Below are 144179 nucleotides of genomic sequence, written 5' to 3' on the forward strand. Positions count from 1 at the left end.
AAAGTCAAATGACAAATGGTAGATGGGGACAAAATATTGGCTATGTTTATCTGTCTCAAAAATTTCCCTAAAAAGGATGTGCACCATCTCCACTATCATTCCATGTTGCATTTATCATAGATAAACACAGGACTTGTAGCTCTAACATACAAAAATTTCTTAAATAGATTTTTCAAAATCTATTTAAGAAATGAGCAAAGGACACAACCAGTTCACAGAAAAAAGGCCCTCAAATATATAACAAGTTTTATAACTTCTTTCATAATAAGATAAATACAAATGGAAACTTCAATGAGATACCATTTCTCGCCTATTAGAATTAAAAAATTCAAAAGCTCGATAACACATTTTGTATACAGGGCTATGAAAAACAGGTTCCCAAATATTGTGGATGAGAACGCAAAATGCTACAGTCTCTATGCAGGGAAGTTGGCTTTATCTAACAAAATTACACATGTGTTTATCCTTGGCACAGCAGCAATTCCCACTTGTGGGAATTAACCTGAAGATACACTTGCTCGAATGTGAGGGAAAAAACTAACAACATATGCACAAGGTTATTCACTGAAACATTATTTGTAACAGCAAAGTATTGGCAACAACCCAAATGTTCAATCACAGGAAACTGGTAGAATAAATTACGATGAATTCACACATGGAATACTAGTCACAATAAAAATAAAAAAGATTAAGAAAGACCTCAATTGATATGAAGTGATTTCCAGGATACACAATAATTTGGAAAAAAATCACCTAAGTATATGTAGTATACTACCTTTTGTGTAAGAAAGGGAAATGAGATGATATTTATGCATTAGATAGGTAGAAAGATATATAAGTAACAGATAGGCACATGCGCGCATGTGTGTGTGTGTGTGTGTGTGTGTGTGTGTGTGTATTATAAAATAGCAATACAGGAAGGATAAACCAAAAATGAATATGTTTTTACCATAGAAAGAAAGTGGGTGGGAACAGGGTGGAAGTGATAGCATTGGCAGTGAGACTCCTTGGTATGTACTTTTTATATCGTTTTTACTTTTGAATGCTGTAAATGCTTTGCACATTCAGAAACAAAATTAAATTAAAAATAATGCGAAAAGATAATCCTGTAATTGGATATAAATGCAAACGAATGAGCCCATTTGTATAGAAAATTAATAACAATCACACAAAAAAATAAGTTTATTTAAGTATAATTTGAACGTCGTACCCTGACTGTATATCATTAATGTATTTTTCTAAGTATGAGAAAAACTGCAAAGAAATCTTGAATTTTATTGCGAGGTTCCCCCCCACCACCCCTGAGACAGAGTCTTGCTCTGTCATCCAGGCTGTAGTATTGTGGTGCGATCTCGGCTCACTGCAACCTCCGCCTCCTGAGTTCGAGCAATTCTCCTGCCTCGGCCTCCAGAGTAGCTGGGATTACAGACGCCCGCCACCACGTCCAGCTAATTTTTGTAGTAGAAACAGGGTTTCTATTTTTTAGTAGAAACAGGGTTTCACCATGTTAGCCAGGCTGGTCTTGAACTCCTGACCTCATGATCTGCCCACCTTGGCCTCCCAGAGTGCTGGGATTACAGGCATGAGCCATCGCTTTCGGCTAAGTTTTGTTGTTGATAAGGCTATTGATGTAATCATACTGGACCTATTTTGTATGTACTGTAGAAAAGACAAATTAGGAAATATATTTACGTTGTTGGGAACCAATGTTTTCACTGCAAGACATAGGAGTTACTAATGTGAAATGGAAGAAGGTATTGGATTTGAATTGTAGCTATCAGTGTGAACTTCAGACGTATATGTATTTCTAAATATGTTCCCCACTAAAAAAGAAAAAATATCAGAGTTCTTTCAGAAATGGCTGGTTCCAGGAAGGGATCAAGAAAGTACAAGGTAAAGCTTGGACATCTTTTGCCAGAAGCATGGGGACATAAAAAGACTCAAGAGCTGTCTGAATGGAATCCCACTTGCCATGTTTGGGATAATTTGAACATCAAAAAGAATAATATAGGTAATGGATTACAACCTAGTAAATAAAAGAACCCACAAGTCCAAAAATGATACTCACTAAAAAGGCAGATGGATATGAAAAGTACTTCTTCACAAAAGAATGCCAATTAATGAATATATAAATAATAGAATTAGAAATCCCCCTTTTCCAAACACTCACCATAATCATTTATTCAGGCAAAAATTCTCAATGGACGGTAAAACCATTGAGTGAGAAATTGTTGGGGCATAAGATATTCACATGGTCCCCTCAAAGTATTATCCCACAGATGACATTAATTTCAAAGTGTAAAAGATTCCTTTACAATGTTGAGATCTTGGAAACACCACCATAAATGAGTGATCAGTGTTAGCATTATCAATAATGGGACAAACTGACATCCTATACCTCTGAATGAGAAGCAGTGGGAAGTATACTTATGTAGTATTGCCAAAAATGGTGAACATGAATGTAATCGTGATAAAACAGTCCAGTTGAAATTTGGGGCACTAAATAAGACAACTGGCCTTAATTGGTTAAAAAGAAAAGTCAATGTCAAGAAAGGCAAACAAATACCTAGAGGGATATCTTTTCAGAGACGAAGGAAACGTGAACATTACTGCAAGGAGTGACTCTTGATTAGATCCTGGAAAAATAAAACAGGAATAAGAGACATTAGAATAACTGAAGACATTTGAATATAGATTTTAATTTGATGGCATTAGGGCATCAATGTGAACTGCCTTGTGTGTAATAATCTCATGGTATTGTGGTTAGAGAGATATTGTGGTTAGGAAGAAAAACGTATTTGTTTTTAGGTGACACATACTAAAGTACCCAGTGCAGAAGTATTATGATGTCTGCAACTTATATTCAAATGGTTCTGTAGGAAAAAGCAAAACAAAACGTAGAAAGTAAAAGGGAAATGACAAACAGGCAAAATGCTAACAACGGGTGAATCTAGGTGGAGAATATATAGATATTAACTGTACTATGCTTTAGACATTTTTTTTTGTTGGTTTGACTTCTTAAAAATAAAAAGTTGAGGAAAAACAAACCATACTGCAAAAAATTTTTTTTCTTGAGGTGGTTTCTACTCTATTGAGCATCTTAAGACAATTGTACATCATTCACATTCAAGTAGTTTATAGCAATTTTCCTTCGCAGATTGCAATCAGATTGATCAAATAACAGGAGTAGAAATGTTTATAACCACAGCAATAGCCTCTTCAAGTTTAAACATGTGATTCTAACCAAGGAGGGAAAGCGGTGTGGTAGAATTTCCCTAAAATCACAGAGGCTTTGTGTCATGCTTCCTAAATAAAAGGATTAATATTGTCAAGAAGACTGTGGAAAAGATAATTTTTAAAAAGAGATGACTCTTACTTTGGAAAAATATTTTGAGCGGATCAAGCTCTTTTCAGTGTGCCTTAAAACAAAATACCTGTATTTCGACTCTTTTCTTGTAAGGCAGCCATTGATTTAAGTATCCTTGTCTCACTGACTCACATTATTTCTTATCCATCAGGTGAATTAAAGATGACCAGGTTAGTAGTTTGCACTTCAGAAAATCATGAGCTGCTCCATGGCAATTTATGGTCTCTGGATAGCTTGTGTTGCTAGCCTTTCTCTCTTTCTTTCTTTCTTTCTTTCTTTCTTTCTTTCTTTCTTTCTTTCTTTCTTTCTTTCTTTCTTTCTTTCTTTCTTTCTTTTCTTTCTTTCTTTCTTTCTTTTTTTGATGGAGTCTTGCTCCGTCGCCCAGGCTGGAGTACAGTGGTGTGACCTCGGCTCACTGAAACCTCTGCTTCCGGGTTCAAGTGATTCTCCTGCCTCAGCCTCCAAGTAGCTGGGACTGCAGGCATGCGCCACCAAGCCCAGCTAATTTTTGTATTTTTAATAGAGACGGGGCTTCACCATGTTGGCCAGGCTGGTCTCAAACTCCTGACTTCAAGTGATCTGCCTGCCTGAGCCTCCCAAAGTGTTGAGATTACAGGTGTGAGCCACCACGCCCAGCCACCTAGCCTTATTTCTTTAGAGGTTTTCCTTAAATGTGCTCATTACTTCTCCAAATGGCAAACATGTGACTTGGAGTATCAAAACCTATCTAAGTCTATGCAATTTGTGACCAGAGACAAATTTATGTGTGGGGAAAAGAAATGAGTCATCCTTTTGTAATTAGTGACCACCAGCCTGGCCACGAAAACTACCAGGACACAGACCTACACTTCAAAACTTTTTCCTATGTTGATCTTCTGAGAATCAATTTTTATTACCTCCCTTATGAGAAATTAGACAAAATGCAAAGCATCATTATCTTAGAGCAATTATTTTTACTCTGTTAAAGCTAAGAGCTTCCATTGTCGTGAATAACATACAGTCCCAAAGCATGGTGGGTGATGAGAAGAAAGTCTTCAATTCTCCCATTTAATTTTGTCCAGTATTTTGCCTACCTCCAAATTAGAATGTCTGTCCAGGCTAGCAGAGCTGTATGGTCACCAAGGGGACTCAGATTTTTGGGAGTCTGACATTTATTTATTTATTTGTTTGTTTTCATAACCAACTTCAAGAAAAATAATTCAAAAGTTATAAAAAGAAAGTCAGGTACAAATATAAATGTTTATTTAGAATGCGAAAGAAATCACATCTAAGTATAACTTTTAAAAGCTAACAAATACCACAAATAGAAGAATCCTGAAAAATTATATATATTTATATATAATGTTTATATTATAATGTGTATATATAGTACACATGTATATCTACATACATATATATGTATATTTGTATATATACACATATATAATATGTAATACACATTATATATGTATGTGTGTGTGTGTGTGTGTGTATATATATATATATAAAATTACTTAACTCCCTAATACATCTTTTCATTTTTTGGCTGTAATCTATCAATCAACTTTTCATGAGACATCAATTTTTATAATATTTGTAATAAAGACAGTAGTGAGGTAATTTAGTCTTTCCTCAAGCATGTCTGATTGAACTTTATAGAATGCAATTACTTAGAAACTTTCTGCCTTTATAACTTGTTTTGGGTAATGTCCTGAAATTTTAAGCATTGTTGCCAAATTTGGAAAAATCTCTAATGTTTCTTTCATATACAAATTATGAGATTTTAGGCCATTATTGAGTACATGTTTTGGTGGGAGAGAACTTTTGTTTTGATTGAGAATCAGTAAAAGCCTAACTCTCACAATTTTAGATATCTGATTATTGGAAGATGAAATTATGTTTCCAGGTATTTCAAGCCTCATTCCTCATTTATCTTTCACTGCTTACATGTTCTGAAAGTAGGAATTGTAGGCACCTTTGTGTAATATGCAAGATGAACAGTCATAGGAGATGGTAGAAGTTTTTCTGGAAGCAAACTATGCAGTGGCAACCAATCTAACTATACATGGAGTTGGCTGTGAACCATGTAAGTATATTATGCTGGACCCAGCACTTCTCCATGGCTGCTCTGGGACCTTCTGCCAGAGGAGGAGTATGATGCAGGAGAAGTCGTGGTAGAAGATGACAATAGCATTACCCAATTGCAATAAGAATATCTTACTTTAGCAAATTTTACAAAAGCGTATGAACATGTGAACACTTTACTAGGAATTAATCTTCTTCATTAGTTTCAGAGTAAACCCATTTCTGGCCATGATTACAATAGGAGAGCTGTCCTTGTCCAAGTCTTTAGTATTTGCGGAGGAGCCAAAAAATACAGGGACCATGCTTTGTGGCCCTCTCCATTCATCCATGCCATGAACATCTGTGTAGGAGTAAGAGGAAGCAATATATTTTACTCTTCTGTTGGTGCATCTTCATTTGAGTTTGCCCACATGGATACGTAGGAATGAATGAAATTAGCAAGCTTTTTTGGGGTGCAGTGGTAGTCGGTATATAGCCTAATGGAATATTGTGAAATTTTTAATTATATGATCACTGGGATGCCTCATAACTGTACAGAAAAATATTTCAAATAACATTTTCAAATGTAATAAGTTTAATATTCCAGCAAATACTGAATATTAGGTGAAAGGGATGAATTATGACCTGAAAGGAAAATGGGAAGTATATATAAATATCCACAAAGGCAAAAAGATATTAGCGTAACATTACAAAATCCAACCAGAATATTTGAAAAAAAAAAAAATAAGGGTAAATACCACTCTGCATTTTCCCTTCTCCTAGGGAAGAAGTTATTTATGTAGAGTAGAAGATATGATAGGATATTTCCTTTTTGAAGGTGGTGGCAGGTGGCTGCCTGTTGGAGTGTGAAAAACAAGTAGAATCATTTGGATGCAATTCTGAAAATATTAATCAAATGACAAAATACAAGCAGGGAATAATTTTCCCTACCTCTTGGGATTTTTTTGTGGAGAAACTTAGGAAGCTATTGGAATAATGGAAGGTGATAAACTATGTCTCTAAGAAATAATAACTACCAACATAAAATGAGATGAATTATTTGATAATATAGACTGTGAAAAGATGCCTTTCAAAACATATTCAATACAGATTTCTTCTTTAGCAGTTAGTTACTGTGATTTAAAATTTTTACACATCTTCAGAAGCTCACTGTATGCAATATTGCAATATATATTTGTATTATTGCCCAAAGAAACTGACAAGGACTAATTTTTTAGTTGACATTAGTTGAGTCTAGTAACCTTTTTGATTTTCTGTGCAGAGGGGCGTGTCTGTGTGTCTGTGTAACTGTGTGTCTGAGCTTTCATACCAATAGATTGAGAATCTAAAAGCTTATGTTTCATTTCTACCTGTCACCAACTAGTTCTTTAATTTTAGAAAAATTCCTTAAATTAAGCCTTAGTTTTATCATTTGTATAGTGAAGACTGGGACATACAATATCTAAGATTTCTTTACATTCGAACATTCTATGATTCTATGTATGTTTGTTGAATACTAGCATTCCTTTATTCAGGAAATGGATTAAACAAAACCTAGGCTATTGAAAATGAAAATATGATTAAGATTACTGATTCCATAACTAAAGTAACTAGGTAATGAGTATTAATGGCCCTAAGATTACTTGAGGCTTCCACCTAATGCTGTCATCTCTCCATCAGCCGTAATTTTTTGCCTTTTTTCTCTCCTCAGTCTCAGCAGATGATCTTATCTCCTGCTACATCTAGAAAATGGAAGCCATCAGACTCCATCTTCTCACCACTGAGGCTACAAAAGATATCTACACCTGCAACCCTTTCCCTTTTTTTCTTCTTCCCTTTTGTTATGATGTATAAAGTGTCCCTTATCCAATAAAGAGCTAATCATTCTGCTTGGGGTTGTAGCCCCTTCCCTCTTACTTCAAGGACTTCAATGCTCCCTTCTCCTGGAAATAGCCTCCTCCCTCAGCTTCCCTGAAGCCACACCCTGCTGAATTTTTACCTACTAAATTATCCCTGCTCTCTCTTCTTACTTCGTTTCCAGGATTCCCTCTCTGTCTCAGATCTATCAGTGTTGGAGGCCATCTGTGCTTGGTCCAAGGTTCTCTTCTGCCTTTTCTCAGTCCTCACTTCTAGGTGCTCTCATACATTCTCACAGCTTTATATCCTTTCTATTTGCTGACAAATGTCAAATATATATGTTCAGCGTGACTGCATATGCAAATAACTGCATATATGCAAATGACTACATGACTATTACTTGTATGTTTCTCAAATATTCAAATTTAGGCTATATAAAGCCAAATTCTCAATCCTGTCTGTAACTACTTTCAACTTGGAAATAAAACATTCAATTCTCTCTCTGTCTATGGCCTCCATGCTCATGATAGCTCAGGTGAGCAACTATGGTCTTGATTCCTCTTGTTCCTACCATCAACATTCAAGCCTAGAGTACTGTTGTTTCTCCCTCCAAATTATGTCATGAACCTGCCTGTTTCTCTTCATTTCAAATGTAAGCTTCTTAGTCCACACCACTATGTTTTCTCACATGGGCTTTTGTAATAGTTTCATGGCCTCCTCCCTGCTTCCACTTTTGTTTATTTATATCTCCTGCCCTCCCAGCATTGAGAGTATACAATAAAGATGCTATTATTAGAAAAGTGATATAAAGACAATAATTATTCAGGGAATACAGAAAAGTAAGAATAACAATGTCAAAATTCTCCTGAAACCCTACCACTTGGAAATATGAGCTAAATATTGTTGTAAAAAACTATTTATGCATTTCTTAGATAGGTGGATAGATGGCAGACATTGTTTTATAAGAAAAGATACTATTTAATATTATTACATTTTACTAATAGCCACTCCTTTGAAATGTGTGTGTATGTGTGTGTGTATACATGCATATATAGTTATATACAATTTTGTCAAAATAAGGAAAATTTTATAAAGAATAAACAGCATTAAAGGGCTTGCTATAAAAAGCAACCATCGGTTACCACATCCCATCCCTTCCTGAGTATGTCATCTTAAACCCTTGATAACTTTTATTTTACATTTTTAAAATTCTAAGTTGATTAGTCATGAGGGTTTGGATTATCTACTTTAAACATTATCTACCAACTTCCTGCCATGGTAAATGAGGTTTTAGCTCACTTATACTTCACTTGACTCCCCTCTCTTCCTCTTCCCACAGCAAGTTTTACTACTTTTAATTCCTCTTGTGGTTACTTTCATACCTGCAAGACTATACGTTTTCTCCTGATTTCTTGTTCTGTTAGTTAGACACAACCTATCGTGACCCCATACCTTGTAAGGTGAAGAAGGCCCTTAATCCCTCCCCCCTTTCTCTTCCTTACCTTTGCAAGATTTGTTTTCACTTTTGTATTGGTAAGCCTCAAAAAAATTACCTTTTATCATATAACCACAGTTAGATTGTCTGTGTTTTCACTTTGTTTAGACGTTAGAAGTTGAAAAATCAGCAGGCATTGCTTACATTATCACAACTATGTGAATGTGGTTCATTGCTGAGCCAAGCAGTGATTACATAACATATAGTTTTTGCGTACAGTGCTCCTTTCCCTCAAATTTCTACTTGCCTTTTTTTTTTCTTTAGCCAATCTTTAGGTTTATGATAGCTGTTTTAAGGATACTATCAAGTTTATGAAATACCACTCTGCCCCAGCATACACCTTTTTTTAAATGTACACTTATTTTCGGACCCTACTTTAGGACTGATTTTGCTGCACAGCAGTCAGCTTGGATCTTCCCTTTCTTCTTGTCCCAGGTTAGACTTGCTGTTTCCTACATCCCATGCCTTTCCCATTTTAAATTACTTTTTTCAATGTTTCTTTCTGACCCATAAGTAACCTCATAATAAAGGATGCAGGGGAGATACATTTTATGAGTCTTTAGAGATTGGAAAATACTTTTATTCTATCATCATACTTGATGAATGATTTGGCTGGGTAAAGATGTTTAAGTTCAAAGTCAGTTTCACCAGACTTTTGAAGTTGATGCTCCTTGCATGACTTCAGTGTTGCTGTCTTTTCTCTCTGAAGCTTTCAGAATATTCTCTTTAACCTTGATATTTGCAAATCTCTCAATATTATGTTTAGGATTTTTTAAAAAATTTCACTTACTGTGCTGGACAGTTCCTGGAGCCTCAAGAAAGCTAATGTGTGCTATCATCTTTGCACAGCCATGTGCCACGTAACAATCAGTCAACAGTGGACTGCATATATGACAGTGGTGCTTTAAGATTATAATGAAGCTGAAAATTCCTATGGCCTAGTGAGTTCATGGCCATCATAATGTGGTGCAACGCATTACTCACATGTTTGTGATGATGCAGTTATAAACAGATCCCAACACCGAAAGATTTTCATCAATAGAGAAGATGCTCATGATGCATTATCTACTTACAAGCAAATCTATGCTGAAAAAGGAAACAAACCAAACAAACAACTATAGACATATTTCTGAAAAGAGTGACACCTGCTCAAGAAGAACCTCAGGTAAGTTTTCAGGAGATGTTCAAGAAGAAGACACTGTTATCACAGGAAACAACACCTCCATGTGTTTTTGTTTTGATTTGAGACAAGGTCTTGCTCTGTCACCCAGGTGTGCAGAGGCAGGATGAGGTCTCGCCACAGCCTTGACTTTCCAGGCTCAAGCGATCCTCCCACTTTAGCCCCCTAAGTAGCTGGGACTACAGGTGGACGCCACTATGCCCAGCTAACTCTTTTGTGGGTTTTTTTTTTTTTTTAATTTTTAGCAGAGACGAGGTCTCACTATGTTGCCCGGGCTGGTCTCCAGCCCCTGATACCAAGTGATCCTTCCCCCTCAGCTTCCCAAAGTGCTGAGATTACAGGTATGAGCCACTGCACCTGATATAGCTCCATGCATTTTGTTGCCCCTGAAGATCTTCCAGTGGGACAAAATGTGAAGATAGAAGACGGTGAAACTGATGATCCTGACCCTGTGTAGGCCTAGGCTAATGGGTATGTGTATGCCTTCGCTTTTAACAAAAACACTTAAAAAATTTAAAAAGCTTATAGCATGAAGATATAAAGAAAGAAATGTTTTTGTGCTACTGTACTATATTATACTAACTATACTATTTGTTCTATTTTGTACTAATATTTTTGTACAATGCATTTGTGTTTTAAGCTAGATGTTATTTCAAAAGACTCAACAGGCTGGGCTCGGTGGCTCACGCCTGTAATCCCAACACTTTGGGAGGCCAAGGCGGGTGGATCACAAGGTCAGGAGATAGAGACCATCCTGGCTAACACGGTGAAACCCCGTCTCTACTAAAAAAAAAAAATTAGCCGGGCCTGGTGGCGGGAGCCTGTAGTCCCAGCTACTCAGGGGACTGAGGCAGGAGAATGGCGTGAACCTGGGAGGCGGAGCTTGCAGTGAGCCGAGATGGCGCCACTGCACTCCAGCCTGGGCGACAGAGCAAGACTCCGACTCAAAAAAAAAAAAAAAAAAAGAGTCAACAACTTAAAAGTTTACAAAGTAAAAAATATTATTAGTTTATAAAGTAAAAAAGTTACAGTAAACTAAGATTAATTTATTACTGAAGAAAAAAGTTTTAAATAAATTTACTGGAGCCTAATTCTACGGTGTTTATGAAGTCTATGGTAGTGTGCAGTAATATCCTAGGCCTTCACATTGACTCACCACTCACTCATTGGCTCACCTGGAGCAACCCTCAGTCCTGCAAGCTCCATTCATACTAAGTGTCCTATACAAGAGTACCATTAAAAAACAAACAAACAGACAAACAAAAAAAAACCTTTTATACTGCATTTTTACTATCCCCTTTCTAAGTTTCGATAGGTTTAGATATGCAAATATTTACCATTATGTTACAATTGCCTACAGTATTTGGTTCATTAGCATGCTGTACAGGTTTGTAGCTTAGGAGCTAGGCTATATGATATGGCCTAGGTGTGTATTAGGTTATACCATCAGGTTTGTGTAAGTACACTATTCCCACAGTAAAGAGATCAATCTAAGGATGCATTTCTCAGAATGTATCCCTGTCATTAAGCAATGCATGACTATATTCTCTCACATTTAAGAATATCTATTTGTGGTATTTATACTTGAGTGGAATCTTAGTGGAATACAATATTTTTGGATCACATTTCTTTTCCTTTAGAACTTGGTAGACATTGCTTTATCATCCTGTAACCCAGAATGTTACTCCAGAGAAGATTGAGTCCAGTCTGCTTTGCTCCCAAATATAAGAGGCTTATTATTTGTCTCTGGATGGCTAAATAATTTTTTCTTATTCTTAAATTCAGTAACAACAGAATATGACTTAGGAAAAATAGGGTTGAATATGTTTGTCTTGGAATATGATATGCACTTTTGAGTTGCAGAGTGTCTTATTCTTGCATTACAGGATTATTTTTCTATTTTCTATTGGAATACTTTTTCTGAGTCATTTACTGGTTTTTCAATTCAGAGATACCTATTATCTTTATATAATGGCATATTTGTCACTTCTCTCTAGCTATTATCTTCTCTCTATTTCTACTAATCTGTTCATCTTTTTCCGTTGATTTTACTGTGCTTATCTCAAGCCTTTTCTTTGTAGAGCAATTTATTTTTCAGCCATGTCCATTAAATTTCTTTCTGCATGTAATTTGTTTATAAGTTCTGTAATGGTGTTATTTTAGTTTCAATTTGTTTCCTTATATTGTCAATTTCCATTTTTACATCATTCTGTATTGTTATCATCTTACATTTGAGCTTGTATTTTATTCATTTCATGTACTTAATAAGATTTTCTATAGCATGAATATTTCTCTGTGTTCTTTGTTGCTATAGAGTTCCTTTCATTCTTATTTTTTGTTCTGCTTACCTAGTTCTCATGTCATCCTTTTTTCATCTTGTTCATATTTTCAGTGAGCTCTGCATCTGAACTCTGTTTTTTGTTCTGGTATAGATTGAGTGAATTCCCCTTAGGTCCCTTCCCATATTAACTGAATGTGAGGGTATTTCTCTACAAGATGTAGCTTGAGAGCTTGTAATTGATTTATACTCACTTCTAAGTAGCCTGAGGGTTTAGGTGTGTATGTCTTGGAAGATAGGCAGGAGTAGGGAGAGAGCTAAGCTAGGGCTAGGTACAACCAAGTATTTCAAATATTCTATATTCTTCTAGCTTTTTCTATTTGACCTGTTTTTTCTTCTTTTTCTTTTTTATTTTTGACCTTTTTTCTTATTGAAGTGTTTAACGTATCCTACTATAGTTCTGGATTTGTCAGTTTTTGTAATCCTATCAGTTTTCTCTGCCTAGTGCGATGTTATGTTTAAGTGCATACAAGTTAAAGATTATTTTATTGGCTTGGGGATTGTTCTGTATTATTTTATAATGCACCTGAGATGGTTTGCTGTGTCCTCATCCAAATCTCACCTTGGATTGTAGTTCCCATAATCCCCACCTGTTGTGGGAGGGACCTGGTGGGAGGTAATTGAATCATGGGGCGGTTTCCCCCATGCTGCTGTTCTCATGATAGTGAGTTCTCAAGAGATCTGATGGTTTTATAAGGGGTTTTCCCTCTTTGCTGGGCGCTTCCTTCTGCTGCCGCCATGTGAAGAAGGATGTTTTTGCTTCCCCTCCCACCATAATTGTAAGTTTCCTGAGGCTTCCCCAGCTATGCAAAACTATGAGTCAATTAAACTTCTTTTCTTTATAAATTACCCAATCTTGGGTATGTCTTTATTAGTAGCATGAGAATGGACTAACACGTCATCTTACTATAAATAATAAAATAGGTTTAATAAAAGAGGTTTAATAAAAACCTCTTAGTTTTTCAAAACTTTATGTTCAAAATTTTCTTTTGGTTTGGTGTTAGGTGTGCCTTTTATTAACCAGGATACAGCAGGATTTATGTTATTATTATCCCATCTCTGCCTTTTAATAGGTGAATTTTATCCACATTGACTCTGATACATTACACTTTTGGGCTTATTTGTACCATTTCCTTTTGTGCTATCTACTTACCTTTCACTTTCTTTGCTTTTTTGCTGTGTTCTGTTGGATTGACAAAGGATTCTGCATTTTTCTTTTTCTTCCTTTTTTTCAACTCCTCTACTTTCTCCTTCTTTTCCTCCAAATCATTCTATTCTTCCTCCTTCTTTTGATTCCTCTGGAGGTTTGAAAAATATCAAGATTATTTCTATTTCTATATTGGTAACCCTAAGATTATGCCTTATTTTTCTATTTCATGTATAGCAAATACATACAGATGAGCACACTTATATGCAGAAATGTTGATTTTAATATATTTTCACAAAGTAAATACATCTGTGTGACTATAACTCAGATTAAGACATAGAACATTGCCAATACCCTGAATCGCCCTCAGTATCTCCCTTCTCTTCTTAAGGTTAACCATATCTGTCTTCTTTACCATAGATTAGCTTTGTCTGTTTTGAACTTTTCATAAATGGGATATGACATGAACTCTGCATCTGGCTGCTATTGCTCATTCTTATGTTATTAGACTCATCTATGTTATTGATTATATTGATGATTAATTTACTTTTATTATTATGAAGTATCCCATTGAACGAATGCACCACAATTTATTTATCCATTCTACTCTTGCTGGACATTTGGATTGTTTCTAGTGTTTGGGGATTACAAATAATGCTGTTTTAAACATTCTCTAATTTCATTTCATTCTTTGTACCTGCCTTTCATTGACATTTCATTTACAACTCTGTTGGGTATATACCTAGGAGTGAAATACTGGCATTACTGGGTTGTAGGCTATGCTTATGTTTAGTTTTAGTAGTTACTGCCAAATAGTTTTCTGAAGAGGTTGTACCAATTTATATTCCCATGTGTAGTGCATAAAAGCTCCAGTTGCTGCATATCCTCAATATATGGTAATACCTGTTTCTCTAGATTTTACCTATTCTGATGAGTGTGTAGCTGCATGCACACAATTTTTAATTCATTCATTACTAATGATTTTGAGCACTTTATATGGCTATCACCCATTTATGTATTGTATTTCATGTATTACCTGTTCAATATCCAAGTTTATTCCAATTTTTTAATGGATTGTCTGTCTTTTATATGGCTTCACAGAAACATTTAATATGTTTTGGATAATAATCTTTTGTCAGGTAAAAATATTGAAAGTATCTTTTCCAGTTGGTGGTCTTCTCTTCCACTATTTGTGTTAGTCTATTCTCATGCTGCTGTGAAGAAATACATGAGACTGGGCAATTTACAAAGAAAAGAGGTTTAATTGATTCACAGTTCTGCATGGCTGGGGAGGACTCAGGAAACTTACAATCATGGCAGAAGGCATCTCTTCACAGGGTGACAGGAGAGAGAATGAGTGCAAGCAGGGGAAATGCCAGACACTTATAAAACCATCAGATCTCACGAGAACTCTCACTATCACAAGAACAGCATGGAGGAAACCACCCCCATGATCCAATGACTCCCTACCGGGTCCCTCCCATGATACATGGAGATTATGGGATCTCCAATTAAAGATGAGATTTGGGTGGGGACACAGCCAAACCATATGACTATTTTACTGGGGTTTTTGATGAACAGAGGTTCTTAATTTTAATTATGTCCCTTTAATCACTATTTTTCTTTAAAAAAATTTGCCCATCTTAAGGTCATAAAGATATTCTCTCTTATCTTCTTGATGTTTAATTGTTACTTTTCAGGTAGGCATATACCTCCAACCCTGAATTGATTTTTGTGTGTCATGTGAGGTAGGATGTCAAAATGTGTTTTTTCCTCATATAGATAACCAGTTGACCCAAAATCATTATTAAAAATACCATTCTTTTTTCATTTGCATTATGCTTTATCATGAAACAAATTGTCACAAATGTTTCTATTCTTTTCCATATTTCTATTTGTCTATTTTTATGCTAATGCAAAACTGTCTTAAATATCATCACTTTGCAATACATCTTGATAACCCTTAGAGGGATTTTGTCCTTCTTCAAAATTGTCTTCTCTGGTCTTGGTCCTTTACATTTCCATATATAGATATATTCAATTGTTAATTTCCAATAAAAATATTTTTAAGCTTTTAACATACAAAGCTGTGAATTATATATTAATTATAACTATAATTTTAAAAATATCTGAAATTATCTAGTATTTTTATCCTACTCAGAAACCCAAGAACCTAAACAGGAATATATTATAGATTGAGAATCTATTTTCCAGCACCTTGTTTGTGTTGCTAAGTTATTTGGATATAATATTCTAAATTTCCAGTTTCCCATCATTATATTGAATTTATTTCTCTATTGTTTCATGGCATCTATGGTTGCTAATGAGAAGCCCACTTGATTTATTGTTTAATTACCATTTCTTGTTGTAACCTGTTTTTCTCCTTGTAGCTGGTAAAAACATGTCCAAATTCTTGATGTATTCCAGTTTTACTTTGGTAAGTCTGGGTATGAATATATTTTTGTAGATCCTTCTTGGTTTTTATAGTTCATTTTCAATTTGAGGACATATTTTTCTTCAATTTTGGAAAACTCACAGCTCTTTTCTCTCCAAATATTACTTTCTTGTGACTTTTTCCTTCCTTAAAGAAAAATAGGCAGTCCTATTTGTCTTCAGACTATCCTATATAGTTTTAGGTGACCATACAACTATTGCCTAATAAATTATATTTATATAATTATGTTTATATAACCAGAGCCCCACCTAGCCTCTGTTTTCAAACCTGGCTCCAGTCTGCTAACTTCCATGGAGCACCTTCACTTCTCCTTCCCTGATTCTCAGGGGAGATGCATTTGGGAGTTAAAAGAAGTGCCACTAATAATTATATCAGGACAACAGATGTAAATTGGAACTCTCCCAAGCATACTACCCTGTGTGATCTCTCTGCTTAGCATTCTTCCATATTTTATTCTCTATGCTGTCTTCTGGGTAAATCCCTCAGTAATATTTTTCAGTTTATTGTTTTTCTTTTGTTGCCTCTGTTCCAAAGTTTACCCTATCTTTGAATTTTTTATTGCAATGAATAGATTTTTAACTCCCAAGATGTCTAATCATTCTGCTTTTTAATTTATTTGGCTTGTTTCATATCTGTCTGCTTTTCACATTTTATGTTTTTTTAAAAAAAGTGCATAGTTTTTTCCATTTTTCCCCTTAAGCATTCAAAGCATATTTATTCTTAAGTTTTGGCTAGATCAGTTTAATAAAATTTCACCTGGAATGAAATTATGTTCCAATTGTTGATTTTTGGCAGGATTACTTTCACAGCATTAGAATTCTCCCGCTTTGAAATTCTGTTTTGCAGCATCATGTTGAATGAAATTGCTCCCCTTCTTTCTCTTTCTTCAAATTTCTCTATCTAGCAGTTTTGCATTTCCTTCTCCCAAATTCCTGAACCCTACCTCCAAACCTAGTGCTGTATGACATTGCAGAACACCTGCCCTTGGTCTCAGCAGGCATATGATATCAGGCCCCAGGCCAGGTGCATTTAGCACCCTTCCTCAAGTGCAATGTGTGTTAGTTCTCTTGTTTCTGAAGTTCTCTGCAAAGCCATGGCCCCAGGGAATGGTTGGCTGCAGATTTTTAACCTCCTTTTACCAGAAGGAGCCTCATCTAGCCTCTGTTTTCAAATCTGGCTCCAGTATGCTAATTTCCATGGAACACCTTCAATTCTCCTTCCCTGGTTCTCAGCTGTCACTGCCTACTTCAGGACAAGAGCCCAGCATGGCTGTGGCCTCAGCTATGCTCAGTTCTGCATTTCTTTTCTATTTCTGGTGCACAGGAATGCTTAATAGGCTTTGAACTCAGACATGTGTTTCGGGTGTTTTCTTTTATATTTTTATATGCTTTTTGCTGTGTTGTGTTAATACATTAAAGCATGAACTAACTGCTCTAATTTGACCAGAGTGCATAAAATGAACAAGTAAATTGTATTTATCATAAACTAAAACAGGTGATTGTAAAATATCCCAATTTACTAAATTTGGAAGCCTTTTAGAGACAGATTTTCCTTGTACATGTCTCTAAATTACTTTCATAAATGTGCAATAGTGGTAGTACCAATGGAAAGAACAGAACCTTTTGTCCATAGGATCATTTAAAATTTGTTTGTGTGCTACTCGGGAGGCTGAGGCAGGAGAATTGCTTGAACCCGGGAGGCGGAGGTTGCAGTGAGCTGAGAACACGCCACTGCACTCCAGCCTGGGTGACAGAGAGAGACTCCATCTCAAAAAAAAAAGAATAAAAAATAAATAAATTTTTTTGTGTATGAATCTGCAATTATTTCTATTTTCTAAATTACATTATTTGGAAATCTAGGAGCTGAAACACTTTTTGGTGCTATAGGACATTATGACTTGGCTACTTTGAAATTAGACATATTTTACCCAGCTAAAAGAGACACAATATTAAATTTTCCAAGTAAAAATAATTACATAATCTGAAAGGAAAATAATTGAAGAGAGAGAGAGAAAGGAAGAAAACAAAAGGAAGGAAGGAAAGAAAGAAGAAAGGAAGGAAGGAAGGGAAAGAAAGAAAAAGAAAAGAAGGAAGTAAAAATGAAGGAAAGACAGGCATATTCATTCCAGTGCTTTGAATAGTGTATGGCCCTTAGAAAATATTTGTGGAGAAAAATGAATGGATAAATACCTGAGCCTCACTCCATTTCTGGTTAGCACCCTTGTTGTAGAAGGAATGGGACAGGGAGCATACTATGGATGTATCCAGGGTGAGGAAAGCATCAGGACTCACAGATAGGGTAATGGATCAGGCAAGTGTGAAAGTGAAGGATAGAGTTAGCATAATTGTCAGGGTGTTTGTTATTTTATAACCCGATTGTAAAAACAGGGAGTTTTAAATTTGGACATTTTATGTGGTTCTAAATTTTCTGAGCTCAGCTATGAATAAATGTCACCCTTCCCATTTGGAACCTATTACTGAGCTATACTGACCACTCAGAGATGGGAAGAGACAGGCCAGTAGTGTGAGGTTGTACATGAACATCCTGCACACTGTGGAGCTGACATATATGGAGTAAAGAATGCACGAGTCACCCTCCTTGTGCAGTCCTGGATTGTGGAGACTGAAGAGAAGGTTCATTCAAGGCTGTCTTGGAATAGGTGGTTCAGTGTTCCCAGAACACATAGCTTTAGCAATCCTTATTCCATCCACATTTCTAGAGAAACAGAATTTTTAGAGAAAGGGAATAAGGTTGGGCATTAAGGAATCAGCCAAGCAGAATGACTCTGGTTGCAAACAATACTGTGCGAAGGAGCTAGGCCAAGAGCAAACCCATCAGCATTAAAGACTTTGTATGAGAAAGACAGGGAGGTGAGTTCCATCACAGCTCCTATTGGCTTTATTGCTTTTATTTTAACATTAAAATGGGTCACATTTGCTTCTTTAATTTCTAACTACTGAAAAAAATTTGCCAGGGAAATAGATTATTCTTCTTTGTGATTTATGTTTCTCAATAGGAAAAAAGCAAATTTACATTTGTTTAACCCCCCTTGCATGAAATTTTCTCGACATTGTCTCATTTTATCCTCATATTAATATTTTGAGATACATTTTATCTTCTTTTAAATATAAAGAAACTATAGAGCTGAGGTAAACAATTTGGCCAGGCTGTCAGCTTTAAGTGAGAGAGCTGGGACTGAAATTCAGGGAGGCCGTATAGCATAAGGGGTAATAGGTTAGACTGTTGACCCCAGCTCCCAGTTTATTCAGTTAATTCTGTGTGACTTTTGTCAAGTTGCTTAACCTACTTCAGTTAAGCAGAGCCTCAGTTAACTCAGTTTGAAATTAGGAATAATAATCATAACTTCTCTAAAGATTATTGTAAGTAAAACAGTTACCATGTTGTTTGACGCATGGACATTTTCTTTTCATTTGTTATTAATGGGAATATAAATTTGTGTCCCCTCTTTAGAATGGAATTTGGTAATTGTTACAAAACCTAAAATGTGCATCTCCTTTGACTTAGCAATTCCAATTTAGAAATTTTTCCTCAGGGGGATTAAGATGATGAATACGAAGCGAGACTAGCTTGCAGCTCCCACTCAGATGGACGGAGCAGTATGGAGACTCACATCGTGAACTTTTGCTCCAAGAACTACCACAGAAACATACCAGGAAAGCCAAGAGAATCCACAGACCCTTTGAAGAACTGGATCACCCCTGCAAGCTCCCTGAGATGCCAAAAAACTGTGAGTCTGCTTGCTTTCTCAATGGGGAGGCTCATGGTCTAGGGCAAGTTCTCGGCCCTGGTCACCAGCTGCCTGGAAATAGACTCGATGCTGTTGTTGGGGAGCACAGTGGGAGTGAGACCAGCCGTTAGGACTGTGGGTTGCTTGGGAGTGGGGTGAGGCTTTTGAGTACTGGCTTTTCCCCCACTTCCCTGGTGACCTGTATGACTCAGCAGAGGCAGCCATAATACCCCTGGGAGTATAACTCCGCTGGACAGGGAATCACACCCATCCCCCACCACAGCCACAGCAAGCCCCATCCAAGGAGAGGCTGAGCTCAGATACGCATATCCCTGCCCCCACCTGGTGATTTTTCTCTACTTGCCCTGGTAGCCAAAGACAAAGGCTATAATTTCTTGGGAGCCCTATGCCTCTGCCCACTACCTGAGAAACTTGAATACATAACCAAGTGTCTATAGGGCAAGTTTTCATCCTCTTTATTGGACTTCAGCTGATGCACTCTTGAAAGCTCCACCTTCTGGCTGGAGGCCAACAAACACAGAACCAGGGCACTAAACAAAAACACAACCAAGAACTCTCACAGGGTCCACTTCACTCCCCTGCTACCTCCACCAGAGCAGGTGCTGGTATCCATGGCTACAAGACCTGAAGACAGATCACATCACAGGACTCTGTGCAGGCACTCACCACTACCAGCCCAGAACCCTTAGCTCTGCTGGGTGGCTAGACCCAGAAGAGCAAAAACAATCACTACAGTTCAATTCTCAGGAAGCCCCTTTCCTAGAGGAAGGGAGAGAACACCACATCAAGAAAGGACCCAAGAAAGATAGACCATATGATAGACTACAAAAAAGTCTCAGTAAATTTAAGAAAATCAAAATTATATCAAGTACTTTCTCAGACCACAGTGGAATAAAACTGGAAATCAACTCCAGAAGAACCCCTCACAACCAAGCAGATACATGGAAATTAAATAACCTGCTCCTGAATGATTGCTGGGTTAACAATGAAATCAAGATGGAAATTTAAAAATTCTTTGAACTGAACAATAATAGTGACACAACCTATGAAAACCTCTGAGATAACAGCAAAAGCAGTGCTAAGAGGAAAGTTCATAGCATTAAATGCCTATATCAAAACGTCTGAAAGAGCACAAATAGACAATCTAAGGTCACACCTCACAAAACTAGAGAAACAAGAACAATCCAAACCCAAACCCAGCAGAAGAAAAGAAATAAGACCAGAGGAGAACTAAATGAAATTGAAACAAAAAATAATATAATAGATCAATAAAACAAAAGCTGTTTCTTTGAAAGGATAAGTAAAATTGGTAGACCATTAGCAAGATTTACCAAGAAAAGGAGAGAGAAGATCCAAATAAGCTCAATTAGAAATGAAACAGGAGATACTACAACTGATACCACAGAAATACAAAAAATTATTAAAGGATACTGTGAACACCTTTATGTGCATAAACTAAGAACCTAGAGGAGATGGATACATTTCTAGAACTATACGACCCTCCTAGATTAAACCTGGAAGATATCAAATCTCTGAAGAGACCAATAACAAGCAGTGAGATTGAAACGGTAATTAAAAAATTGTCACAAAAAGTCCAAAACTAGACAGATTCACAGCTGAATTCTATCAGATACTCAAAGAAGAATTGGTACCAATCCTATTGACCCTATCCCAAAAGATAGAGAAAGAGGGAATTGTCCCTAAATCGTTCTGTGAAGCCAGTATTCCCCCTAATACCAAAATGAGGAAAGGACACAACAAAAACAGAAAACTACAGACCAATATCCCTGATTAACATAGGTGAAAAAATCCTCAACAAAATTCTAGCTAACCAAATCCAACAGCATATCAAAAAGATAATCCACCATGATCATGGGTTTCATACCAGGGATGCAGGGATGATTTAACATACATAAGCAATAAATGTGATACACCACATGAGCAGAATTAAAAACAAAAATCACATGATCATCTCAATAGATGCAGAAAAGGCATTTGATGAGATCCAGCATTCCTTTATGATAAAACCCTCAGCAAAATCAGCATAGAAGAGACATACCTTAACGTAATAAAAGCCAGCTATGACAAGCCCACAGCCATCATTATACTGATCAGGGAAAAGTTAAAAGTATTCCCCCTGAGAACTGGAACAAGACAAGGATGCCCACTTTCACCACTTCTATTTGCCATAGTATGGGAATTCCTAGCCAGAGCAATCAGACAAGAGAAAGAAATGAAAGGTGTCCAAATCAGTAAAGAGAAAGTCAAACTATTGCTGTTTGCTGATGATAGGGTCATATATCTAGAAAACCCTAAAGACTCATCCAAAAAGCTCCTACAGCTGGTTAATTAATTCAGCAAAGTTTCAGGATACAAAATTAATATACACAAATCAGTAGCTATACACCAATCCTATACACCAACAGCAACCAAACTGAGAATCAAATCAAGATTTCACAATAGCTAAAAAAAAAACCAAAAAATAAAAAAAAAACACTTAAGAATATACTTAACCAAGGACGTGAAGACCTCTACAAGAAAAACTACAATACACTGCTGAAAGAAATCATGGATGACACAAACAGATGGAAACACATCCCATGCTCATGGATGGGTAGAATCAATATTGTGAAAATGACCATACTACCAAAAGCAATCTACAAATTCAATGCAATTCCCATCAAATTACCACCATCATTCTTCACAGAACTAGAAAAAAAAAAAACCTAAAATTATATGGAGCCAAAAAAGTGCCCTCATAGCCAAAGCAAGACTAAGCAAAAAAAAAAAAAAAAAAAAATCTGGAGGCACCACATTATCCAACTTCAGACTATACTATCAGGTCATGGTAAACAAAACAGCATGGTATTGATATAAAAATAGGTACATAAACCAATGAAACAGAATAGAGAACCCAGAAATAAAGCCAGATACTTAGACAGCAAACTGATTTTTGGCAAAGTAAACAGAAATATACAGTGGGAAGGGACACCCTATTCAACAAATGGTCCTGGGATAATTGGCAAGCTGCATGTAGAAGAACAAAACTGGATCCTCATCTGTCACCCTATACAAAAATCAATTCAAGATGGATCAAAGACTTAAATCTAAGACCTGAAACCATAAAGATTCTAGAAGATAACATTGAAAAAATCCTTTCAGACATTGGCTTAGAGAAAGACTTCATGACCAAGAACCAAAAGCAAATGTAACAAAAACAAACATAAATAGATGGGCCTTCATTAAACTAAAAAGCTTCTGCACAGCAACAGCAATAATCAGCAGAGTAAACAGACAACCCACAGAGTAGGAGAAAATTTTTGCAATCTATACATCTGACAAAGGACTAATATCCAGAATCTACAATGAACTCAAACAAATCAGCAAGAAAAAAACAAACAACCCCATCAAAAAGTGGGCTAAGGACATGAAAAGACAATTCTCAAAAGAAGATATACAAATGGCCAACAAGTATATTAAAAATCGCTCAGCATTACTAATTACCTGCAAAATGCAAATCAAAACCACAGTGAGATACCACCTTACTCTTGCAAGAATGGCTATAATCAAAAAATCAAAAAAAAAATAGTTGTTGGCTGGGATGTGGTGAAAAGGGAACACTTTTACACTGTTGGTGGGAATGTAAACTAGTACAACCACTATGGAAAACAGTATGGATATTCCTTAAAGAACTAAAAGCAGAAGTACCATTTGATCCAGCACTCCCATTCCTGGGTATCTACCCAGAGGAAAAGAAGTCATTGTACAAAAAAGATACTTGCACACACATGTTTATAGCAGCACAATTTGCAACTGCAAAAATATGGAACCAGTCCAAATACCCATCAATCAAGTGGATAAAGAAAATGTGGTATGTATATATGTATATATATATATATATATATATATATATATATATATATACACACATATACACACACCATGGAATACTACTCAGCCATTAAAAGGAACAAAATAATGGTATTCACAGCAACCTGGATGGAATTGGAAACTATTATTCTAAGGGAAGTAACTCAAGAATGGAAAACCAAACATTGTATGTTCTCCCTGATATGTGGCAGCTAAGCTATGATGATGCAAAGGTGTAAGAATGATGCATTGGACTTTGGGGACTCCGGGCAAAGGATGGGGTATGGTGAGGGATAAAAGACTACATATTGGGTACAGTGTGCACTGCTTTGGTGATGGGTGCACCAAAATCTCAGAAACCTCCAATAAAGAACTTATTTACGTAACCAAACACCACCTGTCCCCCCAAAACCTATTGAAATTAAAAAATAATACTAAAATAAGGAATTTTTCCTCCAGATATGCTCACACATGGGCACAAAAATACTTATATAGAATGTTCATTTTAGCACTGTTAATAACAGCAAAGAGTGGGGGCACAAACAGAAGCATCAACTGGAAGATCTTAATCAAACTAAGATCTATAAAATGCAGTGTATAACCTCCAAGATATTTTGCTAAATGAGAGGAAAGGTGACATGGGATATATATGTACTATTCCCGCTATTAGGGTTTACATTGTGTTGGGGGGACAGTGGCAGGGTGCATGGGTGTAATACAAGTATCATTGCTTGTGTGTACATTAAGCATATCTTGAATTATACACAAGAAACTGTTTACCATTGGCAGCTTTTGGAGACGGAGGTTAGAGATTTTGAGACTGAAGTCAGAAGGAGAATTATTTTTCATTGTATATTTGTTTTCACTTAATTTTTTATGCAAACAGAATTTTCCACCCAAAAGAAACTAATTTTTAAACATAGTACAATATTGGATGATTAAATTAAAGAGACTCGTTTAGCTGCTCATATGAGAAGGATTGAGATATCCCTCAATCTTGCATGGTAGGCAGGACCCTTTTAGTGTAGTCTAGGGGCTTGTGAGAATGGAGCTGCCCAGGGCATGGTGGCTCGGAGTCACTTCAGAGATCCAGAGGACCCTCTGAGTATGGAAGGAAGACTTGGACTCACTAAACTTGTTGTTAACACAATTCGAATTTAAAACAACACCTGAAACCCATGTCTGTATTTCTTTCATATTTTATGGCTGTCTTCTCTAAACCCCACTATTTATTCAGTACCATCTCTAGCTTGCATTTGAGCTAAAATGTTGCTTAGACTTGTTAATTTTAAAACCAGCTTCTTGGTTTCTAAAATTCATGACATTTTCTTAATTCTCGTACAGAATACCTGCACTCCAGGTAATTTGCCTAGAGTGCATAGTTTTACAGACACTGTTTAAATGGTGCATGTTGAAAGCCTGGCAGAGAGGTTAGCTGGGAAAGATTATCTTGTGTCGTGGGTCTATTCAATACTCCAGATACTCCTAATGTCATCTCAAAGAGGCCTTTCCTGATACCGAATCTACACAAGGAAACCACCCTCCAGCCCCTTTAACTCCTGATAGCAGTGTTAATATTCTTCATAGCTCTTATCATAATTTGCGGTAATTTTATTTCTATATCTTTTTTACTTTATGTTCTGACTCCTTTACCAGAATGTAAGCTCCATGAGGGCAGGGATCATGGATATTTTGTTCACAAACATGTCCCAGTACCCAGCATAAGTGCTTATTAAATATTGAAATGGGAGGAGTGTTCCTTTATCCCCCTCGCCGGGTGTGCGCCAGGGGTGTGGCTCGCTTCTTTGGTGCTCCGCTGCTCAAACCACTAGGGGAAGCATGCAGACGGGCAGGTCACGGGGAGCGTTTTTGGGCTTCGACCCCATGGCAGCATCTAGGGTGAGTGTTTCCAGCTCGCGAAGCCCCAGTGGGCGTGTGTTACAGTGCGCTCTTTCCGTTTTGCGGTCTGTAGTTGGCTTGTGTTGATCAGCGCAACTAGACCCTCTGCCTTATCGAAAGGACACAGGGCCTTCTGTATCCCCGGTTCTTGCCCTAGTGTACCAGAAAAATCGGATCACATGTGGGCTTGGAGGATGGGTGCAAAGTTTTATTGAGTGGTGGAGGTTGCTCTCAGCGAGGTGGATGGGGAGCCAGAAGGAGGATGGGTTGGGAAGTTGGTCTCCCCCTGGAGTCGGGCCACCCAGCAGCCGGGCCACCCAGCAGCGGGACTCTCCTCTAACCACCCCAGCTGAATTCTGCCTTGTCCCGCCACCGATGGCCTGCCGATGTCTGCTGGTGTCTGTGTGTTTGCTTTTCTGCTCCTCTTGACGACCAGCCATTTGTGTCTGTGCCCGCTACGGTCTCTCGGGTTTTTATGGGCACAGGATTGGGGGTGTGGCAGGCCAAAAGGCAACTTTATGGGCACGGAAACAGAAATGCTTGTCCTCACTTAGGTCCATGGGCACAGGCCCGAGGGAGCCCTCCCCAGGGACCCCGCCTTTCTCTGCTTAGCACTTCCCTACCCGCCTCCTGTATCACTATGAATCAATGTCCTTGGATCAAGTCAGACTACACATTTAGAGAATGACTTTTTTGTCATTGCTTTTGTAGATACGTTTTTTCAATTGTTAGCCATGAGTTTTTATCTTAGGTTGTTTTCAGAATTAGCTATGCAAATTTAATTTCTCTATTTGCTGTGAAACAAATATTGAGGTTATTATTGGTTAAATCTTACTCCTATTGTCACCCAGGAGCTGTTTCTCACCAGGAAAATTTATTCTGACAAATATTTTGTGGGTACCCTAATTTCAGGTAATGATATTTAATGAATGTTTTATGATTTAAAAAGTTTCCCTCTTCATCAGGGCTAGGAGGAAGCTCTAGGGTATCTGCTCACACACAGCCGCTCTGCTGATGTTTATGGTTGCCATATGCTGCCCCTTCCTCTTTTGGTTCTGTTTTATTAATCTTATAATAAACATCTTCTCTTTCAATAATTCACCTCAAATACTTTTTGATAAGATATGATGCAAATACATTAAATTATGAAAATAAATTATATTTTTTCTATTTTTGTTAATTTTCCATTTCATTGGGTCTCTACGGCTAAGGTTTGAGTCCATGACATTTTTGGGTTTTGGCTCATTATGATCACCATCTGGTCTCTCTCTGCCCTTAATCTTTTCCCTATTTTCTCCTGTTTCCTCTCACCAAAATGCTGTCACCAAACACATCTTTCTTTCCCACTGAACTACTGTCACTGCCACCTCCTGTATCATGCACTGTCCCAGAAGATATTGCGCTAAGCCATAAGCAGTTTCCTCTTCAGCTTGTGCTTCCTTTGCTGTTTCTTCTTTGTCCTGCTTATAGCACCTTCCTGGCTTCATCTTCTCTTTCTTACTTTACAATACCACTAATGCTCCTGTAACACAAACTACCACCAATATAAAATCTCATGTCATCTGTTTGCCCTTTAATAATCCTTGAAATGAATTCACTTATAAAAATCCTTTTAAACCTCAGCAATTATATTCATCTATCACTACCCAGAGCTCCTGAATATTTAAATTATATTATAATTACGGTGCATTATTTTATTAATTGTATTAGTGAATAGTTCTATAGAACTGTAAGTAAATCATTAGACATAGTCCCTTAACCCCTTCTTCCTCAACCAAAAATATGATTAAATAATTTTATATATGTGTGTACTTTCTCTAAATTCCTTTCAGAATGACATAACGTAATAAATTTAACAGGAGACGAAATCAGGATGGCAGAGACAGTTAGAAAACTGGAAAAACAGCATCAATTTGGCAACTGATTACCTACTTTGTTGCTGAATAGAGGGTGATAAGTAAAGAATCTAGTCTGAGAAGAACTAAGTTTGAATCTTTGGCATTATGTTCCCTCAAATGTGCAGGTATCAAAATGAATTATAATTGGGAATAGCTTCCAAATTTATTACTCAGTACAGAACATAGCAGGTATCAAATCGAATTGAAGAATAAAACTAAAAGAGATATCATAGGAAAATAAAGTGGCATATTGTAAAATTAAAATACCCTGTTTTTCATATAAATTATTTAGCTGAAGCTGTATGACAGAGTGTGAAAGAAAATTGAAAAGTCTCTTTACCTTAGAAATGTTTGTATTCACTGACATGTTTCAACCTGGTAATAAATCAGCTTGGGGACCTTTTCCATAAAGAGATGTCACTATAAATTAGCTTTTACATTTTTATCTTAAGTAGTATCATCATAAAATATTCAATCAAGACACTAGAACTGTCAAAGTAGGTGGGTAATTTGAGACCTGGTGTTAAAAAAAATCTAATTCTTTCATGTTAGGATTTTTTTTCTTGTATATAAATTTTGATCTGTGAAAATACCAGGACTGTCATGGTAACAATAGATAATTTGCTCATAAATTATAATTATCACAAATGTTAGCAATCATGAATGCTAAGTAAGTACTTTGATCAGAAACTAACAAGAACAGACTAAATTGAAAGAAAACAGCACACCAAAATGTTTGGCCCTATTTTGTTCTGCCACAAAAGGAAAATATTCTTATGCAGCTGTTTTTTTTGTTTGTTTGTTTTTTGTTTTTTAGTTTTTCTTAGGTTATCTATCTTTCCATCTATTTCTTAATTGTAAAACAAATTTTAACAATTACAATGATGATAATATATTAGACTTCACATATAAGATTGAATGTGATCTTTTCCATACCCATATTAGGCAAGGAGACCAGGAAACACATAAAGAAACTAAAGCCTACACAGGTCACTGGGTGTCACTTTTGTCATGGCTTCTCACACTTCAGCAGACAGCAAGAGCTCATCTTCTTGGCTATTTCCCAAGAATACCATCTTGCTTACTTCTCCTTGCAGAAGGAGCATGTTCTCATTTTCACTGGCTCTTTGACTCACAGGCTGTACCAGTTAACTGTTGCATGCCTCAGGATGTTTCTGCCCTGGTGACTGGTTTAGCTATGCATTTCTGACTTTGACCTCTGACTTCACTGTTTGCTGTCTGCCTCCATCCAACCATTAAGGTCCTGAGAGCTACTTCCTGCCACCTCCCCCAACCCCTTAAGCCCATTTGAGCAAGGCTAGCTCTGTCTAGCCTCCCGCCAAGAGAGGGAGAGCCCAGCCCAGGAGCAATAAAGCCCAGATGATAATTCAAATGAAAGCACTTTTGGAAAATGTCATTCCAATGTTTTTGAAAATGACAACCATCACAAATTCTTGACTACTATCAGTTATTACTAGGCTGGTGACCTTGATAAAAAAAAAACACAATTATTATGAAGGCAGATCTGTGAATTTCTCTTACTTTTTAAAACTGAAGTAATAAATTCCCCAGGTATAGACTTCAAACAGCATCTGTTGACTTAATTAGAGGGGAAATGCTTCAAGGATGAATTCTTTTCCTACTCTGTTAACTTTTCAACAGATGATACATCTGAAACAATAGGCTGGGAGCAGGTGTGTGATGGCCTGAGTCTTAGCTTGCATTTGGCAAAACTCTGACTACTGAGTGAAGCCATTAGCGATGTTGTCAGTGAGATTGATGATGTTATGCATTTTGAAATTGTCCTTGACAAATTATATAAAATGTACAATTCTTCTCCAAAGACATATCATGAATTGTAGCAAAATGTAACACATATTACACCATTTCTCAGGGGTGAGGATTTTATTAGCTCAATGAGGCACACCCAGATTGAGTTGAAAAAGGTCTCTGAAATAATTCTACTATAATGTGTCATTGTAAGCAGTTCAGAGTCGACTGAGAAGAGCTGCTTGAATGAGCTGAGAGGGGGCTATTTAAACAACACCATGAACCTCTCCTATCATTAGATTCCTCCTTCCATATTAGATGGGGACCTGGTATGATGGAGGGGGTGGGTCTTGCAAAGACAGACTCCAAAGATGTGAGAAGACCATGGATAATAAACCTGAATCCAGTGTGCCAGTCAAATGTGTTGCCCTGAGCTTCTTAAACTAAATGCATTTGCCCTGTGCATAGGAAGAAACATCTGCATAGATGGATTGGGGCAAGTTCATCACCGCCAATAATTGATAATTTAAAATATTATCTTATGTTAGAACAGAGGTATTATGAGATACAATTTAAAAGTCATAAGATTTTTAAAAAGAAGAATAAGAATGTAAAGAAATCTATGTTTGCACTGGTTAGCCACCCTCCAGTTATGGGTACACATCTAGCTGCCTCTGACTTAAACATATTCATATGGACATGCTTATTTTGGATCAGAAAGTGGGTATCTAAGGATGGAGTCAGAATGGACAGGCAGAAGTACCACTTTAGGAAGCTTGAAGCATCTCCAGAGACCAAGGCTGAAATCCACACAAGGCTGAATAGATATGCTAGATCCCTTCATCATTCCCTCCCTGCTTCTCTTCTCTTCATAGAACTAAAGCACAGAATCATTGAGTTTCAAGATTCAGAGAGTTTTTTTTATAGAACCATCAAGTCTAATCTTATTATATGAAAATTGCACAAGAGTCTTAAGAAGTGGTTTTCAAGCATCTTTTGGCATACTTTCAATGACAGGAAACACACCATTTCGTAAGACAGCTCTTTCTACCTTTCAAGAATGTGAATTATTTAGGAAATGTGAGCTTGGTATGAGTACTCGTTTCTGAAGTCAAATTGTAAGAAGGAAAATTGGCCTTAGAAATCCACTTATCCTAACTTCTTATTCAGTGCTCTTTTCATGAATCTGTAGTAGATATTCTTGCTTCTAAAGTGGTCTAAAGAAAACTGGGTTGACAAAACTCTGAAAGGGAAGTCCTAACTCAAGCCAGGGGAAAAATAGCAAATGACATCACAGGAAGTTATGAAATCTAATTCAGTGGAGAAATATGCAGAGCTTTTGACCATCTCCTAAGACTGGGACAGGAAATTCTTACTCCACTTTTGGGTTGCAGGGCTTGTTTACGAAGAATATTTCCTCCTTTGTTATTCCCTTTGGACCAGCTTGCAGATTACTCAAAGATACTCCATTGCCTCGGCCTGGGGGAAATAAAAATCTATTGTCCTATTAAATAAAATTAAAGGATGCACAAAAAAATATCATAATGATTCTAGAATTACTCTCAATTCTAGAGAGTCAACTACATGTCACTTTCAAAATCATCCTAGGGCATTATCTCAAAGTGATAAAAACATTTCACTTTTAATTAAGCAATTGATTCTTCTCCCTTGTCAAGTGCAGAACTTATGTAAAGATTTTATTGTACTCTATACATTCTTTTCACAATATCTACCACTTTAGTGTATCATCACTACTCCCATTTAATGCCCTATTAACTGAAATCTTGAAAAGGATATAGGGCATATGAAAGCCAACCTTATTTAGGGATCTATAGCTTGACATTCAGTTCCTGCTCATCAGCCCCTAAAGTGAAGTTTTATAGCAGATGTGCTCCATTTCAACAGAGTGCATGAAGTTCTCGGTCAAAACTCTTCTTACAGAGACCTAGAAGGAAAATAATCCTACTCATGCAACAGCAGAGGAAAGAAACCCTAGTGATCTACACCTTCTTTTTAAAACCTGGCTGGACAACAAAGGATAAAGAGAAATGTGAGAACTGTCAGCAGCATTCAAAAGAATAAGCAAGGTCAAAATACAGAAAAACTGATCTGAGAAACTAGAAATAATAATCTGAGCCACAAACTGTTCAAAGTTTACGTATAATAAGTTCAATCATTAGAACACCCTTATGAGGTAGGTACTATGTTACTTTATTTTACAGATGAAGGAACTAAGGTACAGCCTCTCCTGCCCCCAGGCTTAACCTCATGGTACAGGAAACCATCTGTAGGGTCTGTAGTTTCCCCATCTCCTCCCAGCCAAACCCCCGGTCATCTTGGCTTGAGTGGTTCCAGAGGCTCCACCAGGAAACATGGTTGCCCTCCTGACTGTCTTGGCACAGAATGTTGGTTGTTTTCATCCTTCAGGTAGAATTTAACCTTTTCAGCTTCAAACTGGAACCAGAGAGCTATTCAAACTAAGAAAACAAAGTTCATATGTACAGCAGTAAAAATTAAAAATCAAATTGTTAACATAGAGTCATCTCTACAACAACAACAACAACAAAACTTCAGAATTTGGCAGTGTGCTGAAAGAATTGGAAAATAAATTGATTATCAGCAGGAAAATAGAGCAAAAACCCAATAACAGTTGTTCAAAATATATAACAATGTAAAGTGACTTTAGCATCAGTTATAAAGTGTGACACCTACACCTGATTTTGTTGCAAAGCTCAGAGAAATGAACCTAAGCAATTAAAAATACAGTAAACAGTTTTAAGAAAGAACAGAGGTTGATTACATGAAAAGCTTAATAAAGACAAGAAAATAGCCAAAAATTAGTTGAATACTGTATCAAGGAAAATTGACATATGGGCTTTGGGTCACTAGAAACATGGAGAACTTTCAGAGGAATGTTAAGCAAAGTTCCTGTAGACAGAATACAACAAAGTAGTCTTCCAGGAGAAATGGTAGATTTTGCAAAATTCCTTCAGTAAACAGGAGGATGTCAAGGGTGCTGGATGATTGTGATCACCAGAACTTTGTAAAAATGAGAAACAAACATAAAAAGAAGACAAGATATATAGGGAAAGTTTTGCAACACCATCCTGGAAAAGCACAGGATAAAGTGCAACAGTATGAAAGATACATTAAAAATGTCTGACTCTAGAAGAGAGGAAAAAAAATCTATTCAAAATTGGAAAACTAAAAAACAGCAAACAGGGAGAATACTTTCAAGTTAAAGGGAAAGATGAAGGATAAGCCAGTCCTTCCTCAAAGTAAACAAGAATGTAATCACAAGCAAAAAGAGGAGCAAAAAAACCAAATTGGTGATTGAAGCTTAGAAAAAACAGAAAAATATTTAAGTGTCAATTAAATATGCTTATATTTTAAGGAAGCTAAAAGAGGAAGAAGAGAAAGAGACAAAGTGGCAAAAAAACCATCAATGTCAATGTAAACTAAAATTACTACCTGAAAGTAATACCCAGCAGAAGTAAAAACAGGAAGAATTTTTGAGGCTTGAAAAGGAAATAAAGGAAAAGGCAAAAAAAAAAAAAAAAAAAAAAAAAAGGAAATCTGTGGCTGATGAAATCTCCAGGTTTCAAGAAAGAGACTGATATAAACTTGAATTGAAAATTATAGATGGACAGGCAAAGGAAGGTGAAAAGACAGAATAACAAAAAGACTATCACAATTAAAAGATTGAAAATCATCAATATGAGATCCCTGCAGGCTTTCTAAGTTTACCAAAGGTTGGAAAGAATTAGACCGAAAATATTAGACCAACAAGTTCTGGGTCATTTCTACATGACCCACACAGGGAGGGCTATTGCTATCTGGAGACGAGTAAAGAGAAAGATATGAGATAATGAAATTGGTATTTACGCGAGGAGAATGTTAACATATTCAATTATTCTGGCAGATATAGTGACTAATTGTGTCCTTTAAATATCACTAAACTAGTCAGATTGATTATTAATTGTGCTGTAATGTGAATTGACAGTTCCATGCTGGCATCGTCATCAGTATTTCCTGTTTACGCTGAAGAGGTATTTAATGCATGTGTTGGTTTATTACCAACATAAAAGTTACTTAAATAAGTTTATTTACATACACTTAAATGTTCATTTAAATGCTCAGAACATTTTGAAAGTATTTTGTTTTTGTCATGGCATAGAAAAACAAATTGGGACAATCATAGAGTGACAATTTTTAAACCAAAAATTTTACAACTTTCAGAAAGTAGAGGTAAGCTACCTTGAGAAATAAAAATGTAAAGGTTTTTTTTTTTTAGTTACAAATCAGTATCTTTTCTAAGTTTAACAAATTGGTAGTTTTAAATTTTTGTGTAATAGGTATTTTATATCTGTTTGAAACACACAACCAAAAAAAAACAAAAGAAAAACAAAAAGAAAAGAAACTGTAGGGGAGAAAAATACCTTTTCCTTCTACCCATCTTAGGTTTATTGGTTGGGCCCCTGTAACAAAAGACAGATTAACAAGAGAAGAGCACATCTATTTATTTCATATAAGTTTTATGTAACACAGGAGCCTTCATTAGGAAATGAAGACCTGAAGAAAGCGTTCAAATGTGAAATGGGAGTGGTTTTTATAGCAGGTTTGAAGAAGTGTGGACAGTTGTGCAGAAATACTATAAGGTGGAGTATGAGGTAAGTGTAGTAAACTGGTGGAAACTTGGCAAGGCCTGTTTGTTCAGATGCCACTGTGTTCATCTTTGAAGACAGGATGTTCCTTCCTCCCAGGTATAGGGAGGGTACCTCTCACATCAGAGTTTTAGGACCTGCTTCAGAAGGTCAGAAAATTCCTTCCAGGTCAGAGAGACCTTTCTGCCGCTCCTGCCATTTTCTTAATCATTATGCCAAGATGTCATCTTTTGGAGTACTGTGTCCTGAACTCCATCAAAACTAAGGCACAGACAAGTTCCCCAAGGTTGTAAATCCACAGCAGAGCTGAGAATCAAATCCAGGCTGTCTGGCTTTAGAGTCCATCCTCTTAATCACTAGGCAGGCTGCCTCCTAATAGAAGAAAACGTTTAAAATCTAACTAATGTTCTCATGGATATTTGAGAAAGTATCATGACCTTAAATCAAGAATAGGATACTCAAGAAAGGAATAAATAGAGATCAAGAAAGAGCTCTTGGAGCTTTAAAATGGGAATGAGCAAAATAAAACAATTGAAGTACCAGAAGACAATTTCCCAGATCTGCCAAAATAGTAGTTGCATGGGATTCAGTTTATGAACCACCCCAGATCCGCAGTGACTGAATCTAGCAGTGACAGCTGCTGTTCCCATGGTGATGAAGTCAGGTCACTGCTTCTGCCGCTGCTGCTGAAAGGGGCCTGCTGTGGCAGCTGCCTTTGGTCCCTCGTGTCACCTAAGGACATGACCTGACAATATCTTGCCTCCTGCCCCTGCAGGATCTTTTGCTTTCTACCCTGGGGACTCATTGTTGCTGAGGACTCTCTTGACACCAATAACTATGCAACCTGTAAGTGTATAGGAATTATTCCATGGTGCAATCTTTGCCCAGAAGGAGATGAGACTGGGCAAATCACACTTTCTTCTTTTTAGAAGGACTGTGTGGAGAAGCATATCTTTAAACTTCCTTTCTGAAGCTGCCTTGTCCACTCAGCAGTCGTCAGCTTTTCACAAAGCTGTGGCCTCAGTATTTTTCTCCCTCTTTCAGTGCCTCACTCTGATTTTCTCTCATTCCTGCTTCTTGGTTATTAAACTTCCTAATAATAAATTTTTACCTCAGGTGCTGCGTACTAGGACACCTAGCCTAAGACAACAGTCTTCAGATGAGAAGGGTCCACCAGGTATCTGGAAAATGAATGAAAAGACCATTCCCTAGACAAAGCAGCATGAAGTTTCAAAGCACCAATAAAGAAAAGATAAGAGCTTCAATATTGAAAAATAATATATTAATGGCAAAGGAACAAGAATCAGTCTGGAATCAGCAACCGTGAAGGCTAGAAGACAGGGGAGCAGGACCTTCAAAGTTTGTAATCAGCAAAACTCACAGCCAAGGGTGAAAGCAAAACAAAACAAAACAAATTCAGACATGCTGAACATCAGATCATTTGTCCCACACATATCCTTTTTTAAGAAATTACCTGAGTGTACTCCAGGAAAACAAGGGTATATCCAAGAAAAAGAAAGACAGATTCAGGAGATAGGGATTTCAACCTGAAAGGGAACTTCCTGGATAACAGACATGCAGAAGACTAAAGACAAAGACTGTCAGATTGGCCAAGAGAATAGAGGGCTGTGGAGAAAAGGAACTTCATGGAATACTATGACATACAGTCTGAAAATATGAAGATTATCAGGGCAAATCATGCAAGAACTAGAGAAAGGTGATTAGAGGTTTCAGGCAAAAGTATATAAGAAAGTCGTTATTTAAAAATGATGAAATGATAATGATGCATAGCTTTAAATAATTGGGGAGTATAAAAGAAGGTAATCCATTTGATCTTGATGCTTGGAATTGTCCAACAGTTGCCAAGGGGTCATAAAATTAGATAAGGAAGTGTAGTTCCAGCCCATTATTTGGCTCAACAATAAACAGTGCTTACAATGTAATAGCAATATAAATACTGCTTATATTTAATAGCAATAGTGATGCTGTTTGTTGGTTTCTGTCTTTTAGCATGAATTTCTTTATTAAGCAAAAGAGCTTTGGTTATAGAAGAAGGGTAAAAGTAACTGCAAAGCCCAAGTTACAGTGTCAGGTTCGAATCAGCCTAGTTGTGCTGACTCTGATTGGGGTGGGGGTCGGGAGCTCTTCACAATGATTCAATGGCCAGTTAAATGCTTTTGGATTATGGCAAGACTTTCACACACCAACAACCATGCAAATATGTTCAACACACACAGGCAGTCATAAGAGAGACAGGAATGAACCATGATGAGTAGCTGACTGATGAACCAGGCAGGTCCAGATTTCCCTGGACATGCAACCAACAGGGATAGGGGTGGGGCTGGGGGTGGGGTGGTTGTCTCTTTTCTGGCAGAGCTTCTCGAGGCCACTGCAGATGGGAAGAAGCCCTCAGAGTTCTTGTAGGCAGAGCTTCCGCAGATGTCTCAGCCGTAGTCAGTTTCTTTGCTGTTTTTATGACCCTCTGCCGGAGTGTGGTGGTCATTACCTCAGCCACCTCTTGGCTTCACTTTCTTGTAGGGTCTCTAGGTGCCTGGCCACAGCAGGTGCTATCTTATCACCTCAGTCCACCATACCCATGCTTATCACTTTGAGGGGCCAGCAGTTTCACAAGTGAGCTGAGTTACTTGTCATAAGTGACTCCATTTTGGACATTTAGGATCACAAAATATTATGTATCACAAGTGTAGCTGATATAAGATAGGAGGTGGAAAGGCAGGGAAGATAAGACTGTTCACTGTTTGCTTTCTGCCAGTCAAGACACAGGATGAGGAGTTAAATACTTTTGAAAGTTGATGGGGAAAAACCCGGAGATTTAATTTTTATTATTTAAAGTTACAAGGATAACTGACATAAAAATGATATAAATTATAAATACTAGAAGGGGAAGAGGGAAAGAAGAGGATGAGTTGTGTTTCGTGAGCTACACTCCCACCTTTCAAAGTCAGTGGACATTGTCTAAATGTGAAACATCTTGAAATGGAAGCATAAGCATACTACCTAGAGTTCTGGAGATAACAGAATTAAGGACAGCAATGGCCAAAAGAGGGCACTTCCGGTGTGTGGGGCTATGTATGAGTAAGGAAGAGGGCACAAAATTTTTCTCATAAACTTTCTGAATATTTTGATTTTTTACTTGACCATGTTTCATTTTTATAGACATAAATACTAAATTATTTAAAAAGCTGTCAGCATATATTGATAGATGGCAAATTAAGCCACAAGGATGGACTGAAATCCTTTGAGATAGAGTACAGTGAAGAGTAAAGAGGGATACCTAGGATAGTCTCCCAAGGCGTTTCAAAACTGAAAGAAAGATGAGGCAGTAAAATCACAGAAAAGGCACAAAAAGGAAGGTTAGAGTAAAACGGGAAAGTGTGACAAGGAAACCAGAAGAGGATGTCCTCAGCTATCTCCCAAGGCTGCAGGAGGGAGGGAAAGATTAAAGACCAGAGGAGGCGAGCAGGCTGGCTCCAGACACCATCAGAGGTGTTCCCCGCAGAGGACACAGCCGCATCTGCAGCAGGCAGAAGGAGCGGCAGTGCTGTAGTTACAGTTAGGTGTGCGGCCACCAGGAATTTAGAAGTTCCTGCCCGAAAGCTCTTCGTTTCTATTAAGGAAGAAGCCTGTGTCTGCAGAAAGAGAACAAATAAGTGGACTAGGACTTTGTTTGTTGTGTATCAGTTTTGCAGCACTCAGCAGGGCAGAGAGGCAAGGCAGGCAGAGAGCTGGATTCATCCAAGATTGGGTTTTGGCCAGGTGGGTGCAAAAGGTGAATAGGTATTTCTAGGAGCACAAGAAGGGGAAGGCAGAGGTGGGCCAATTAGCAAAAGGCTAATTTGTCAAGGCCTACTTCTGTACATAGTGAAAATAATTTCCATTATGTAATAAAGAAACTTTTTTAAAAAATGCAAAGCAGCCAAGAGGATTGCGTGGTAGAGTTCAAACAACAAGAACCACACAGATAATGTTTATATTCGAGATTTATGAACCTAAGGCAGGCTAGAGGAGAATCCCGAATGCCTCCTGCTAAAGCTGAGGCAATTGAGAGTTCCAGGATGTAGGGATGATTTCCTACCCAAACTCAGTCACAGTGGACAGTAGAGAAGCATCCTAGAGAAATTAGGCCAGACATGAAACACTTGGTGAAAGCACCTCATGTTTAGATGCCACTGAGGACTGAGAAACATGTGATTACAAACTGCTATGACATGATTCCATGGTGATGGGAAGGGTGCATGAGCATGTGGATTATTCTGGAAAAGAGCTTGGGATCCCTGGAGTCAGCCAACTGGACAATGTGCCTCCCTAGCCTCAGCTCTGCTCGGTGGCTCAGGTTTCTCCTAGAGGCACAGTGGAACCTTGATGCCGACGCTGGCTCAGGAAGAGAGCCCAGCCAAGTGATGGCCAAATATGGTCCAAAGTCACTACCATTTTGCAATGACTCCAAGAGCTGCTTCTGACTCAGGTCCCTTAAGAAGGTCTGGCAGTCAGTAAGTAGTCTGTGGCATGAAAAGAAAGAGCTACCCATACTGGGTATATTGGGGAATACAGGGCACTTCTGAAGGAGATTGTGATGTGTAGTGGCCATACACCACCCTACTGCCAAACACCCCATAAAATAAGACTTGACTGAAATCTATTTACTGTTAGAGACTAGGTCTGTCCTCTTCTCTTTGTTTGCTGTTGTTGCCTGCAAGCTCAGGAACAGCATTTAATGATACGCTGACACATGCTTTTTGTGCTAGAAGCTGAGAGAGGAAAAGTGGGGACTCTGAGTGACTTGGGTTGACAGAATCCCAGTGGACAGCATGTGACAGCTTCAACTTTGCTTCTCAGCTACTAGGATAATTGCTTCGTTATGTACTCTGTCCCTGCTCTTTTGCAATCCCAACAACAAACGGTTCCTTTGTGGTTTTTTTTGTTGTTGTTGATTTGAACATTTGTTTAGGATTTGTATGTGCCACGCACTGTGCTAGATACCAGAGAGGAAAATTTTAATAAAGACAAGGGCCTTAGTCACGAAGGCTTAGGGTCTACTCACTTTTTTTCTAAACTGGTGAAGCACTTTATGTGCATCTCCCTTGAGATTTTTATCTCCCTTCACGCTGACCTATAGTTATTTATTTACATATCATCTTTTGTCTTAGGCTTTTGGCCAGAATTTGCAAAATGGCTGTGGTGAATGCATTTGATATGTAGATGTATTTTTTTCTTCTCCCTCAAAACTTAAAAAAACTAGAATTAGTTACTGCTTATAAAATTTAGAAGTCTTTAATAAAAATGATTCTGGCTTCTCTTAAAATATTAGAAGATCTGCAAAACTGGGTGCAGATTCCCACATTTGGAGCTAAGTAGAGGCTGGCCCTTTCAAACTGAGCATGAACTTTCTGTTATACTCCAGTTCCCACCTAATGGCTTTGCCCATCTATGATGCCCTTTTTTTTTTTTTTTTTTTTTTTGAGACAGAGTCTCGCTCTGTCGCCCAGGCTGGAGGGCAGTGGTGCAATCTCGGCTCACTGCAAGCTCCGCCTCCTGGGTTCACGCCATTCTCCTGCCTCAGCCTCCCCAGCAGCTGGGACTACAGGCACACGCCGCCACGCCCGGCCAATTTTTGTATTTTTTAGTAGAGACAGGGTTTCTCTGTGTTAGTCAGGATGGTATCGATCTCCTGACCTCATGATCCGCCCGCCTTGGCCTCCCAAAGTGCTAGGATTACAGGCGTGAGCCACTGCGCCCGGCCGCCACTGGAAATATTGAGACTGGTTAATTGAATATGATTGTAGATTAAGTGTGAATTAATAAGGAATTAGACTACTCCAAGTGGTGACTGGGAATACATGAGAAGGGAGGGATACACAGAGAGAGAGAGTATAAAGCAAGAATTTTCAAGATTTAGTGACAAATCTCAGGCATGGATCAACCGGAATAGTAGTTATGATCCTAAGAGGTCAGGGGAGTGATGGTGTTGATAGCAGGCATGATTGGCAGTGAGTCAGATGTCCTTTACCAGATGGTGCATACATCCCCAGCTACCTTGAGAGTTAACTGATAATGGCTCATAGTTGCCCCCTTCATGGCATCCTCTAGGGAGATAGCCATCCACAATCAATAATTAAGGAACATGGATATAAGAGGCAATCCTTCTTGTGTCAAGGTGGGATCAATTCAGTGGTACGATTTATGCTCCAGAGCCGCCCATGGGATCAGGTTGAAGCTGGACTCCAGCTGGGACTACAGCCTAATTTAGCTCCTTCCCCTGCCCTATCCTGCTTACCCTTCCTCCTTTCACCTGAGAGCCCTCTCTCAATAAATCATGCACACCAGAGTCTCAATAAATTGAGCACTTCTTGGAAATGCAGACTTAGTGTGTATAACAGAATGAGGTGGTTTAAAACTTGGGAAATAGCTAATGTTAGGAAGAGGAGATCTGGGAACTTCTCCCTGTAGGATTCCTTTTATAATCATGATTTTATCTCTAGCTTGACAGCACAGGGCCTGGCATACACAAAATGTGCAGCAAATTTTATTTCATTTGTCAAACAAATTTGATTTGGAGTTCATTGAGTTTGAGGAAACAGGACATCTAGTATGAGACATGGAACATGGGCACAGGAAAGTGGTTGTGGCTGGAAATTTAGATCTTTTAAAGAGAAGGAAGCAATTGAAGAGAGAGATAGTAATTAGTGTCAAGTGCAAATAAAATCTTGATTCTTTTCAATGTAAAAGCAGCCAACATTTGTCTTTACCTCAATTAGGTACGTAACTCCAATTACTCTATATCAATGAGTTACGATCCTTTAGTAATGTTTAGGCAAAATTCCAATTAATGAGTTTTGCTCACTGCTAGTAAGTAGGTCTAGTGGAAAAGAAGATTAACTTTAGATTGGGAAAGTATTTATGGATTTTGTTTGTCTTCTGTATTTCTATTGCCAAAAGATTGAGTGAGCCACTTGAGAATCTCTTAAAACAAAGAAATGTGCAGAATATATAAAATAATCAAGTATTTATTGTACTTAAAAGATTTATGTCTGTCTCTTTTCACTGAATTAATTATATTTTCTGAAAAAATAGAAATTGAAAAAAAAAGTCACAAGCATTCAGGTGTCCCAAAGATAACATTATTTATGTTTTCAAATACAAGGCTTCCACTATCCCCAGAAAAGTGGTTTTGAATGTTTTAAACCTTAGTTGTCTAATTTCATCCCATAAACTGTAATTATAGCTCTTTATAACATGCTAAATAATTCCTCCTAGTACTGGATGTTTATACCTTTCAAATATTTATAGGCTGTCATTATTCCTTACTCATCTCTTCACAAAGTTGCACATATTTTATTCCTATAATGTTTTTTCACAAATCAATTTCCTCAATACTAAACTGCTTTTCTTATTTCTCCATTCAATTTGTCTCCATCTTTTGATATAGTGCTAATCAAAGCAAATGAGATATTTCAGGCACAATTTATCCTAAGGTTGTTTGAGAGCATTAAAACTTTCTCATTGGGGATAAAATTCCTCATTTATATGTAGCTCAGAATAGTGCTGACTTTATTGGTATTTTTGTCACTTAACTTTGAAAATTCATAACTAATTTCCCATGTAATGGTATTCAAAAATATCTATGCCATTACTGTTTCTTCACTGATCAAGGATTATGTAGGAATTAAATGAGTTCAGAATATATTTCTGTAATTTGTTTCTTATATGCAATATTGAATCACATTTCCAGCTTCGTTATATCTATAAACAAAATTCTTATTTCCCAGTGTCCATCCAAATCAGTAATATCTGGAAACTTAAAAAATATTATTTTTACTTTAGATTGCTCAAAGAGATATTAAATTCTTGCAACTTCATTTTTAGTGTTTCAACATAATTATTTTTTCCCACAACTTTTCAGTTGGCTAGATGATGTTATTATTATGACAATTTGTTAGGGCAATTCCCTTTGCTTATTATGCCTTGAGCATCCCACTGAAATCATTCATATATATATATATATTCATATATATAAAATACCCTAAGTATAACAGATATTGTATAAAAATAATATAAAATGCTCAATGTTTTCTTCTTCAACCTTATTCCTCAACAACTGTATCCTGTATTTATATATTGCAAGTTTTAAAATATCTTCACATCTCTTCTTAATTTAAAAGTCTACTAGGGGTCCCTAATACCCTCAAAAATAGTAACAGGTCTGGGCTCTGACGGTCCCACTGAATCTCATTCCACTATATCTTTCTGGTCTCTACTGTTTTCACTCCACCCCATGAGCTCTCTACCCAACTACATGCACCAACTGGGAAGCCTTTTGAAGAATCCCACAGAATTAATTGTTCCCTCCTCCCAGTTCTTGTTGCCTTAATTTGCACCTCTACGATAGCTCGTTTCCCTGAAAGATTTACTGCTCTTTGTACATATTGCTTGTCTCACACACATCATTATGTGAGCTTATTTTTCCTCTGCCCAGTGCCTCCCAAGAGTAATATTTAATAAATAACTGTTGAATAGTGGCAACTCCAGATTTTACTTAGAATTTGGGGTGACAGTCCAGCTGGAAACTGGGAGACTGGTCCTGAAGCTCCAACTTCATGGGCAGAGCAAACACACTGCCTTTACTCAGGGTGCTTATTTGAGGGTAGTTTTTGGTGGACTGAGAGAGGTCATCAGTGGAACTGCCCTTTGGTGTAGGAAACAATCAAGTGAGGAATGAAGTAGAAGACAGTCAAGTTTAAAATAGTGAAATGATGTGCAAAAGTCACCCCATGAAAGATGGAAATTAGAATCTCGGGCTCTTATTTTCTTCATGGTATTGTTCCCATTATTTTTTATTTCATTTTGCTCTAGGTCTTTCTCTTGCTCTTGAATCCTATTGACATCAGACAGAGGAGAGGACATTTTTCTACTCTCATGCAATCTGAGAGACAGTGTCACCTTTTCCTATCTTGGCCCCATAATCAATCAATGTCCAGTCAGAAAAAAACAGAAGCCACTCTAGGTATTTCGAACAGAAGGGATTTCATACAAGGAACTGGTTTCAAAAGTGTTGGAAGGCCTGAAGGAGCAAAAGGCCAAAGGTGTGCAACACAGAGCCAGTGACTACAGAAAGTCGCTACCAGCCCTGGCTTGGCTGGAGGAACCCAGGGGCAGGGAAGACCTGGCGGCGGGGGTGGGGGTTGGGGGCGGCTCCCAGCAGACATGGCTGGGGGCCTGAAACCAGGTTGCCACCAATCCGATTGTCACTGTGCTGCAGCTGCCAAAAGCCGCAGAGGGCTCAGCCTGCCGGCTTTACTGCTGTTTTTCTGCTGCTGGAACTGTGGACAGTCCTGGAACCACAGAAGGCTACTATTGCTGTCAGAAGCAGCTAGAATTACAAATAAATAAACAAAATAAATATTTTCTTTTCCTTCATCTTTCCAATGTCCTGCCAGTGCTTCTTTTTAGAATAACCTATCCAAAAATCATTTGGCTGAGAAATTTGGGAAATTTAATTTTCCGTAATGAAAGGGAAGAAAGGAAACTGAAAGAAAAACTGGCAAATAAGCATCACACACATTTATCCCACAAAATATTTGGCATAATTCTAGTCCTCTGTTTTCTTCTCTGATAACAAAATAATCATAGCAAGTTAAGTTTTCATATCAGTATACCTTAACATTTATAACTTGGTAAAAATAGTTTTAACATATTCAAACTTTCCAGGTGTTTCTTTAGATAGGCATTATCTACAACGCATTCTATAGACTATATCCTAATGAAATGGTTCAAGGCCAAATGAGTTTGGGAAACTCTGTACTTTATACCTATCTCTTGGAATTTCACACTTCATATTAGCATAGTAAAGGCTCTGAGAAATCCATTAGTCTCAAATCATGTTTGACATTGTTTGACTTTGTAATCTATATACCTTAGTGAACAAAACGGTCATAGTCCCTGATACCTGGAGTTTCTGGGGGAGAGGCAGAGAATAAAGTAAGCAGAGAAATGTGTGTATGTGTGTTATGTGTATAATTTACTTTTGTGTTATGGATGAAACAAATAGGTTGCAGTGATGGAAAATACAGTATCATAAAGGGGAATGAACTCATCAGACAGCATGGTGAGGACAGACTCTTGGAGAAAGTGACAGGCTGAGATCTTAAGAATCAGATGGAATCAGTCACATAGAGTATTCTAACATTGTTACTCAGTAGAAAACTGTTCCTGGACCCTAATGAGATCTGTACAGAAACTGAGAGGAAGCATTTGTAACATTTATAGCAATTTGATAAGACTAACTTTATGTCTGTTAAATCTAAAAATAAAACATTCTTTAAAATTTTTTTCTAATAGTTGGTTTTTTTACGTATAATTCTCTGATAGATTGGGGGGAAAAAGATTTGATCCTTCCCCACAGAGAGTTTGAGAAACTCTGTTCCAGCAGAAGTAAAATGTGTTTGCAAAAGCCCTAAAGAAGGAAAGAGACTGCTGAGTTTAGGAACTGACTATAGGCTCATGACTGGGAACACAGTTGTATGCAGAGCTTTGAGGACAAAAACATAAAGGGACTTGATTTTATTCTGTACAATGGAGAGTCACTGAAGAATTTTCAAAAATTTAAACTGACACTTGATATAGATGTTAAAAACAATCATTCTAACTGCTTTATGAAGAAAGAGTTGAAATAAAGTGTGTAAAACAATGGATCAGTTCAGAAGCCTTTAGAAGTTTGGTGGGAGATGATGCTGGCTTAGACTATGACAGTGATGGGTTAACTGGAGGAGAATTGGAAGAGAGCTGGCACATACCTCCCTTGTGGGTTGGGGGCAAGTGAGGAGAGGGAAATGGCAAGGGGATCAGGAAGATGCCCAAGTTTCCCAGAGGAGAAGTTAAGGCTGGATATATACCTTCAAGGATGATCAGCATTTAGTTTTCATAGCCATGGGGACTAGATAATATTGAAGATACAGTAAAAGGGAAAATGTTGAGAGCCCAGCACTGAACCCTGAAGAGTATCTTTGGGCCTTCTACGGCCCTAAGGAGGAGTCTAGCTTGAAGATAACCGATTACCTCAAGGACATGTAATAATTCCTACATGTTCAGATTTGTGTCTAGATATCTCTAACATTAAATCCCATTCAGTACATTTACTGAGTATCTATACAATTTAAGAGACCATGGAAGGTGTTGTAAAAGATATAATCCAAACAAGCAAACTTTAAGAGTTTGATATCTGGAAATATGTACAAAAATCTAAGATATGTACAAAAGTGCAAGTCAAATCTGACAGATGCTATAAGAGAATTATAAAGCAAAATGGGAATCTACAGAAGTCAAAATGGAAGATTTAATGGATAAGGTTAGCATTGAGCTGGTCTTGAAAGAGGTGCATGAATTTTAATAAAAAAGAGATCACATGCATATATACATATGTGAGTGTGTGTGTATAAATAAATATATATATTTGCCCCATGCAGCACGTACTTACATTTATGTCTATATCTACATTAGTCTGTGTATATATATTTATGCGTTCAGAGTTCCAATCCAATTCTAGTTCAGCAACACAGTGTTGTTCTTTTTTTTTTTTTTTTTTTAATTGATCATTCTTGGGTGTTTCTCGCAGAGGGGGATTTGGCAGGGTCACAGGACAATAGTGGAGGGAAGGTCAGCAGATAAGTGAACAAAGGTCTCTGGTTTTCCTAGGCAGAGGACCCTGCGGCCTTCCGCAGTGTTTGTGTCCCTGGGTACTTGAGATTAGGGAGTGGTGATGACTCTTAACGAGCATGCTGCCTTCAAGCATCTGTTTAACAAAGCACATCTTGCACCACCCTTAATCCATTCAACCCTGAGTGGACACAGCACATGTTTCAGAGAGCACAAGGTTGGGGGTAAGGTCACAGATCAACAGGATCCCAAGGCAGAAGAATTTTTCTTAGTACAGAACAAAATGAAAAGTCTCCCATGTCTACCTCTTTCTACACAGACACGGCAACCATCCGATTTCTCAATCTTTTCCCCACCTTTCCCCCCTTTCTATTCCACAAAACCGCCATTGTCATCATGGCCCGTTCTCAATGAGCTGTTGAGTACACCTCCCAGACGGGGTGGTGGCCGGGCAGAGGGGCTCCTCACTTCCCAGTAGGGGCGGCTGGGCAGAGGCGCCCCTCACCTCCTGGATGGGGTGGCTGGCCGGGCGGGGGGCTGACCCCCCCGCCCCCCTCCTGGACGCGGCGGCTGGCCGGGCGGGGGGCTGACCTCCCCGCCTCCCTCCCGGATGGGGCGGCTGGCTGGGTGGGGGGCTGACCCCCCCACCTCCCTCCCGGATGGGGTGGCTGGCCGGGCAGAGGGGCTCCTCTCTTCCCAGTAGGGGCGGCCGGGCAGAGGCGCCCCTCACCTCCCAGATGGGGCGGCTGGCCAGGCGGGGGGCTAACCCCCCCACATCCTTCCCAGATGGGGCGGCTGGCCAGGCAGAGGGGCTCCTCACTTCCCAGTAGGGGCGGCCGGGCAGAGGCGCCCCTCACCTCCCGGACGGGGCGGCTGGCCGGGCGGGGGGCTGACCCCCCCACCTCCTTCCCGGACGGGGCGGCTGGCCGGGCAGAGGGACTCCTCACTTCCCAGTAGGAGCGGCCGGGCAGAGGCACCCCTCACCTCCCGGACGGGCAGGTGGCCGGGCAGGGGGATGATCCCCCCACCTCCCTCCCGGATGGAGCGGCTGGCTGGGCAGGGGGCTAACCCCCCCACCTCCCTTCCGGACGGGGTGGCTGGCCAGGCGGGGGGCTGACCCCCACCTCCCTCCCAGACGGGGTGGCTGCCAGGCGGAGACGCTCCTCACTTCTCAGAGGGTGTGGCTGCCGGGCGGAGGGGCTCCTCACTTCTCAGACGGGGCAGTTGCCAGGCAGAGGGTCTCCTCACTTCTCAGACGGGGCGGCCGGGCAGAGACGCTCCTCACATCCCAGACGGGGCAGCAGGGCAGAGGCGCTCCCCACATCTCAGACAATGGGTGGCCTGGCAGAGACGCTCCTCACTTCCTAGATGGGATGGCGGCCGGGCAGAGACGCTCCTCACTTTCCAGACTGGGCAGCCAGGCAGAGAGGCTCCTCACATCCCAGACGATGGGCAGCCAGGCAGAGACGCTCCTCACTTCCCAGACGGGGTGGCGGCCGGGCAGAGGCTGCAATCTCGGCACTTTGCGGGGCCAAGGCAGGCAGCTGGGAAGTGGAGGTTGTAGCGAGCCGAGATCACGCCACTGCACTCCAGCCTGGGTACCATTGAGCACTGAGTGAACGCGACTCCGTCTGCCATCCCGGCACCTCGGGAGGCCGAGGCTGGCGGATCACTCGCGGTTAGGAGCTGGAGACCAGCCCGGCCAACACAGCGAAACCCCGTCTCCACCAAAAAAATACGAAAACCAGTCAGGCGTGGCGGCGCGCGCTTGCAATCGCAGGCACTCGGCAGGCTGAGGCAGGAGAATCAGGCAGGGAGGTTGCAGTGAGCCGAGATGGCAGCAGTACAGTCCAGCTTTGGCTCAGCATCAGGGGGAGACTGTGGGGAGAGGGAGACCGTGGGGAGGGGGAGAGGGAGAGGGAGAGGAGGGAGAGGGAGAGGAGGGAGAGGGAGAGGAGGGAGAGGGAGAGGAGGGAGAGGGAGAGGAGGGAGCCACAGTGTTGTTCTTTCTCAAATGTACAACTGGCTCTCACAGTTTAAAATAAAATTGCTTTTTTTTCAATGTTAGTATACACAAGTAGTTTCAGAATTGCTAACTCATACCCCTGTGAGAAACACATTTATTAAATAGCACATAGCAACTAGGTACAATAGTTTTTTTCTTTCATTTTAGTAGAATCCAATCAAAATACTGACTTCTAAAAGTTACTTAGGTTAGTTCTGTTCTCCATCTGTGTCAGTGTGGTAATGTCACTCATACGTTAGACTAGTAACATTTGATAGTTTGTATTCCATTTTGGGATACCCCCACATCTTAGTATATTTTTATTTAGTTTACATAGAGTAAAATCCACTCATTGAGTTGTATAATTCCTCAGATTTTGACAAATGCTTAGGGCCATGTATCCACTTGCACAGTCATGACACAAATCAATTCTCACCCCAAAAGTTCCCCAGTGCTGCTCCTTTGTAGACAACCACTACCCGCACCTGCAATCTTTGGCAACCACTCATCCGTGTTCTGTCACAATTTTGGTCTTTTCCAGGAAGGTACATACATGAAATAATATGGGTCTGTCTACTTTCACTTGGCAAAATATACTTGAGATTAATCGATATGCTTGCAAGCATCAATAGTTCATTCCTTTTTACTGCAGAGTAGCATTCCATTGTGTGGCTGTATCATGGTTTGTTTATCTGTTCACTGGTTGAAATACACCTGGGCCACACAGTTTGGGGTGATTATGAATAAAGTATGATAAACACTCATGTACAGGTTTTTGTGTGAACATAAGTTTTCACTTCTCTTGGGTGAATACATAGGAAGCTTTGAATTTTTTTCCCTCTTTGTGTTTCAGTTTGGGTGATTGCTATAAACTGATGCTCAAGTTCACTGATTCTTTGTTACATCTTCTGATGTGCCCATTGAAGGCATTCTTCACTTCTGTTGCTGTGATTTTCACTTTTTGCATTTCAGTTTGATTGATCCTTATAGTTTCCATTTCTCCTGAAATCACCCATCTGATCTGGCATGTTGTTCTCCTTTTCCACTAGAGCTATATCATATTACTCATAGTTATTTTCAATTTCCTGTCAGATAGTTCCAACATCTCTGTCATATCTGGGGTCTGGTTCTGTTGACTGCTTTATTTTTGACAGTGTGTTGTTGTTTTCTTTATCACTTTTTTGTATGACTTGTAATTTTTTGTTGAAAGCCAGACACCTTGTTAAGGACAGCAGAGATGAGGAAAATAGATTTTATGCCTGAAAATGCATACACCTGTCTGTCCTTCTGCTAGGATTCTAGAGTGTGAGTCTGCGTTAGGAGTTGGGCTGAGTTTAATTCTCTTCCTCCACTGTAGTGGTTACCCTTAGGGCACCACAAGCATCAAATTCCTTTAGTGACACTTTGTGGTTCAGTTGGGGGCTGGTTTGCCTGTAGTTTTTTCAATTCTGCTCCATCTTCAGCTTTAGATCTTCCCTTTGCACTGTACCTCAGAAATGGTCTGTGCCCACACTCTTGGGCCTCTTCCAGCAACATCCCACTGTGACTTGCTACTCCACTTGTGAGCCTGGTGATGGGGAGGAGGAGCTCTCTGTCCTATTAAGCCCTATCTTAGGCAGCAGTGTGTATGGGGATGTGGTCTTCTCATAGTCCTCTCTCTCCCTCAGCTGTAGTTTAGGGCCCTGTAGACGTTCTAGTGTGGCACCCAGGATGGGGTGACCAACCCCTCCCAGCTTGTCAGGGACTTTTCCAGTTTTAGCTCTGAAAGTCCCATGTCAGTCCTGGACAAACAAACTAGGAGTAGAGAGTGCTTTCTGTTCCTCAACTGCAATGGGTTTTCCCCAGGGTCCTGAGGGTGGCAGCGCTGGCTACCCTCCTCCTCTTAGGTGAAGGCTTTTGTTCCACAGGAGAGATGAAGGAGAAGGTCCTGGTGGGGGGTTCTTGCTCCTTTCAGCAGAGGCTGCTCTTCTGCTTTCTCGGTGTGCTCCTGGTAGGGCTCCTGGAGAAGAGCTTGCAAGAGAGTGCAAACTCTCCTGTACCCGAAGCCCCCAGGGGCTCCACATTCTCCTAGCAGCCCACATGCAGCCTCTACCAATTCATTAACTATTCTGGCTGGGTTATTTCTACCAGTGTCTTACTGTGTCTGCCCCAGATACCACTACATACCATTTCATACTAGGAAAATGGCAAAAAATAACCTGAAACAACAGCAACAAAACCAACTGACAATATCAAGAGCTAACAATGATGAAGCGCAAGTGCAACTGTCATATATTGTTAGTGGAAATCCAAAATGGTACAGACATTCTAGAGCAGTTTGGCAGGTTTTTTATTTTATTTTTCATATTTATTTATTTATTTAGTTTAAAGACAGGGTCTCACTGTAGTGCCCAGGCTGGAGTGCAGTGATGCAATCATAGCTCACTGCAGCCTCAAATCCTGAGATCCTCCTGCCTCTGCCTCCTGAGTAGCTGGGATTATAGGAGTGAGCTGCTGTGCCTGGCAGATTCTTATAAAGTTAAACATACACTTGCCATATTACCCAGCAATCCCATTTAGCCTAGAGAAATAAAAATATATGTTCACAGATGAAAACCTAGATACAAATGATTACAGCATCTTCACCCACAGTCACCAAAATTTGGAAACTATCCCAATGTCAATACGTGAATAAATAAGCAAGATGTAGTCCATACAGGAGAATACTGCTCAGGAATAAAAAGGAACTAATTATTGATATGCAAATAACATGAATGGATCTTGAAGGCAGTATACTGACTGAAAGAAGAAAGTCATAAAATGTTACATACTGGAAGACTCCGTGTAAATGACACTTTGGAAAAGGTAAAGCTATGGGGGGAACAGATCAGTAGCTTACAGGGGTTAGGAGTGGGAGAAGTGATGACTAAAAAGAACTAGTATTAGGGTAATTTTGGTGATGCTGGAACTGTTCTGTATCCTGATTGTGTCAGTGGTTCCATGAAGCTATACATGTGTTAAAACACATAGAATCAAGATGGCCAAATAGGAACAGCTCTGGTCTACAGCTACCAGCATGAGCGACACAGAAGACGGGTGATTTCTGCATTTCCAACTGAGGTACTGGGTTCATCTCACTGGGGAGTGCCAGACAGTAGGTGCAGGACAGTGGGTGCGGTGCACCGTGAGTGAGACAAAGCAGGGCGAGGCATCGCCTCACCCGGGAAGCGCAAGGGGTCAGGGAATTCCCTTTCCTAGTCAAAGAAAGCGTGACAGATGGCACCTGGAAAATCAGGTCACTCCCACCCTAATACTGCGCTTTTCCAACGGGCTTAAAAAACGGCACACCAGGAGATTATATCCTGCACCTGGCACAGAGGGTCCTACGGCCACGGAGTCTTGCTCATTGCTAGCGCAGCAGTCTGAGATCAAACTGCAAGGCAGCAGCGAAGCTGGGGGAGGGGTGCTTGCCATTGTCGAGTTAGTTGTTTGATTAGGTAAACAAAGCAACCTGGAAGCTCGAACTGGGTGGAGCCCACCACAGCTCAAGGAGGCCTCCCTTCCTCTGTAGGCTCCACCTCTGAGGGCAGGGCACAGACAAACAAAAAAACAGCAGTAACCTCTGCAGACTTAAATGTCCCTCTCTGACAGCTTTGAAGAGAGTAGTGGTTCTCCCAGCATGCAGCTTGAGATCTGAGAACAGGCAGGCTGCCTCCTCAAGTGGGTCCCTGACCCCCGAGTGGCCTAACTGGGAGGCACCCCCCAGTAGGGGCGGACTGACACCTCACACGGCCAGGTACTCCTTTGAGACAAAACTTCCAGAGGAATGATCAGGCAGCAGCATCTGCGGTTCACCAATATCTGCTGTAATGCAGACACCGCTGCTGATACCCAGGCAAACAGGGTCTGGAGTGGACCTCTAGCAAACTCCAACAGACCTGCAGCTGAGGGTCCTGTCTGTTAGAAGGAAAACTAACAAACAGAAAGGACATCCACACCAAAAACCCATCTCTACGCCACCATCATCAAAGACCAAAGGTAGATAAAACCACAAAGGTGGGAAAAAAACAGAGCAGAAAAACTGAAAACTCTAAAAATCAGAGCAACTCTCCTCCTCCAAAGGCATGCAGCTCCTCACCAGCAATGGAACAAAGCTAGAAGGAGAATGACTTTGATGAGTTGAGAGAAGAAAGCTTCAGACGATCAAACTACTCTGAGTTACGGGAGGAAATTCGAACCAATGGCAAAGAAGTTAAAAGCTTTGAAAAAAAATTAGATGAATGGAGAACTAGAATAACCAATGCAGAGAAGTCCTTAAAGGACCTGATGGAGCTGAAAACCAAGGCCCAAGAGCTACGTGTCGAATGCAGAAGCCTCAGTAGCCGATGCGCTCAACTGGAAGAAAGGGTATCAGTGATGGAAGATGAAATGAATGAAATGAAGTGAGAAGAGAAGTTTAGAGAAAAAAGAATAAAAAGAAATGAACAAAACCTCCAAGAAATATGGGACTATGTGAAAAGCCCAAATCTACGTCTGATTGGTGTACCTGAAAGTGACGGGGAGAATGGAACCAAGTTGGAAAACACTCTGCAGGATATTATCCAGGAGTACTTCCCCAATCTAGCAAGGCAGGCCAACATTCAAATTCAGGAAAAACGCAGAACGCCACAAAGATACTCCTCGAGAAGAGCAACTCCAAGACACATAATTATCAGATTCACCAAAGTTGAAATGAAGGAAAAAATGTTAAGGGCAGCAAGAGAGAAAGGTCGGGTTACCCACAAAGGGAAGCCCATCAGACTAACAGCTGATCTCTCAGCAGAAACTCTACAAGCCAGAAGAGAGTGGGGACCAATATTCAACATTCTTAAAGAAAAGAATTTTTAACCCAGAATCTCATATTCAGCCAAACTAAGCTTCATAAGTGCAGGAGAAATAAAATACTTTACAGACAAGCAAATGCTGAGAGATTTTGTCACCACCAGGCCTGCCCTAAAAGAGCTCCTGAAGGAAGCACTAAACACGGAAAGGAACAACTGGTACCAGCCACTGCAAAAACATGCCAAATTGTAAAGACCATCAAGGCTAGGAAGAAACTGCATCAACTAACGAGCAAAATAACCAGCTAACATCATAATGACAGGATCAACTTCATACATAACGATATTAATTTTAAATATAAATGGGCTAAATGCTCCAATTAAAAGACACAGACTGGCAAATTGGATAAAGAGTCAAGACCCATCAGTGTGCTGTATTCAGGAGATCCATCTCACATGCAGAGACACACATAGGCTCAAAATAAAGGGATGGAGGAAGATCTACCAAGCAAATGGAAAACAAAAAAAGGCAGGGGTTGCAATCCTAGTCTCCGATAAAACAGACTTTAAACCAACAAAGATCAAAAGAGACAAAGAAGGCCATTACATAATGGTAAAGGGATCAATTCAACAAGAAGAGCTAACTATCCTAAATATATATGCACCCAATACAGGAGCACCCAGATTCATAAAGCAAGTCCTGAGTGACCTACAAAGAGACTTAGACTCCCACACAATAATAATGGGAGACTTTAACACCCCACTGTCAACATTAGACAGATTAATGAGACAGAAAGTTAACAAGGATACCCAGGAATTGAACTCAGCTCTGTACCAAGCAGACCTAATAGACATCTACAGAACTCTCTACCCCAAATCAACAGAATATACATTCTTTTCACCACCACACCACACCTATTCCAAAATTGACCACATAGTTAGAAGTAAAGCACTCCTCAGCAAATGTAAAAGAACAGAAATTATAACAAACTGTCTCTCAGACCACAGTGCAATCAAACTAGAACTCAGGATTAAGAAAGTCACTCAAAACCGCTCAACTACATGGAAACTGAACAACCTGCTCCTGAATGACTACTAGGTACATAATGAAATGAAGGCAGAAATAAAGATGTTCTTTGAAACCAACGAGAACAAAGACACAACATACCAGAATCTCTGGGACACATTCAAAGTAGTGTGTAGAGGGAAATTTATAGCACTAAATGCCCACAAGAGAAAGCAGGAAAGATCCAAAATTGACACCCTAACATCACAATTAAAAGAACTAGAAAAGCAAGAGCAAACACATTCAAAAGCTAGCAGAAGGCAAGAAATAACTAAGATCAGAGCAGAACTGAAGGAAAAAGAGACACAAAAAACCCTTCAAAAAATTAATGAATCCAGGAGGTGGTTTTTTGAAAAGATCAACAAAATTGATAGACCGCTAGCCAGACTAATAAAGAAGAAAAGAGAGAAGAATCAAATAGACACAATAAAAAATGATAAAGGGGATATCACCACCGATCCCACAGAAATGCAAACTACCATCAGAGAATACTATAAACACCTCTACACAAATAAAGTAGAAAATCTAGAAGAAATGGATAAATTCCTCAACACATACATCCTCCCAAGACTAAACCAGGAAGATGTTGAATCTCTGAATAGACCAATAACAGGCTCTGAAATTGAGGCAATAATCAATAGCTTACCAGCCAAAAAAAGTCCAGGACCAGATGGATTCACAGCTGAATTCTACCAGAGGTACAAAGAGGAGCTGGTACCATTCCTTCTGAAACTATTCCAATCAATAGAAAAAGAGGGAATCCTCCCTAACTCATTTTATGAGGCCAGCATCATCCTCATACCAAAGCCTGGCAGAGACACAACCAAAAAAGAGAATTTTAGACCAATGTCCTTGATGAACATTGATGCAAAAATCCTCAATAAAATACTGGCAAACTGAATCCAGCAGCACATCAAAAAGCTTATCCACCATGATCAAGTGGACTTCATCCCTGGGATGCAAGGCTGGTTCAACATACGCAAATCAATAAATGTAATCCAACATATAAACAGAACCAAAGACAAAAACCACATGATTATCTCAATAGATGCAGAAAAGGCCTTTGACAAAATTCAACAATGCTTCAAGCTAAAAACTCTCAATAAATTAGGTATTGATGGGACGTATCTCAAAATAATAAGAGCTATCTATGACAAACCCACAGCCAATATCATACTGAATGGGCAAAAACTGGAAGCATTCCCTTTGAAAACTGGCACAAGACAGGGATGCCCTCTCTCACCACTCCTATTCAACATAGTGTTGGAAGTTCTGGCCAGGGCAATCAGGCAGGAGAAGGAAATAAAGGGTACTCAATTAGGAAAAGAGGAAGCCAAATTGTCCCTGTTTGCAGATGACATGATTGTATATTTAGAAAACCCCATCATCTCAGCCCAAAATCTCCTCAAGCTGATAAGCAACTTCAGCAAAGTCTCAGGATACAAAATCAATGTACAAAAATCACAAGCATTCTTACACACCAATAATGGACAAACAGAGAGCCAAATCATGAGTGAACTCCCATTCACAATTGCTTCAAAGAGAATAAAATACTTAGGAATCCAACTTACAAGGGACATGAAGCACCTCTTCAAGGAGAACTACAAACCACTGCTCAATGAAATAAAAGAGGATACAAACAAATGGAAGAACATTCCATGCTCATGGGTAGGAAGAATCAATATCATGAAAATGGCCATACCGCCCAAGGTAATTTACAGATTCAATGCCATCCCTATCAAGCTACCAATGACTTTCTTCACAGAATTGGAAAAAACTACTTTAAAGTTCATATGGAACCAAAAAAGAGCCTGCATCGGCAAGTCAATCCTAAGCCAAAAGAACAAAGCTGGAGGCATCACGCTACCTGACTTCAAATTATACTACAAGGCTACAGTAACCCAAACAGCATGGTAGTGGTACCAAAACAGAGATATAGACCAATGGAACAGAACAGAGCCCTCAGAAATAACGCCGCATATCTACAACTATCTGATCTTTAACAAACCTGAGAAAAACAAGCAATGGGGAAAGGATTCCCTATTTAATAAATGGTGCTGGGAAAACGGGCTAGCCATATGCAGAAAGCTGAAACTGGATCCCTTCCTTATACCTTATATAAAAATTAATTCAAGATGGATTAAAGACTTAAATGTTAGACCTAAAACCATAAAAACCCTAGAAGAAAACCTAGGCAATACCATTCAGGACATAGGCATGGGCAAGGACTTCATGTCTAAAACACCAAAAGCAATGGCAACAAAAGACAAAATTGACAAATGGGATCTAATTAAACTAAAGAGCTTCTGCACAGCAAAAGAAACTACCATCAGAGTGAACAGGCAACCTACAGAATGGGAGAAAATTTTTGCAACCTACTCATCTGACAAAGGGCTAATATCCAGAATCTACAATGAACTCCAACAAATTTACAAGAAAAAAACAAACAACCCCATCCAAAAGTGAGCAAAGGATATGAACAGATACTTCTCAAAAGAAGACATTTATGCAGCCAAAAACACACATGAAAAAATGCTCATCATCACTGGCCATCAGAGAAATGCAAATCAAAACCTCAATGAGATACCATCTCACATCAGTTAGAATGGCGATCATTAAAAAGTCAGGAAACAACAGGTGCTGGAGAGGATGTGGAGAAATAGGAACACTTTTACACTGTTGGTGGGACTGTAAACTAGTTCAACCACTGTGGAAGTCAGTGCGGCGATTCCTCAGGGATCTAGAACTAGAAATACCATTTGACCCAGCTATCCCATTACTGGGTATATACCCAAAGGACTATAAATCATGCTGCTATAAAGACACATACACATGTATGTTTATAGCAGCACTATTCAGAATAGCAAAGACTTGGAACCAACCTAAATGTCCAACAATGATAGACTGGATTGAGAAAATGTGGCACATATACACCATGGAATACTATGCAGCCACAACAAATGATGAGTTCATGTTCTTTGTAGGGACATGGATGAAATTGGAAACCATCATTCTCAGCAAACTATGGCAAGGACAAAAAACCAAACACTGCATGTTCTCACTCATAGGTGGGAATTGAACAATGAGAACACATGGACACAGGAAGGGGAACATCACACACTGGGGACTGTTGTGGGGTTGGGGGAGGGGGGAGGGATAGCATTAGGAGATATACCTAATGCTAAATGACGAGTTAATGGGTGCAGCACACCAACATGGCACATGTACACATATGTAACAAACGTGCACGTTGTGCACAGGTACCCTAAAACTTAAAGTATAATAATAATAAAATTTAAAAAACACACATAGAATTGTATACCAAAACATTACTTTAATGGTATTTTAATTAAAAAAATTTTTGAACAGGGTTTAAAATGACAAAAACTTGACTTGAGTGGCAAAAAACATTCCTATTATTATTTAGTTTGCTTAGAATGTTTTGCTATTAAAAACAACCGTTAAACTAATATTAATGAATGTATTTAATAAAAATTACAGCAGTTAAAAGTGTTATAGTTCCCTTTTTAACAGAGGTTTTCTTTGAAAATATATTGATATTAAGATAAGGGATGCAAAGCTCAATATAATTCAATAAACATTTTTTGAGTATCTACAGAAATGCAACAAATGATATTTGTAATATTTATGAGTTAAAGATAATTATGAGACAGAAGTAACCATTAGATAGTACTAGGTAATAAAAGAGATACTAGTTACCATAGTGGTTATAATAGCTATTAATTAATAGAGCAAGTATAAGTATAATGTCCCTCAAATAGTTAGTTTAAAATTTTCTGTTAATCATTCAATGAAGACATAGATTGTAAAGAGAATCTGTACCTACCTGAGGATATGCCATTATGTAGAAATTCCAGGAGACAGGGCTAGCAGAGGAATTTCTATGGACCTGCTTATCCAAGTTTTCCTAACACAGAGACATCTACAGAGTTGAAAATAACAAGACATCAACTTACAAGACACGTTTGAGCCCCAAACTCTTAAAATATTGGGACTTTCCATAAGAATTCAACATGTACTTTGTATCTCTAATATAACTTACTCTCTGTAAACACCCAATATATATTTATTAAATTAATAGACTGCAACAAGAATAAATCTAAGTAAACAATACAAATCCAATTTGTAAAGGAAAGCGAGGGCCAAATGTGCAGAGAGACAGAATGTCAATATGGTGGCTGACATTCTAAATGCAAAAGAAACTTCCACAACATTCCTAGATTGCACATAGAAGAGAAATGGAAATGATACTTCTTCAGGATAGTTCACTGAAACTACAACCAATCCTACCTGCTCTTATCTGAACTTCTGACAAATACAAGACAATAATGAGTATACTCATCAACCTATGGCAGCTATGAGTTGAATATATAGTGGGTTGTGTGTGTTTATGTGCATGTGTGTGTATTGTGTGTGTGCAGTTGAATTTTTTATTAGTTACACATTAAAAATCAAATGTTTGACTCAGAGATGTACAGAGCTTGAAAGAACCTCACTTCATTATTGTGTGTGATAATCCACTGCCAGACAGACTGCAAGTTTATCACTTTCCTTAAACCCATCAGAAAACTGAAGTTGCAGGAAAACCCAGTAGCCCAAAATCTAAGGAATGAGAAGTGTCTGCAGGGAGACATAAGACATCTTGCTGACCTGGGGCAGACACAGACACTGGTAGAAAGAATCTAGCCAGAATAGTTAACACATTGGTAGAGGCTGCATGTGGGCTGGTAGGAGAATGTAGAGCCCCTGGGAGTTTCAGGTACAGGAGAGTTTGCACCCTCTTGCAAGCTCTTCTCCAGGAGCCCCACCAGGAACACACTGAGAAAGCAGAATAGCAGCCTCTGCCGAAAGGAGCAAGAACCCCCCACCAGGACCTTCTCCTTTATCTCTTCCGAGGAACAAAAGCTTTCACCTAAGAGGAGGGTAGTCAGCACTGCCACCCTTAGGACTCTGGGGAAAACCCATTGCAGCTGAGGAACAGAAAACACTCTCTACTCCTAGTTTGTTTATCCAGGACTGACATGAGACTTTCAGAGCTAATACTGGAAAAGTCCCTGACAAGCTGGGAGGAGTTGGTCACCCCACCCTGGGTGAGGCACTAGAATATCTACAGGACCGTAACTACAGCTGAGGGAGAGAGAGTACTGAGAAGACCACACCCCTTGTTAAGATGGGAGCTTGGCTTTGCTGGTCTGTCTTTATCTCTCATTCAAGTTTATGAAGGCCTGTTCTCAGCAGGCTGATCTTCTCATGGACATCTCGTGTTAGGCAAAGAGTTCTTAGATGTGAAAAAAACACATCATCCATACAATTTTTGAAAAGTCATAAATTTATTTTTTATCAAAATTTAAAACTTTTGCTCTGCAAATGATACTACTGAGAGAATGAAAAGACATGCTATAGGTTGGGAGAAAATATTAGCAAATCATGTGTCCCTCCAAAAAAAGACTTGTATATAGAACACACAAGGAACTCTCAACATTGAACAATAAGGAAACAATGCAATTTTCAAAATGAACAAAATATCTGAAGCAACATTTTTACCAGGGGAAATATACAGATGGACAAATAGATAACTATATAAAAAGATATTCCACTATTATTAGCCATTTATGGAAATGCAAATTGTAATTAGAATACTCCCATTGTTTGTTCATTCATCTAATTTATTAGAAAGAATTTAAGAAGAACCTAATATATATCACTTCTTATAAAAGGTTCTGAGAAAGAAAAATATCAATGCCATTGCAATTTGATAATATTTATTAGAGGTAATAGTTGAGGTAACAATGGGGTGTCTTTAAGAACTGGGAAATATGGTTTTCCTCTGAGAACTAAATTTTGATTCAGCATTAAATGCATTCAGGTTAAAAAGAGAAGTTACCACCGCAAGAATGGCTGCAAGGCTTCCAAGGCAGCCTGTGCCCTGATCACAATATTCACATACAAGAAGAAGACTGAAAATCAGACTGCCAATCATCAAAAATCAAAATACTTCCAGGTGGTTGATAAGTAGTCATGATACCCAAACCCCCAGCACTGCTTCCCTCTCCCAGACACTCTGGAACTCCCCGCAATCCAGCAGTTGGCAGAACAGGGAGCCTCCAGCAGTGCCCCCTCCTGCTGGCATTCTGCTTGACTGGAGCCCATGACGTATGGGTTATTATACATTTAGAATATCCTCCCTGAATCATCCACTCAAGTAGTTTAATCATTTATGTATCCTCAGAAAAGGCAGCATCTAAGAGGCACAGTGTGCCCAATAGAACATTTTCTAGGGTAGAGGGTACACTGCTATGCCCCCCATCATACACAAAAGGAGGCTGCAGACTTTGGGACCTTAAGATCTTTTAACAGTTAAATCCCATAGCATCTCCTGTTCTGATTTCAGGCTCACCAAGCTGGGTGGGCAGACACTGGCATGCACTAGGCTTACTAGTTACAGTTGCCATTGTGAATTAAGATTGGCATTCTGGTTTTACAGGGTAGTCTCTTGAGAGCTCAGCCCCAGAGCAGGTTAGTGTGAGTGAGCATCCTCAAGTCCGAAGGCAGCCTCTCTACCCTGCTCAATTCTCCGTGGGGAATGCCACCCAGTTAGAGGTGGGAGGAGCCAGCCAGTCTCTCCAATTAACCCACTCTGCTTATACATGCTTATCCTTGGGAATGTCTACTATCATCAGTAGTTATTGAACGTTAGTTTTCTACATTAATGCATCATGTCATTGTCTTTAAGCAGCGATGAAGCTTGTAACAGTTGTTTCTATCTTGTCTAAAGCTCATTTTAACATCAAGAAGCAATCCCTTACCTGCAGGGCTGGGACTAGAGTGAAGTGAGTAAGATGGTTAGGGTGCAAAATTTAAGGAGGCATTCACTCTCAGGGTCCTGCTAGTGCCCTGAGCCTATTTTAGGTCAGCGTTGTTGTGTCACCTGTATCTCCAGCTCCAGTGAAGAAGGGAAGAAAGTCACTGGTGATGAAATCAGCTGAGCTTATGGAAGGTAAGCAGGAGAACCAAGTTCTTGACCTTTCTCTTTTCTCCTTTTTGTCACTAACATTCTTGAAAAAATAATATGTTCTATACCAGCAGACTCTTCCTCCTTTTCCTATTCAAATTTTTTATCTATTTTCACCATTTTACAGAAATTGCTCTCACTAAGGTCACAATATGCAAAATTTGATGGCCTCATTTTAGCTTTTTTCTAAATGGTATCTCCTCAGCTTTTGACATTGACCTTGGGAAAAGGTTTGTGTCTCGTTCACCATATTTTTATCAGCATCTATCACAGATCACAGCGATTGGCTCCTAGAAAGCACTAAGTACATTTTTATTGAAAAAATAAATAACTTATTTTATTGACAAAGGAAAGAAAATCATTCCTCTTTTGTTGTGTTCTTACAGCATTTTGTTCATGGGATCTTGTGCTGTCATTCATATTTACTCATCTGTGTTCCCAAGGATTGAGAGCAACAACTGTGTGTTGTAGTTCTTTGTATCCCAGCCTAACAAAGGGCCTGACATATAACAGGTGCTCGATAAAAGTTTGTGGAATAAATACAATTGGTGACTAATGACACAATTATGATGTTCTAGTTACTCCAATGATTTGTGATAAATCATTTCAAAATACAGTGGCTGATATGCTTGGGCTGTGTCTCCACCCAAATCTCATCTTGAATTGTAGCTCCCACAATTCCCACATGTTGTGCGAGGGATCTGGTGGGAGATAATTGAATTAGGGAGTGGTTTCCCCATACTGTTCTCATGGTAGTGAATAAGTCTCACGAGATCTGATGGTTTTATAAGGGGTTTGCCCTTTCACTTAGCTCTCATTCTCTCGTCTGCTGCCATGTAAGATGTGCCTTTTGCCTTCCACCATGATTGTGAAGTCTCACCAGCCACGTGGAACTGTGAGTCCACTAAACCTCTTTTTCTTTATAAATTACCCAGTCTCAGGTATGTCTTTATCAGCAGCATGAAAATGGACTAATATAGTGGGTTAAAACAATAATCATTTATTTTCTCTCACTTTTTCTGTTGGTCAGGAATCTAGGAAGAGCTAGGCTGGATAGCTCACACTGCTTAAGTGATGGAAGGGAGGGGCCACTGATGTGGTTGCAGGCAGATGTCAGTTAGAACTGCAGGAATCTGAAGGCTTGACTGGGGCTGCAGGGAGGATCCTCTTCCAAAGTGGCTTACTCTCACTGTCAGCAAGTTAGTGCTGTCTGTTGGCAGGGGAGCTCTGTCCCTCTCCTTGTGAGCCTCTCCACAGGCCTGCTTGAGTGTCCTCATGACATGGCAACTGGCTTCCCCTAGAGTAAGCAATCCCAAGGTGGAAGCTGTGATGCCTTTTATGACCTAGCCTTAGAAGTTACATGCCGTTACATCTGCCACATTTTACTGGTCACATAGGACACGCATTCAGTATGGGAGGGGACTGAATATCAGGAAGTGAAGATCATTAGGGCTGACTTGGAAACTGGGTACAACAGATGATTGGCCATGAAAGAAAAGTTTTGAATTAAGGCAAATCTATTCTCCAGGCACACTTCTAAAGGTAATTGTAAGCTATGAAGCCTGGAAGAAACAATTGTTGCTTGATAGGATGTCCCCTATCTTTGAAGAGATGGGCATCTGGATTAATTGTATTTCTCCCTGACACCTATAGCCATACCTCAGTTCTCTCCTAATGAAGTTGCTGACAGTCTATAAGGAATTAGTCTTTACCCATCCCCAAAACAGCACACCCATCTCATGGAAGGCCAGACCAGAGTCTGGGGTTGGTTTAGGCTTAAGCAGCCTGGACTTTTCTTTGGGCAGGAACATGATTTGGTTCCTCTGGTGCACTGAGACTGCAATTAGGTTTTAGGATAAAGTGCCAAATGCATCTACCGGTATCCCCTGTGGTATGTCCCAAGACCCAGTGACAGCAGGACTTCTGGTTGTGATGTATCCTCAGAATCATCTGCACTCAGAGGAGCCTGGAGGAAACCCATCCCTGCCAACTGCCCTTGGGGTCCTTTTATAAGATAAAGAGAAGGCAGAAACTCCAAGGAAGGCTGCAGGAAACCCATTAAGAATCACATATTCCTTGGCTACAGATTTAATGACAAGTGCCCTTCTGAGCCAGGGGAGAGTCCAGTGTGTTTACTCATCCATTTTTTATTCCGTTACTTGTAATGCTTCAGAACAGATAAATTTCAAGGATCAAGAATAAAAATTAAATAAAATAGGAATACATACTCAATATAATAATTGGGAAAAAAAGATTGTGGAATACATATCTATTTTTATTCAGGGAAAATAAGCAATAATTTTGGAGGGTAGGGGCAAAATTTCTTCTTTCTTTTCTTTTTTGAAGTCAAATATGTTATATCTCATAGTATTTATACTATTTTTTATATCAAAATATGGTCTAAATGCTGCTGAATTATCCAAATAAGAACTCTAAACATTGTATTTGAACACGTCATTATTTTTAAAATTTAAATATGGCCCTATTTTTAGTCTACAGGCTGAATTTATGCAAATGATGATTAACTGAATTCTTATATTAATTTCAACTTAGCTCCACTGATATGTTATTATGCACTAATTCAACACTCATACATTCTATGGACCTTTTACCTTTGCTTTATTAACAACTTTAGTGCGATTGGTAAAAAAAAGTCTTTAAGCTGTGAAAATACTCAGTATCAGTTATGAGTTTAGAGTTGGCCTTTGAATTGTAAACTATTTCTTAGGAATAAATTAGTTCTGTAAAGTTAAACATTCTCTTTCAGCAAACCATAATGCATGAATTCTAGAATGTACAAGTTTTTACATTTAAATATCTCTGAAATAAGATGCATTTGAGAATAAATGATTCTTAGGTTCCATGAAATGCAATACGTTATTGCTTTGGTGTATTAGCAATGCTCCAGTGGCCTGGAAAAGGCTGCAAAGGCACCTGACACATGCAGCCAGGTCCGTCATCTACTTCCTATCTGTTACTTTACCAAGAAATAATAAAACCAACAAAAAGAACTACCAGAAATAATGAAAACAGGGTTGCTTTTGATGAAAGAGGCTAAAGATTGGTTTTTGAAAAATGAACCAATATCCAAAAACCTTAAATCAAATGCCCTGGCCTGCTTTGTCCCTTACACACCTCACGCACCTGTTCTCTGGCCACTCTGGCCGTAGGGGCTAATCTTGTTCTTGCCTGGGGCCTTTGTCCATGCCAATATCTTTGCCAGGAATGTTCTTCTCTCTGCTCTTTGTCAGGCTAATTTCTCTCCTGTCTTTCATTTCTTCCCTTATATGTCACCTCCCCAGAGAAATTCTCTGACTCCCAGAGTAAAGCCAAAACCCCATGATCTCACTTTGCCTGCATTATACTTACAATTTGTAATTATTATTATTTTTGAATGTATTAATTGCTGTCTTCCTTAATATATTCCTGACCCTAGGTCAGGAGCTCTCCCTAGGGCAAGGTGGCTTCCCATGATGGATGCTGATGAAAAAAATTAAGTGAGAATAACAAAAATGAATGAACGAACAAACAAATAAACAACCCCAGCAGTACACACACAACATATCCTGCTATTTTTTGATACATTTGATATATAAGATTTGGAAGACCACACGGGTTCAGAAGAGTCTTGGCAGCAGTTTAGGTGCCAGTGAGGGAATTCAATTCATTTGTTACCAATATTTGATAGTAAAATATTTGACCCTTTATATCTATAATAAAAAATGCAGGCTGGGCGCGGTGGCTCACACCTGTAATCCCAGCACTTTGGGAGGCCGAACTGTGTGGATCACCTGAGGTCAGGGTTTCAAGACCAGCCTGGCCAACATGGCAAAACCCCGTCTCTGCTAAAAATACAAAAATTAGCCAGGCATGGTGGCGCATGCCTGTAGTCTCAGATACTTGGGAGGCTGAGGCAGGAGAATCACTTGAACCCAGGAGGCGGAGGTTGCAGTGAGCTGAGATTGAGCCATTGCACTCCAGCCTGGGTGACAGAGCGAGACTCCATCTCAAAAGAAAAAAAAATGCAGAAATCTCTTTGCTACTACAAGTTCAGTTTAGTTGAAATTAGACGTATGTGTGTTTATTTCTGTATCCCATTTAAAACAACCTTGAAAGCTTTGTTTTTGGTATACAGGAATTGCTTTAATTGCTGGTCATTTCTTTGAGAAGAATAAGAAGAAAGAATATTAAGGAAGAGGTAATGGACAGCAGAGATATTTTTGCAACAAGCCTTAGAAAGATAAAAGAAACATGCAGAAAAACACTGAATTGCACAATTGCATTGTCCAAAAAGAAAGAAAGATTTTTGTAAGAGGGGCTATGGTGATGTTAGTGGTTGGCAAGGATACAGGAGAAGATATCTCAGAATCATACAAAAAGTATAGAATATTTGCAGGGAGGAAGGAGGAAAAAATATTTTGTTTTCATAAATTATAACCTATTATAAACTCCTACCTTAAGGAAGGAAGATCCTGGGAAATTTCCAGCAAGTCTTGTCTGGTCAGGAACTCTATGTGAGGTTGTACATGCTGTGTCCTGCATGAAGAGTTCAGTTAAGGTGGTGGGAGGGAACTCCAGTTCAGGCCCTGCTCACTAAGCCCTGGAGCAAAGGTGTCTTATTCTCAAGAACACAAAGTTCTCATGGGTGCTAGCAGAGGCCCTTGGCTACAGTCAATGGAAAATAATATTACAGCATGTTACTACTAATTTCAGATGTTTCTTTAGAGAGCCATCTTTATTATTTTTAATTTTTAAAATAATACTATTTTTTTTTCCTCCAAAGATTTCAGGTTCCTGTGAGGTACTGAGGAGTTAACTCCTGAGGTTGGGGAAAATGGCCCTTGATCTGCCCTTTCCTTTTATTTGAAAGACTCTCAAATTATGTAATAATAAACCTTTGTTAATGTCCCTAAAACAGGATTGACTATAAAAGACAATTCAAGATATGCCAGATACATTTGGGTTTCATCCAAAAAAGTTTAGTTCCTGAAGCACCAGTTTCTTTGTCCTTTGTAAAATGGCCTCACCCTTAAAGGATTTCATAACGAAGTTGAAAACAGAGTTATATTGAAGCATGGCTATAGCATCTGCTTAATTTAGAGCAGATTCTATTTACAGGGAGTCAGAAACTATATTATAGTCCATTGTGATAATAGTTTCTCCTTGTTCCATACATGTGTATATTACTGTTGAATTATATGTTCTTTAAAGACATATTGAATGAATCATCATTACAGCTAACATATATTGATAAATTAATAGATGCCTGGCACTGAGCTAAGTGATGATTTTTATATGAAGCAAAGGTACCCTTCTTTACTGTTGATGCAGGAATGTTAAATACTCTGCAAGGCAGGGATAATGAAAAAAGTTTAGGTATTCGAGAAGGATAATTCCTGTGTATAGAAGCTTGGGATGACAGAACTTCAGCATTAACTTGTAAAAATAACACATAGATTGGGCACAATGTGGTCGTGCTTATTGCTCTAAACTTAAAATTGATTAAATATTATATAAGGTTGGTGTTACGCTTCATGTAAAATTATGTTCTTTAGAAAATATATTGCAAAATCTGGCATATCATCTATGGTCCTATAAAAATTGACACATTTTTCAAAAGGTGGTGTAAAAGGGAAGGATTTAATTGCAGTAGTTACTTAAATGTTTATATGCACAAACACAGATACTTCTCACCATTCCATCATCTACTGATGTATAACAAACTACTACAAAATTTAGTGACCTAAAGCAACAGCCATTTTATTGCATTTCACTCTTCTGTGGGTCAGAAATCTGAGCAGGGCTTTGCTGGGTAGTCCCTTTATTCCAAGTAGGGTCGATGGAGGTCACTGAAAGGTATTCAGATGGTGGATGGGTTGGTCTGGAGGATTCAATAAAAAAAAAAAAACAAAAACGTGGAATCCAGCAGGGGATACTGGAAGGTAGGCCTCAGCTGGTACCATGACCAGAGGATGACCAGAGGCCACACACAAGTGGCCTTTCTAGGAGTATGGCAGTCTCAAGCTAGCTGAACTTTTTACATGGCAGCATGGGGCTAACAGAGAGAATATTCCAAGAGACCCAGTGGAAAATGCAAGGTTCCTTATGGCTTAACTTAGAAAATCCTGGACTATCACTTCTTTCATATTCTATAGTTAAGCAAGTCACTGAGGCCAGCTCCTTCAAGAGTAAGGAATAAGACTACTTCTCAATGGGAAGAGAGCAAAGAACATGTGGCCAACTTTAATCTACATACACCTAAACCAACAGATGGAGCGCCTGGGACACAACAACTATCCTTAGACTTTCCACATCAACAATCTCGGAACACTTAAGGCTGGATGGACAATATCTACTTCTGCAATGTGTTCCGGTCTTCTACCAACGGAAAATCGAATTCCCAGCTTTGAGCAGTTGGATTCCTGTGGTATGTGGCTGCCCCACATCTTCTTCTGCTAAGCCATTATAATCAAAAAGTATTTTTTTTGGCGGGGGGTGGGGGCAATGGAGTCTCACTCTGTCGCCCAGGCTGGAGTGCAGTGGCCTGATCTCAGCTCACTGCAACCTCCACCTCCCGCGTTCAAGTGATTCTCGTGCCTCAGCCTCCCAAGTAGCTGGGATTACAGGCGCCCGCCACCAAGCCAGGCTAATTTTTATATTTTTTTGTGGAGATGAGGTTTCGTCATGTTGGCCAGGCTGGTCTTGAACATCTGACCTCAGGTGATCTGCCCGCCTCGGCCTCCCAAAGTTCTGGGATTACAGGCGTGAGCCACCGCACCCGGCCCCAAAAGTCTTTTTGTGCACCCCGTGTCTATTTCTTATTAGTTTCAGAGCTTTTCCCAGTCATAGGATCACAGAAGGTCAGAGCTGGAAGGGCTCCCAGAGATCTGGTTTCATTTTACAAATGAGGAAGTTTAGGTTCATGTGACCTACTTAAAGTCAGAAACTGATTAGTGACAGAGCTACAGCCTAGATGTCTTGTTGCAGTGCATGAAGAGCTTAGGTAATCCTGATTTATCCATGGAATAGGCAGCTGGTTTACCTGATTCTTCCCTTAGAAACAGTCCATCTAACATGATTTGGCTTCCTACTTCATCATGAAACATTTGAAAAGAAACTATTCATTCCAAGTTCAACAGTTTAATCTTCAAATATCTAGCTCATCTTTCTTAGTCCATATTTAACAAATGTTTACTGAGCATCCACCAAGTTGACAGCACTGTAAATACAGACACACTTTCAGACGGGGGCTGCCTGCAAAGAGGCTTCCCTTCTAGTTAGAAAGCCAGAAGACACATTTTACAACAGTCACTTTTCTCTGGGTCACATATTTGATAATACTACCTTATCTTTACGTACTTCTATAGGCTTATGCCTGTAATCCCAGCTATTGGGAGGCTGAGGCAGGAGAATTGCTTGAAACCAGGAGGCGGAGGTTGCAGTGAGCCGAGATCGCGCCTCTGCACTGCAGCCTGGGCAACAGAGGGAGACTCTGTCTCAAAAAGAAAGAAAAGAAAGAACAGAACAACAGAACAGAACAGAACAGAACAGAACAGAACAGAACAGAACAGAACAGAACAGAACAGAAAAAAGAAAGAACTTCCCTAACACAGTTCTCCCTCCTCCTTTCATTTGCAGAACAGACCACAGGGCCGAGGCTTCTTCCATTAGAAACAGCCCATCTGTTCTACTGATTCTGAGATTTTTGCCTACACGGAGCACCAATTTGTAGTGGGTGTAAGGTTACCCGCAAATCAATGTGATGGTCCAGTTGTTACTGTTCCTTTTGTTTCACGAGCGATTGCTCATTAGATGAGGTGACTGATAGCTCTGACTTTTTCTAGACCACAAGGACTCTAGGTGGCTGCCCTAAGTACAGTTGTGGCAGCTGGGATTTCCTGTTTATATGGTGCCCGGCACCATCAGCTTTTGTCCTCTGCTGCAGCTAAAGTGTCTTCCTCCTGGACCAGGGAGAGGGGGAGGGGGTGTGGACAGGACCCGCCTGCTGACGGTGACACCTCTTCGACACCACGTCCACGCCAGTCCTCAGCTCCAGGAGCTGGGCGGGATCCCTCATCCCGCTCAGCTGGGAGATGCCCCGGGAGGGCGTCCCCCGGCTCCGGGCGGCGAGGGTAGTAGCCGACCCCAATCCACTCCGGGGGCCGCCGGGGGCCGCGTGAAGGCAGGTGTTCCGGGGAGAAACGTGGAAGGGAGGCGCGGCCTGGGGCCGGTGGCGCTCGGCTGGGGGCCGCAGTTGGCTCCCCTGGGGGCTCTGGGCGGCGGCAGCTCCCGCCTGTGGGGAGGAGAAGGAGCCGGATGGGCGGGTTCAGGCGCGCGCGGCGGCGGTCCCGGGGCCGCCGGCTCCTCCCCGCGAGGGTGCCTGTCCGCCGCTCGCCGCGCTGAGGCAGTGCGGGGCGGGCGCGCCTAGGCTGCCGCCCAGCGCCCTCGCCGCGGCCATGCCCGGGCCCTAGAGCGCCTGCCGCAGCTTGCGCCCCGCAGCCCCGCAGCCCCGCGCCCGCCGCCGCCTCTTCAATGGGCAACCTGCTCGGCGGGGTCAGCTTCCGCGAGCCCACCACCGTGGAGGACTGCGACTCCACCTGGCAGACCGACTCGGAGCCCGAGCCCGAAGAACCAGGGCCGGGCGGCGGCAGCGAGGGCCCGGGGCAGGAGTCCGAGCAGCCCGCGCAGCCCCCGGAGCAAGCCGGCGGGCGGCCCGGCGCCAGCCCCGCGCCGGACGAGGACGCCGAGGCGGCGGGCGCCGAGCAGGTACGCGGCCCAGCGGTGGCCTCGGGTCGGGCTGGGGCGCCCCGACACCCCAGAGGGGCAAGTGCCAAGCCGCCCTCGCGCTCGGAGGCCAGGGGCGCCAGGTGGCTGCTCGCCGCTGCGACCCGACCCCTCCGCGCCGCGGCTGACCTGTCTCCCGGTGGAGCCCGGGGGCCTGCAGGAGCCCAAAGCGCCGGACCCTCCCACTGCCGGCCTGGGGCCTGGCCGAGGGCACGGCGAGGAAGTCCCTCAAGGCAGAACCCAACTTGAATGGGTGTTTTCTTTGCCTCTGCAGAGCAGCTGGATTATGCGAAGGTGGGGTGGGAGGAACCTGTCTAAAAATAGAGGATTTTGACAACCCCTCTAGTGTGTGTTATTGGTAAAAAAAAAAAAAAAAAAAAAAAAAAAAAAAATTACTCAGAATAAGGTGGGGCTACAAGTGCAAGCAGCCAGCGCTCTCCCCTACAGTGGGGTCTAAGCCGTCAGAAGTGTAGGCCCTCATCTGAAGTTCATACGTCACTGTTCTGCCCAACTCAGGCCTTTCAACCTAGGATTCAGGGCATTCTTCACGAATCTTATTTCACCAGAAGACTTGTTGATCCAACTGTGTTTGAACTGTTTGACTAATACAGCTTGGAGGAGAGGTTAGTCAAGAGATAAGCCCCTTAACCTCTGATGGACTGAAAATAATCAGGAACTTTAAAAAGGAGGAAATATGTAGCCGACCCCCTGAAGAAGTGTGCATCCTGGAGGTGGTTCAGGTTTGCCGCTCCACATTAGGCCCTTCTCTTTATCAGCTAGGGGCGATGGAGATTGGGAAAATGGAGCCCAAAGTCCAATGTGACCACAGGGTTTTGGGGGAATCATAACCTAAATATTACAGCTAACACCGCCTCAGCCATCTTGATGATCAATTCTATTTAGGTAAGGAGGAAATCATAAAGTCTTAGTGCAGGCTCTGTGTTAAACGTGTTATTTAAATGAACTACAATTTTGGGGTGGGTGTTTGCTGTGTGGTCTCCATTTTAGAGAAAACTGAGGCTTAGAGAGAAAGGAAAACTTGCCCAAGATCACTGAGGGAGAGGATGATGCAAACCCAAGTCTATCTATCACTGATATCAGCGCCTTGGACCTGTGGAATTCTGAATTTCCATCTGCCCCTGTGTCTGGTTTGCCGCTGTTGTTTTGCATTGCTAATTCAATCTTATTAAATTATTAGATGCTGCATTCTCATGTTTTTCCCTTACGTTTGTCTCCCAATTAAGTAACCTCCTACAGAAATTTGGAATATCAAAAAACACCAGCTAAGATTCAATCCAACTAACCAGGTCCATCTATATAAAACATTTTAATAATGTTCAGTCAGTTAACTGCAACCCCAGTAACTAGTAGACTACACCAGCCCTCCCTATTCCCTTTTAATGATTAATTTTTCTTGTTAGTATCACCATCTGACTTCCCCAAAAAATCTGCTTTTCAATTTTGCCTTTTGACTGCCAACCCTATTTGTTGTCTATTCCTCAGAGTCAATCCACTTGCAGGTAATACTGGAGCTACTTTTAAAGCGTATCCCAGACTGACTCCTTCACACCACTTCCATTGCATCATCCTAGTCCCTCTGAATACTGAACAAATGATGGTGACATTAACCAAGACAGGGAAGTCTAGGGAGAATGCAGCTATGGAGGTTAAATCAACGATTCTCTTGAGTTTGATATCCTATTACACATCCAAGTAGAGTTGTTGGGTAGTTAATCATTTGTTGGGTAGTTAAATTACATCTATGAATGGAGACAGTCCAGGACTAGAGTCCTCAGCATCTGAGATCAATGGTATTTAAAGGCATGGGAAGATAAGGGGTTATCAAGGAGTGATGACGACTGAGGACCTTAGGCACCCCTCCATTTAGAGGGTATGAAGAGGAGGAGGAGCCAAAAAAGGAGGCTGACAAGGGGAGCCCAATGAGACAGAAAGTAAACTAAGAAAGTTATAGTAGCCTGTAAGCCAAATACTGACAGTGTTTCAGGAAGGAGGGATGCTTTAATTGGCCCAGTTCTGTTGGGAGGTCACCTGAGGTGAACATTAAGAAATGGTTTGGCAAGATGGAGACTTATTGGTGAAGTTCACAAGAACTATTTTGTTGGAGTGCTGAGGACAAAAGCCTGATTGAGGTGGGTCAGGGGAAAATGGGGAAAGAAAAGAAGGAAACAAAGTATGGGCAATTCTTTGGTGGTGATTTGCTATAAAAAAGGAGTAGATATATGGATCTGTAATTGATGGTAGGCCTGGGTCAAGGAATGTTTTGTATGTTTATTTTAAGATTAAAGATACTACAGCATGTTTGTTTGAGATCGAGAAGAGAGGGAAATTTTGATGATCCAGGAAAGAGGAACAATATTGAACAACAGAATCCTTGTCTGAGCAGGTGAAAGGGGTCTGGGTAGAGAGTCCAAAGGGAATAGGGGTTGGAAGAGCAGGAGCAGATGCTGGCAGGACACAGACATTCTTATGATAATCCTGAGAAATAGGTAGGGCTTGAGTCATTATCTTTATTTCAGAGATGATAAAACTAAGATTCAGCTAAATGATTTGCTTAAGGCCTCACAAATACAAGTAAGCAGCGTTCAGATTGCTAGTCTTCTGACTCCAAGTCTTGGGCTACTGATACTACACCAAGGTTTCCATATATCCTTCATTTTTTAGTGTGACTGAGATTGATTCAGACCTGGACTTGGGACCCAGAGCCTGGGATTCTTGTTCTTGCACTGTCACTGGACTCTGGGTGGTGTGCAACTTCTCTAAGCCCCTGATATCTTGTTTCTAAGATGGAAACACTTATTAACTGTCAATCAGGTGTGTTTTAAGAATCAAATGAAATAATGCCTTTTGACTGTCAACCCTGTTTGTTGTCTATTCGCTATATATGTAAGTGCTTTGTAAATGGAGAGTGCCTTCTATACAAATGTAGGATGATGATTCATATGGTTGTATCTCAGGCTAAATAGATTCAGAAACTTGCTAGGCAGAGCTATTTTGAAACGTGTGGCAAGGACCAGAATTCAAGCTTTTCCTTGCTTATGTAACATGACAGCGTAACTAATGTTAAGCATCAGAAGATTTGATGTTGAAGTAACTCGGTACTTGTAGTAATAGTGAGAATCACACCACTTCAAAAATGTGTGAAAATTACTTAGAGGATGCCAATCTGTCAACACAGATGGAGGACAGGGGTTGAGGAGAAAAGAATTTGGGGCAAAGCTTTTAATGACTCTTAAAGGTCTAAAGTTTTTCTTTTTCATGATTGTCATCAGCACTTTCTCATACATTATAATAGTACATATAGGGAATGCAAATCGATTATTTTAACCCACATCTTATACTTTAAAAATCAGTTCATGGTGATAGGAATTTTACTTAAGAGTTTGAACAGTATGAGTAAACTACCATGTATAAGTTGTTTCAATTGGACACCATTCCATTTAAGAGCATTTTATTGCTTTGTGTGTATATATTTTAAATGTTTATATCACATTGTATTATCATTCAGTGAACAGATGATTATTCATGCCTTTGTGTACTTGTCATGGTATTATAAAGGATGGAGTTTAGAAAGCTAGTTTGTTTTAAAATCCTTTCTTTTCATAAATATTACTTGACTTCCAAGTACAGCTAAATGTTGCAAATTTAATGACAATTTTCTTTGTAGAATTGATTTAGTAACTTAACACATTCTTAGTATTATGTAAAATATTCTAAAATAAGTTTTATCATAGAATCACTTGCATAATCATCTGGTAAATAAATGTCTTGAATTCCTTTTTGAGTTCCATTTTTGATGGATATTGATCCATAACATTGGCCTCTTAGGTTTTTGGTTAATAATAAAGTGTTTTATTCAGTAATATATCTTAGGACAAATGTTATTGGTTCAAATAAGAAAAATAGGATGCTAAGAAATATTGCTAGTAAGCGTTATTAAAGGAATATTTATAATATTTTCATTAATCTGGACAGATTGACAATTTTCAGGCTTTCTTTATGGATCTTCCTTAAGTTTGTTCTGGAAATTTCTTTGTGAAATTATCTTGCGTCAACATGTAAACGGAGTTTCACCTTTTATTTCAGGGTGGTGATTCCACTGAAGCAACTGCCAAACCAAAGAGAAGTTTTTATGCTGCCAGGGATTTGTACAAGTACCGACACCAGTACCCAGTAAGAGTATAGAATGCTATGTTTTAAACTGTAAACTATTTTCCTTCTGTTTTTAAATTTTTATGGTGCCACTGAGAAAACATGCATGAAGGGTCCTTGTATCTTTACTGTATTTCTATGTGCTGGAGATTGATTTATTTTTTCCTTTAGCAGAACTTCAAAGATATCCGATATCAAAATGACTTGAGCAATCTTCGTTTTTATAAGAATAAAATTCCATTCAAGCCAGATGGTGAGTAACGTACTACTTGATAAATTGCACTTTAAATAATCACATACACTTGGTTATTCTTTATTTTGTGGTTTGTTTCATTGATTGGATTTACTTTGCTATGCAGTCTAATGTGTCCCCTTGGTAAATTCTGGAGGAAGAGCTATGGATTAATGGTATCTTTCTTATTTACATTGCTATTATCTGAAAGATAGTAGGGACAATTTTTGTGACAGGAAGAGAGAGGAGATGTATAGAACCATAGAATTTTAGGTTATTAAGGAACAGTAGAGAAGATCAAATTCAGCTTTCTCATCTCAAAGATTAGGTCACTAGGACTTAAAGCTTAGGTCACTCGATTGCAGGTTCTAGAGTCCACTGTTCTTTCCATTGTGCCATAGCTGAAAACTATTTAGCATGTGATTGAAAAGTGCTGTTTGTATTTAGAATTATCTTTCCTGTCAGTTTTCAGATTCAGTATCAGCAATCTACAGCAATCCCTGTTTGGAGTTCCAATATTCTGGGAAGGGAACTGCAGATACAGTAGATCTCCATCCAACTCTGCCAAATACACTTGTCTCCTTCCCAACTCTGCAATTGCCCTCCTAGGATATTTTCCAAACCCATAGTGAGAAGATGCAGCTGCTATGGTAATATGACCACAACATTGCATATTTCATTGAGGCATCATGCTGTGGTTCATGGTGGTCATCCTAATTTTATCCAGGTCACCCTAGGAAAGCTGGCTTCTCTCCCAAGAGCCCTTTTCTGTGTGAGGTGGTCAGACTGCCCTGGCTTCTGCTATTTGCTCTCAGTGGAAACTGAGCCAGTTCCACAGCAGTGTGAGTCACAGAAGGAAGGAGATAGACTGCAAGGCTTTCAAGTGGCAGGACCTTGCATTCTTTGGTGAACTAACTCGAGGCAAGAGGTCTAAAGCCTGGATTGAGTTTGGGAGGAGGGAGTCCCAGTACTGTGTACCAACAGACCTACCAGTTGGGAGTTAATATTTGAGAACATCGTTGACGTGGCCAGATCTACTTGTCTTTAACTTTCTGGTGTCCTGAAAGTCTGCTGTGATGTGGAATGAAACCTCTGGATAAAATTGCACAGTTATATTTACTAATGATAGAAATGTGCTGCTTTATTTACTAATGGAAAAATATTGGCCAAATTATTCATTTTGTTAGGACTTGGGGTAGAAAAATATTTTGAAGAAATGCAATGATAGATTGTTAATTTGAGTCTGATTTGAATTTCATACAATTTTCCTAAAGGAATGCCTTCACATATTAAAAATATTAAACATAAAGCTATGATAGTATTTAACTCTATTTTTTTCTACTAGGGAATTTATTTTGTAAATATTAATTTAAAAAGTAATTTCAAGCAATATATTGAATTTTTGGTAATCTTTACTACAAAGTTTATTTTGAAATCTTATGATTGGTGGGGGTCAGAAGTTTTAGCTAAGGTCAGATAAAATGTTTATCCTAGTTTATTATACAAATTATATCAACTCACTTTCCTCCCTAGTATACACACACACGCACACACGCACACACACACTACTTGCCAGTAAGCATAATCTTGCAATGGTATTTATTTATCAGGCAGGAGGAGTGGTAGTTGGAAAGGAAAACAAATGGAAAATTACAGAGGTAAATGGTTTCAACATGCCAATAAAGCCAACATTATGATTCAAAACAACTTTTTACCAAACCTTCCGAGAGTGGGCCTCTACTACAAACTGGTGATCTCTGGAGGAAACAAGAATGAGATGAGTTATGTTCGGAGAAATATTATATTGCTATTTTATTTTCTACAACATTGACTAAATGGCTAGTCAATTGTAAGGACCTTGACAGACTTAGGAACAGGAGGATTTTGTTTTTGTAAGTTCTTGTAGAGGAAAAGTGGACAGGGTGAAAAGGGCTTACTTCTTGGAACCAGAAAGACCTATGTTGCACTCAAGATTTACTTTTTTACTAGTGTGTAACTTTGAACAAATCTCCCAGTTTCTTCATTGTTAAAATGAGGATCATAACACTGGCAGCATTCTGTGAAGACTAAGCTGGAAAATGTGCGCTCTGTGTAATATGGGCACAGCATGTAGTAAGCACTTACAACTTTTTCCTACATTTTTCTTTTCTCGTTTTCCTTCTCCTTTGTTTTCTCCTTCTCATTTCTTTTCTTCTATTTCTACTCCCCTTTCTTTCTTTTTCCCTAGGATGCAATTCATTTTGATCCAATTTAGCATTTAAAGAACTATATAACTCCTAGGACTGGGATTGGCAAACTTTCTATACAGGGGCAAATAGTAAATATTTTGGGCTTTGGGGGACAGTGGGTCTGTATTGCAACTACACAGCTCTGCTACTGTAGTACAAAAACTGCCATAGACAGTACATAAATGAATGTGCATAGCTATATTCCAATAAAACTTTATTTAAAAAACAGCTGGCAGGCCACAGTTTGCCAAGCTCTGCTTTAGAGTACATTGTCCAACAAAGCCTTGTGCAATTTGAGGTGCTATTAATTTTTTTTAATTAGATTTATCACATAACCGAATATATGGGCATAGGGTATTCATCTTTTTAAAAGCACTATTCTTGTGTGCTATTATTAAATTTAAACAAGTTTTCATATAAAACTCAAGTGATTCGAATCTTAAAATGCCTTCACAATGTTTGAAATGTCTGGTTCATTTTTAAATATTTACTATTTAGGTGTTTACATTGAAGAAGTTCTAAGTAAATGGAAAGGAGATTATGAAAAACTGGAGCACAACCACACTTACATTCAATGGTCAGTTACATATTATCTATCTTGAACCATGTCCTATTTAATCATGTATGTTTTCCAGACAACGTTAATAGAAAAATTTTATTTTTTTAAAATAAATAGGCTTTTCCCCCTGAGAGAACAAGGCTTGAACTTCTATGCCAAAGAACTAACTACATATGAAATTGAGGTAATGCAAGCTCATTTCATTTTATACAGGGTGGCCAAATAATATTGCTATTTCACTGTCCTTGTAGCTACTGAATCATTTCAGGTGACTTTTTTCATTTTTTATATTAGGAATTCAAAAAAACAAAAGAAGCAATTAGAAGATTCCTCCTGGCTTATAAAATGATGCTAGAATTTTTTGGAATAAAACTGACTGATAAAACTGGAAATGTTGCTCGGGCTGTTAACTGGCAGGAAAGATTTCAGCATCTGAATGAGTAAGTAAAGCCCCTGTGATAAATCAGGGGCCAGCACAGTTATTTTCCCTTGGTCAGAGTTCTCTATGAAACGCAGGAACAACTAGCAGATGAGATGGGCCCAGGAATTTGGATTAAAAAGCTAGTCTGAAATGCATTACATTCCTGTACCACATTCTAAAACAAAACAAAACAACAACAAAAAGGAACAAAATTCTAGGTAGAAACACAGCTATTCAGCTTCAGACCTGTTTCTCCCTGAAACCTTCCTATTGCCCACAGCCAAATGTTGCTTCTCTCCCTCCTCCTTATGCCACATTTCTTTGAGTTTATTGTTATTGCTTGTGTACAATTCTGTGTATTCCTTCTTGTAGGCTGTAAGCTTCTTGGGGCACAATCTGTTTCTAAGCATAATGCCTTCTTAAGATTAAATTCATGCATTAAGCCTATGATGTATAAAAATCATTTTATAAGAATGAGATGGGCCCATAGTTTTTACTAAAAGAGAGAGAAAATTACACTTGTCTTCACTATTAAGGTAAAAAACAAAAACTCATTTTTGGGTAATAAGTCCCAAAACTTATGAAGAACATTTTAACATAGTTTATTTGGAATTGTTTTGCTGTATTCATTTGGTTGGATGTTTATAACTTTTGTTAATACTCATAACCAAAGTTTATTTTTCTTGATATTTTCTTCATATTCACTGTCTATTTTCTTTTTAATTATAGTTAAATTTTAACTAATTATAGTTACATTTAAACTAATCATAGTTGAATTATTTATGAATGCTGGCCTATACAGCCACCAGCTTTAAAGTACTTTTAAGCATATTATAATTAGCTAAACTGAGCAAGTACTAAGAGCAAAAAAATTAAAACTAACCTAAGCAATTTTCCTTTGGCCACAGCAGTCTACGTTTTGTGCATCAGTTAACTATTTTTTTATGTGTTTTTATAGAACTTTCACCTTGCTTTGGTAAGATGGGTATAAATATATATATTTTTAATTTTATTATTATTATACTTTAAGTTTTAGGGTACATGTGCACAACGTGCAGGTTAGTTACATATGTATACACGTGCCATGTTGGTGTGCTGCACCTATTTACTCGTCATTTAGCATTAGGTATATCTCCTAATGCTATCCCTCCCCCCTCCCCCCACCCCACAACAGACCCCGGTGTGTGATGTTCCCCTTCCTGTGTCCATGTGTTCTCATTGTTCAATTCAGATGGGTATAAATATTAATGTTATAAGAAGTAAAAAGCCTTCTTTTTACTTTATTACTTATAATCAATGATATTAAAATGGTAGTTTGTACTAAAACGCTAAAGATATGGGCATAAAGCTTTATATTCCTGACTAGAAGATCCATTAACTCATAACTCAAATTTGACTTATGTAGGGCACTTAAAGCATAGGTATATATACCTCTACCTAAGCAATACAGGTAGCTAGCTCTGGACAGAGTTTCTAAACACTTATATTACACTGTGAAAGAGCTACATGCCAGCAGCCTATTGACATGAAAGACAGCAATAGTAACAGTAAATCTTTTGAAAGGATTTGATAGTACCTCATCTTTCATGTACTTAACGACTATCATTTTAGATACCTCAAACTTGTTATTTTTGGTTGGAATAGCAATCTTGCTTAATAAATTTTTATTGAATGAATAAATGATTAACAAAATATGGTCTTCAGCTTAAATCCTCCTTGGAGTTTTGTTATCATATCCTCTGATTTATAGGTGGAAACAGAGTCTCTTTTTAAGGCTTTAATTAAATGATTTCCAGGGTTGAGGCAGGGGAAGGGAGCCTGAACTAAGTCACTTCTCACTCCTCTGCCCCATCCTTTCTTTCTGCCACCTATTGTCAGCATAGAGCTTTTCCAGCTGTGAATTAACTGCCTTAGAATCTGCCAGAAAACACTCTGTTTCTTCTCTAGTTTAGTTGCAAAAAATCTTTACTGACTAGATTTGAACAAATGATAGAGGATTCTATGAAAACGTCTGTTCTATTTTCTTCTTCAATTGGGTCCTTTTCTGACTTATTCTTAAATGTCATAACTTATTTGTATTTTAATGTATATGGCATCTTGAGTAGTTTACAGTAGGCAGGGAACTCAATATATTTATAGTAGCTAAGCAGAGGAAAAATATTGAATCAAAGTAAAATAAAATAACATTGAGTGAACAAGCGACCTTGACTAAAAGAGGCAAAATATTTTCAGACATGAGAGTACAAATATATGGACCAACCACTAAGAGGTGTTTTCAATTTTGTTTGTAATCAACTTGGATTACTGAGCCATATTTAGACCCTGGGGAGCCTTTTAACTTTTATTTTTTGTTTCCTGGTTCTCACCTTGTATGTCTTCTCTCTTTACCTACCTAGACTTCTTGCAATTTCAACACTATTTGCTACCCTTAACCTCTGTCTGGAACCTCAGCTTCTTTCTTTTTCCTATAGTGTAACCCTAAGATGGTTTATACATTATAAGGATTTTTGCCACTCTCTTCTATACCATTTAGTCTTTCACTATGACATTTATTACAAATCATACTGAAACACCCAATTGCTTTATTTTGTAGTTTTGTTCTGGGATACTCATCATCATTTTTTAACCCAAGTCTTTTTCCTTTTATACTGTTGTGTAAATATTTTTAATTGGAGCATATATAGATATAGTAAATGTGTACAGAAATTTTAACTTCAGCATTCATCTAAGATTGGCTATATAAAATTGAGCTGGTTGCAAATATAGTAAATTTTGTTTAGTCATAGAGCTCCTCTTTTTTAAAAAAAGAATTCTTCCACCTTTTTATACATCTTTTTCTCATAGATATATGAGGCAGAATTGCCCAAGGGTTTTGTCAGTAAGTATTTAGAGTATGCAAACTCCATAGGAATGTAACAACTAAGTTGTTCCTGCTGTTAGTGACACATTGTCTTAACTGTACCCAAATTTGTATTGTCTCAAGAGTGTTACTTCCTATTCAAAAATACAGATGTGTAAAACTGAGACATCTGTGCTGCATTTTACCCTCTGGGCTTCACAGTTGAATGTTAAGACAATAATTTTTTAGTAAACATCCAGAAAGATGAAGATGATGAACTGTTGGGCTTAGCTTTTCCAGTGTTTGGTTAGTATGAATCATTAAGGTTTTTGTTTTGTCCAAAGAAACTTTCTCATTGAAACATAAGACCATGGAACCATACTCTGCCATCCCTTAATTCATCAACATCTTTCTCCCTGCTTCCCAAGTAATTTGCTAATTATTTCAAAGTAAAATCTTCAAGCATTTTTGGAAGCTAGGACAGGTATATATAATGTTTGCAGAAAGTTCCATGTCTGAGATATAAAACAGGCTTTAGGAAGTTAGAAATAAGTGATGGTTATTGTTATGTGGCAATATTGGGTAAATAAATACCTGGGCTGTTGACAACACCTATGATTAATACATGTGGCTGATGATTCTTTTGGAATTTGACCAGGCATGTGTAATAAAGCAAAGATTGAGCTGAGTGAGTTTGGGGAGTTACATTATGAATTGTGACAAAATAGATTTGGAAAACATTCATCCAGTAATGGCATTAGTTTTGTGATAGAGAGGAAAGATGTTAGTGTAATCTGGGGGAAAATGTACCCTTGGAATCAAGACCATTAGAAATAAGATTTAAAATTATCAGATAGGGAAAGAGGAGGAAAGAATGACCAGAGATTGAAGAAAATTAGGTTAAGTTGGATAGGTACAAATATGGTGGTCCCTAATCTCGTATCTTTAAATGATAATACTAATAGTTTTAAATAGTATCTAGTACTTATCGAGTTCTATATACCCAGCATGTGTATCATCTCATTTGATTCTTACAACAGTCCTGTAAGTTGTGGGCACTTTTCCCCATTTTACAGATGAGGATATTGAGACATAGAGAAACATAGTTTCACTTAGCTGCTAAGTTACAGAGCCAGGGTGTGAACTCAGGTCTGACTCCAAAGCCCATGCTCTTAACTGTTAAACTAAGCTCTGCTAAATAAGTCAGTTTTGTGTCCTTTGTCAGAACTGTTTTAGCAAAGTAGAGTAGTTTTTGCCGCCATCCTTATGAGTTGGCTTACGTGGTGGATTTTGCTTATCAGCTGGCACTATAAATTGTACCAGTCAGCTGTTAGCTAATGTGTTTATGTTTAGCAATGGTTACCTCTGATGAGTACAGTACATTGATGTTGGTGCAAATAAATGCTCTGTTAGATCATTCATCTTCAGTGTATTTTCAGTAATAAGCAACAATTTGACAGTGGTAATAAATTTAAACCTAAATATTTTTCTAATATGAAGAACTCAACAGACAAGGGAAGTTTATTTTATACATTTGACTTTCACATAGATTGACATTACATTGTGGCCTAAGGATTTAATACCCTCTGGTTTATTCTTAATGGTATCAAATATGGCATTAGGAAGTCATTACACAGCATATTTCCATGGCTTACATTTCCATAAAAAATATTTTCCCAATAGTTTTCATTCTCCTGCCTTCCTACACCTGATTTCCCCCACTCATTTTATTCAATCCTCTCTTCCAGGTCCCAGCACAACTATTTAAGAATCACTCGTATTCTTAAAAGCCTTGGTGAGCTTGGATATGAAAGTTTTAAATCTCCTCTTGTAAAATTTATTCTTCATGAAGCTCTTGTGGAGAATACTATTCCCAATATTAAGCAGAGTGCTCTAGAGTATTTTGTTTATACAATTAGAGACAGAAGAGAAAGGAGAAAGCTCCTGCGGTTCGCCCAGAAACACTACACGCCTTCAGAGAACTTTATCTGGGGACCGCCTCGAAAAGAACAGTCGGAGGGAAGCAAAGCCCAGAAAATGTCTTCCCCTCTCGCCTCCAGTCATAACAGTCAAACTTCTATGCACAAAAAAGCCAAGGACTCCAAAAATTCCTCCTCAGCTGTTCATTTAAATAGCAAAACAGCTGAAGACAAAAAAGTGGCACCAAAAGAGCCTGTGGAAGAGACAGACAGGCCCAGCCCAGAGCCCAGCAATGAAGCTGCCAAGCCAAGAAATACAGAGAAGGACAGTAATGCTGAGAACATGAATTCTCAACCTGAGAAAACAGTTACTACTCCCACAGAAAAAAAGGAGAGTGTATCTCCTGAGAATAACGAAGAAGGTGGAAATGATAACCAAGACAATGAAAATCCTGGAAATACAAATTGCCATGATGTTGTACTAGTACAGTGAATTATCAGAAAACCCAGAAGCCAGTTTAGGCTAGAGAGGAAAAAACTACTGTATCATTTATCCTAAAGAACAGAGATGAGGTCAATTTCAAATTTTAGCCATCTGTTTGTGATTTCTGTCATAAGCATTTTGTTGTTTGTTTTTTTATTTTGGATGACAATGAATTGAATATCTAATAAGGAGATTTAAGATAAGACCCAATAAATGAATGTATTCTGTAATGCTTTTAGGATGTGAATTTTCAAATTTTGTATATAATAATTACTTTGAGAATATTTTCAGAGTATCTAGAAATTACCATGTAGTATTTGGTATACAAAATACATTCTTTTGAGACATTATAGTCTACATGAAGGAAATCAAGAGGATAATTTCATTGGATTGCTACACTTTTACCTGATTTATGGCTTTATTTTACTTTATTTTATTTTATTATTATTTTTTGAGACGGAGTCTCTGTTGCCCAGGCTGGAGTGCAGTGGCATGATCTCGGCTCACTGCAACCTCTGCCTCCTGGACTCAAACGATTCTCCTGCCTCAGCCTCCTGAGTAGCTGGGATTACAGGCGTGTGCCACCACGCCTGGCTAATTTTTGTATTTTTAGTAGAGACGGGGTTTCACCATGTTGGTCAGGCTGGTCTCAAACTCCTGACCTCATGATCCACCCGCCTCGGCCTCCCAAAGTGCTGGGATTACAGGCATGAGCCACCATGTCTGGCTGATTAATTTTTTTTTTAACTGTAAGAGTTTGATCTTTTCAAATGTGTTCAGAAACTAATTTGGATTCTTTGATTCTAGTATCTCAACGTGTTTATTTTTAGATTCTGATAAGTGAAATGGATGTCCTTGTGGAGCTCTGGCCTCCCCAGCTTATCTATCAGTCCTGCTGTCCTCACCTCCTTGCCTCTTTCCATGCTTACCCTTAAGCCACCATCTTTCTCAGCTAGCGTGTGTGTTTCTAGTGTAGTTGGCCCTCCATATTCAGGGGTCCAGCATCTGTGGATTCAACCAACCGCAGATTGAAAATATTTGTTGGAAAAAATGGATGGTTACATCTCTACTAAATATGTGCAGTCCTTTTATTTGTCATTATTCTCTAAACAATACAGTATAACAACTATTGACATAGCATTTATATTGTATGTATTAGGTATTGTAAGTAATTTAGAGATGATTTAAAGTATTTTACATAAGGGACTTGAGCATTCCTAGATTTTGGTAACTGCAGAGGGTCCTGGAACCAACCCCCTACAGATATCAAGGGACCACTATACACATTAGGATGATCTATATTGAAATCTACATGGAACAGAGTGGGACTTCTAATTGTATGACTTCAAGATTTTGCTTTGTTTAAATTAATAACTGTTTTCAGAATTAAGTGCTTAAAAACAAATTTGATTGAAAAGTTCAAGACAAGAATTTTGCTCTCTATGGCTGTTCCATATAAATTTGATGGTTGATTCTGAATGTAAATGACTGAAGAATTAAAAAATAAGAAATTCCTTTTTAAAAGGCATGCCTCTTGCACTGTGAACAAGACAGTAGTCCCTTAAACCATGAATATGTCAGTGTTCTATGGATTACGAAATTAGTAATGTTGCTTAGCCCAAACGTGTTTTTTAAAAAGTATAGTTTTGTACATCTCTAAGTTATCAAACTTCAAAATTGAGAACAAATTTAAAAGTCCATATATGCAACTCTAGTAAGCACTTAATAGGTTACATAGCACTGGTTAAGAACAATTAATTTTGTTTCTATATTATTACTAATTATTATTACAAATCAAAAAACACTGTGATAAGAACTTCAAAGCATATATACAAATATAGTTAAAGCAATGAATAGATGAAACATGTCTACTTTATTTCATTTAGAAAGGAATTAACTTTTTTGTTAGGCTTTTAAGAAAAGTTCTATTCATTTTAATCCCCTAGGGAATTTGTAATATGTCCTACTTCATATCATCTTCTGTTGCCTCTATTGATCCACATTTTCTGCAGTGGATTTCTTGAAAAGAATCACACTTATAGTATGCCTCTAGAAATATGATTTTACTGCTTTGAAGTTTACATGAAACATGCCAGTTGCTTAACTCTAATTTTTTATATGAATCTCAGTAGCACTTTTGTTGTACATTGTGTTCCAATAAGTATAGTATGGAACACTTTCTCATTTTTAGTTCCCATAATATGCCAGTTTTTGCTTTCCTAGTGTTCTGTGAGTATTAGGATTTGGCAATCTGCTTTTGCATTTCAATTTCTGTTTTACATGCAAGAAAAACATGGACACTCTTACGTGGTGCTTGTAGCTGTGTCTCCGTAGAGCTCAGTAAATAGTTCTACAGGGTTTAGAGGATGAGAAGCGATTGTCAAATTAGGCTGAATTGTAGAACACAAATAATTTAATTCAAAATAACTTACCAATTTTATATACATGATAAAGTATTCAGACAACTTTCTAAATGCATAATAGTAAAAGATTGTGACCAGATATTATGATATTAATAAAGTTACCAGATACTAAAATCAATGAATGTAATTTGAATTACTTAGAAATTGTATATTAGAGCCCTTATGAGTAAAAACATTTCATTTAGCAACTTAACTTTTAGAATATTCTTCCTACTTAGGGATTTTGATTAGATTGTAACATTAAATTCGAGAATATTTAGTCTCAAGAGAAACACTTCCTGGCATCCATCTTAAATAGTGGCCTTTTCCCACTATGGTGTTTTTAAATGCATATTCATATATAATAGTATGTTTCTTACATTTAATCCCTAAATAACTTAGATAATCATTCAGTGGAGAACAAGTAAAAGGATATCATTCCTTTTGGAGATAAACATTGAGTGTCTAGAATTTTTTTCTATTAATGCTTTGTATATTAGTTTTTTAAATAAGATCTATAGATATGTATTTATGTGTGTCTTATATATGAAACAGTGCTCTGGGTTTGACTCCTATGTTTTGTAATTTTAAAAACTACGATATGCTTGCAGAAATTCATTGAGAAGCTGTTATAAAAAATGCAGTGAAGCATGACCAAATAGCTAAAAATATTACTGAATCTTTACAAATATATAATCTTTATTGTTGTACTGTGGAGTGCAAGGATACTAAATATTGGCTATTGATAAAATACTAACTTGCATTTCATGGCAAATAGATGTTATATCGCTTGATTAGTCTAGAACATTTCTAATATTTTGTGCTTTCATATATCAAAGGAGATTATGTGAAACTATTTTTAAATACTGTAAAGTGACATATAGTTATAAGATATATTTCTGTACAGTAGAGAAAGAGTTTATAACATGAAGAATATTGTACCATTATACATTTTCATTCTCGATCTCATAAGAAATTCAAAAGAATAATGATAGAGGTGAAAATATGTTTACTTTCTCTAAATCAAGCCTAGTTGTCAACTCAAAAATTATGTTGCATAGTTTTATTTTGAATTTAGGTTTTGGGACTACTTTTTTCCAGCTTCAATGAGAAAATAAAATCTACAACTCAGGAGTTACTAGAGAAGTTCTAAGTATTTTTTTGCTAAGTAGTAAAAATATAAACATATGAAAATGCCATAATGCCTGTCATAGTCATTGTTTCATATTTTGTCATATAAAATCACCTACCCTGCTTCTAGTTTTATACTTTAATCTGAGTGAAAGTATGATGTGGTGGAAAGAAAAAACAGTACAGTATTACATCTGAGTTAGTCTTTGAAAAATCATAGTAGTAAATGAACCTCAACACTGAGTGGTCAAAAATTGGGTTAACCAATGGGGGGAGAATATTTGGTTAATTGTTTTAATATTAAATTTTCAAGTTTATAATAGAGTTATGGTTGAGTAGTCATCCATACTGAGTAATCACGCATTTTTTAAACTATAATTGAGGCTCTTCTAAAGCTTTGTTTTCTAATCTAAGATACAAAGGATATTCTTGATCTTGCTTGATTGTAACTACATCTACCAGTCTTTAATGTCTGTTTGGGGTGAGTGGCGATCCTCTGTTGTAGGAATGTTTTTGAAGATTTCTATTTTGTTTTCCACTTAGGAAATTCCCCTCTCTCATTTGGGGTATATGCGTTGAGTATAAGGTAGGCTGTATTTAGACACACTAGAATCATTAAATGTAGGTGAAGTTGTAGAGAAAAATGGCCTGGGTCAATGTAGGATCTAGAAAATTAGGAGTGTACATTTGCTGGCTTCTTTTTGAGTTTTGTACTGTTTATTACAGGAACATATTTGTGTGGCTAATCTCTAGGGTGACAGTGAGTACTACCCTGCTCCTTCTGCATTCTAGTTATCCAACACACCCAGCAGATTGTGTTCAGGGACAGAATGTGTTTTTAGAAATCCCTTATTATTGAAATGAATAATAATATAGCTATAAATATGAATGTCTGGAGGTATCCAGATGTGCCTTAACAAATGTAAATGGTTTTCATTCAGAAGTTTACATTTTTATTACATTATAAAATCTCATCATTGGGAACTTTCTAAACCATGAATATCAGTTCTTTTAATGAAATTTAGGTGGTGCTTTATCATTTTGGAGAAGTTGCTGTTTGGGACAATAGCATCAGTTTATCAAGAAGTGTACTCACCATGATATTCAACAATGTGTTACATTTGACAAAACGTGTTTAGAGTAAGAAAGACTAACTATACTGTCTGTTATATTTATTTATGCTTTTTGTAGTTTAGCTACATACTATAATTTTCATTTTAAACGTTCCTTAGTTACTACAAATAATATTTATGTTTTGCTTCTTCTTAGATGTAGGCGGATGCAGAAATAGAATTATGTTAGAGAAATTATTAAAAGTTTAATTCCAGTAGGCAGTTGGAGAAATCTGAAACTAATTTGAAAAACTTTTATGCTGTAGTCTCATTAGAATCATTTTAAAAGCACTGTTCTTGCATTTTTCCTAGACTACAGAGAGTGTTCTTTGTCATTTTTTTTCCTATTCTGTTGTGAAGTTTATTGTTTCAGTTATTTGAGGGAAATAACCTCTTAATATGTTTATTTTCCTGAACTAAAGTTTTCATGTAGAGAATACAATTAAATGTTTTGTGTTATGACCCAAACTGGCTGGAAGTAGAGTTCAGAGAGGGAGAAGGGACAAGAATCAGTGTGGGCATCTCAGGAAAGTGGCGCCAGTGCTGGGCTCCAGCCTTCTCCACTGGCATGATGGGTCCTCAGATTCTCCTCTGGATAATGAGGGTGTTGGGCACTGTGAGCTCTGACTTCTGGGGAGGATAGGCCATCATGGACTCCATACACAATTTTGATGGGTATCAGTTCTCATAAAATACCTGCTACAATTTATTTATTTTGTAGTTGTTTAGAAAACTGTGAGCAGTTGGGCATTAGTAAATTGTAGTTATATCTTAACGATCTTGGGAATCATTGAAATATGAGTTTTTTTCCCTCACTCCTATTTATTTAATTAAAAAATTAGGGAAGTTGTTCATTCACAGCTGTATATTAATATAAAATCTCTTTATAAAATGATTCAGAGAAAAGGCAGTAGTGGTCACTTACTGTGCTAAAATACCTTTTTCTCTAAAAATATTTAAGCTTTAGGGTTTGTCATAGTTTTACTTTTTAAATTATACTTTGTGTAACAATTTACGTTAACTAGAAAAATTAGATATATAATAAGTTTTGGTACTAAGAAACATTTACATTCTACACTCATTAGTCAAATGAACTTTTCTTTCCCAGTGCTAACAGATTTTGTTTCATGTGAAGAAAAATAAAATACAAATGAAATAAAAGTCTAGAAACAGCAACAGGAAACTCACCACAGAAATAAAGACATAACCCTTGATAAGTTTGTGTAAGTGCCAGAATTATTGGAAGCAGGTGACGAATGATTAAGAAAAGCTTTATTGTGGGGACATGCTTTAAGAATCAGCTCTGTATTTGTGCCAAGGAGATCAGGTATTGGTGTGCAAACAGATCCCATTAATACTCTGATTTGAACCATGAATTCCACCTACTCTGCGTTGAAGCCCTCCAGTAGACTGATAGATGTAATCAAATGATCAGCTACCAAGTTTAATTCCTTTGCCTGTGTGTAGCAACAGTTGGTAGTTTTACAAGTTAAGTTGATGGTCTGGCTGCAGATAAGAGAAAGACTCAGTGATAGGTGGTTTGTGAGTGAAGTAACTTCCACACTGTCAAGAGTTGACAGCATATTAATTGTGTGGCATTATAATTGTGAGAAACAAATGAGAGCAAAATGTTAGGTCCTTTGACAAGCATTTTCCTCCTGTTTTTAAAAAGGGCTTTAAGTTGTTTCCTATGTAAGGTAATCTTTCTTTTTTAGTATTATCTAAGAAGGATGGTAGATTATGTCATTTTGGAAACTATTGTGTCCCTTGTATTTTAAATATTTCAGGAAAATGCCTACGATTGTTACAAAGATGTGTGTTTTACTTATAACATAAGCTCTGATTCTCCAGTGGCCACTGGGCCTTCTCTGTGCTCTGTATTCAACTGCAGTATGAATTACAGAATGCTGTGCATGTTCGTTAGTACCAATACCATGTGTATGTGGTAGAAGTTGTAACCAGTTTCTGGATCTGTATGGTACTATAAAATACTTATTTTATAATTCTGTAACCGTATGGCAGTGTTATGCCAAAAATGTATAAAGAGCAATAGTTTTTGTTGCTTACTGCTGTATTTTAAAATATTGTTTCTAAAATAATAGAGTTAGAGTTCCTTTTGAGTAATTATTTTTAAGAACTATTGCCAAATATACATCCTGTAAAACTAATAAAAGCCACTCCATCTTAGATAACATTTTAGCATTGTGCTAGAGTACATTATGGTGATTTTGCACGATTAAAATATTTTTAAAGAACTAGAAAAAATGACTTGCTGTTTTCCTGTCATTAAGCATGTATTTTTTATGATTAACACATAAGACTAACATTATTTTCTTTTATCCTCAAAAATAAATATTGTGAAGGGTGAATCATATATATGAAGTTATTTTTATTGTGAGATTCTACAGAACAGATCACATATGTAAATACTTGGATGTTTATTGTTATCTCTTTGTGTAATGCAGAGTTTTAAAAGTATTTTTCTTACAGATGAATGAATATGAATAGCTAATGAAGGTGAAAGATGTTTTTCACTTAGGCGGGCTAATATTTAAGTAGTCAAGTTTTTGATTAAGAAAAATTGAAATTGCAAGATGAAAGTGAGGAGGTTGCTCTAAGAATCACAGGACAATGTAGACAAAAATGAGGAAAAGCATAACATTTGAGCTTGGCTGCATTCTATATAAGCAGGGAAAGAGGATGAAAGAACTAAGAATAAGTTGTAGTAAGAGTGAAGTTAGATTGTGCATAACTGAGAAAATGATAGCAAATAACAGCCTCAGTGGTGAATGAGCGTGATTTTAACTTCAGCCTTTTGTATGAATGGTTTAGTAGAGAGAGAAGTGCACACATGCAGTCATTTTCATAAGGGAAGAATGAATACATTCTGGTAACAGAAAATACGATTTTCTTTTCCCCACAGATTGAATGTGTGAAGGTATTGTAAAATCTGAAGAAAACAAAGATTCTTAGGATAGTAATAAATGCAGGACTGAGTCTGCACTTCTGCAAGAATGTAAATTTTAATATGGGAGAGATTTTGGGAAAAGATTCATAACATTTTCCTTATTTTAATTCTAAAGTGGATGCAAAACAGACAAGCTGGTATTTCAAGCATGGAGGGAAATCCCAGCCTGGATAAAAATGATGACAGGCAGTTTGGCTTCTTGTGGGCGATTTTAGGCTTTGGCAACGGTGACTGAATGAGTTGTCAGACTAATATGGGGAACAAGTAAAGATTACCCTGCTCTTAGGATTATCCCCATGAATATGTAGGATTAATTGGAAGAGGATTTTAAAATAGGATACTAAAGAGACAGATTTGAGAGTCAGCATGGATTCAACTTAACTATTCAGGAAAACTGGGTTTATTAATTTTGCTACAGTAGTTAACATTCTTCTATTTTTTACAGCTTTATTGCATATTCAACACTACCAAATATACAAATATTTTCTCCTCAAATGGTATTATTGAAATAATAACTAGTTATTATTGAAATAGCTAGTTTTATCTACTCTCAGCTTTGGAAAAGAAAGAGGTTACAAGAAGAATGAATAAACAAAGGATAAGTGGTAGACAAGGTGAACCAAATGAGATCTGACAACTCACCTTAGAACACGGAGGTTGTTTGACATCTTTAAATGGATGATTTAACTGTTGTGAGGAAGAGAAGTTCAAGAAAAAGCCCTGAAGGGAAAAAAAAGTAAGGGCAGAGAGACATTTTGTTGAATGGGGAGAGAGCAGGCTTTGAAGCCAGATGGACTTTGGTACAAGTGGCAACATCATCAGTTATAATTGACTGTGTGGTATTGGGGAAGGAGTGTAAATTCTCAGGGTGTCTGGTCTCTTGTTGGTAATAATACCTGCTTTGTGAGTTTCTTGGAAGGATTGGAGAGAGGGTAGGTGAAATGCCAGGAACATATTCCAGACACTCATTAATAGTAGCTGCTGGGGCTCTAGAAAAAACAAAACAAAACAAAAAACAAGAAGATGCTTAGTTATGACAGGTCTTGTGTAGCACTTATTTTAATGAAAACCAATCTAATCTAATGGATGTTAACCAGGTTTATAGGTCGAAACAAATACTGTAAGTTTTACTTTTAATTTTAATATAGTTTTACTAAAAAAGCTAGCAGGTATGGAATTAATGATTTTAGATTAGATACACTGATATTGACAGGACAGAACATTTCCCTCACCGTGAATGTAATGAATGTACAAAACAGCCCTTTGTTGCTCCCTTAATAATTTTTTGAAACGGTTTCTTCTCTTCCAAGAAAAGAGCTGGAGTGTGAGACAGAGGTGAAGCCTTTCAATCAGATGACCTTAGTTTATTTTTAGTACACTATCAGTTTGATTCTTATTGAAAGCTGGAAATTTTACTTTCTAATCCTCCAAATAGATATGTACTTCATATCTTAGTGGGAGGCCACTTAAAGTTAACACTATTTAAAAATGTGTATGTAATTAATTCTATGAACATGGTGGCCTAATTGCGATTATTTTCTTACAACTGGAGTTAGAAGAATGAAGAATTTTGTGCTAAAGAAACATTCACCTTTCAAAATTCAAAATTATAGATATTATAATACTGTGACATTAAAATGGGGCCTACTGGAAGTCCTGGGTCATTGTCTTGTTCAGCTGTTTATCCCCTCAAAGCACCACCCCTGTACTATACAGAAGAAATGAAATAAATTCTCATTGTTTTCAATAGAAATTGAACATTTTTATCTTCTTTGAAAAACAAAAATCTAGGCCAGGCGTGGTGGCTCACACCTGTAATCCCAGCACTTTGGTAGGCTGAGGCAGGTGGATCACCTGAGATCAGGAGTTTGAGACCAGCCTGGTCAACATGGGGAAACCCCGTCTCTACTAAAAATACAAAAGTTAGCTGGGCATGGTGGTGTGCGCCTGTAATCCCAGCCACTCGGGAGGCTGAGGCAGGAAAATCGCTTGAGCCTGGGAGGCAGAGGTTGCAGTGAGCCGAGATCGTGCCACTGTACTCCAGCCTGGGTGACAAGAGCAAGACTCCGTCTACAAAAAAAAAAAAAAAAAATCTAGCATTCAACTAATTTCTCATTTTATCTGTTTCAATGTCCAGAAATGAGAAGGGAAATTATAGACTTGTATAATTGGCAGGGAGTGTGGATCCTAATTTTGCAGATAATGAAGGTGAAGGATGGATAGGTGTCATAATTCTGCTCCTCTAAAAGCTGCAGATGGAAGAGTTTGAGGAACCCAAGCTATGTGGGTCTTTACAGTGGGTTTGCTATGTGTGGTTCTTTTTAACTCAGGGAACACCTCTTAATAGAATGCATTCAAGAGCATCAGCCCAGACAGTGGGCTGACCCATGCTGCGGTACTAACCTAAGACCAGAGTCCTCTTCCTGAAAGAGGCTTTCTCACCACTTAATGTGTTTGCTACCTGGCCAGTGCTTATGTTTGGTAAGTTCTGAAGTAGGTCCAAATACTTCCATTTAGGAAACAAACCACTGGGTCTCTGAAAAATGGTCTTTGGATATAATCATCTCTGACAGCATGCCTTACTGTACATAGTAGCTCTTCCAGATCTCATCTCTGGGACAATGTGGAGCCTGCTGTACTGCTGTAACCCTGACATTTCTAATCTCATTGAATGACACAGCCTGATCCCCAAACTGGAAACCAGGGAGCTATTCCTGGCTTTTCATTCATCAACACATGTAATTTGATAACAAATTCTGTCGATGCTATTCCTTGAATTTGTCTCCAATCCTCACTTCATCATCACCTCCAGTGTCTTCACAGATCTTTACCTATTGCAAGAAACTCCTAATTCTTCCCTCTGCCACCAGAAAGCATGCAGCCTTCACAAAATGCCATGGTGTTTCTTTGTATCTTAGGTGCCTAACAGTGTCCATAATAAACACTCAATAACCAGTCATTGAATTAAAAAAAATGTTCAGCAGTAATATCTTAAAACAAGTAATATCTTGAAACAAATATACAGCTGCTTATAAATATACAAGCAGATGTATAAGTCTACAGGCAGCTACTTATTATGACCCCTTTTTGAGATAAGATTTCTTCAAGACAAATAGCCTCCAAAGTGAAATATTTGTATGATAGTACAAAGATTTATATGGAAAGGTTTCATAAGTATTTAATGTTTTGTTTTACAAAGCAGATCATAGTTCCTTCCTGGTCTCTCGAGTCACTTAGCAACAAGGGTCATTAATTAGTTTTAAACTGATTTAAAAGCAGGTTCAAATTTGAGGTTAAAAGAAAGGAAGGGAAGTACATGGTCTCACTTTTCCTGCTTGGCTTGCAATTTTAAATAAGATGAAGTAATTTTACAATCATATTTAGTAGATCAATGAAGTACCTGTTTCAGTGCCTGGCCGAGAGTTAGATGCATGGGAATAAACAACTGCAAGCATGAAATGAAGTTTCTCTGTAAGAAAACCATCTGGAGCATCTGGCAGAATAAAGACAATTCCCTTGGCAGTTCACAGCAAAGCTGATTTCCCCTCCTCTGTTTTTACAGTTTAGACAGAAATACTGATTGACAGCAAAGGCTACTCTTCAAGGTATGGCTTTTCCCCTTAATGTTTAATTTTCAGATTGTATTATAACTTTGATTTCAGCTTTCCTTTTTTCTGCATGTTGACAACCAAATTGAAACTAAAAGCTCCCTTATTTTAAGGTTTTCTTAAATAGAAACCCTAAGGATGTTCTAGTTGATGGAAGTAAATGATCACTCAAATTCCTTTAACCTTCCTGAGCTTGAGTGTTTTGTAGGCTGGAAAACACTTGCACCTAAAAGACTTTGTGAAACGGTTGGTTCCTCATTTTGTTTATCCTCTTTTAGCTTATGGTGTTGAATTCAAATTATAAAAACTGTAATGAGGTCACAAGATCATTCACACCAAACTCAGGTCAAGAAATGTAGCACCCGTTCTTAATAGCTTATCTGATCTTCATGAGCCCCGCCCTGCTGATGGTTAGGGACATCTTCCATTTGCCATTGGGAACTACTATCACTTCATGTTTGTATTTCTCCTTTCAGTTTAAACATTCAGACTATTGAAAATTTAAATCAGGGCCAGTATAACAGCCTCTTTGGAATGACTATTTCTTTTGGTAAATTACTAGTCATCCAAATTTTACACCCACCTCTTTTTCCTGCCCAAGATGGCTTCTTGGGGGCATTGAGGAGGTTTCATCTGTGGTAGCAGGGACCAGGTGAAAAGATTTATGTGGTGTCCTCTAGATGCTCTCAAATTGCAGCTGTGGAGTGGCTGGGTTAGGCTGCTCCTCTGAACTGGTAACTGCCAAGGTTCAAGTGGTCTCATCTGTCTGTTTGAGTTTAAAGCTAGTGGTGCCCATGGTGGAGCCAATAGCCCAATAGCCTTCGGTCTCAAAGTTGTTACTAATAGCAGCCACATAATTTAGACTCCAAGCTTCTGTAAAGTCACAGGCAATGTGGGAGGCATCTGTATGATGGAGAGAGATTTGGCCCTGTAATTTGAATTTTATCTTTGAGATTTGGCCATGTGACTTTGGGAAAGGTAAGTGACACTCTATGAACTTCGGTTTCTTTGTAAAGTGGAAGTAATAATACCTGGCAGAGGCCTGAAGGTTATAAAATCGGAATGTTTATTCCTGACACAGACTGGATAATACATGACTATTATTGTTGTTAATATTTCTTGAATATTTGTGGTTTCTGAGTGTTCTTTTAAGGCCCAAAATCAAAAAAAGAAGAGTAAGGAGGGAAAAAAGAAAGGAAAGAAAGGACACAGAGCCAGATCTCTATTTAATATTTTAGATTGCTCTTTGACTTTTGTTTAGAGTTTTTTCCTGATTAAATAACACTGAATCCTTCTTTATCTAATTTGATTCATATGAGAAAAGACTGAGACCACAAATATAGAAGAAACATTATATAAGTAATGTTATTATTATATTTATAATATAATTATTCTAGGAATCTTGGGTAATCTACTTTTCAAATGAAGAACAATCTATAAAATACCTATCTTGGGATTTGGTGAGATAAATGATATTACATTTAATGGTTCAGAAAGTTAGTTTCCTCTTTAACATCAATATTTCTGTGTGGAAAGAAAAACATCAGTTAGGTAGTTAGATTTCCCAAAAGTGTTTTCAAGAGAATTTTGTACATCTAGGAAAAACCTTGCTGATAAAACATTTTTCTCTACTCTTAGTTTTTAGGCCTCCTACAAGCACTCTGTAATTGCACAAATGCAATTGCTGATTCAAACTAAAGCATGAGAATTATGCTAAAAAAAAATCCAGCCCTAGAAAAAACATTTTTATAGTGCCCATTAATGTGATAAATCTGATAATTTTAAAATAGTAACCATATGTAGACTTGCAGACTGGGTAATCCATAAAAGAGCTGCTTTCAACTTTAAAGACCTAATTATCTTGGTAAGTAGCTTCATAGTTGACACCAGGGAGACTTGTTCATTTATAGTCTTTGTATGTGTATGTATTGACATGCTGGCAAGCTGGGGTTCAGTGAGGCTTCATCTAGAGAGACTTTTTTCTAGTATGGCAGGAAATTATCTTCTAATTGGAGATATATATATATATATATATATATATCCAATTAGATATGTATCATTCCAATTGAGAAGTACCCCTCCTCCATTACAACCCTTCCTCCATTACCACCAATTTGAAGAAATTGTTATTCTGGTAATTAAACTAATAAAACTGACAAATAATGAGAGAGATTACTTTCCTCAATAGTTAACTCCTAAGACAGGCTGTCTGAAATACTTCAGGATAAGTTTAACAAAATACGTACAAGATCCATACATTGAAAACTACAAAAGATTGTTAAGAGAAAATTTAAAAGTCAAATAAAAAGGAAAAATATCATATTCTTGAACTAGGAAACTCATATTGTTAAGAAATCAATTTTCCCCAAATTGATCTTTAGATTCAATGCAAGTCTTCCCAGAGGACTTCTTTGTAGAAACACGCAAGCTGATTCTAATAGATATGTGGAAATAAAAAGGACCTACAATTGTCAAAATAGTCCTTTAAAAGAAAAATAAATTTGGAGAAATTCCATTTTCTGATTTCAAGCTTTACTTCAAAGCTACATAATCAAGAGTGTGGTCTTGGTGTAAAGATAGATCAGTGGAATAGAGTAAATAAAGAGTTCAGAAATAGATCAACATTGGACAAAGGTGCCAAGGTAATTCAATAAGGAAAGGGTAGTATTTTCAACAGATAGTGTTGGAATACCTGGATATTCAAACGGGAAAGAAATGAGCGTCAATCCTACTCACACTGTACACAAAAGTAAACTTAAAGTAGATAATAGACCTAAAGTAAAAGCGGAACATATAAAGCTTCCAGGAGAAAACATATTTTTTTCAAGATTTTGTAAATAGAACAGAACTATAACCATAAAAATTGATGAATTAGACTTTATTAAAATTAAAAACTTAATTTTTAATTAAATTACAACCCCACTCATTACAACTACTGCTCTTCCAGACACATCACTAAGAAAATGAAAAAGCAAAAGACTGGAAAGAAAGTATCTGCCATATATATACACACACACACGCACACACACACACACACATACACACATATATATATACACACACATATACATATATACACACATATATGTATATATACATATATACACACATATATGTATATATACATATATACACACATATATGTATATATACATATATACACACATATATGTATATATACATATATACACACATATATGTATATATACATATATACACACATATGTATATATACATATACATACACACATATATGTATATATACATATACATATATATATAGATGTGTGTATAGACTTACATCCAACATACTAACATATGTAAAGAACTCTCACAACTCAAAAATAAGACAAATGACAAGTTTAAAAAGGGAGTGAAGGATTGGAACATACCCTTCACAAAAATACATATGCAGTGGCCAAGAAGGACATGAACATATGATTAATCATCAGGGAAGTGCAAATTTCCCTGATATTACTACAAACCTGTCAGAATGGCTAAAATTTAAAAGACTAACAAAAACAAGTGTTGGAAGGGATGTGGAGCAACTGGAACTCTCATATACTGCTCCTGGGAACGTAAAATACTATAAATACTTTGGAAAACAGTTTGTCAGTTTCTTATAAAAGAAAACATATACTTCCATATGACTCAGATTTAGATGATATGGAAGTATACGAAAACCTATGCCCAAGAGGAATGAACCCTATGTCCACAACAAGACAGGTACACTAATGTTCACAGCAGCTTTATTCATAATAGCTCCCAACTGAAAACACCCCTAATAACATTTACAGATGAATGGATAAACAAGTTGCGGAATATTCACGCAACTTACCAGTAAAAAAGAATAAACTACTTTTACATATAATAGCATTGGTGAAGCTCAAAAACCTTATAAGCAAAAAGAGCCAGACACAAAAGAATACCTATTGTATGACTGCATTTACATGAAGTTTATAGAACAAACAAAACTAATCTATAGTGACAGATGTCAGGTCAGCATTTGCCTGAGAAGGGGCTGGAGTTTGATTGCAGAGTTATGAGAGAATGTGGTGGGGCCTGGGGAAAGGAGGGGGAAGGCCGACAGAAGCATTCTATAGCTTAATTATGGGGATGATTATATGGGTGTATGGGGATGATTACATGGGTGTATATGTCATCAAAGCTCATTGAACTATACACTTAAAATAGGTACATTTTATTGTATGCAAAATATAGTTCTATGAAAGGAAAAAAAAAAAAAAAACAGACTGTCTTCCTAGTTAAAATTTTTCAAAGTAGCACCTAGAAGGTCCATCTAACTTGGCATAAGTGTGAAAAGCCTAGAGAGGTTAGTAATTTCTTCCTTATGACTCTATCTTCTTAATAAGAGGAACCTGCTCCTACATCCTTCCCAGAGTTTCATTTTCACAGCCTTTCATAGCTTACAAAATAGTTAAAAAATCAATGTAAAAAAATCACAAGCATTCTTATATACCAATAACAGACAGACAGCCAAATCATGAGTGAACTCCCATTCACAATTGCTTCAAAGAGAATAAAATACTTAGGAATCCAACTTACAAGGGACATGAAGGACCTCTTCAAGGAGAACTACAAACCACTGCTCAATGAAATAAAAGAGAATACAAACAAATGGAAGAACATTCCATGCTCATGGGTAGAAAGAATCAATATCGTGAAAATGGCCATACCGCCCAAGGTAATTTATAGATTCAATGCCATCCCCATCAAGCTACCAATGACTTTCTTCACAGAATTGGAAAAAACTACTTTAAAGTTCATATGGAACCAAAAAAGAGTCCGCATCACCAAGTCAATCCTAAGCCAAAAGAACAAAGCTGGAGTCATCACGCTACCTGACTTCAAACTATACTACAAGGCTACAGTAACCAAAACAGCTGACACTGGTACCAAAACAGAGATATAGATCAATGGAACAGAACAGAGCCCTCAGAAATAGTGCCGCATATCTACAACTACCTGATCTTTGACAAACCTGAGAAAAACAAGCAATGGGGAAAGGATTCCCTATTTAATAAATGGTGCTGGGAAAACGGGCTAGCCATATGTAGAAAGCTGAAACTGGATCCCTTCCTTACACCTTATACAAAAATTAATTCAAGATGGATTAAAGACTTAAATGTTAGACCTAAAACCATAAAAACCCTAGAAGAAAACCTAGGCAATACCATTCAGGACATAGGCATGGGCAAGGACTTCATGTCTAAAACACCAAAAGCAATGGCAACAAAAGACAAAATTGACAAATGGGATCTAATTAAACTAAAGAGCTTCTGCACAGCAAAAGAAACTACCATCAGAGTGAACAGGCAACCTACAAAATGGGAGAAAATTTTTGCAACCTACTCATCTGACAAAGGGCTAATATCCAGAATCTACAATGAACTCCAACAAATTTACAAGAAAAAAACAAACAACCCCATCCAAAAGTGGGCAAAGGATATGAACAGACACTTCTCAAAAGAAGACATTTATGCAACCAAAAGACACATGAAAAAATGCTCATCATCACTGGCCATCAGAGAAATGCAAATCAAAACCACAATGAGATACCATCTCACACCAGTTAGAATGGCAATTGTTAAAAAGTCAGGAAACAACAGGTGCTGGAGAGGATGTGGAGAAATAGGAACACTTTTACACTGTTGGTGGGACTGTAAACTAGTTCAACCATTGTGGAAGTCAGTGTGGCGATTCCTCAGGGATCTAGAACTAGAAATACCATTTGACCCAGCCATCCCATTACTGGGTATATACCCAAAGGACTATAAATCATGCTGCTATAAAGACACATGCACACGTATGTTTATTGCGGCACTATTCACAATAGCAAAGACTTGGGGAACCAACCCAAATGTCCAATAATGATAGACTGGATTAAGAAAATGTGGCACATATACACCATGGAATACTATGCAGCCATAAAAAATGATGAGTTCATGTCCTTTGTAGGGACATAGATGAAATTGGAAATCATCATTCACAGTAAACTATTGCAAGCAAATACCGCATGTTCTCACTCATAGATGGGAATTGAACAATAAGAACACATGGACACAGGAAGGGGAACATCACATTCTGGGTATTGTTGTGGGGTGGGGGGAGGGGGGAGGGATAGCATTAGGAGATACACCTAATGCTAAATGACAAGTTAATGGGTGCAGCACACCAGCATGGCACATGTATACATATGTAACTAACCTGCACATTGTGCACATGTACCCTAAAACTTAAAGTATAATTTAAAAAAATCCTCATAAACATTAAATTAAGAATGAAATGCCTTTCTAGTCTGTTATTTTTCTGTCATATCAATTGCAAGTATTTTATCTGTTATCTTAAGTGTTGTATTTTCTGCTTCATCATTTTTTTGATTGTAGCATCCTAAAATAAGCAATTGGATCATGTTCAACACAGGGAAAATAGTTCCTTGAATATCTTCATTACTGATAATCTCTTCCACATCTGTCTTCTTATCATAGCTTTCTAATGAGATTTTAAGTAGTCTGCCTACCCCCAATTCATTTACCATGTGAATATCACCACATAAATAATTCTACTAAAGCTATTCCTTAATCAAATCATCCCCCTTCTCAGAAACCTTCAGTCACTTGGCTTACTAAAAAACAAAATTCATTAGTTTTCCAGGACTGGTTCCATTCTATCTTTCCTGATTTCCCATTGTTCCCCTGTGAATGATACAAGTTCTAGCTGAAATTGGCCACCAGTCATTCCTCTCCTACCTCCACCTTTTCCTTCCTCTTTGCATTCCAGGTCTCACCCACCTTCCATAACAGTTTGCATGACTCTCCTCAACCATCACTCACAACAGGTGTGATACCAGCCACCCATCAAAGCATTTTCTCTTTCTCTTGCAGTTACTCTTGCATTAGATTATAAACTCTTAAAGGGCTGGGCTTAGTTTCTGTCATCTTTGTTTCTCCCACAGAGAGGCCTCAACACAATTTGAGTGAATTCATGGAATGAATCATGCAAGTCCATGTGGTTGAGAAGCAGAAGAGTGAGGACCAGAATCTCTAACTCTTCATTCCTCATTCTATTACTTTTTACACCACGGCCGTTGCAAAAATCTCCCATAGGACTTTGAATTGCCTTTGGAGAAGGATGGGGAGAACATGTTGCTCCAGACATTTAAAACTGAATCAAAGAAGGCAGTAAAACTTGCTGCAGGGAATCGTCCTGGCAGAAAGATCAGCTTAGATGCCTTTTTGCTTCTAATCTCTTATGGTGGTAGAGCAAATGGACTATGAAGTCTCCTATGGAAATTGATACTGTTCATTGGATCTTTTTACGTACGCTTTTTTTTCTTTTTAAATGGAGCCTGATTGGAGACTTACAGTTTATTTTGTGTGTGGTCAATTATTTCTAAATGGGTTCAAACTTTGTGTGTGTGTTTGAAGAATATTTTTACAAAACAGAATTTTGGACAGCACTTTTTTGAAGGCATTAGTTTCCAAATACATTTAGCATGGCACACTCACCAGGCCACCCTTTGACACCATGATGTTGTTTGAGAAGAGTGGATACCATTTTAAACCAGCTTGCTTATGACATTGCACGTTCCAATAAAACACAATCTGTCTTTGGGTTGGCTTGGCACTTTCCATAGCTCTTATACTCGCCTCCTTCTTGTGTCAAATCATACTTCAGTGTTATCTCTGATAGACAATACTAGAAAGCATATTGTCTTGGTTGCAGCAAAAGTACGTTTCTGGTGTGGACAAAAATATGGCCACTTGCCTATGACATGACACTCAGGTGGATATATGCTACTTTTAATGATGTCAGTTGAAGCAGATGGACAAAGCACACCATGTGGTGGAGGCTACTGACTGCCCTCCTTTTGTTTCATTGTAAAGATGTAGCTGGACCATGGTTGTTCAGCCAGAGACTCATTTCCCAGCCTTCTTACAACTACATGAAGACTTGTGACTATGCCGTTGTGGTAGAGTGTGAGGGATGTGATATGTGCTGCTTCTGAGCTTGGGCCTTGCAATGCTGGCTGGGTGCTCTTTTCACAAGCTGGAACTTAAATCTGCCTCCAACCCTGCTCAGCATGGTCATATTTTAGAGCATGGGTGGCCAAACTTTTTCTTCATGTAAAGGGCCAAATAGTAAATATTTTCAGTTTTGTAACCATTCAGTCTCTACCCTGTGGTGTGTAAGCAGCCAAAGATGATATGTAAACAAATGGGCATGGCTGTATTCCAATAAAATGTTATGTGCAAATCCAAGTGGCAGGCTGGATTTGGTCCATGGCCTGTAGTGTTCTAATCCCTGCCTTGTGGTGAATAAACTGTGGAAAGAAACTGGGTGCCTACATGGCTGCAAGGAACAGAGCTGCCCCAGACCAGACCACTCTCCTATGGATAGGTTATGAGAGAGAGGGGAGCTTTCTTCTCTTTAAGCCACAGCACTTTTGGGCCTCTTTGTGCAGCAGTTGGGCTTTTCCCCTATTCAGCACACACGAGCAGGCACTGTTGGCCTTTTTTAGATTCAGCTTCACATTTGAGAGCAGGAAGCTTTAGTCTGGAGCTCCAGCCATTTGAGATTGACTCTTCACTGAGTCTTATGTTTCCCCAGAAGGCTTTAAGTTATTCCATCCATTTTATTTAAGGAAGGTAGATTAGTTTTGTCAGTAGTCATCTGTCTATTTGGATTATCGTCTTACCCTTTCTTGAAACTGATGGAGGTATTCCCAGGGTCTATTTGATGACCCCTGAGCTGCCTGAGGAACATAGTATGCAGATATAATATATGAAGGAAGTAAAATTTTTCTTCGGGGATTTTTTTATTCCTCCTTCATCCAAAGTCCTTTTATCCCTCCTCAGATATCTCTACTATGGCTTAGTCTTAGAGTATTGGTTTTTCTTAGCTATAAATTATAGCTCATAAAACTTAATATGTCATTTTTGTTTTGTTTTGCTTTTTCTAATCATAAATTATATGACCTTTACAGAAAATTTAGAAAATACAGAAAAACTGAAAAGTTACACATGGTACAACTCACAACCACAATCATAGGTAATAATTTTGGTGTATTTTCTATACAGTTTTGGCGCGTACTGGGACATAGTTTAAAAAAACTCTTCAAAATTCAAAGGGATAAGATTCCATAATTAAAGCTAATGAAATTGGTGAATGATTATTCAGTTATTTCTGCCTGAAGGTTAGAGAGGGTTTGATGTAAGAGATAATATTCCACTTTGATCTTAGAGTATAAGAAGCACTTTGAAGCAGAGAGAATAAAGAAAAATCATCCCATGGTAAAAGAAAAACATGGAGGCATTAAAGTGTACTTTATATGGAGAATTTAATACTTGACTATGGTCTTGAGGAATTTTATTAAAACTTGGTGCTCCAGTTTTCTTGTTTAAGCATTGGGAATGGTCATATTTGTCTTTTACCATTCTAGAAAATAGACTATGTGAAGATAAGCCATGTTCAAATATGAACTCTTGAGAGAAAAGGAACCTAAATATCTCTGGCATAATTGAATATCAGATTTTTTTCATTCTTACTATTATAATTTTATTCACTATAATAAGATAAAATAATTCTTCTTCCAGTCCTTTTTGTGAAAAGTTTACAAGAAAAAAGGTATCACATATTTTAAGTAAATATTTGTTTTATTATCTGGACTTTTATTCACAAGGAAAAGCTATTCAAAAATCATCCTTATTTTAGGTTAAATGAGAATGATATTCATTCAATTTTTATTAAGTATTTTTGGATGTTTCTGACTGTGATATTTGTTCCTCTCAATGACTTATAACATTAATTTTCAATTTCAATCATTAATTTGGCTGTCACAAAAGTAAGCTATATAATGTTCAAGTACTAGTCTTGTAAGTGTCATTAAAACTAATCACTACAGTGTATTCAATATTCAAAAAATAAACATTTCAGTTGTAGACACTTGCAAATAGTTCAGAGCAACTGTAAATATGAGAGCAGTAACATTTCAGATATTTCTGCTTTTCAGGTTAAAAAAAAATAAAACAATCTAAAAAGCGGTGCCACAAGGAGAAAATATTGAAAAGTAACCTGTTTTAGTACCCAAGTGAATACTTGGAAATGTCAGACCCTTGCCCATTATAATCTTGAATTCCTTGTGTTTTATATGATGAACACTATAACCTCTTGTTAGGAACCATGTCAATAAAATTGTACAGGATTACATTCGAAGTTAAGATTGTATTCTAATGTTTACATGGACTAAATAAAAAATTATGTATGTAGACCTAAACAGAAGTAATTTTGTTGTCATTTGCATATTACATTTTATAGTTTTACTAAACCAAAAATGGTTTTTTTTTTTAAAAGGAACTGTAATTCGGGTATGATAGCTGTAGCAAATCAACTCAAGTGTACAAGAAACATCCCAGTTCTTATTGCCTTTAAATCAAATTAAACAGACCCTTACTCCCCCTCACCAGGCTGCCAGGAAACCAAATTTCAATTACTTTTGGGATCCCTGACTCTCCAGAATTGTATCAATATTCAAGAAGTCAAATGGTATGGGATCAAGACCAAGGTCTCTAGTTGCTAGATCATTGTGGCCCCAGCTGACATATCACAGTCAAACTTCAACATCCGTGGGTCCTTACAGTGTTGTGGCTCTCTGCGCCATAGTAAGGGGGGTATTGGACTTATGCTAAGGCTGAGGTTGCCAACACTTGGGGTCTCTCCTCCCTAGGTGCACTACAGAGGCTTCCCTCTGATGTCTGGCTATATTTCTGTAGAGACACAGTGGTGCATTTTGTGCCCTGCCCACAGGGCTAGATTGAGGGGATGAGGGGGCCTAGAGGCAGTCAGGCCCTGTGCCTTGGCATGGGCTGATTCATTTTCCTCTGGACAAAGGTACCATCTGTTGCTCATCAAGCTGTATGCCTGTTGGGCTGCATCTGCCTAGAGGGGGCACCTTTTCAGTTGGCGCAGAGTCTTCCTATGTAGACTAATGTAGACTAGACATGGCCAGCACCGCCTTCCAGCACTGCCACTGAGCACAGCCCAAGTTCCTGCTACTTTCATAGTCCTCAGATCTCGTGTTTCCTCCCACAGCATGAGAAAGAAATCGCTTCTCTCAGCATTTCTGCTTCTCAAAGACACTGCTCTCCAGTCCTCTTCCAGGACTCCCAGCAAAATCCCATTTGAGGATTTAGTATCTCACAAAAGAGTGAAAAAGTCCTTCAGGTTCAGGCTGTTTTGTTCTCTGCCTGGCCAAGATACCCATGGGAAGAAATTACCAAGGGAGATAGGGGAAGCTAAGAGTGCAGCACACACTGGTTATTTCAAAAACCCCTGCTGCACAAGTACTAATGGGAGGAAGTATTCAGTTATAATGCTTACGATCTGCCTTTCCTTTTCTCTCTAGGGAGAAAGAGCTATTTTTTGGCCAGACCATCCCCTTAGTCTTGAGGAATGCTGTCCAGGATGAGGAATGATAGGGAGAGAGCCTGGGAGTCAACAGTTGGACATAAAGGATCAAAGAAAGGAATGGGCATAAAAGGAGAGGAGCCCAAGCATGGAAAAGAGGAGAACAGAGAAGGGAGTCCTGAGGAGGAAGGAGGCATCTGACACAACAGTGGTAAAAGCATCCTTAGGAAACCCTGCTGTGTATTGTGTCCTATAGCTCTCCCACCACCTCTTCCTCAAGAGTCTTTGAGTGAAGCCCTCTGTGGCTTCCCCAGGCTTTTTTCTTTTTTCTTTTTGCATGGGTAAGATTTGTGTATTTCAGGTTGTGAAACTGCGCTGAGATTGTGCTCCAGGTGGCCCAGCGTAGTCCGAGTGCATCGTCCTTCTGCATCACCACCAGGGAGTGTGATAGAATTTGCAGACTTTGTGCCACAGAGAAAAAATAGGTTTAAGAACTTTGACTTAGGAGTAAGTCAAAGATGCCCTGACACATACTAGTTAGAATGGCAAACAATTTTTTAATAATGAAAAATGCCAAGTTTTGTTTAGAATGTGGAAGAACTGGGATGCTCATTCACCGATAGTGGGATGTAAATTGTTACAGGCATAACGACTTTGGAAAACAATTTGTCAGTATCTATTAAAGCAGAACATACATATACCCTGTGGCCTGGCAATTAGCTTCTGGGTGGATGCTCAATTGGAGTGTGTACATATGTGCACCAAAAGACAAACTATTCATAATATCTTCAAACTGCCCATCAATAGCAGAAGTCATAAATATGGTGTATTCAAGGATGGAATTCTACATAGTAATGATCATGAGCCATCTACAACTATACGTGACAATGAGGCCAATTCTCACAAACAGAATGCTGAGTGAAAGAAGTAAGATAAAGAGTTTCTGCTCTAGGATTCTATATACATATGGAGTACAAATACAGGGAACACATATCAGTGAGGTTAGAGGTCGGGATGATAGTTACCCTTGGGGAGGGGTTGGTGACAGGAAGGGAGTACAAAGGGGATTTCTGCAATGTTGATAATGTTTTGTCTTCTTATCTGGATAATGGTTACATGGTTGTGTTCAGTTTGTGAAAATATAGCAAATTGTTTAGTTATTATGTGTGCACTTCTTGGTATGTATATCACATTTCAATAAAAAGTAAAACCTAAAAAATGAGTTAAAATTTTTGCCACACTTTACATACTAGCTTTTTTTTCAGAAGGTCATAATTCTCTCATAAAAATACTGAGCAAGACTATAATTGAATACTGAATCACTGCATACTCATCAAATCCTGATACAAAACAAACAAACAAACAAAAAATATCATTAGTTGAGGAACTTGGGAAATGAAATTAGTTTTCCTTAAAGATATTAACATCAGAGATTAACATTTGTATTCTCCCACAGCAGTGCAAATATTAAAAGCAATGTTTCCGTGAGATTGTGTTATAAACGACAAGTATATCCTGGCATACAGTGGCACATAAGTGGAGCTATCTTTAATTCTAAAAGCTATAACTTTGTGGTTCAAAGAGGGAGGCACACATTTATCAAGGCAATATGTCTGGCAGAGTCTGATTGCTGTTTCCCACCTGCACCAGAAGGCTTGGACTGGATGCTGTTCTTCTGTGTCTTGGGGCCTCAGGGGTGGTTTGTTGAAATGACTTGGCTTTTAAGGAAAGCAGATGAGCAGCTAACGTTGGCTAACATTTATTGAATATTTGCTTTGTGCCAAGCACTGTACTAAGCAGAGCTGCTTTGAGGGAGAGGAGAAGCCGGTTCAAATTACTAGAATCTAGTGGTCTGGAGGGAGGCCTTGGATATGTCGATATTGAATATCAATGCAAATCCTCAAGATATATATATTTTTTAGTTGGATGACCCTGTTGATGGGGATTTTGAATTACTTTTCTTTGGTTTCCAATCTTTGAAGTAGGAAGTGTTGTATTTTAAAGAGCATAAAACAAATTCACAAAAGGTTAAGTGATTTGCTCAATGTCACATAGCTAATAAGAGACCTAGACAGGATGTGAACCCAGCTAGACTGACTCCAGAGGCTAAGACATTAGCAACTAAACTATGCTGACTAATGGTTGTTTATTTTTATGTCACCAAAGTCCAAACAGGACAGAGTAAGATGAGGATGGACAAGCCACAGTGCAAATGCAGAAGGACCTAAATGTTGGAAATTAATCCAGATAGCAAATGATACCTAGGTCAAAGAGTCTTGGCAATCTCTGGTAAATATTTTTCCCAGAAGGTTTCAAACATAATTCAAGTTTATTTAAAAGTCTAAATCAGTTTCTTACAAACCAAAAAGGATTCCATCCTAATCAACTTGATACATATTAATATTAAATGATCATTTTAAGTTATTCTATCTTACTGGAAGAGTTTTAAATCAGTATTCTGAGATGATATACTTCAGTTGCCATAGAATTCCCTTTTGTCTTTTTTTTGTAATATAAAAGTATTCTTTCCTCCATCAACCAACATTTAAAATACATTTCTTTCATATTAGTGGAATTTTATGTGCCTGCTAAGTACCATGTGGAAATAATCAAGTCCCATTATGAACCCAAAGCCAATTCAGAACCAATTTCAAAGCAGTTTACCCACTTAGTATAAGCAGCTGTGCACTTTTACATTTACAGTTTCACATTTAAAATCCCTTTGTTTTAATTTTGAATCTACTTCTTTGATATAAGCTAATTACTTTGGCAGGATCTGGACCATCCTGGGGTTTATATCATAGGGACTCACTGCTCACTGCACCAGGTGGCCAGCTGTGTATGACATCAGAAGATGTCTGGGAGGAAGACTGAGCATCTCCTGAAAGTTAACTAGTTTGCTTTCTTTGCTTCTAGGACTTTCACGGACTTTTTCAGATCACTCAGGCTTGGGTTCAGGCATTATTTCAGTTACTTGGAGAATGAACGCAGGTTCTCCACTAGCCTTATTCTCTTTCAGGGCCTTGGCCAGGAGTATCTGGTTCCTTGGCCATGTTTGTTGAGATTGGGCCTTATGGCCACCTCCAACTCATTTTCTTCCCCAGTTCCTGACCCTGAGGTCAGGTCAAGGGAATGCAGATCCCCGGCAAAGGAGACACCGATGGAGGCAAATCAGAAACTCTCTCTAAGGCATTGAGGGCCTGAGTGATGACTCTGAAAAGGTCTACAATCACCTGAGAAGTTGGGTATTTCTCAAAGAACAGATAGTAAGGATTTAAATGCAGCGTACCTCAGAGCAGATAAACTCCGACTCCCGCTTGAGAAAAGAACTCAATCATTTTATCTTGTTTTTGGAGCAACTAACTTGCCCACCTCACAGCAGGGAAAGGTTTGCTGGCCCCGGGCTCTGGCCTCTGGCCAGTCTTGCTAACTCACATGCCCTCTTCTTCATGTTAAAATTGAAGAGCACTGTCATGGCTTCACAAAGCTCTTTACGGGCATTGTCAGCGTGAACTTGCTTTCATTTTCCATAGTCACCAGCTCATGAGCCAGCTCGACAGCAGGTCCTGACAATGTTCTCTGTGACCTCACACCTCTGGACACCCACCCTAGGACTGTCTATTCCAGCCAGCTGTCCCTCCATGTTATCTGTACATATTCTGCCTCCACTCCAGGAACACCTCACGTTGTCCTGGTATTTTGGAAACTAGGTTTTATTGTGAAATTCAAAGATGCTACTAAGGGACAATAGAGAAAGAAATATTCCAAGTACTTCGAATTAGGACAGATGACTTTAAAAAAACAACATTTTGGCCAGGCGCAGTGGCTCACGCCTGTAATCCCAGCATTTTGGGAGGCTAAGGCGGGCAGATTGCCTGAGGTCAGGAGTTCGAGACCAGTCTGGCTAACATGGTGAAACCTGTCTCTATTAAAAATACAAAAAAAAAATTAGCCTGGTGTGGTGGCGTGTGCCTGTAATCCCGGCTACTCAGGAGGCTGAGGCAGGAGAATTGCTTGAACCTGGGAGGCAGACGTTGCAGTGAGCCGAGATCATGCCACTGCACTCCAGCTTGGGCAACAGAGTGAGACTCCAGATAAAAACAAAAAACCAGCATTTCCTGGTCAAAGAAAAAGTAGCTTATATTTTCTTCCATCATAAAAGCAATTCATGATCCCAGCCTTGGGAAGTGCCAGGGAAATAAGACTATGTACCAAGCACTGCACACATTCACCTATTCAGCCTTGAGAGTAGTGTGGTAAACAGGATAGAAAATGTCTCTGCTCTAGTGGATCTTAATTCAAATTAGGTAAACAGGCAGTAAATAACTAAATCAATAAGATAATTACAGATAGCAGGAAGTCATTTGAAGAAACATTACAACATTAAGGAATAGGGTGATGGGGTGGGATCTGCTAAGGGGCAGGTGGCTAGGTCTGCCTGTGAAGGCAGGATTTAAAAACAAACCTGAATGCTGAGAAGCAGAAAGTCATGCAAAGACCTGAAAGAAGAGCATTCTAAGCAGGAGGAAGGGGAGACATGAAGATCCTGAAGGAGGAATGGACTGCATCTGTTTGAAGAATAGAAGGAAGGCCAGCATATGTGCTAGAGGGCAGTGCCATGAGTTGGGGATGAGGACGAGAACTTGTGGGCAATGGTAATTCTCTCCACTCAGTCTCAGTGCAGTGGAGAGCCTTTGGAGGCTTTAAGCAGGGAGTAACATGATGCAATTCATGCTATAAAAGATCACTTGGTTGCAGTGTGGAAAACAGATTATATAAGGAGAAGAGTGGAACAATTAGACATTATTTCTGTACCTCAGGCAGGAGATGATGGTAACTTTGATGTGAGCATTGGAGGCAGAAGAGAGGAGAATGGATGCAGGATGCATTTTGGAGGGAGATCTGATGAAATTTGTGATGGATTAGATGTGGGTGATAAGAGAAAGCTATGGAAAGAATGAAATCAAGGATGAGCAAGTAGGTGAGTAATGGTAATATTTACTGAGATGAGGAAGACTCCATTTCTCCCAGCAGCCCTTTAAGTTGGGTTCACCTATCCCACCCTATTCCTGTATCTATTTTATTCTATATCTATACATCTAACCTTTATCTATATTGTTCCTATATATACTATAATGCAGAATGGAAAACCAAACCTTAGAACTATAGGGTAACTTGGCCAAGGACACAAAATTAGAATGCAGTGAGCAGGGATTTGAGCCTGTTCTGCCTGAGTCCAGGGTCTGTGTCATAATCACCACTTTGAGATTATCTTTTGCTTACCAGCCAACAACTACTATTGTGAACCTTTTTATTTCCTTTCAGCCATAAGACATATATTATATTTTAAAACATCTCTGACATATAGCGTATAAGTGCACTAGCTTTCTCATCAGCTATTATAATATAAGGGTATTGTTCAACACTTCATAATATTATCTTCTATGCAAATTATCATCCTGCAAATATTTCTTTACAAGAGAATAAAACTATGAGCATCAATGTATGGGGAAGAAACTGGTAAATGGCCTAATAATATTTACATAAGGGAGAAAAATAAAAAAAAGTTTATCTGATTCAGTATTTCTCTAAAGTTTTCATTTGAGAATTTATATATGAAACATCTATGCTTTTAATATAAAGCATCTTGTTGCATATTATTATATTTATTAGTAACTATTTTTAAAAGCGACTAGTTTTACTCTTTAAAGTTATCTTCAAGCCTTCAATACCTTCTAAAAAATATATTCTAGTCACAGTGCTGAGTTGGTGAGTAGCTCACCTGTTTATCAGTATGGAGCTCGGCGTGACAGTGCACACTCTGCCTCATTGCTTTATCCTGACTCCCTTGGTTTCAAGTAACGGATGCCCAATTTGGCTAGTTCAAGTGATGATAATAACACTATTAATATTGTCTTGGACTGGGTTACCTGGAAAGTAGAGATTGAAGTGAACAGGGATTTTAAAATCTGAGTTGTATATGACAGGTGCAAACCTAGGGGAGCCAGAATGAGTAAGAAGGGAAACTACGCAAAGACAGATGGGAAATCAGTGGGATGGGAAACATTACCACCTTGGCTCCTGCTTCCAGAATGGCCAAGTCATTCAGCCGGTCTACCAGGAACTTCTCCAGAGAGGTCAAAGGGAGAAACTGTACCTTGCAGCAGTCCAGGGATGCAGGGAGGGGACTATATCTACCTGATTCCCTCTTATCCCTTTCCCATTGATCAGAGTTTGCTCCATGGGGGGTTCAACTCCCTGTCACTTCTAGCTTGCATCACAAGGCAGCTTCAGTGGCTGCTCAGGGTGTTTTGCCCAGCTACCTGGGTTGGCCAAGGGTGAGGATCCTGCATTTCCAGAAATGTGGGCTGTCTAGGAGGTGAGAGGTAGAGATAATTTAAAGAGATGCATGAGATTTGTTTCTGATATATCGGAATGGTGTTGGGCTGAGCAGTGTGCTTGAATTATCTTATTGAAACCTCATAAAAACCCTATGAGGTATGAAGTACCTATTAGTAGCCTCAATTTACAGATAGGAAAACTTAAATAAGTGATAGAGTGAGAGTCTTACTTACATAGGCAGTTGGATCCTAGAGCTCACAACTTAATCACTATATGTTCGTTTTAAAAAGCCATGGAAGAGTACAAAGGAGATTATTAAATGAATGAAAATCCAGGGAAATACACAGTGGGCTCTTCTGAGAAAAAGCGTTGGGAACTGAACTGCCACTGGGAGCCAGTCCTCCTAGAGGTCGCAGGGTCTCATCCTTCAGGCATATCTGCTTCTTTGTATGATTCTTGGCCTTTTCCTTACCCTATGCATCAGCCTCCTCTGACCCTCCCCTACCTTTGACTACTGCACAATGATAACCTTCCCACACTTTATGTGGCTTCTCTGACCCTGATTCTACTCATCATATCTTCTCACACTCTACCCTTGTGCTACGCTGTCTGTGTCCTGTTTTTCCACTTCCACATTTCTCAGGGAAGCATTGGCCCAACAGGGCAGTTAGGGTGTTTTGGTTGCAAACAATAGAAAATAAGTCTATTATATTCTATTACAAGTGAATTCATTAAAAACTCAGATTACCAGAACCTGTTTGGAATTTATGGGACCTAAGAATTTCCACTAAGTCTTAGAAGCAAGACCTGATGGATGCCCCATGTATGTTATGAGCCCTGGAATGTCCTTTTTCCTTTCTGCCTTGGCATAACATGGCCTAAAGTTCAAGCCCTGGAAAAGTGTGTCTGATTGGCCAAGTATAAGTGATGTACCAGCCCTTAGTTATGCCAGGTAATAACAGAGAAATTAGTTGAAATTAGTTGAAGAAATTAGTTAAAATTAGTGAATCCAGTGATGCCTGGATTTACTTTCCCAACAAGATTGAACATAATCGGGGAGCTAATTACCTAGAAGGCTAATAGGATGCTAGAAGGAAGTGGGTGATAAATGTTGTGTAGACAAAATACGGAAACTGTGTTCCATTCCTCTTCATCTTTTAGTTTATCACAGCACATGACTCATCATTTGCTGATGAGACTATAAGTGGGCTGTTGTTTAAAGTTGTGGCCAGCCTTAATGCATTTCAAAGTAAAATAGAAATGACCTTCCAATTATCTGCTACTTTGAATTATTTATGATGCCACTTCCTTCTGTTTGCACATCCTACATCTGATCATGGAAAATGATTATCAGATAAAACTTTGGCATCTTCTTTCTTTATTTACAAACACTTCTTCAGCATTGGTCTTTTATTTACTACTGTGGCAGGTGTTGTGGGAGATAGGGGAGCACTGCATAAGATGTGATTATCGTTTTCTAGGTGCTTGGAACTGAACATAGGAAACAATAGAAAATAGTATGGATAAAAGAATATAAAACAGTACATAATTAAAGACAAAAATTTCATCTATGTGTATAGTGGAGGTTGAGTATAACTTATGTTAATGTGTGAGGAGCTAGGCGAAATGTGTAATTTAAATCTTGAAAGGATACAGTTGATCTGGGAAAGATAAATTTGTGGTGTGGTAGCTAGTTGATCTATGTCCAGACTATGTTCATCTAAATTACAATTTTTGCTATTCACTTGTTCCAAAAGGTAGGATAGAAGTTTATTTAGAGTCTATGTCTCTTCTTCAGTGTGCTGCTTATAAAGATTTTGTACCAGGGTCATTCTCCTTGGCCATCATCCTATGTAGCCTCACAGGAAGGTGTCACAGTTCTGCTATTTCTAAATGTCACAGGCCCAGCCCACCTGTCTACTGCCATCTTTCTACTGTGAATGTCATGAAACGCCTCTGGGAGCATAAATAACTTTATTACTAAGCTGTAAAGTAGAGCAAGTTATTAATATTGTATGAATTGCATTCAATTCACTTTTTACCTCTAATAGGGTGAGATCTCACTATATTCTGGAAAGTATATCCTTCAAACTGCTGAGTAGCATGTATTGAATTAACTGAATTAGGAAGCCCCATTGCTGCTGGAAATTTGGACTGCAAGCTTGTTTTAATAAGTTCAAGTTTACTTCTGAGATCATCATTTTCTTTAGGAATTCAATTCAATAAGGCTGCCTAACTCTGACAGTAAGTACGAGAAATTAGATTTTATTGTGAAGTATAAACAGGCCTGCAATTGATGATATAAGACTCTAAACATCATCAAGAGGCTTGTGGACTGCTTTGCTATGGGAAGTAATTGACACTGAAAGCTTTTGGAAACTGAAGTTTATAGCACTGGGCCCAAATCAATGATATTTTATTTTATTTTATTTGAGGTATTTGAATAGGGCATTAGTTGGCATGTTCTAATACCATGTGATGAAGCCCAAGTTTGGGCAAAGTATTAACCTCCTCTACAACAAACAGAAGTTAGACAAGGTTTTAAAATTACCACCAGATCTTTGAGGAACAGAGGAAGAAAGTGTTCTAGAGATACCACAAACTGAGCTTCATTTGATGTGGGTTTATTTCTCGTGGGCCACTAATAATCACATGTTAAATTTTCTCCTCCATATTTAAAGATTGAGAGTCCATCCTACCCTTTATTATAAGTTGATTAAAAAACAAGACTCTCTAAAAAACTCAAAATACTGGGTTCTAGTCCTGGATTTTCCACCAGGTCACAAGATTCTTAGCCTTTATGTGTCCAGTGACAAGAAACATGACTCGTAACCTCGGTTTGCACAATCTTCTCTCAGGAACTTCCCAGGGAATGTGCAATTTCTGGCTCACAAGCAGGGAATAAGCTGATTCATTCTTCTGCTCAAGAATGAATCTTGGAATGCAAATGAGCATGTTATAGGAATAATCAAAATGTGATCTAATTTCTGAAAAAAAGTAATAATTTTCAACTGTTACTCTTTTATTATGAGTAACAAACTACTTGTGACATATTTTCAAGCCATGGTGACCTACTGTGAACACCTGGCTGGGAACTGCCACATTTGCAGTCTGGCTGACCATGAATGAACCAGTTAATTCCTCTGTTCTTCACACTCCTTACATGTAGGCATCTTCCAGTTCTGAATTTCTACAAGTACTGTCACCCAGCAGTAACCAATCCACGTGGGGCTACTCTCTATATATTTGTATCATGAGAACATAAGAAATTGCCTTGCTTGTTAAGTCTTACAGTTCCTTTAACACCAAATTCTGAATTTGACAATGGCACAGGAATATGATTTGGAGTATGTAATTATTTTCACTGGCATTCAAATAAAGGTTTATGGCTACTCCCTTGAAAATATTCACATGTTCTTCAAGGTCCATGTTGGATCTGTCAACTATTAACACATAATGAATGCAATAATATTATGATACAAATATTAGTGTGATGTAAATACAAAATATATATCTGCAATCCTTTCCAGCCCTTGGGGCACTAGCCTGTAAGTTCCAGGAGAACCCGGACTGTCTGATTTGTTCACTGTTCCATCCTCAGAGCCTGGCACAGAAGAGATGTCCAGTAATATTACATCCAGTAATATTTTTGGGTCAATTAAAAGATTCCATAGTAATTCCTTAATATGTAAGGTAGAGGTTTTAAAATTATTATTACCCGGTCTTGTTTGTTTACACATGAAACAAACCCAGCTTTAAAGAACTCAAATAAAAAGGAAAAGATGCTGTTTGTGTGATTAATTCTAGAACAAAAGGTGTGTGCCTGGTCTTGGGAGCAACTCTCAGGGGTCCAAATCAGCAGGCTTTCTGTCTCCATCTCTCATACCTCATTTACCCCAGTGTCCTCCATAAGGTGACTCATAGTCACAGGTAGCATGTCAGTCACATTTCAGTTTCCCCATCAGAGAGGGGTTTCCTCCTTTCCTTAGTTTCAGTTTGACTCTGTTATTTTTACTCACTCTTAGCAGCAAAGGTTAGGAGACAGGGTAAAGTTCAGTAGAAGGCCTTTTGTCAAGGATTTGCTAGTTCATGTTTAAACATGGGTTAAAGAAGGTTAAAAGGGATATTTCTTAAACATTTTTATTATACCTTTAATTGATTTGCCAATCTTGTGATGTAAAGCCAGGATCTTTTTTTTAAATTATTAAACTGACACTGTTGTTTGGAGCTACAGCTTGTTCTTCTTGATAAAAACTGACCCATCCATGCATCATACTTTTCAACTGTGACTTCTTTAAAATGGAGCAAAGATTTAATGATACTTGCAATATATCTGAGTGAAGAATCCATCTGGATGTTTAAAAATTTCCCTTCAATTGTGTATAATGGTATTTCCCATAATTAATTTGTCAGGATATTTTTGTTTGTTTTGTGATTTCCTTTATCAAGTTTTCCCAAAGCTTTCAGAATACATTTCACAGAAATAAAACTTTCATTTTTGCTGTGCTCATTTTATGTTTGTTTAATATTTAATGAGATTACTTGCTTATCATAACTAGTAAAACTGTTATAAAGATGTGAGAACAAATGCAATAGACTTTTGATTACTATGCAACTCAAAAGGGGCAATTGAAGTATGCAGACATTCTGAGAGATGCTGCCTAGCCACAGTGCTCAGTGGGTCCTGGATACCTGCTGGTCTTTTTAGCAGGTGAATGAAAAGCATCTGTTGTTCTGGTGATTCACATCTAACAAAGGTAACACTGAGCAGTGTATGGGAGGGACAGATAGGCACACATACAGACACACAATGCATAATGGGGTGGTTTGCAATAAAGATATGTACTGTGAGAGAAAAGCAATTCTGCCCAAGGGTAGGATGTAAGTTGGAGCTACTTCTTTAAGAACAGCAAAGAAAAGAAAGAAAACAGCAAATACCAAAGCAGGGATGTATAAAAGAATATTACAGAGCTTGTCAGAGAGCCAAATCATGAAAGAACTCTCATTCACAATTGCTACAAAAAGAATAAAATACCTAGGAATACAGCTAACAAGGAAAGTGAAGGACCTCTTCAAGGAGGACTACAAACCACTGCTCAAGGAAATCATAGATGACACAAACAAACGGAAAAGCATTCCATGCTCATGAACAGGAAGTATCAATATCATGAAAATGTCCATACTGCCCAAAGTAATGTGTAGATTCAATGCTATTCCCATTAAACTACCCATTGACATTCTTGACAGAATTAGAAAAAACTATTTTTAAATTCACATGGAACCATAAAAAAGCCTGAATATCCAGGACAATCCTAAGCAAAAAGAACAAAGCTGGAGGGATCACACTACCCAACTTCAAACTATACTACCAGGCTACAGTAACCAAAACAGCATGGTACTGGTACAAAAACTGACATATAGACCAATGGAACAGAATAGAGAACTCAGAAATGAGACCAGAGGCCTACAATCATATGATCTTCGACAAAGCTGACAAAAACAAGCAATGAGGAAATGATTACCTTTTTAATAAATGGTGCAGGATAGATAACTGGCTAGCCATATGCAGAAAATTCAAACTGGACCCCTTCCTTACACTTTAGACAAAAATTAACTCAAGATGGATTAAAGACTTAAATGTAAAACCCAAAACTATAAAAACCTAGAAGAAAATCTAGGCAATACCATTCAGGACCTAGGCACAGGCAAAGATTTCATGACAAAAATGCCAAAAGCAATTGCAACAAAAGCAAAAATTGACAAAGGGGATCTAATTAAACTAAAGAGCTTCCACACAGCAAAATAAACTATCAGAGTGAACAGACAACCTACAGAATGGGAGAAAATTTTTGCTATCTATCCATCTGAAAAAGGTCTACTATCTAGAGTCTACAAGGAACTTAACAAATTTACAAGAAAAAAAAACATTAAAAAGTTAACAAAGGACATGAACATACATTTCTCAAAAGAAAACATTCATGTGGCCAAAAAACATATGAAAAAAAGCTCAACGTCACTGGTCATTAGAGAAATGTAAATCAAAACCACAATGAGATATCATCTAGTGCCAGTCAGAATGGCTCTCATTAAAATGTCAAGAAACAACAGACTCTGGTGAAGTTGCAGAGAAAAAGGAATGCTTTGACACTGCCGGTGGGAATGTAAATTAGTTCAACCATTGTGAAAATAGTGTGGTGATTCCTCAAAGACCTAGAGGCAGAAATATCATTTGACCCAGCAATCTCATTACTGGGTATATACCCAAGGAAATATAAATCATTCTATATTCTATAAATCATGCGCTTGTATGTTCACTGCAGCACTATTCACAATACCAAAGACATGGAGTTAATCCAAATGTCCATCACTGATAGACTGGATAAAGAAAATGTGGTACATATACACCATGGATTGCTAGGCAGCCATAAAAAGGAACGAGGTCATGTCCTTTGCAGGGGCATGGATGGAGGTGGAAGCTGTTATCCTTAGCAAACTAACACAGGAACAGAAAACCAAACACTGCATGTTCTTACTTATAAATAGGCACTGAACAATAAGAACAATGGACACAGGGTGGGGAACAACACACATTGGTGCCTGTGTGGTGGGAGGGGGGACAGGAGAGCATCAAGAAGAATAGCTAAGGGATGTTGGGCTTAATACCTAGGTGATGGGCTGATCTGTGCAGCAAACCACCATGGCACACATTTACCTATGTAACGAACCTGCACATCCTGCACATGTACCCTGGAACTTAAAAGTTGAAGAAAAGAAATATTACAGAGCTTGTGACGACTTACAGTCGGGGGTCCTAGATTATTAAAAACTGAGGAAATGTCAAAAAAAATTCATAAAAATTGTGTTATATTTTGAGTTGCCACATTTAACAAATATAAACCACTAGCACACACACATAAAAATGCTGTCCCTAAAGAAGATATCCAGGCAGTATGGGCCACCAATAGTGCATGTTTAAGACTGTGTGATGAATAGCTGAATGATGACATACCCTGTCAGTGTGTTTATGTGACTCTCTATATAATATCATTTGGAGATAATGCCAAAAGCATAACTTTGAAGTGGCAATAAATGCTAAACCATAGCAAAATGGCTGTTTGCTACACACACCTCCCTGCTCATGTACACCTGGAGCAGGTGACTGCAAACTGAACGTGGTAGGCAATGGATAACATGTAGGGTAGATTTTAAAGAACTACCAGAACTAAGCAATAATGGGAGGTGAGACAAATCATGAAGAACTTTGCAGCTATGCTCAGAAATTTGGAATAAAGGCAAAAGAGATCTCAAGAGTTCCCTTCTCTGAAAAAAAGATAGTGACAATGACAAGCCAATACTTGCATTTTCCCATTCTTTATGTCACTTTCTTAAAAGACTGTGATCTTCTGCTAAAAATATCGAGTGGACTCAGAATTAAATACCAAATCATCGTGTACCCATCGAACAAGATGACAAAAACATTGAAAAATAGCCTTAGTTGAGTAACTTGGGATGTGGAATGATCTGGCTTAAAGATGGAATTTTGGCTTATGTTGAATATGAAAAATGTTCAAGAAAATGCTCAGCACAGGAGGGTTGCACAAATTCTGATGTAGATAAAGCATCTTAGGATCCCACAGGTTCTGCTGTTCTTCTACAGGCTTCCACCATCATCACTCACTCTGACATAATCTACAAGGGATTTGGCTGGCGATGTCTCTCCCTCCTCTGGTGCCATATCTTTACCCTAGCAGGTATGGTTCCTGGTGATAGATGTCATAAACATGCACAGACAGCGTGAACATAAAAAGGTTGTGGTGTCTTAAAGAAAAAAAACAGCAGGGAGAGTGATGCTAGCTGTCAACGAATGTGATGATAAAGCCTATTTTTTTATACTTGTTAATAACTTGAAGCTTTTTAAAGAAAAAAGGAGTATGCATTTGGAAACATTATGAGGAAGAATAACCTTTAATTGAAGGAAGTATATCTGACAGTAAGTCATGGATGAATTTTTAAGAGGAAAGAATACTACTATAATGATTTCCATAAACTGGAAAAAATCATGAGGCAGTTGACAGGTTTTCAAGCATTAAAACTTTCCTTTTAGCCTTGAGTCATAGAGTTTGATTCTTTCAGGCTTGACCAGGCACTGACAGGGCTAACATGTTGACTCTCAATGCAACTGATTGAATAGATTAAGAAAGATTTTAAGCTATATCTGACATTTCTAGAAGTCATGCAAATATAAAACTGTTTAAAATTTTGATGTTCACTTATCTCGACTAATTTTATTTTTCACATGGAATTAAAAGATCTTATTTAAATGATAAAATGATGGAAATTTACAATTCCATTGTTGATCAATAATATAACAGAATTTTAAAAAGCCAATTTGAAATAGTAGATAGGGTACAGGTAGTGAAATGAGAAGGTTAAACTCTGAAGTCTTTGCAATAATGATTAGACTCAGACACCTGCAAGGGCCCTGAAATGGTAATTTGTTGGGCTTTGTTTAAGAAATGCAGTTGTGAACTGCAGTTTAGGTGACCTGTCACCATTAGGACTTGCCTGTTTTGACCTTAGAGTTTCTAGCTCTGCTCAGTTCTCAAAGGAAGAATCCATCTATTCTGTTTATTAGACTCATGAATGAATCCAAACCAGCATAAATGGCAATTGCATATCGTGGTATAGAAGTTTCCCCTTCGGTTGGAAGCAGTGGATCACACTTGTAATCCCAGCAATTTGGGAGACTGAGGAGGGTGGATTACTTGAGGCCAGGAGTTTGAGACCAGCCTGGGCAACACGGTGAAACTGTCTCTACCAAAAAAAAAAAAAAAAAGTTTCTTCTTCATTTCTGCCTTTCATAAGTTATTGATTTGATTGAGATAATTAAACTATAATTGTATTATGTGTTGCTACTGCCATTTACCCACACTAGTTTTACATATATTAATCTATTTTTAGGTGAAGGTGGTGGTTCACCAAGGGCAGCATATTTTATTATGACTCACAATAAGAAATGTATTGTATGTCAACTTAATATATATAAATATAAATTTATAATATCAACACATATTAATAAAAATTCTCTATTATGTAAGAATTTTATATACAAAATATTTATATATCTATATAATATTTACATAGAAATTACATAATTATATATATGAATGAAAGTCTCACAAAACAAGCCTTATTCTTACCACTAGTGATGCCCACTGACAGGACCCCATAGGGTGTGTAGCACTCCCAAATCAGTGTCTCAACACTATTCTGGCAGCCCAATCTCATACAATTCTGCAAAAGAAATCCTGTGCCAGCCGGCAAGAGTAATTCCCTCACCAGGCCACCTCCTGGAACCAGGGTCCAGCCACAGGGCCCCAGGATGACCCCACTGGCCAGAGTTTCAACTATTTGGGGGCATCTGGTTGACCCTACATGAGGGCGAACGGTTGTAGAGTGGGGCATTCCAAAAAGGAGGAATAGGAAATGGGACCTATGGGAGTCTCTGACCAGCACTGCTGGCCCCATCTAGTACTACGCACTGTGAGGAAGCCACTGCAGTGAGTGGTGGGAAAAGATGCTAAGATTACCGCCCTCTGATCTATTTTACTCTATGCTATTATATTTCACAATTTTAAAATGTCTTGTGACCCTCTAGACTGACAATTTCCTATCATTGTACGTCTTTCTGTCTTTCCATTCAGTGTCCTGGGAGAGAGAATTTGATCAACCGAGTTTGAATAAAGTGTCTATGTCTGCACTAATCAGCAGTGTACAAGAGGAAAGGAGAGTGCGATCCTGAGGTCCAGGTATGGCCATTTTCCATCCCAAAACTCCTGCATGAAAGAGATGCATTTCAGCAGTGGGTATCCTGCAAGCCAAGCAGCCACCCTAGATGGCATTTAATAGAGAGACAAATAGCCTGAGGATTTGGGGCCCCAGGCCTAAACTTCTCAAGGGCTGTAGTCCAAGGGATGTTGACAAGTAAGAAATATTACATGATTTTATGGAAGGAGAGTCCAACAAATGAAAGGATGAGTGATTTACTCAGAGTCACGTGGGGAAGAGACAAGGCTAGATCCATGTCTCTTATTCCCAGTCCATGACACCTTGTTACTTATTCAATGCAATGGACTCAGAAATCTATTGGCATTAAAACTACTTCAAAAAAAGCACACACACATAATCCTAGTTAGTAAGATGCTCTTCAGAAAGCTGTGTCACTGCTACATATCTTATGTAGTATTATAAGGGCTTGTTTGATCATTTGCCCTGGTACTCATAAAGGTCCAGCAATCTGTGATTTCCTGTGACACATCTTTTTCCTTTTTTATTAGATTGGAAAAGCATTTTCCTTCTTTCATCTTCAGAAGTTTCTTTATGTCCTTTATAATTCCTCAAAATGATTGAATAGTGGCTCTGTAGTGACAGCAGTAAAGCAATTTGTGATCTTTCAAAAAGATGCAGTGCAAGTAAAAATTATTACTCTGTGTTAACAAAGTAACATATGACACCTAATATATTTTACTCTGATCCTCATGTCCATAACTGGCTTTTCCAGAATTATGACTATGAAAGTATATCTTTAAAATGTGAAACAGACATTGGTCAAACTGGAAAAAAAGATTTGTATACTTTTTTTTTCTTTTTAAGAGTCAGTGGGGTTATAGCCATAGGCATTTGCAGAAGCATTAACTGCTACTGTGTGAGGACATTTGCAGCCCCAAGTTAAGCTTTCTATTTTTCTTTCTGGGTCTCTTTCAGAGCCCTGGTAAAAAGATTTTTTAGTATATATCCAAAAACCCAAGACAAGGGCCCTCACTTGATCTGAATTTATGATGGCCACATTACACTTGCTGACTACCCCATGATATCTCTGCAATGAAGAGTAATGCTTTACAAGTATCGCTGTGTGTGTGTGTGTGTGTGTGTGTGTGTGTGTGTGTTTCAGAACAAATGTTTTAATTCAGGATTTAGGTGACTGCTCCTTTTAGAAAAAGAAGGTGCCAGTAGAAACTGAAATACAAGGAACTCAGCTAGTGGTCAGGAAGGAGCTTAGCTGGAGGTGGCGACTGTTTCGTCAGAAGTTAGTATCTGGTTGTCATTGTCATAGAGAGATCTCTGGTTTCTTCTTCAAAAGTCTTAACACAGTCTTATTTTAACACTCCTCTGACATTTATCCCTAGCACCTTGTTCTCCATAGAAAGGGTTTCAAATGATTCAATATTTTCTAAACCTTAACTGGATTTAATTCTCCCCTTGGTGACTGAAAAGATAGCAACCTATGCACTATGCAACTGTTAACCTTCCCCCACTCAACAAAATCTCTTCCCTTAGTTTTTGAGGAATGAACTTGAGCTGCTTCCTAAAATTATCACTCAGTACTAGGAACTGAGACATTGAGAATACTGAGCAAGAATTTTCTACCAAGGTAAGGACCAAACAAACTCAAAAAACATTCCAGGATGAAAGGAAGTGAGTTCTCTATTTGTCCCTAAGTCATTCTCTGCTCATGGAGCTACTCTCCCTTCCAAGGATCCTGCTGTCCCTTTGAAGGCCTCACTTATTTTAACCTAACAGTGGATTATAGGGCTGTTCTGTTATTCTGCTAGTTCTCTCTGCAGCTTTCTTTTTCACATTGAAATTGAGCATCGAACAAGATAAACCTGCACAGGGAGGAATTCAGAGTGCTTAGCTGAAGTTGGTAGTAGTAGAGCACAGATGTCTGTGGGTGTCCAGACAAATTATTGGTCCCAACTCACGAAAAATATTCTACTAGATCCAGGAGTAAAGTTATTACTTTCTGAGAAGAGTTTCCTGTAGGGAACAAGCCATGAGGGGTTGGTTTTTCACTGACAAATATCAGATGGTTCCCCAGGGTGGGGCAGGAATGTTTCCCTTAGGAAGCTATTACTTCCAGGATGAGCTATAAACAAACCATTCTCTGTATTTGGTCTAATTAAACTATGCACATTTTGGGGGGTAGGTATAAAACAGAGATGCTGACATGCCAGCATTTATGCTGCTGACACAAATGTTCTGAGTATAGTTGATGTAAGCGGTGCTGACATAAACCTTCTCCTTGAGAACAGCTGCTAGAGGTGCTTTGTATTTCCACTATCTTCCAGTGGATTAACTTTAAGCATTGTCTGGGCTAAGAGTTGAAGCATCTTCTACTGAGATTTAATTCCCTAATATGAAAAATTAACCTACCGATTTCTCAATTACTTACTTCTTTCATGTTAATAACTATTTAAATTAAAGCATGTTTTCTTTTAAAGTTCAGAATTAGATGAAGAATGCAGTACTGATTGTTTTTGTACTAGAGGCTTAGTTTGCAGAGCTCCTAGGATGACTAAAGTTCACTTAGTTTGGAGTGAAAAATGGAGGCATGACTATTATTGCATAAAATAAGTCATTTTATTTTTTTTATTTACATGAAACACAGATTTCATGTTAATGTGACTTGTCAACTACCTAGTTAACTGACAATTAGCTGCCACTGCTGATAATTTTGTAGATTAATGAGATGAAAGGTATAAATGTTCTTCAAGGAGAATTGCACACATACTCAATACACACATATTTAAAGGGTTTGGGACATTCTAAAGTCACCTCTGAACCAGATCAATAACCTCCTTCATTGATTCCATTATGTGATCAAAGATGGCATTTGCCACCTACATTTGGTGGTAGATTATCCCCAGTAAGTCTTTTAGAAGATGACATCTTCACCCCCAGTGTCTTTCTTTAGTACTGATAATCAAGGATTTTGTGAATTAGCAGGATTTACTGGCTGTTGAGTGCATATCAGTTCAAGTCCTCCAAGAAGCTGATGCCAAGACAGGACTAGATACACAAGAAATTTATGGGGAGGAAACTCCTGTGAAGGGTAAAGGAGGAGGGAGCAGGAAGTGGCAGGTGAGCCTTCAGACCTGGAAGCATTAGAAGTCCCACATCAGTCAAGATGGCCTGATGGCCTGCCTCTGGCAACCCCACCTGCTCCATCTCTACCTGGAGAACCCTGGAGGAAACATTGCGTGGGCATGAGTGCCATGGTGGACTCGAAGGAGCAGCAATTGGAGCTGTCAGTCAACTGTGCTCCCCATGCAGAGTCTCTTGAAAGGAGGTCCAAGGAGTGGTTTCCATGGCTACCAGAGGAGAAAAGAGGGTCCTTGTAGGTGCAAACGTGCAAGTTCCTCTCTTCTTTTCTAACCCCACTTAAATTTTGACAGTTGCTCCTCTTTGGCCATTATGGCTTGGCCAGCCAAAATGTCACATATGGACAGGTAATATGATATCTTCTGCCTTAGTTTTTTTTTTCTTTCTCAATACAATATTTATAGGCATCGTAATTGTTCAATAAGGGGATGGGGTGGAGTTAACATCCACAGATATTGAATAGATCAGCTTTATAACACAACCTTTACCTTTTGCCCTGGGCCAATGAACATCATCATCATCATCAAAACAATAAGATATTAATATTTCAGTGTGGAGCCCATACTACTCATCAAAATGCCACAGAAGCCATGCTAGTATTGAGTGCCTCTTCCAGCTTGTGGTCTCCGTAGGATTAAGTCCTAAGATGGATGTCCAGTTTTCATTTTCCTCCTGTTCCAACCAAGACCAAGAGGGCTATGGGATCTTTCTCTCATGTCCACTGCATGGGGAGAGAATGAACAAAAGACAATGGAGGATTCTTTTCACTAAACAGTGGAACAGGAGATGGGCTACTCTCCCTTGGGTTGTGTTCTCTGGGGGAGTGAGATGCAGTAGAAGTGCACTGGGTGGGAGAACAAAGAGGTCTGAGAGAGTAAAGGGGCAGGGACAGGACGGGGCACTAAAGAGAGCTACCCTGTGGTAGTAAAGTGAAATGCTCCCAGGACTTAAGAGGTTTTAGATAATTTATTGATTCATGCAACAAATAATTATGGGGCAGTTGGTATGTACCAGATAGAGTTCCAGGTGCTTGGGATATATCATTGAACAAAACAAACATTCTTGCCTTCCTGTAGCTTATATTCTAGCAGGGAGATGCTAACATGTAAACAAGTAATAAACAAAATACATACGTAAATTATGTCTAAATAAATATATTACATATAAACTACAGCTTTTCTTAAAATTGGTTTTCAGCAGGAATTGCCTCATCTGCGATTACTAGAAGCAGAAGTCTCTTTCCTCAAGTTTCTTAGCTCTTTCAAACTTCTTTCACCTGGGACTCCTGTTTCTTCCCCTGGGAGAGAAACACTTCTTTTGCAGAAATCTATCTAGTATAGTTTCTAAAAAGCCACTGACAGAGTGAGATGTATTATGTAATTAATATCTTTGATCTCTGAAAAGCCTGCTTTTTAACTGGATTTTAATAAACTTCCTAAAACCGGTTCAGAAAATGTATTTAAAATATAATTGGCTAACACACACAGGTCTTCAATTTGAAATTCAATAGAATAAACCTGCCCAGAGCTGGGCATGGCACTGGATAAAGAGAGCCACAAGCTTCACTGATTATGATCTAAAGTCCAGAACTCCTCAGTAATAAATAGGGGATGAGACAATAAAAAGTACCCAACTGCGAGGAAGGCAGACATTTCAATTCTCCCTTTGCTACATTAAACAATACAGCCTGCAATCTACAGTGACAGGAGGAGAAAGCCAAGTAAGAAATGATGGCTTCAAGTATGTAGGGCTCACAATTAAACCCTGACCCCAGCCCTACAGCAGCTGGACATATGCAATTCCAACTAGATTTAATGGTAGTGCCTCCTCCCCGCACCCCAAGAACTCTTTAAGGTCTTCTGGGTTTATCTTATTAGGATAAAACCCCCTAAATTAGTTGATTCATAATGCGATTTAAATGATATACTTTCAAAGAGAGGATAAATGAATCATCGAGCTATTTCTCCATCCCAACCCCAGGCTTATACAGAGATTCTATTTTTAATGTCTTAAATTTAAAAAGCAAAAATTATCTTAGTAGCTGTGGGCAGTTGAAACTTTAATGAAATTTGATTAAGCCAACATTCAATTAGAAGACAATGTAGGTCACAACTAGAAATGATTTATAGGATGTATAGCAAGATCCCTCAGCCCTGTTAAGATTAATATTTTTGAGAGCAGGCTGCACTCACTCTCCTCACCTCCTCTCCCCGCTGGCTCCATCTGCATTCTGCTGCCATTGTTCTAGTGAAGCTGCCCTCTCTGAGGCTACAGTGGCAATGGCTCCATCAGTCCTTCTCTGGCTCAGACTCAACATTCTTCACTTTTGGTCTCCTTTCTTGGTTCCCATGGCACTGCCTTTTCTTGGATCACTTCACCTGCTCTCTCAACAGATTCCTTTCACTTCCTTCTCTTCTTTTCCCCATTTCTTAGAGACAAAACCCCAAATACAGTTATTGGTTCTTTTCCCTTCAATATTATCCACTTCATAGTTTCTATGATTATGCTGTAAGCCCTGAACTTAGTTTCAGTTCTGAATACACAACAATCTTCTAAAATCCCCCTTCATGTTAAGTTCAAAAGTCTGAACAGAAATTAACTTCCTTTCCCTTTCCCTCTTCTTCCTATGTTTACAATATCCTCTAGGATCTCTCAGTCTTATTGGCCAGAAAACATGGTCAGAATCATCTTCAAGTTTTTCTCCTCTCTCAGTCCCTACATTTAATTACACATCCAATCTACTATTCTATTTTAATAATTTTGAATTTCTATTCCCAGTCCCACCTTCTATATATAATATAGGCTCATATGTATGAGACGTTCTGTCTGGATTATTACAACAGCCTTTTGACTGTAATTCCTCTCTCTCCTTTTCTTTAAGAAGTATTGTTCTATTTCATATTATGTGCCAAGGTTGTGCTAGGAGCTTGGAGTATGAAAGGAATTAGACCACCTTTCTTTGAGAGCTCACAGTGTAGTGGGAAAGACGGATGTGAATAATATTCACCTCTGTATACTATGATGAGCATTATACATATGAACACAGTCCGAGGTGGCCCAGAGAGTGAGGCGGTTAATTCTGCCTACAGGAGGTAGACAGGGAGTCAACAAGGGCTTAAGTAGAGAAGGTGACTTTGAGGCTAGGTTTAGGGATGCATAGGATTTCACCAGAGGGGGACAGTCGTGGGGAAGGACATTCTTATTCAAGAGGACATTGCGTCCCACAGACATTAAGGAGCATGGTGTGTTTAGTAGCCTGGTGACCACTGAACACAGACCATGAGGTGGGCAGTGGGTGGACCTGAGGCTAGAAGGTGGATTGAGCCAGATCGTGACGTGCTTCCAATGAGGGATGTGGGTTTTGTTCTATAGATAGTTTAGAACCAACAGTTTCACTTCCCACATCTAACTAAATGCCAAGGTCCGAGTGGACTCAACAAACTAATGCTCAAATCTAATCTATTTTCTCCAACTCCATTGACCTTGCCTTATTTCTGGCTTTATTTTTGGAGGCTCCTAGTTAAATTTCCCTTAATAGAATGAGGACATCTCTATCTCATCCTAGCCATCAAATTAATGATATTTTCCCTCTCTTATAGAAAACAAATGGACTTGGTAATGTAAGGCAGTAACAGGATCTGTCTACAAATTTCCTAGAAGACAATCTATACATAAAGTTATATATGTTGCATTTAATTTTCACTAAAATCCTGTGATAAACCTCCCTATCCAGAAATTTTGCTTGCTCATTTTAATCTGGCTACTAGAGAATGGAGAGGCATTTCCACCTGGGTCCAGCCTTAAATGACAATATGAGTGGTCAATCATTTCTGCCACCCTTGTTGCCCCAAGGGAGGTAATAAAAGTAGTTAGAACACCTGTCACTGAACTTGGATGTGCATGGTGAGCAAAGCCCTCCATATCTTCCTATTCAGGAGGAGTTGCCACATCTCCTCAGTGGCTCCTAGGCTGCTTAAGCTTTTGATATACCCTATGTAGACAAAAGGGTACAAAAGCAAGGTTGCTAACATCTAACTGTTGCCTTGAGTAAAAAACAAAAGGAATTACAGAACAAACGTTTGGCTAATTTCAAAGTGTCCCTTAGTGCTTGAAAACTTTGTCTTATTATTTTTTATACAGAATCAAAGTAGGCCTATCTTAGAAAAGGGAACATCCTTAATGTTGGAGAGGTTTTAAAATAGGCTCTCACTATTTCCAACCCAGATTATTGTGCTGACAAACTGATGTTTTCCCCACTTCCTGTCTTTCTTCTCCAGTTATTTCACATTCTACTTTCTGATTTTGCTGTCCAAAATGCATATTGGCCACCTTTATGTTTAAACACTCCAGTTTACTTCCTCTTGTTTCATAAAGTCCAAAATTGCTGGATATGGCCTACCTCCCTCTCCATCCTCATTGCCTATCTTTACCCAACAACAGCACACGAAATTTCTAGGAATAACCCCCAAATATGTGGGAACTGCATGATTTGTGCCTCTATCAAATATTCATTTTTCTCTCTCTTTTTCTTTTTTCATAAAGACAGGGTCTCACCCTCTAGCCCAGACTGGTCTCGAATGCCTCTTGATACAGTGCTTGTGGAGCCCATGGATTGATTTCTGAAGGTCCTCGAACTTCCTGAAATGAATGCTCATTTTGAGTAAGGTATACATTACAGCATTTTTTAGGGGTATAAGCTCCATATATTTTATAAGATTTTCCAGTAGGTCTTTAAACTCTAAAAGGTTAAGAAACACCATAAATCTGTTGAGAACTAGGACACAGATGACCAAATTTGACAGAACAATATACAAAGTAAGAATGGATGACAGTGTTGTAGAGTCTCATCGTCAAGTATGGAATCTCATTTATAAAATGTAAAAACTGAGGCCCAGAGAATTTTAATGATTCGCCTGAGTTCATTTACAAACTAAACTACACAATTTAGATTTAACTGTGCAATGTCTTTTCCATTGTTTGCTTTTTCATGTATTTATTGTTTTATTCAATTATTATAGAGTGGAACATACTTGAAAGTGGCAACTATGCCTTGAAATGATGATTATGATGGTGATGGCAATGATGATAAAGATGATTTTAGAGGAAATTATGAATAAGAAACATGTCTAAGACCAAGAAATATACAATTATGTACTGCTAATTCTTACATATTTAGAGTACTCAATTTGCCTCTTAAAAATCCTGGATAATGAGAATTTATTGACTTAAGTCAACTGCATCCAACAAGTCAGGCAATTTCCAAATAATTGTGTGATTTTTAAAAATGAAATTCTCTTGAAATGTTGGATCCACTAATTTGCAGATCTGAGAACATGTTTTTCATATGGTACCCAATTGATTTATGTGAATTGCTTAAGGAAAGAAGTTGAAATTTACCTGAAATATCTTTTGTTAGACTATGCGAAGCAGAGGAACTTGCTTTACATTTTTGTTTAACCTTCACTAGGTAGTTCAAATCTCATTGTCGATTTTACTGATTTTTATAAGGTTATAGAAATGCTATTATTTTGTCAGAGAACTAAAGTGCCCTCTACTGTTTCTTCTCTGTTATTACAGCCAACTTTCTGTTAAGATACTTGATTTAACAGAAAAGTCGTCCTTACAGAAATAACCAGCAATAAATTCATTTCTGATAAAGATTCTAATTATAAAAAAGAAAATTATTATTGACTAAGCATTTTGAAGCATTTACATGTTTTATAAATTGACCAGTAAATAAAATCCTACATATTTGCCTTAATCATATTTTTGTCACTTTAATCTTAAAAATTCAAATTCCACTTTATAAAAAACATTTCTACTTTTTGGCATTTGTTTCAATTCATTTTACACAGCCAGAATTTTTTCACTATGTTGACTAGTATCTTTTTTAAAAAGATGACCAAAATAGATATATTTTTAATTTAAATATTCAGAAGCATAAGAAAATTAAGAAGGGCCAATCACTATTTTCTGAATGTAATTAATGAAATTTATTACTGAGAAAAAAATCCTCTAGATGTCATGTTATTAACTTAAAAATAGAATCATCTTACAAATTTACATATTTGCTTGTTGTAAACTTCAATTTTGACTAATAATTATGCACGTCACTTCCCTTCACTAAAGTAATCCAAGTTAGCTCTGAGTCATTTCAACCACTATTACTAACAGCATCATTAAAAAAAAAATGTCATTTCTTAGTCTTAAAATTTCAGTTATCTACATGCGTAGAGGCCTAGGATCTGTAGAGAACACTCTTTTACGAGTTCATAAATCTAATTATTTCAGAAATGTTTCACCCTTTCTCACTCTCTTTTTCATAGGACTTTTCCATCATTGGCAAGGTTTTAAAAATTTCCTAGTTTGTTGGTAGCTATTCAGTTCTTGCACAAAGACACAAATCTTGGCTGCTGGCCTTTTGGCATCTCCTAATTTTTTCATAGACCTCAATTGAACTTTCAGCCTGTTCATGGAACTTCAGAGGCTGACAATAGAAACAGCTCCTATTTGTCTTTTCACCCTTCACTTTTAATCCTTTCCATAAGCCACTTGAAAGTACAGTACTAGGTAGTTCAAGGATAGAGAGGGAGAAGACGAAAATCTATTTTCCCTCCATAATGCTTTCGGTATCCCATTTTCTTTTCATCCAAAGACAAGCAAATTAAGCAAATAAACATTAACACTGGTAATAATCCAGCTCATGTAACTAAGATTGATGTTGGGTGAGCCTCAGTCTTATAATACAGTCATTTGAGCCTCTTCTGTTATGCCAGAATTAATCTGTAGAAGGAGCCATAAAAGTTCATACAAAAAAGGGAAAAATGGCTTAGCAGTGTGAAGCAGAAGCAAGAGGTGCATGCTAGAAAGTTGGGAGCTCACACTTAAAAAAACTACAGAACTCAAAATTTGCCATGACGTGCAGGTCCTTCTTGGGCCTGTAAATTAGGCAGTTAACGCCTTATCTGAACCCTGGGAAGAATAACTTTCAGTTGCTTTTCCTCGCCCTAACTCTTCTACAAGGAAAGAAGCATAGCCTGTCTGCTTGGTGACTGCTTGGACCCTGCTTCACTAAGTTGAGCCTGTCTGGAACAGAGCTCAGACCTGCCTCCATGTAAATGTAAAGGCCAAAGGCCTTGGATGGCAGCAATTCTGGGTGACTAGGTAACTCTCCTTCAGGTAGGTTGCCCCAGGGATTGGGACACACTATTGTGGCTGATAATTTAAACTATAATCTTCACTCAAATCCTATTGGTAGTAAAAATGTTATGTTCACATCTGGAAGATGTTAGAGGGCCAATTTATTAGAGTGCCATTTGTTTCTGATGTATTTTTCCCCATGCTCTGAGGGCAGCTGCACTGTCAGCTATTGAGCTTGTAGGGCCAATAAGCTTCAGCAAATTCACACTGTAAATCCTCTTGACCAATGAGTTTTTATCCATGCTATACTGAGTGTATTCTGCAATGTAAGCTGTTTAATTTGCTGTTGCCTCTGTTTCTGACATTTATTTTGTGTTCTAGAAAACCTTTCAGATTTATAATGTCTGACAAAAACATATGGGAGTAGAAATGTGGAACCAATTACAAATAAGGGAAGCTTACTATGATGGCTATTAAGATCCAAGTTTTACATTGCCTTTAAAAAAGTGTTCACAGGAACACAGGATAAAAATAAATGACAATTTGGGATTGGTAGAAGTTCTTTAATATCCTGAGGATCACTATAAACTTCATGGAAGCCCAGGAAAACTGGCTGATAACCATATCAATAGTAGGTGGAAGAAACTATGGCTGGCTCCCTAGGATTTGAAGGAAGAGGAATACAAATGTTGGATGCCACAGGTAGCCCATTTCCTCAGGAGCAAGCTACTCCGTCTGAACCCTGGAATCAGACATTTCTCCTAGAAGCCTTGGTTCCTTTTAGTGAGGACCATGGTCTGGGTGTTAGGTTTGCTCATGGCTACTCTGGTCTTTGCTTCTTGGCTTTCTCAGTAAGGAGAGCTAGGCAATCTAGGCACATATGTATAAACAAACACATACACACATACGCATACACATGCACATCAATAAACAGACATGTGTAAATATACACGTGCATCTATCTGTGCACATAAATGTATGCATATTTGAGAAATTATGAGTTCATATCAAAACTGCAGTTCCAATCCACTCCCAAAGTATACATTCTTGCCTTCCATCATTCCATATTTATATGTCCCTTCTTCCACAGTGAGAACTTCCAACCACATCAACACATTTATTCATTTGTGCAACCCTTTGGTATACCTGAAGTAGGTTTGGAATTGCTTTGCCCATGTCATTACAGTAACAAATCTACCAAGATTTTGAGATTTGCTTGCAGTTCTTCCTCCCCTCCTACCCCAAGAATGAGGGGATATAGTTAGATACTGTATTTATAAGTTACTTTAGTTGGTCTTTCCTCCTTCCTTTACTTTCCTTTAGTATGGCTGTGGCGTTTATTTGAAATATAGTTAGGTTCATGTATTTTAGTTTGCTTTCAGTTTTAGAACTTCCTTCTGGCAGGGCACGGTGGCTTACACCTGTAATCCCAGCACTTTGGCAGGCCGAGGCGGGTGGATCACAAGGTCAGGAGATCAAGACCATCCTGGCTAACACGGTGAAACCCCGTCTCTACTAAAAATACAAAAAATTAGCCAGGCCTGGTGGCACGCACCTGTAGTCCCAGCTACTCGGGAGGCTAAGGCAGGAGAATTGCTTAAACCTGGGAGGTGGAGGTTGCAGTGAGCCGAGATCATGCCACTGCACTCCAGCCTGGGCAACAGAGCGAGACTCTGTCTCAAAAAAAAAAAAAAAAGAAGGAACTTCCTTCTTATTCATATTGATTTTATTTTTGGAATATGTAGAATATTAACATGCTTTCAAAAGTCAAACTGTACAAAAAAGGTATAATCAGAGATGTGTCACTTCTTTCTGTATTCCTTCTATCCAATTTCCCCAAACTCCTAAAGGCAACTAACTTGTTTTCTGATTTGTGCTTCCAGTGTTCCTTTCTGTAAAAATAGGCATTTATATAAATTTTAAAAATGTCCCTTCTTTTATACACAAAGTTAGCATACTATATATACATTTTTGCATTTTGCTTTTTTCCCCTTAATTAAGTCTCCCAGAAATCATTCCCTAACAGTAAATAGTGTTCCTCCTTATTCTGTCTTACAGCTGTATAGTACTCCATTTTCTGTATGTACCATAGTTTATTCAACCAATCTTCTATGCTCAACAATTATAAACAGTATTCTATGAATAACTTAATACCTATGTTTTTATAGTTTCATATTATTAAAGATATACATTTAAAATAAATTCATAGAGGGATTTCTGTGATGAGATTTGGGCATAGATAGTTGCTTATAGATGGCTAAATTCCTCTCCAGAGGAGTTGCACCTATCCATCAGCAAGTATGGCATTGCTGTTTCTCCACTGTCTCGTCAACAGAATGTGTTATCAAGCTTTTGAATTTTTGCCAACTTTTTCGGTGAAAAATGGAATTTCAATGTAGTTTTAATTTACATTTTTATGTGATTAAAATTACATATATTTTCATGTGATCAAGGGCTATTTTTATATCTTTTTGTTTCTTTCAATAGGATTTCTACAGGTCTTTTTCTATAGGATTTCTGTAGATCTTTTTTCCTTTTTTTTAGAAAGTTCTCAAATAAAGGAGTTAACCTTTTATCTGATATATGTTGTGACTATTTTCTCCCAGTTTGTCAGCTGTCTTTGACTTAGTGGTATTTTTCAGGCCATGTAAAATTTTTATTATGTAGTCAAATTTATCAGTCTTTTATTGTGTATGGGACCGTAGTCACACTTAGAAAGCTTTTCCTTATACACTGGTTTCAGAAGAATTCACTCATGGGGTGTTTTTTTTCTTTTTGGTACTTGCATAGTTTTACTTTTTATATTTAGATCTCTGATCCATTTGGAGTTTATTCTTGGGTGTGATGAAAGAAATGGATCTACCTTTATCTTTTTCCAAACAGCTATCCACTAGTCCCCACACTGTATAGTAAACAGAGCATTTTTGTCCGAGTGATTTTTGAGATACCACTTTTGTCATAAATTTTTATATGTAGCTGGATCTACTTCTGGAGGTTTATTTTACTCCCTTTATCTGACAGTTTATTCTTGTGCCAGTACTTACCATTTAATGAAAGAGCTTTGAAACACATTTTTATACCTGGGAGTAGTTCTGCCTTGCTCCCACTACCTCATCCCAGAGGTCTTCTTATTTAGTAGTTTCCTTGCTATTCTTGTGTTTGTTTTTTATATTTAATAAAACTAACTTTTAATTAATATGAAGATGGCTTTCATTATATCATCATTAATAAATCATACTAAGCCTAGATTTTGAGAACCACATTTATAAACAGAGGGGGTTGATAGCCATTTTATTCCTGACTGTGAAAAATATTTATTTAATCTCCATACAAGTTGAGTATACAAGCAAATTATTTCAGTTTAGTGCAGACTTGAAAAAACATTGATTTTATTGTTATTCCTAATATTTCCCTATTCTTAATCTTCATCTTTCACCAACACCACCATTCCCTCACCCAGCACCAAGGAAGGAAGGAACATGCTACTATCATGTTCTGATAGCTCCTGCTTCATAGACATGGAATCTGCAGTTGAAAACAAGGTTTTATCTTATCACTCTTTGTAACAATAGAACCCGCAAATGTATCCATTTATGGACCTAAAAATAATTTAACATAATTGTAGTCTACTGCTTCTGCCTTGGGATTGTTTCTACACTAAAGTGCCCCTACAGAAGGCCAGAGAATATTGACCCAACCCTGATTCCATCACGGTAATCATGCTAGTTGAAATTAGGGCAAGCAAAACTAAGGCCAATTTGACCTGCATTGAATCTATGATTCAAAAAATCTTATCTGTTAACTCCCAGTGGCCCAGGAAGGTCCATAAGGTTTTAAAATTCCAAATGCTATAGAAGTTATGTTTATCATAATAAGTTGTACATATTCATTTGTTTCTGGCATAAAATTAGCATATTAAAATTTATCTTCCCTATAAGGTTTCATCAAAAATTGACGCTTTTCTCCTTTAATTCTGGAAAAAGGTTTTGTAATCTCAGGGATAACCAGTTGGAATAGTTGATCAATAGGATTGCATACTTCACTGACACAGTCCAAAGCTTTAAAAAATGCAGCTCAAAAGATGTATTACACCAACTTAGATTCTCAATCTGATATGGCTGTGAAGCCAATGGACTGTTTCATGAAGGCTTAACTTTTCAATCAGAAAAGATTGCTCTACATGTTAGAGAACTTTTATTTTAGAAACTTTTGTGATTATTCTTAGTGTAGAAACTTTTATATATATATATATACTTTAAGTTCTGGGCTACATGTGCAGAACGTGCAGGTTTGTTACATAGTTATACACGTGCCATGGTGGTTTGCTGCACCCATCAACCTGTCATCTACATTAGGTATTTCTCCTAATGCTATCCCTCTCCTAGCCCCCCAGCCCCCAACAGGCCCCGGTGTGTGATGTTCCCCTCCCTGTGTCCATGTGTTCTCATTGTTCGACTCCCACTTATGAGTGAGAGCATGCAGTGTTTGGTTTTCTGTTCCTGTGTTAGTTTGCTGAAAATGATGGTTTCCAGCTTCATCCATGTCCCTGCAAAGGACATGAACTCATCCTTTCTATGGCTGCATAGTATTCCATGTGACATATTTTCTTTATCCAGTCTATCACAGATGGGAATTTGGGTTGGTTCCAAGTCTTTGGTATTGTGAATAGTGCTGCAATAAACACATGTGTGCATGTGTCTTTATAGTACAATGATTTATAATCCTTTGGGTATATATACCCAGTAATGGAATTGCTGGGTCAAATGGTATTTTTGGTTCTAGATCCTTGAGGAATTGCCACACTGTCTTCCACAATGGTTGAACTAATTTACACTCTCACCAACAGTGTAAAAGCGTTCCTATTTCTCCACATCTTCTCCAGCATCTGTTGTTTCCTGACTTTTTAATGATCACCATTCTAAGTGGCGTGAGATGGTATCTCATTGTGGTTTTGATTTGCATTTCTCTAATGACCAGTGACGATGAGCTTTTTTTCATGTTTGTTGGCTACATAAATGTCTTTTTTTGAGAAGTGTCTGTTCATATCCTTTGCCCATTTTTTGATCAGTGTTTTTGTTTTCTTCTAAATTTGTTTAAGTTCCTTGTAGATTCTCGACATTAGCCCTTTGTCAGGGGGATAGATTGCAAAAATTTTCCCCCATTCTGTAGGTTGCCTGTTCATTCTGATGATAGTTTCTTTTGCTGTGCAGAAGCTATTTAGTTTAATTAGATCCCATTTGTCAATTTTGGCTTTTGTTGCCATTGCTTTTGGTGTTTGAGTCATGAAGTCTTTGCCCATGCCTATGTCTTGAATGATATTGCTTAGGTTTTCTTCTAGGGTTTTTATAGTTTTGGGTCTTACATTTAAGTCTTTAATCCATCTTGAGTTAATTTTTGTGTAAGGTGTAAGGAAGGGATCCAGTTTCAGTTTTCTGCATATGGCTAGCCAGTTTTCCCAACACCATTTATTAAATAGGGAATCCTTTCCCCATTGCTTGTTTGTGTCAGGTTTGTCAAAGATTAGATGGTTGTAGATGTGTGGCTCTATTTCTGAGGCCTCTGTTCTGTTCCATTGGTCTATATATCTGTTTTGGTACCAGTACCATGCTGTTTGGTTACTGTAGCCTTGTAGTATAGTTTGAAGTCAGGTAGCGTGATGCCTCCAGCTTTGTTCTTTTTCCTTACGAATCTATTGGCTATATGGGGTCTTTTTTGGTTCCATATGAGATTTAAAGTAGCTTTTTCTAATTCTGTGAAGACAGTCAATGGTAGCTTGATGGGGATAGCACTGAATCTATAAATTACTTTGGGTAGTATGGCCATTTTCACGATATTGATTCTTCCTATCCATGAGCATGGAATGTTTTTCCATTCGTTTCTGTCCTCTCTTATTGCCTTGAGCAGTGGTTTGTAGATCTCCTTGAAGAGGTCCTTCACATCCTTTGTAAGTTGGATTCCTAGGTATTTTATTCTCTTTGTAGCAATTGTGAATGGGAGTTCACTCATGATTTCACTCTGTGCTTGTCTATTATTGGTGTATAGGAATGCTAATGATTTTTGCACATTGATTTTGTATCCTGACACTTTGCTGAAGTTGCCTATCAGCTTAAGAAGATACTGGGCTGAGACGGTGGGGTTTTCTAAATATAACAATCATGTCATCTGCAAACAGAGACAATTTGACTTCCTCTCTTCCTATTTGAATACTCTTTATTTCTTTCTCTCGCCTGACTGCCACGGACAGAACTTCCAATACTATGTTGAATAGGAGTGGTGAGAGAGGGCATCCTTGTCTTGTGCCAGTTTTCAAAGGGAATGCTTCCAGCTTTTGCCCACTCAGTATATCGGCTGTGGGTCTGTCATAAATAGCTCTTATTATTTTGAGATACGTTACATCAACACCTAGTTTATTGAGAGTTGTTAGCATGAAGGGGTTTTGAATTTTATCGAAGGCTTTTTCTGCATCTATTGAGATAATCATGTGGTTTTTGTCATTGGTTCTGTTTATGTGATGAATTACGTTTACTCATTTGCGTATGTTGAACACATCCCTTGCATCCCAGGAATGGAGACGACTTGATTGTGGTGGATAAGTTTTTTAATGTGCTGCTGGATTCGCTTTGCCAGTATTTTATTGAGGATTTTCGCATCAATTTTCATCAGGGATATTGAACTAAAATTTTCTTTTTTTGTTTTCTCTGCCAGGTTTTGGTATCAGGATGATGCTGTCCTCATAAAATGAGTTAGGGAGGCATCCCTCTTTTTCTGTTATTTGGAATTTTACTAGCTCCTCTTTGTATCCCTGGTAAATGGTAGTAGCTCCTCTTTGTACCCCTGGTAAAATTCGGCTGTGAATCCATCTTGTTCTGGGCTCTTTTTGTTTGGTAGGCTATTAATTACTGCGTCAATTTCAGAACTTGTTATTGGTCTATTCAGGGATTCGACTTCTTCCTGGTTTAGTCTTGGGAGGATGTATGTGTCGGGGAATTTATTCATTTCTTCTAGATTTTCTAATTTATTTGCATAGAGGTGTTTATAGTATTCTCTGATGGTAGTTTGTATTTCTGTGGGATTAGTGGTGACATCCCCTTTATCATTTTTTATTGCGTCTATTTGATTCTTCTCTTTTCTTCTTTAATCAGTCTGGCTAGCAGTCTATCTATTTTGTTAATCTTTTAAAAAACCAGCTCCTGGATTCATTAATTTTTTGAAGGGCTTTTTGTGTCTCTATCTCCTTCAGTTCTGCTCTGATCTTAGTTATTTCCTGTCTTCTGCTAGCTTTCGAATTTGTTTGATCTTGCTTCTCTAGTTCTTTTAATTGTGATGTTAGGGTGTTGATTTTAGATCTTTCCTGCTTTCTCCTGTGGGCATTTAGTGCTATAAATTTCCCTCTACATACTGCTTTAAATGTGTCCTAGAGATTCTGGTACATCACGTCTTTGTTCTCATTGGTTTCAAAGAACTTACTTATTTCTGCCTTAATTTCGTTATGTACCCAGTAGTCATTCTTTGTTTAGTTTCCATGTAGTTGTGTGGTTTTGAGTGAGTTTCTTAATCCTGAGTTCTAATTTGATTGCACTGTGGTCTGAGAGGCTGTTTGTTATGATTTCCATTCTTTTGCATTTGCTGAGGAGTGTTTTACTTCCAATTATGTGGTTAATTTTAGAATAAGTGCAATGTGGTGCTGAGAAGAATGTATATTCCATTGATTTGGGGTGGAGAGTTCTGTAGATGTCTATTAGGTCCGCTTGGTCCAGAGCTGAGTTCAAGTCCTGAATATCTTTGTTAATTTTCTGTCTCGCTGATCTGTCTAATATTGACAGTGGGGTGTTAAAGTCTCCCACTATTATTGTGTGGGAGTCTAAGTCTCTTTGTAGGTCTCGAAGAACTTGCTTTATGAATCTGGGTGCTCCTGTATTGGGTGCATATATATTTAGAAGAGTTAGCTCTTCTTGTTGCATTGATCCCTTTACCATTATGTAATGCCCTTCATTGTCTTTTTTGATCTTTGTTGGTTTAAAGTCTGTTTTACCAGAGACTAGGATTGCAACCCGTTTTTTTTTTTCCCTTCCATTTGCTTGGTAGATATTCCTCCATCTCTTTATTTTGAGCCTAAGTGTGTTTCTGCACGTGAGTTGGGTCTCCTGAATACAGCACACCAATGGGTCTTGACTCTATCCAATTTGCCAGTCTGTGTCTTTTAATTGGGGCATTTAGCCCATTTACATGTGTGGATTTGATCCTGTCATTATGATGCTAGCTGGTTATTTTGCCCGTTAGTTGATGCAGTTTCTTCACAGTGTCGATGGTCTTTACAGTATGTTTTTGCAGTAGCTGGTACCGGTTTTTCCTTTCCATATTTAGTGCTTCCTTCAGCAGCTCTTGTAAGGCAGGCCTGGTGGTAACAAAATATCTCAGCACTTGCTTGTCTGTAAAGGATTTTATTTCTTCTTTGCTATGAAGCTTAGTTTGGCTGGATATGAAATTCTGGGTTGAAAATTCTTTTCTTTAAGAATGTTGATTATTGGCCCCCACTCTCTTCTGGCTTGTAGGGTTTCTGCAGAGAGACTGGCTGTTAGTCTCAGGGGCTTCCCTTTCTGGGTAACCTGACCTTTCTCTCTGGCTGCCCTTAACATTTTTTCCTTCATTTCAACCTTGGTGAATCTGACAATTATGTGTCTTGGGGTTGCTCTTCTCGAGGAGTATCTTTGTGGTGTTTTCTGTATTTCTTGAATTTGAATGTTGGTCTGCCTTGCTAGGTTGGGGAAGTTCTCCTGGATAATATCTTGAAGAGTGTTTTCCAACTTGGTTCCATTCTCCCTGTCACTTTCAGGTACATCAATCAAATGTAGGTTTGGTCTTTTCACAAAGTCCCATATTTCTTGGATGCTTTGTTCATTCTTTTTCATTCTTTTTTCTGTAAACTTGTCTTCAGGCTTTATTTCATTAAGTGCATGTTCAACCTCTGATATCCTTTCTTCTGCTTGATTAATCTGGCTATTGATACTTGTGTATGCTTCATGAAGTTCTTGTGCTGTTTTTTTCAGCTCCATCAGGTCATTTATGTTCTTCTCTAAACTGGTTATTCTAGTTAGCAATTCCTCTAACCTTTTTTCAAGGTTCTTAGCTTCCTTGCATTGGGTTAGAACATGCTCCTTTAGCTCAGAGGAGTTTGTTATTACCCACCTTCTGAAGCCTACTTCTGTGAATTCGTCAAACTCATTCTCTGTCTAGTTTTTTTCCCTTGCTGGCAAGGAGTTGTGATCCTTTGGAGGAGAAAAGGCGTCCTGGTTTTTGGTATTTTCAGCCTTTTTGCACTGGTTTTTCCCCATCTTCTTGGATTTATCTACCTTTGGTCTTTGATGTTGGTGACCTTCAGATAGGGTTTTTGTGTGGACATCCTTTTGTTGATGTTGATGCTCTTCCTTTCTGTTTGTTAGTTTTCCTTCAAACAGTCAGGCCCCTCTGCTGCAGGTCTGCTGGAGTTTGCTGGAAGCCAACTCCAGACCCTGTTTGTCTGGATGTCACCAGCAGAGGCTGCAGAACAGCAAAGATTGCTGCCTGGTCCTTCCTCTGGAAGCTTTGTCCCAGAGGGCCACCCGCCAGATGCCAGCCAGAGCTCTCCTGTATGAGGTGTCTGTTGACCCCTGCTGGGAGGTGTCTCCCAGTCGGGAGGCACGGGGGTCATGGATCCACGTGAGGAGGCAGTCTGTCCCTTAGCAGAGCTTGAGTCCTATGTTGGGAGATCTGCTGCTCTCTTCAGAGCCAGCAGGCAGAAACATTTAAGTCTGTTGAAGCTGCACCCACAGCCGCCCCTTCCCCCAGGTGCTCTGTCCCAGGGAGATGTGAGTTTTATCTATAAGCCCCTGACTGGGGCTGCAGCCTTTGTTTCAGAGATGTCCTGCCCAGAGAGGAGTAATCTAGAGAGGCAGTCTGGCTACAGCAGCTTTGTTGAGCTGCAGGGGGCTCCACTCAGTTCGAACTTCCTGGAGGCTTTGTTTATACTGTGAGGGGAAAACTGCCTACTCAAGCTTCAGTAATGGTGGACACCCCTCCCCCCACCAAGCTCCAGCACCCCAGGTCGACTTCAGACTGCTGTGCTGGCAGCAAGAATTTCAAGCCAGTGGATCTTAGCTTGCTGGGATCTGTGGGGGTGGGATCCGCTGAGCTGGACCACTTGGCTCCCTGGCTTCAGCCCCCTTTCCAGGGGGGTAAACGGTTCTGTCTTGCTGGCGTTCCAGGCACCACTGGGGTATGAAAAGAAACAAAACAAAACAAACAGCAGCTAGCTCAGTGTCTGCCCAGATGGCCACCCAGTTTTGTGCTTGAAACCCAGGGCCCTGGTGGTGTAGGCACCTGAGGGAATCTCTTGATCTGCAGGTTGCGAAGACCATGGGAAAAGCGAAGTATCTGAGCCGGAATGTACCATTTCTCACAGCACAGTCCCTCACAGCTTCCCTTGGCTAGGAGAGGGAATTCCCCGACCCCTTGCACTCCCTGGGTGAGGCAAAGCCCCACCTTGCTTCAGCTTGCCCTCCGTGGGCTGTACCCACTGTCTAACCAGTCGCAATGAGATGAGCCAGGTACCTCAGTTGTAAATGCAGAAATCACCCGCCTCTGTGTTGATATCACTGGGAGCTGCAGATGAGAGCTGTTCCTATTCTGTCATCTTGCCCAGGTCTGGTGTTAAAACTTTTAAGCATTTTATTAGTTATTTGAATGTCTTCTTTTGTGAATTAGCATTTATTTTCCCATTTTTCTACTAAAGTCTATCTTAATGATGTATGCCTCAGATATTATGACAATAAATCCTCTCTGTGTCTTAAGTTTGCAGGTCTTTCCCCAAATTATGTGTTTTCATATTTTGTTTGGCATATTCAGATAGGTAAGGTTTTAATTATCTTTATATTAGTCCATTTTCTTGTGGATTTTAAAATATTGCTCTAATGCTTGGAAGGTTCTCCTCCATCTTCAGATGACATAAACATACACCTATTTGGCCTTTTGAAAATATTTAACTCTTTAATCTAGCTACAATTTACTTTGCAATATAATATAAAGATCTAACATTTTCCCCCAGTAGTTAATCAACTGTCCTAGTACTATTTATCAAATAGTTTATTCTTTATCTATTGGTTTATAGCTATCTATATCATATACATGATTTTATTTGTAGGCTCTCTTTTCCATTTCACTAATGTGTTTGTCTATACCTGAGTCAACACTGTGTCATTTTAATTATTGTAACTTTGAAGAACTTTTCAATATCTGGGTATGGCTTGTCTCCTTCAATATAATTTTGTCAAAACCTTCTTGACTGTTTTTACCTATTGTTTTCTCACCTATTTTTTTAAAACTAAATTAACTTTGGTGGGATATGGTTTGGATGTGTCTCCATCCAAATCTCATCTTGAATTGTAGCTCCCCTAATTCCCATGTGTTGTGGGAAGGATCCGTTAGGAGACAATTTAATCATGGGGGCAGTTCCCCCATAATGTTGTTCTTGTGGTAGTGGGTAAGTCTCATGAGATCTGATGGCTTTAGCAGGGGTTTCCCCTTTCACTTGGCTCTTATTCCCTCTTGCCTGCCACCACGTAAGACGTGTCTTTCACCTTCCACCATGATTGTGAGGCCTCCCCAGCTACGTGGAACTATGAGTTCATTAAAACTTTTTTCCTTTATAAATTATCCAGTCTCAGGTATGTCTTTAATTAGCAGCATGAGAACAGACTAATACACAGTGTAATCAATTATTTGTCCAGAACGTATCACATGCATTCATTTCATGTTTGTACCAGGAGTTTGTGGTCTCAGCAGAGTCGGTAGTTTTCTTCATGTTGGTCTTCATGTAATACTTGTATGTTCCTGTAGGTCAGAGGTTAAGTTGGCTTGCTTGGTTTTCTGCTCTGGTTTCACAATGTTGAAATCAAGGTGTCATCAGGGTTGCAGTGTTTTCTATCTCTTAACAATCCTTAATTCTTAGGTCCTGTATAGTTTCATTTGTTCTCCTTGTGGATCTTATGTTTATTTGAGGGATGTGAGGAGGAGATTTGGAATCAGGATACTGTTACTGTTTTTTTTTTGTTTTGTTTTTTGTTTTTTGAGACAGGCTCTCACTCTGTCACCCAGGCTGGAGTGCAGTGGCACAATCTTGGGTCACTGCAACATCTGCCACCTGGGTTCAAATGAGTCTCCTGCCTCAGCCTCCTGAGTAGCTGGGATTACAGTTGTCTGCCACTGCATCCAGCTAATTTTTGTAGTTTTAGTAGAGATGGGGTTTCATCATCTTGGCCAGGCTGGTCTTAAACTCCTGACCTTATGATTCACCCGCCTCGACCTCCCAAAGTGCTGGGATTACAGGCGTGGGCCACCACGCTGGCCCTGTATTGTTCTTTAACTTCATTTTAATTTTTCTAACAGCTTTGTAAGTTATTATCACCCCTCAGTCCATTAAATGAGAGAAAACTGAGGCCCATAGAAGTTAAGTGCTACTCAAGAATGAGGTAAGTGGTACACCTGCGATTTGCTGATACACATTTAATAAAATTTCAGGGTTGAAGAAACTAACATTTCCATTGCTCAGTGGCTACTGAAATTCCTGCTCGAATATTTCCAGTAATAAGGGACTCACTGCCTCCAAATGAGCCTGCTTCATTTTTGGATTCTCTAAATATGGCTAAAAATTATGTTGTATTGAATTCTGCTTCTATGTATCTTCAAGGGTTGGAGCAAACAAAGTTTAAATCTAAGCCTCTATCCTTGCTCTAGTCCTTTATTATTGAAGACAGCAATGCACCATGGTTTTCCATAATACATTTTTAATTTAATTTTTTTTAAGAGATGAGGTTTTGCCATGTTTCCCACGCTGAAATGCAGTGGTCATTCACAGGCACAATCGTAGCACACTGCAGCCTCAAAATCCTGGCCTCAAGTTTCCTCAGTATCTGTGATTGGCTCAATCATACATTTTCGAGTGCCCTTCATCAAATGGCCACATTGTTTTAGACATGCCCTGCTTTACTTATACCTCTATTGTGCAGTAATGAACACAGAACTACTTGGAAAATGCCAACTTAAAATAAAGTAGGCAGTTTGTTGTCCTACTTTGAAAATTATATCCTGTGTAGCATGTTTTGGGGTGTGGTG

General features: G+C 38.4%; 1 protein-coding gene, 2 long non-coding RNA genes and 1 pseudogene across 14 annotated transcripts, besides 4 other annotated features; 2 read left to right on the top strand and 2 right to left on the bottom strand.

Annotated features, from left to right (window-relative positions):
- Positions 1–4500: 4500 nt before the first annotated feature.
- On the bottom strand, positions 4501–14693 carry LOC124901338 (uncharacterized). 2 transcript variants are annotated; one of them, XR_007059632.1, is made up of 3 exons: positions 14464–14693; positions 13434–13578; positions 4501–5771 (listed from the first exon to the last, which is right to left on the bottom strand). It is a non-coding gene; the product is annotated as an uncharacterized LOC124901338 (long non-coding RNA). The 2 variants fall into 2 exon arrangements; XR_007059631.1 differs by lacking the exon at positions 4501–5771 and having other exon boundaries at positions 13114–13578.
- A 16585-nt stretch (positions 14694–31278) lies between these two features.
- On the bottom strand, positions 31279–116001 carry LOC124901339 (uncharacterized). 8 transcript variants are annotated; one of them, XR_007059634.1, is made up of 7 exons: positions 107899–108468; positions 90471–90563; positions 90217–90294; positions 64781–64861; positions 63695–63805; positions 57140–57235; positions 31279–31565 (listed from the first exon to the last, which is right to left on the bottom strand). It is a non-coding gene; the product is annotated as an uncharacterized LOC124901339 (long non-coding RNA). The 8 variants fall into 8 exon arrangements; XR_007059639.1 differs by adding an exon at positions 92975–94085 and having other exon boundaries at positions 57140–63805; XR_007059640.1 differs by lacking the exon at positions 107899–108468 and adding an exon at positions 110392–116001 and having other exon boundaries at positions 57140–63805.
- Positions 31396–31663: a silencer, noted in NCBI's record as "fragment chr6:71961178-71961445 (GRCh37/hg19 assembly coordinates)". NCBI's record gives its function as "represses an EF-1alpha promoter that drives an FKBP-Casp9 reporter gene in an ReSE screen in HepG2 liver carcinoma cells {active_cell/tissue: HepG2}" and the evidence as "EXISTENCE:reporter gene assay evidence [ECO:0000049][PMID:32094911]".
- LOC100132834 (coiled-coil domain containing 112 pseudogene) lies at positions 31485–32934 on the top strand (annotated as a pseudogene).
- Positions 68385–69444: a silencer, noted in NCBI's record as "silent region_17326". NCBI's record gives its function as "represses an Ori minimal core promoter by ATAC-STARR-seq in GM12878 lymphoblastoid cells {active_cell/tissue: GM12878}" and the evidence as "EXISTENCE:reporter gene assay evidence [ECO:0000049][PMID:35858748]".
- Positions 68732–88980, top strand: OGFRL1 (opioid growth factor receptor like 1). Of its 4 annotated transcripts, XM_047419365.1 has the most exons (8): positions 68732–69091; positions 71792–71941; positions 73214–73300; positions 73451–73532; positions 76238–76316; positions 76416–76482; positions 76593–76738; positions 81307–88980. In XM_047419365.1, exons 7-8 carry the CDS (start codon positions 76644–76646, stop codon positions 81968–81970), a joined length of 759 nt encoding a protein of 252 aa, XP_047275321.1. In that variant the 5' UTR covers positions 68732–69091; positions 71792–71941; positions 73214–73300; positions 73451–73532; positions 76238–76316; positions 76416–76482; positions 76593–76643; the 3' UTR covers positions 81971–88980. The 4 variants fall into 4 exon arrangements, with proteins under 4 accessions (XP_047275321.1, NP_001311195.1, NP_078852.3 ...); NM_001324266.2 differs by lacking the exon at positions 71792–71941; NM_024576.5 differs by lacking the exon at positions 71792–71941 and having other exon boundaries at positions 73454–73532.
- Positions 141767–142256: an origin of replication, noted in NCBI's record as "reported as EcoRI/HincII fragment; promotes replication of a plasmid". NCBI's record gives the evidence for it as "EXISTENCE:genetic transformation evidence [ECO:0005027][PMID:7690594, PMID:10653986]".
- Positions 141841–142253: an origin of replication, noted in NCBI's record as "site of nascent strand synthesis determined by PCR of size-fractionated nascent DNA". NCBI's record gives the evidence for it as "EXISTENCE:fractionation evidence [ECO:0000100][PMID:9356241]".

This window comes from Homo sapiens, chromosome 6, assembly GCF_000001405.40.
Source record: "Homo sapiens chromosome 6, GRCh38.p14 Primary Assembly".
Classification (NCBI taxonomy): domain Eukaryota; kingdom Metazoa; phylum Chordata; class Mammalia; order Primates; family Hominidae; genus Homo; species Homo sapiens.

What these genes read in the sequence shown, in the direction of transcription:
- OGFRL1 (NM_001324266.2), top strand. Translation starts at nt 68,858, where the DNA reads ATGGGCAACCTGCTCGGCGGGGTCAGCTTCCGCGAGCCCACCACCGTG. An exon ending in AATTCCATTCAAGCCAGATG is followed by an intron (nt 73,533 to 76,237) that starts GTGAGTAACGTA and finishes TTTACTATTTAG; the next exon opens with GTGTTTACATTGAAGAAGTT. An exon ending in AGATTTCAGCATCTGAATGA is followed by an intron (nt 76,739 to 81,306) that starts GTAAGTAAAGCC and finishes CCTCTCTTCCAG; the next exon opens with GTCCCAGCACAACTATTTAA.